We start from the raw sequence: 144179 nt of genomic DNA, 5'->3' as shown, positions 1-144179 counted from the left end.
CCAGTTGCTTTACTTCAGCTGCTCGTTAGCTCGATCTAAGATAAATGTGCCCGGGCGGCGCCGCGCGAAAATGTGCCCGGGCGGCGCCGCGCGAAAATGTGCCCGGGCGGCGCCGCGCGAAAATGTGCCCGGGCGGCGCCGCGCGAAAATGTGCCCGGGCGGCGCCGCGCGAAAATGTGCCCGGGCGGCGCCGCGCGAAAATGTGCCCGGGCGGCGCCGCGCGAAAATGTGCCCGGGCGGCGCCGCGCGAAAATGTGCCCGGGCGGCGCCGCGCGAAAATGTGCCCGGGCGGCGCCGCGCGAAAATGTGCCCGGGCGGCGCCGCGCGAAAATGTGCCCGGGCGGCGCCGCGCGAAAATGTGCCCGGGCAGCGCCGATCACAGACCTACCCTTCACAGATGAAAAAGGTAACTCTGATACGACCCTGCTCAGTCTCTTGGTAAATACTGCGCCTACGTGGTCAAGCCTCTTGTAGTGTGTAATCAAGCTCTTTTTAGTCCTCTGGAGAGTTACACAAGTGGCTTCATACGTCTAGAGATTCAAATATAACCCAAAAACACAAGTGGATCCCACCATCCCAAAAACAAGTGAGCCAGCAACCTCTGCTAAATATCCCTCTAGTAAGTGATTTCCAAGCACTTAAAATCTAGAAATCCATAGACTCCAACCTGCCCAAAGAACCCTGCAACTGACTGAAGGAAAAACAAAGCACTTACCCCAAAGAGCAGCCCAGGCACAATGAACTCCCTAATGGCATACCTGGGGCTCATATACCATTTGGCCCCGCCCAGCACCCAAACCCAATCACCTGGGAAAGGGGAGGGGCAAAGCACAAGAAAGTAGAAAGAGAGCAGGAGCAACAGCTGTGGTGGTTTGTTTCTTGTTTCTGTTTACTGTGTTGTTTTTTTTTTTTAAATCTGGTTTAGCTCAATAGCATGCAGACTGCAGACAAGAGAACTGGGGTGATTCTAGAAGCAACAATACCCATGCTTTTGCTGCAGCTTTGAATATTGAAAGGACAATACGACCAAGCAACTGAATTTTTTTCAGCTGGAATTAGCTCAAACCTTTCTTTACAAAGAAAGAAAAATCTGGGAGCATAACAGATCACACGCCAAAACAACAAAAAAAAATCAATTCCATGTAATAACATCACTTGCAGAAAAAATCACGTACTTGAGTAGGCTATCTGTAAACCAAAAGGCTATGCTGATGGGTCAAAACACACTACAGGACAATGGAGCCTGGCCCTAAGCTGTACCAACTTAAAACTCATCCCTACACTCACCAAGGTGCAACCCCAACCCAAACACAGACACACCATTTCAGCCTCAACGCAGTTTTGGGAACTCCTGGAAAGCAGGCTTCATCCTCAGCGAGGCGTGCTCAGGCTCCACGGGATGGGGCTTCAGGCACCGCTTCACCTACTGAAGACGACCACCATCATCAGGAGCTGCCACGCCAGACCACCTTTTTCCTCTGCAACACCTTTCTCAGGAACCAAACAGCATTCCAGTGACCTGCTTTGCTCCTATTCTAAAGACTATCACAGCCCACCTTGCCTGTGGCACCTGATAAGCAGAACAGAAAGCAACCACAGCAATAAAAGCCACTGCACCCTCAGGACAGTTACTCTCATCCCCTCCTTTACCTCAGCCGCTTACCTACCCCACGTGGCAGATGCTTCCACCCGTTCTCTGAAGCCACCTAGAGCACCTCTAAAAGAGAAACTGGAATTTTACTCTATTGGATGTAGTTAAAAAAACTGCAGCGACAACCAGCCAGCGACAACTGCAGCGACAAACAGCCTCACCTCAGACCCTCAGAGGGAAACACCTGAACATCTTCCCCTGTGGTGGTTTTAGAGGGGTAGGCGACCGAGCTCCACCAAAACCGCTCTCTCCCTCTCCCTCCTCAAAGAAGGACAGGGAGAAAATACAAGGAAAAAGGGCTCAAGGGTTGAGATAAGGATGAGGAGATTACACAGTAAATATCGTGATAAGCAAAACACACTCAGCATAGAAAGACAGAAAGATTTATTGCTTATTACTACGCAATGTAGAGAAGCGAGAAACAAACGAAAGCAACCAAAAGCACCTTCCCCCCCAGCCACCCTCTTCCACCTTCTCCCCCCCAGCGGTGCAGGTGATCGGTGTTTATGGTCAGTCTATAGCGCTTCTTTGCCGCCACTCCTCCTCGGACGCCCTCATCCCCTGTGCTGTGGGGTTCCTCCCACAGGATGCAGTCCTTGGTCAACTGATCTGGCATGGCCTTCCCACAGGCAGCAGCTCTTCCAGAACTGTTCCAGATGTAGGTCCATACCACGGGGTCCATCCCTCAGGAGCAAACTGCTCCAACCTGGGTCCCCCACGGGCAGCAGCTCCTGCCAGCTCACCTGCTCCTGCGTGGTCTCCTCTCCACGGTCTACAGGTCCGGCCCGGAATCTGCCCCGGCAAGGGTCTTCCACAGGCCGCAGCCTCCATCAGTGCAGGTCCACCTGCTCCACCGTGCTCTCCTCCACCAGCTGCAGCATGGAACCCTGCTCCACCGTGGTACTCCGTGGGCTGCAGGGGGACAGCCTGCTTCACCATGGTCCTCGCCACAGGCCGCGGGGGACTTCTGCTCCGGCACCTGGAGTACCTCTCCCCCTCCTTCTTCACTGACCTTGGCGCCTGCAAGGCTGTTCCTCACTCCTCTTGCTCTCCCACCTGCTGCATGGCACAGCGTCTTTGTGTTTTTTTTTTTTTTTTCTCTCCTGTCTTAAACATGCTCTCACAGACGCGCAAACAACATCACTTATGGGCTCCGCTCAGCAGCGGGGCCATTACCTAACATGGGGCAGCTTCTAGATTCTTTGCACAGAAGCCACCCCTAGAGCCCCCTGCTACCAAAATCTTGCCACATAAACCCACTACGTCCCTTCACTTTGGTTAAGGGACGACCAGGCTGACAACACGCTCACCTTCCCTCACTGCTCCGTGACACGGGGATTTCCCTGTCCAAGACTGCACCAAGCACCTGCAGGGACGAGAGAAAAGCACCCCCTGAGGCACCTCACAGCCACAGCGTACCTGCTGCAATACCTGTCTTCCCAGTTACTTTACTTCAGCTGCTCGTTAGCTCGATCTAAGATAAATGTGCCCGGGCGGCGCCGCGCGAAAATGTGCCCGGGCGGCGCCGCGCGAAAATGTGCCCGGGCGGCGCCGCGCGAAAATGTGCCCGGGCGGCGCCGCGCGAAAATGTGCCCGGGCGGCGCCGCGCGAAAATGTGCCCGGGCGGCGCCGCGCGAAAATGTGCCCGGGCGGCGCCGCGCGAAAATGTGCCCGGGCGGCGCCGCGCGAAAATGTGCCCGGGCGGCGCCGCGCGAAAATGTGCCCGGGCGGCGCCGCGCGAAAATGTGCCCGGGCGGCGCCGCGCGAAAATGTGCCCGGGCGGCGCCGCGCGAAAATGTGCCCGGGCGGCGCCGCGCGAAAATGTGCCCGGGCGGCGCCGCGCGAAAATGTGCCCGGGCGGCGCCGCGCGAAAATGTGCCCGGGCGGCGCCGCGCGAAAATGTGCCCGGGCGGCGCCGCGCGAAAATGTGCCCGGGCGGCGCCGCGCGAAAATGTGCCCGGGCGGCGCCGCGCGAAAATGTGCCCGGGCGGCGCCGCGCGAAAATGTGCCCGGGCGGCGCCGCGCGAAAATGTGCCCGGGCGGCGCCGCGCGAAAATGTGCCCGGGCGGCGCCGCGCGAAAATGTGCCCGGGCGGCGCCGCGCGAAAATGTGCCCGGGCGGCGCCGCGCGAAAATGTGCCCGGGCGGCGCCGCGCGAAAATGTGCCCGGGCGGCGCCGATCACAGACCTACCCTTCACAGATGAAAAAGGTAACTCTGATACGACCCTGCTCAGTCTCTTGGTAAATACTGCGCCTACGTGGTCAAGCCTCTTGTAGTGTGTAATCAAGCTCTTTTTAGTCCTCTGGAGAGTTACACAAGTGGCTTCATACGTCTAGAGATTCAAATATAACCCAAAAACACAAGTGGATCCCACCATCCCAAAAACAAGTGAGCCAGCAACCTCTGCTAAATATCCCTCTAGTAAGTGATTTCCAAGCACTTAAAATCTAGAAATCCATAGACTCCAACCTGCCCAAAGAACCCTGCAACTGACTGAAGGAAAAACAAAGCACTTACCCCAAAGAGCAGCCCAGGCACAATGAACTCCCTAATGGCATACCTGGGGCTCATATACCATTTGGCCCCGCCCAGCACCCAAACCCAATCACCTGGGAAAGGGGAGGGGCAAAGCACAAGAAAGTAGAAAGAGAGCAGGAGCAACAGCTGTGGTGGTTTGTTTCTTGTTTCTGTTTACTGTGTTGTTTTTTTTTTTTAAATCTGGTTTAGCTCAATAGCATGCAGACTGCAGACAAGAGAACTGGGGTGATTCTAGAAGCAACAATACCCATGCTTTTGCTGCAGCTTTGAATATTGAAAGGACAATACGACCAAGCAACTGAATTTTTTTCAGCTGGAATTAGCTCAAACCTTTCTTTACAAAGAAAGAAAAATCTGGGAGCATAACAGATCACACGCCAAAACAACAAAAAAAAATCAATTCCATGTAATAACATCACTTGCAGAAAAAATCACGTACTTGAGTAGGCTATCTGTAAACCAAAAGGCTATGCTGATGGGTCAAAACACACTACAGGACAATGGAGCCTGGCCCTAAGCTGTACCAACTTAAAACTCATCCCTACACTCACCAAGGTGCAACCCCAACCCAAACACAGACACACCATTTCAGCCTCAACGCAGTTTTGGGAACTCCTGGAAAGCAGGCTTCATCCTCAGCGAGGCGTGCTCAGGCTCCACGGGATGGGGCTTCAGGCACCGCTTCACCTACTGAAGACGACCACCATCATCAGGAGCTGCCACGCCAGACCACCTTTTTCCTCTGCAACACCTTTCTCAGGAACCAAACAGCATTCCAGTGACCTGCTTTGCTCCTATTCTAAAGACTATCACAGCCCACCTTGCCTGTGGCACCTGATAAGCAGAACAGAAAGCAACCACAGCAATAAAAGCCACTGCACCCTCAGGACAGTTACTCTCATCCCCTCCTTTACCTCAGCCGCTTACCTACCCCACGTGGCAGATGCTTCCACCCGTTCTCTGAAGCCACCTAGAGCACCTCTAAAAGAGAAACTGGAATTTTACTCTATTGGATGTAGTTAAAAAAACTGCAGCGACAACCAGCCAGCGACAACTGCAGCGACAAACAGCCTCACCTCAGACCCTCAGAGGGAACACCTGAACATCTTCCCCTGTGGTGGTTTTAGAGGGGTAGGCGACCGAGCTCCACCAAAACCGCTCTCTCCCTCTCCCTCCTCAAAGAAGGACAGGGAGAAAATACAAGGAAAAAGGGCTCAAGGGTTGAGATAAGGATGAGGAGATTACACAGTAAATATCGTGATAAGCAAAACACACTCAGCATAGAAAGACAGAAAGATTTATTGCTTATTACTACGCAATGTAGAGAAGCGAGAAACAAACGAAAGCAACCAAAAGCACCTTCCCCCCCAGCCACCCTCTTCCACCTTCTCCCCCCCAGCGGTGCAGGTGATCGGTGTTTATGGTCAGTCTATAGCGCTTCTTTGCCGCCACTCCTCCTCGGACGCCCTCATCCCCTGTGCTGTGGGGTTCCTCCCACAGGATGCAGTCCTTGGTCAACTGATCTGGCATGGCCTTCCCACAGGCAGCAGCTCTTCCAGAACTGTTCCAGATGTAGGTCCATACCACGGGGTCCATCCCTCAGGAGCAAACTGCTCCAACCTGGGTCCCCCACGGGCAGCAGCTCCTGCCAGCTCACCTGCTCCTGCGTGGTCTCCTCTCCACGGTCTACAGGTCCGGCCCGGAATCTGCCCCGGCAAGGGTCTTCCACAGGCCGCAGCCTCCATCAGTGCAGGTCCACCTGCTCCACCGTGCTCTCCTCCACCAGCTGCAGCATGGAACCCTGCTCCACCGTGGTACTCCGTGGGCTGCAGGGGGACAGCCTGCTTCACCATGGTCCTCGCCACAGGCCGCGGGGGACTTCTGCTCCGGCACCTGGAGTACCTCTCCCCCTCCTTCTTCACTGACCTTGGCGCCTGCAAGGCTGTTCCTCACTCCTCTTGCTCTCCCACCTGCTGCATGGCACAGCGTCTTTGTGTTTTTTTTTTTTTTTTCTCTCCTGTCTTAAACATGCTCTCACAGACGCGCAAACAACATCACTTATGGGCTCCGCTCAGCAGCGGGGCCATTACCTAACATGGTGCAGCTTCTAGATTCTTTGCACAGAAGCCACCCCTAGAGCCCCCTGCTACCAAAATCTTGCCACATAAACCCACTACGTCCCTTCACTTTGGTTAAGGGACGACCAGGCTGACAACACGCTCACCTTCCCTCACTGCTCCGTGACACGGGGATTTCCCTGTCCAAGACTGCACCAAGCACCTGCAGGGACGAGAGAAAAGCACCCCCTGAGGCACCTCACAGCCACAGCGTACCTGCTGCAATACCTGTCTTCCCAGTTGCTTTACTTCAGCTGCTCGTTAGCTCGATCTAAGATAAATGTGCCCGGGCGGCGCCGCGCGAAAATGTGCCCGGGCGGCGCCGCGCGAAAATGTGCCCGGGCGGCGCCGCGCGAAAATGTGCCCGGGCGGCGCCGCGCGAAAATGTGCCCGGGCGGCGCCGCGCGAAAATGTGCCCGGGCGGCGCCGCGCGAAAATGTGCCCGGGCGGCGCCGCGCGAAAATGTGCCCGGGCGGCGCCGCGCGAAAATGTGCCCGGGCGGCGCCGCGCGAAAATGTGCCCGGGCGGCGCCGCGCGAAAATGTGCCCGGGCGGCGCCGCGCGAAAATGTGCCCGGGCGGCGCCGCGCGAAAATGTGCCCGGGCGGCGCCGCGCGAAAATGTGCCCGGGCGGCGCCGCGCGAAAATGTGCCCGGGCGGCGCCGCGCGAAAATGTGCCCGGGCGGCGCCGCGCGAAAATGTGCCCGGGCGGCGCCGCGCGAAAATGTGCCCGGGCGGCGCCGATCACAGACCTACCCTTCACAGATGAAAAAGGTAACTCTGATACGACCCTGCTCAGTCTCTTGGTAAATACTGCGCCTACGTGGTCAAGCCTCTTGTAGTGTGTAATCAAGCTCTTTTTAGTCCTCTGGAGAGTTACACAAGTGGCTTCATACGTCTAGAGATTCAAATATAACCCAAAAACACAAGTGGATCCCACCATCCCAAAAACAAGTGAGCCAGCAACCTCTCCTAAATATCCCTCTAGTAAGTGATTTCCAAGCACTTAAAATCTAGAAATCCATAGACTCCAACCTGCCCAAAGAACCCTGCAACTGACTGAAGGAAAAACAAAGCACTTACCCCAAAGAGCAGCCCAGGCACAATGAACTCTCTAATGGCATACCTGGGGCTCATATACCATTTGGCCCTGCCCAGCACCCAAACCCAATCACCTGGGAAAGGGGAGGTGGCAAGCACAAGAAAGTAGAAAGAGCACAAGCAGCACAGCAGCTGTGGGGTTTTTTGATGTTTTTTTTTGGTTTTGTGTTTTGTTTGTTTGTTTTTTGTTTTTCTTTTGTTTTTTCTTTAATCTGGTTTAGCTCAACAGCATGCAGACTGCAGACAAGAGAACTGGGGTGATTCTAGAAGCAACAATACCCATGCTTTTGCTGCAGCTTTGAATATTGAAAGGACAATATGACCAAGCAAGTAACTGAAATTTTTCCAGCTAGAATTAGCTCAAACCTTTCTTTACAAAGAAAGAAAAATCTGGGAGCATAACAGATCACACGCCAAAACAAAAATCAATTCCATGTAATAACATCACTTGCAGGAAAAATCACGTACTTGAGTAGGCTATCTGAAAACCAAAAGGCTATGCTGATGGGTCAAAACACACTACAGGACAACGGAGCCTGGCCCTCTGCTGCACCAACTTAAAACTCATCCCTACACTCACCAAGGTGCAACCCCAACCCAAACACAGACACACCATTTCAGCCTCAACGCAGTTTTGGGAACTCCTGGAAAGCAGGCTTCATCCTCAGCGAGGCGTGCTCAGGCTCCACGGGATGGGGCTTCAGGCACCGCTTCACCTACTGAAGACGACCACCATCATCAGGAGCTGCCACGCCAGACCACCTTTTTCCTCTGCAACACCTTTCTCAGGAACCAAACAGCATTCCAGTGACCTGCTTTGCTCCTATTCTAAAGACTATCACAGCCCACCTTGCCTGTGGCACCTGATAAGCAGAACAGAAAGCAACCACAGCAATAAAAGCCACTGCACCCTCAGGACAGTTACTCTCATCCCCTCCTTTACCTCAGCCGCTTACCTACCCCACGTGGCAGATGCTTCCACCCGTTCTCTGAAGCCACCTAGAGCACCTCTAAAAGAGAAACTGGAATTTTACTCTATTGGATGTAGTTAAAAACACTGCAGCGACAACCAGCCAGCGACAACTGCAGCGACAAACAGCCTCACCTCAGACCCTCAGAGGGAAACACCTGAACATCTTCCCCTGTGGTGGTTTTAGAGGGGTAGGCGACCGAGCTCCACCAAAACCGCTCTCTCCCTCTCCCTCCTCAAAGAAGGACAGGGAGAAAATACAAGGAAAAAGGGCTCAAGGGTTGAGATAAGGATGAGGAGATTACACAGTAAATATCGTGATAAGCAAAACACACTCAGCATAGAAAGACAGAAAGATTTATTGCTTATTACTACGCAATGTAGAGAAGCGAGAAACAAACGAAAGCAACCAAAAGCACCTTCCCCCCCAGCCACCCTCTTCCACCTTCTCCCCCCCAGCGGTGCAGGTGATCGGTGTTTATGGTCAGTCTATAGCGCTTCTTTGCCGCCACTCCTCCTCGGACGCCCTCATCCCCTGTGCTGTGGGGTTCCTCCCACAGGATGCAGTCCTTGGTCAACTGATCTGGCATGGCCTTCCCACAGGCAGCAGCTCTTCCAGAACTGTTCCAGATGTAGGTCCATACCACGGGGTCCATCCCTCAGGAGCAAACTGCTCCAACCTGGGTCCCCCACGGGCAGCAGCTCCTGCCAGCTCACCTGCTCCTGCGTGGTCTCCTCTCCACGGTCTACAGGTCCGGCCCGGAATCTGCCCCGGCAAGGGTCTTCCACAGGCCGCAGCCTCCATCAGTGCAGGTCCACCTGCTCCACCGTGCTCTCCTCCACCAGCTGCAGCATGGAACCCTGCTCCACCGTGGTACTCCGTGGGCTGCAGGGGGACAGCCTGCTTCACCATGGTCCTCGCCACAGGCCGCGGGGGACTTCTGCTCCGGCACCTGGAGTACCTCTCCCCCTCCTTCTTCACTGACCTTGGCGCCTGCAAGGCTGTTCCTCACTCCTCTTGCTCTCCCACCTGCTGCATGGCACAGCGTCTTTGTGTTTTTTTTTTTTTTTTCTCCTGTCTTAAACATGCTCTCACAGACGCGCAAACAACATCACTTATGGGCTCCGCTCAGCAGCGGGGCCATTACCTAACATGGGGCAGCTTCTAGATTCTTTGCACAGAAGCCACCCCTAGAGCCCCCTGCTACCAAAATCTTGCCACATAAACCCACTACGTCCCTTCACTTTGGTTAAGGGACGACCAGGCTGACAACACGCTCACCTTCCCTCACTGCTCCGTGACACGGGGATTTCCCTGTCCAAGACTGCACCAAGCACCTGCAGGGACGAGAGAAAAGCACCCCCTGAGGCACCTCACAGCCACAGCGTACCTGCTGCAATACCTGTCTTCCCAGTTGCTTTACTTCAGCTGCTCGTTAGCTCGATCTAAGATAAATGTGCCCGGGCGGCGCCGCGCGAAAATGTGCCCGGGCGGCGCCGCGCGAAAATGTGCCCGGGCGGCGCCGCGCGAAAATGTGCCCGGGCGGCGCCGCGCGAAAATGTGCCCGGGCGGCGCCGCGCGAAAATGTGCCCGGGCGGCGCCGCGCGAAAATGTGCCCGGGCGGCGCCGCGCGAAAATGTGCCCGGGCGGCGCCGCGCGAAAATGTGCCCGGGCGGCGCCGCGCGAAAATGTGCCCGGGCGGCGCCGCGCGAAAATGTGCCCGGGCGGCGCCGCGCGAAAATGTGCCCGGGCGGCGCCGCGCGAAAATGTGCCCGGGCGGCGCCGCGCGAAAATGTGCCCGGGCGGCGCCGCGCGAAAATGTGCCCGGGCAGCGCCGATCACAGACCTACCCTTCACAGATGAAAAAGGTAACTCTGATACGACCCTGCTCAGTCTCTTGGTAAATACTGCGCCTACGTGGTCAAGCCTCTTGTAGTGTGTAATCAAGCTCTTTTTAGTCCTCTGGAGAGTTACACAAGTGGCTTCATACGTCTAGAGATTCAAATATAACCCAAAAACACAAGTGGATCCCACCATCCCAAAAACAAGTGAGCCAGCAACCTCTCCTAAATATCCCTCTAGTAAGTGATTTCCAAGCACTTAAAATCTAGAAATCCATAGACTCCAACCTGCCCAAAGAACCCTGCAACTGACTGAAGGAAAAACAAAGCACTTACCCCAAAGAGCAGCCCAGGCACAATGAACTCCCTAATGGCATACCTGGGGCTCATATACCATTTGGCCCCGCCCAGCACCCAAACCCAATCACCTGGGAAAGGGGAGGGGCAAAGCACAAGAAAGTAGAAAGAGAGCAGGAGCAACAGCTGTGGTGGTTTGTTTCTTGTTTCTGTTTACTGTGTTGTTTTTTTTTTTTAAATCTGGTTTAGCTCAATAGCATGCAGACTGCAGACAAGAGAACTGGGGTGATTCTAGAAGCAACAATACCCATGCTTTTGCTGCAGCTTTGAATATTGAAAGGACAATACGACCAAGCAACTGAATTTTTTTCAGCTGGAATTAGCTCAAACCTTTCTTTACAAAGAAAGAAAAATCTGGGAGCATAACAGATCACACGCCAAAACAACAAAAAAAAATCAATTCCATGTAATAACATCACTTGCAGAAAAAATCACGTACTTGAGTAGGCTATCTGTAAACCAAAAGGCTATGCTGATGGGTCAAAACACACTACAGGACAATGGAGCCTGGCCCTAAGCTGTACCAACTTAAAACTCATCCCTACACTCACCAAGGTGCAACCCCAACCCAAACACAGACACACCATTTCAGCCTCAACGCAGTTTTGGGAACTCCTGGAAAGCAGGCTTCATCCTCAGCGAGGCGTGCTCAGGCTCCACGGGATGGGGCTTCAGGCACCGCTTCACCTACTGAAGACGACCACCATCATCAGGAGCTGCCACGCCAGACCACCTTTTTCCTCTGCAACACCTTTCTCAGGAACCAAACAGCATTCCAGTGACCTGCTTTGCTCCTATTCTAAAGACTATCACAGCCCACCTTGCCTGTGGCACCTGATAAGCAGAACAGAAAGCAACCACAGCAATAAAAGCCACTGCACCCTCAGGACAGTTACTCTCATCCCCTCCTTTACCTCAGCCGCTTACCTACCCCACGTGGCAGATGCTTCCACCCGTTCTCTGAAGCCACCTAGAGCACCTCTAAAAGAGAAACTGGAATTTTACTCTATTGGATGTAGTTAAAAAAACTGCAGCGACAACCAGCCAGCGACAACTGCAGCGACAAACAGCCTCACCTCAGACCCTCAGAGGGAACACCTGAACATCTTCCCCTGTGGTGGTTTTAGAGGGGTAGGCGACCGAGCTCCACCAAAACCGCTCTCTCCCTCTCCCTCCTCAAAGAAGGACAGGGAGAAAATACAAGGAAAAAGGGCTCAAGGGTTGAGATAAGGATGAGGAGATTACACAGTAAATATCGTGATAAGCAAAACACACTCAGCATAGAAAGACAGAAAGATTTATTGCTTATTACTACGCAATGTAGAGAAGCGAGAAACAAACGAAAGCAACCAAAAGCACCTTCCCCCCCAGCCACCCTCTTCCACCTTCTCCCCCCCAGCGGTGCAGGTGATCGGTGTTTATGGTCAGTCTATAGCGCTTCTTTGCCGCCACTCCTCCTCGGACGCCCTCATCCCCTGTGCTGTGGGGTTCCTCCCACAGGATGCAGTCCTTGGTCAACTGATCTGGCATGGCCTTCCCACAGGCAGCAGCTCTTCCAGAACTGTTCCAGATGTAGGTCCATACCACGGGGTCCATCCCTCAGGAGCAAACTGCTCCAACCTGGGTCCCCCACGGGCAGCAGCTCCTGCCAGCTCACCTGCTCCTGCGTGGTCTCCTCTCCACGGTCTACAGGTCCGGCCCGGAATCTGCCCCGGCAAGGGTCTTCCACAGGCCGCAGCCTCCATCAGTGCAGGTCCACCTGCTCCACCGTGCTCTCCTCCACCAGCTGCAGCATGGAACCCTGCTCCACCGTGGTACTCCGTGGGCTGCAGGGGGACAGCCTGCTTCACCATGGTCCTCGCCACAGGCCGCGGGGGACTTCTGCTCCGGCACCTGGAGTACCTCTCCCCCTCCTTCTTCACTGACCTTGGCGCCTGCAAGGCTGTTCCTCACTCCTCTTGCTCTCCCACCTGCTGCATGGCACAGCGTCTTTGTGTTTTTTTTTTTTTTTTCTCTCCTGTCTTAAACATGCTCTCACAGACGCGCAAACAACATCACTTATGGGCTCCGCTCAGCAGCGGGGCCATTACCTAACATGGTGCAGCTTCTAGATTCTTTGCACAGAAGCCACCCCTAGAGCCCCCTGCTACCAAAATCTTGCCACATAAACCCACTACGTCCCTTCACTTTGGTTAAGGGACGACCAGGCTGACAACACGCTCACCTTCCCTCACTGCTCCGTGACACGGGGATTTCCCTGTCCAAGACTGCACCAAGCACCTGCAGGGACGAGAGAAAAGCACCCCCTGAGGCACCTCACAGCCACAGCGTACCTGCTGCAATACCTGTCTTCCCAGTTGCTTTACTTCAGCTGCTCGTTAGCTCGATCTAAGATAAATGTGCCCGGGCGGCGCCGCGCGAAAATGTGCCCGGGCGGCGCCGCGCGAAAATGTGCCCGGGCGGCGCCGCGCGAAAATGTGCCCGGGCGGCGCCGCGCGAAAATGTGCCCGGGCGGCGCCGCGCGAAAATGTGCCCGGGCGGCGCCGCGCGAAAATGTGCCCGGGCGGCGCCGCGCGAAAATGTGCCCGGGCGGCGCCGCGCGAAAATGTGCCCGGGCGGCGCCGCGCGAAAATGTGCCCGGGCGGCGCCGCGCGAAAATGTGCCCGGGCGGCGCCGCGCGAAAATGTGCCCGGGCGGCGCCGCGCGAAAATGTGCCCGGGCGGCGCCGCGCGAAAATGTGCCCGGGCGGCGCCGATCACAGACCTACCCTTCACAGATGAAAAAGGTAACTCTGATACGACCCTGCTCAGTCTCTTGGTAAATACTGCGCCTACGTGGTCAAGCCTCTTGTAGTGTGTAATCAAGCTCTTTTTAGTCCTCTGGAGAGTTACACAAGTGGCTTCATACGTCTAGAGATTCAAATATAACCCAAAAACACAAGTGGATCCCACCATCCCAAAAACAAGTGAGCCAGCAACCTCTCCTAAATATCCCTCTAGTAAGTGATTTCCAAGCACTTAAAATCTAGAAATCCATAGACTCCAACCTGCCCAAAGAACCCTGCAACTGACTGAAGGAAAAACAAAGCACTTACCCCAAAGAGCAGCCCAGGCACAATGAACTCTCTAATGGCATACCTGGGGCTCATATACCATTTGGCCCTGCCCAGCACCCAAACCCAATCACCTGGGAAAGGGGAGGTGGCAAGCACAAGAAAGTAGAAAGAGCACAAGCAGCACAGCAGCTGTGGGGTTTTTTGATGTTTTTTTTTGGTTTTGTGTTTTGTTTGTTTGTTTTTTGTTTTTCTTTTGTTTTTTCTTTAATCTGGTTTAGCTCAACAGCATGCAGACTGCAGACAAGAGAACTGGGGTGATTCTAGAAGCAACAATACCCATGCTTTTGCTGCAGCTTTGAATATTGAAAGGACAATATGACCAAGCAAGTAACTGAAATTTTTCCAGCTAGAATTAGCTCAAACCTTTCTTTACAAAGAAAGAAAAATCTGGGAGCATAACAGATCACACGCCAAAACAAAAATCAATTCCATGTAATAACATCACTTGCAGGAAAAATCACGTACTTGAGTAGGCTATCTGAAAACCAAAAGGCTATGCTGATGGGTCAAAACACACTACAGGACAACGGAGCCTGGCCCTCTGCTGCACCAACTTAAAACTCATCCCTACACTCACCAAGGTGCAACCCCAACCCAAACACAGACACACCATTTCAGCCTCAACGCAGTTTTGGGAACTCCTGGAAAGCAGGCTTCATCCTCAGCGAGGCGTGCTCAGGCTCCACGGGATGGGGCTTCAGGCACCGCTTCACCTACTGAAGACGACCACCATCATCAGGAGCTGCCACGCCAGACCACCTTTTTCCTCTGCAACACCTTTCTCAGGAACCAAACAGCATTCCAGTGACCTGCTTTGCTCCTATTCTAAAGACTATCACAGCCCACCTTGCCTGTGGCACCTGATAAGCAGAACAGAAAGCAACCACAGCAATAAAAGCCACTGCACCCTCAGGACAGTTACTCTCATCCCCTCCTTTACCTCAGCCGCTTACCTACCCCACGTGGCAGATGCTTCCACCCGTTCTCTGAAGCCACCTAGAGCACCTCTAAAAGAGAAACTGGAATTTTACTCTATTGGATGTAGTTAAAAACACTGCAGCGACAACCAGCCAGCGACAACTGCAGCGACAAACAGCCTCACCTCAGACCCTCAGAGGGAAACACCTGAACATCTTCCCCTGTGGTGGTTTTAGAGGGGTAGGCGACCGAGCTCCACCAAAACCGCTCTCTCCCTCTCCCTCCTCAAAGAAGGACAGGGAGAAAATACAAGGAAAAAGGGCTCAAGGGTTGAGATAAGGATGAGGAGATTACACAGTAAATATCGTGATAAGCAAAACACACTCAGCATAGAAAGACAGAAAGATTTATTGCTTATTACTACGCAATGTAGAGAAGCGAGAAACAAACGAAAGCAACCAAAAGCACCTTCCCCCCCAGCCACCCTCTTCCACCTTCTCCCCCCCAGCGGTGCAGGTGATCGGTGTTTATGGTCAGTCTATAGCGCTTCTTTGCCGCCACTCCTCCTCGGACGCCCTCATCCCCTGTGCTGTGGGGTTCCTCCCACAGGATGCAGTCCTTGGTCAACTGATCTGGCATGGCCTTCCCACAGGCAGCAGCTCTTCCAGAACTGTTCCAGATGTAGGTCCATACCACGGGGTCCATCCCTCAGGAGCAAACTGCTCCAACCTGGGTCCCCCACGGGCAGCAGCTCCTGCCAGCTCACCTGCTCCTGCGTGGTCTCCTCTCCACGGTCTACAGGTCCGGCCCGGAATCTGCCCCGGCAAGGGTCTTCCACAGGCCGCAGCCTCCATCAGTGCAGGTCCACCTGCTCCACCGTGCTCTCCTCCACCAGCTGCAGCATGGAACCCTGCTCCACCGTGGTACTCCGTGGGCTGCAGGGGGACAGCCTGCTTCACCATGGTCCTCGCCACAGGCCGCGGGGGACTTCTGCTCCGGCACCTGGAGTACCTCTCCCCCTCCTTCTTCACTGACCTTGGCGCCTGCAAGGCTGTTCCTCACTCCTCTTGCTCTCCCACCTGCTGCATGGCACAGCGTCTTTGTGTTTTTTTTTTTTTTTTCTCCTGTCTTAAACATGCTCTCACAGACGCGCAAACAACATCACTTATGGGCTCCGCTCAGCAGCGGGGCCATTACCTAACATGGGGCAGCTTCTAGATTCTTTGCACAGAAGCCACCCCTAGAGCCCCCTGCTACCAAAATCTTGCCACATAAACCCACTACGTCCCTTCACTTTGGTTAAGGGACGACCAGGCTGACAACACGCTCACCTTCCCTCACTGCTCCGTGACACGGGGATTTCCCTGTCCAAGACTGCACCAAGCACCTGCAGGGACGAGAGAAAAGCACCCCCTGAGGCACCTCACAGCCACAGCGTACCTGCTGCAATACCTGTCTTCCCAGTTGCTTTACTTCAGCTGCTCGTTAGCTCGATCTAAGATAAATGTGCCCGGGCGGCGCCGCGCGAAAATGTGCCCGGGCGGCGCCGCGCGAAAATGTGCCCGGGCGGCGCCGCGCGAAAATGTGCCCGGGCGGCGCCGCGCGAAAATGTGCCCGGGCGGCGCCGCGCGAAAATGTGCCCGGGCGGCGCCGCGCGAAAATGTGCCCGGGCGGCGCCGCGCGAAAATGTGCCCGGGCGGCGCCGCGCGAAAATGTGCCCGGGCGGCGCCGCGCGAAAATGTGCCCGGGCGGCGCCGCGCGAAAATGTGCCCGGGCGGCGCCGCGCGAAAATGTGCCCGGGCGGCGCCGCGCGAAAATGTGCCCGGGCGGCGCCGCGCGAAAATGTGCCCGGGCGGCGCCGCGCGAAAATGTGCCCGGGCGGCGCCGCGCGAAAATGTGCCCGGGCGGCGCCGCGCGAAAATGTGCCCGGGCGGCGCCGCGCGAAAATGTGCCCGGGCGGCGCCGCGCGAAAATGTGCCCGGGCGGCGCCGCGCGAAAATGTGCCCGGGCGGCGCCGCGCGAAAATGTGCCCGGGCGGCGCCGCGCGAAAATGTGCCCGGGCGGCGCCGCGCGAAAATGTGCCCGGGCGGCGCCGCGCGAAAATGTGCCCGGGCGGCGCCGCGCGAAAATGTGCCCGGGCGGCGCCGCGCGAAAATGTGCCCGGGCGGCGCCGCGCGAAAATGTGCCCGGGCGGCGCCGCGCGAAAATGTGCCCGGGCGGCGCCGCGCGAAAATGTGCCCGGGCGGCGCCGCGCGAAAATGTGCCCGGGCGGCGCCGCGCGAAAATGTGCCCGGGCGGCGCCGCGCGAAAATGTGCCCGGGCGGCGCCGCGCGAAAATGTGCCCGGGCGGCGCCGCGCGAAAATGTGCCCGGGCAGCGCCGATCACAGACCTACCCTTCACAGATGAAAAAGGTAACTCTGATACGACCCTGCTCAGTCTCTTGGTAAATACTGCGCCTACGTGGTCAAGCCTCTTGTAGTGTGTAATCAAGCTCTTTTTAGTCCTCTGGAGAGTTACACAAGTGGCTTCATACGTCTAGAGATTCAAATATAACCCAAAAACACAAGTGGATCCCACCATCCCAAAAACAAGTGAGCCAGCAACCTCTCCTAAATATCCCTCTAGTAAGTGATTTCCAAGCACTTAAAATCTAGAAATCCATAGACTCCAACCTGCCCAAAGAACCCTGCAACTGACTGAAGGAAAAACAAAGCACTTACCCCAAAGAGCAGCCCAGGCACAATGAACTCTCTAATGGCATACCTGGGGCTCATATACCATTTGGCCCTGCCCAGCACCCAAACCCAATCACCTGGGAAAGGGGAGGTGGCAAGCACAAGAAAGTAGAAAGAGCACAAGCAGCACAGCAGCTGTGGGGTTTTTTGATGTTTTTTTTTGGTTTTGTGTTTTGTTTGTTTGTTTTTTGTTTTTCTTTTGTTTTTTCTTTAATCTGGTTTAGCTCAACAGCATGCAGACTGCAGACAAGAGAACTGGGGTGATTCTAGAAGCAACAATACCCATGCTTTTGCTGCAGCTTTGAATATTGAAAGGACAATATGACCAAGCAAGTAACTGAAATTTTTCCAGCTAGAATTAGCTCAAACCTTTCTTTACAAAGAAAGAAAAATCTGGGAGCATAACAGATCACACGCCAAAACAAAAATCAATTCCATGTAATAACATCACTTGCAGGAAAAATCACGTACTTGAGTAGGCTATCTGAAAACCAAAAGGCTATGCTGATGGGTCAAAACACACTACAGGACAACGGAGCCTGGCCCTCTGCTGCACCAACTTAAAACTCATCCCTACACTCACCAAGGTGCAACCCCAACCCAAACACAGACACACCATTTCAGCCTCAACGCAGTTTTGGGAACTCCTGGAAAGCAGGCTTCATCCTCAGCGAGGCGTGCTCAGGCTCCACGGGATGGGGCTTCAGGCACCGCTTCACCTACTGAAGACGACCACCATCATCAGGAGCTGCCACGCCAGACCACCTTTTTCCTCTGCAACACCTTTCTCAGGAACCAAACAGCATTCCAGTGACCTGCTTTGCTCCTATTCTAAAGACTATCACAGCCCACCTTGCCTGTGGCACCTGATAAGCAGAACAGAAAGCAACCACAGCAATAAAAGCCACTGCACCCTCAGGACAGTTACTCTCATCCCCTCCTTTACCTCAGCCGCTTACCTACCCCACGTGGCAGATGCTTCCACCCGTTCTCTGAAGCCACCTAGAGCACCTCTAAAAGAGAAACTGGAATTTTACTCTATTGGATGTAGTTAAAAACACTGCAGCGACAACCAGCCAGCGACAACTGCAGCGACAAACAGCCTCACCTCAGACCCTCAGAGGGAAACACCTGAACATCTTCCCCTGTGGTGGTTTTAGAGGGGTAGGCGACCGAGCTCCACCAAAACCGCTCTCTCCCTCTCCCTCCTCAAAGAAGGACAGGGAGAAAATACAAGGAAAAAGGGCTCAAGGGTTGAGATAAGGATGAGGAGATTACACAGTAAATATCGTGATAAGCAAAACACACTCAGCATAGAAAGACAGAAAGATTTATTGCTTATTACTACGCAATGTAGAGAAGCGAGAAACAAACGAAAGCAACCAAAAGCACCTTCCCCCCCAGCCACCCTCTTCCACCTTCTCCCCCCCAGCGGTGCAGGTGATCGGTGTTTATGGTCAGTCTATAGCGCTTCTTTGCCGCCACTCCTCCTCGGACGCCCTCATCCCCTGTGCTGTGGGGTTCCTCCCACAGGATGCAGTCCTTGGTCAACTGATCTGGCATGGCCTTCCCACAGGCAGCAGCTCTTCCAGAACTGTTCCAGATGTAGGTCCATACCACGGGGTCCATCCCTCAGGAGCAAACTGCTCCAACCTGGGTCCCCCACGGGCAGCAGCTCCTGCCAGCTCACCTGCTCCTGCGTGGTCTCCTCTCCACGGTCTACAGGTCCGGCCCGGAATCTGCCCCGGCAAGGGTCTTCCACAGGCCGCAGCCTCCATCAGTGCAGGTCCACCTGCTCCACCGTGCTCTCCTCCACCAGCTGCAGCATGGAACCCTGCTCCACCGTGGTACTCCGTGGGCTGCAGGGGGACAGCCTGCTTCACCATGGTCCTCGCCACAGGCCGCGGGGGACTTCTGCTCCGGCACCTGGAGTACCTCTCCCCCTCCTTCTTCACTGACCTTGGCGCCTGCAAGGCTGTTCCTCACTCCTCTTGCTCTCCCACCTGCTGCATGGCACAGCGTCTTTGTGTTTTTTTTTTTTTTCCTGCCTTAAACATGCTCTCACAGACGCGCAAACAACATCACTTATGGGCTCCGCTCAGCAGCGGGGCCATTACCGAACATGGGGCAGCTTCTAGATTCTTTGCACAGAAGCCACCCCTAGAGCCCCCTGCTACCAAAACCTTGCCACATAAACCCACTACGTCCCTTCATTTTGGTTAAGGGACGACCAGGCTGACAACACGCTCACCTTCCCTCACTGCTCCGTGACACGGGGATTTCCCTGTCCAAGACTGCACCAAGCACCTGCAGGGACGAGAGAAAAGCACCCCCTGAGGCACCTCACAGCCACAGCGTACCTGCTGCAATACCTGTCTTCCCAGTTGCTTTACTTCAGCTGCTCGTTAGCTCGATCTAAGATAAATGTGCCCGGGCGGCGCCGCGCCAAAATGTGCCCGGGCGGCGCCGCGCCAAAATGTGCCCGGGCGGCGCCGCGCCAAAATGTGCCCGGGCGGCGCCGCGCCAAAATGTGCCCGGGCGGCGCCGCGCCAAAATGTGCCCGGGCGGCGCCGCGCCAAAATGTGCCCGGGCGGCGCCGCGCCAAAATGTGCCCGGGCGGCGCCGCGCCAAAATGTGCCCGGGCGGCGCCGCGCCAAAATGTGCCCGGGCGGCGCCGCGCCAAAATGTGCCCGGGCGGCGCCGCGCCAAAATGTGCCCGGGCGGCGCCGATCACAGACCTACCCTTCACAGATGAAAAAGGTAACTCTGATACGACCCTGCTCAGTCTCTTGGTAAATACTGCGCCTACGTGGTCAAGCCTCTTGTAGTGTGTAATCAAGCTCTTTTTAGTCCTCTGGAGAGTTACACAAGTGGCTTCATACGTCTAGAGATTCAAATATAACCCAAAAACACAAGTGGATCCCACCATCCCAAAAACAAGTGAGCCAGCAACCTCTCCTAAATATCCCTCTAGTAAGTGATTTCCAAGCACTTAAAATCTAGAAATCCATAGACTCCAACCTGCCCAAAGAACCCTGCAACTGACTGAAGGAAAAACAAAGCACTTACCCCAAAGAGCAGCCCAGGCACAATGAACTCCCTAATGGCATACCTGGGGCTCATATACCATTTGGCCCCGCCCAGCACCCAAACCCAATCACCTGGGAAAGGGGAGGGGCAAAGCACAAGAAAGTAGAAAGAGAGCAGGAGCAACAGCTGTGGTGGTTTGTTTCTTGTTTCTGTTTACTGTGTTGTTTTTTTTTTTTAAATCTGGTTTAGCTCAATAGCATGCAGACTGCAGACAAGAGAACTGGGGTGATTCTAGAAGCAACAATACCCATGCTTTTGCTGCAGCTTTGAATATTGAAAGGACAATACGACCAAGCAACTGAATTTTTTTCAGCTGGAATTAGCTCAAACCTTTCTTTACAAAGAAAGAAAAATCTGGGAGCATAACAGATCACACGCCAAAACAACAAAAAAAAATCAATTCCATGTAATAACATCACTTGCAGAAAAAATCACGTACTTGAGTAGGCTATCTGTAAACCAAAAGGCTATGCTGATGGGTCAAAACACACTACAGGACAATGGAGCCTGGCCCTAAGCTGTACCAACTTAAAACTCATCCCTACACTCACCAAGGTGCAACCCCAACCCAAACACAGACACACCATTTCAGCCTCAACGCAGTTTTGGGAACTCCTGGAAAGCAGGCTTCATCCTCAGCGAGGCGTGCTCAGGCTCCACGGGATGGGGCTTCAGGCACCGCTTCACCTACTGAAGACGACCACCATCATCAGGAGCTGCCACGCCAGACCACCTTTTTCCTCTGCAACACCTTTCTCAGGAACCAAACAGCATTCCAGTGACCTGCTTTGCTCCTATTCTAAAGACTATCACAGCCCACCTTGCCTGTGGCACCTGATAAGCAGAACAGAAAGCAACCACAGCAATAAAAGCCACTGCACCCTCAGGACAGTTACTCTCATCCCCTCCTTTACCTCAGCCGCTTACCTACCCCACGTGGCAGATGCTTCCACCCGTTCTCTGAAGCCACCTAGAGCACCTCTAAAAGAGAAACTGGAATTTTACTCTATTGGATGTAGTTAAAAAAACTGCAGCGACAACCAGCCAGCGACAACTGCAGCGACAAACAGCCTCACCTCAGACCCTCAGAGGGAAACACCTGAACATCTTCCCCTGTGGTGGTTTTAGAGGGGTAGGCGACCGAGCTCCACCAAAACCGCTCTCTCCCTCTCCCTCCTCAAAGAAGGACAGGGAGAAAATACAAGGAAAAAGGGCTCAAGGGTTGAGATAAGGATGAGGAGATTACACAGTAAATATCGTGATAAGCAAAACACACTCAGCATAGAAAGACAGAAAGATTTATTGCTTATTACTACGCAATGTAGAGAAGCGAGAAACAAACGAAAGCAACCAAAAGCACCTTCCCCCCCAGCCACCCTCTTCCACCTTCTCCCCCCCAGCGGTGCAGGTGATCGGTGTTTATGGTCAGTCTATAGCGCTTCTTTGCCGCCACTCCTCCTCGGACGCCCTCATCCCCTGTGCTGTGGGGTTCCTCCCACAGGATGCAGTCCTTGGTCAACTGATCTGGCATGGCCTTCCCACAGGCAGCAGCTCTTCCAGAACTGTTCCAGATGTAGGTCCATACCACGGGGTCCATCCCTCAGGAGCAAACTGCTCCAACCTGGGTCCCCCACGGGCAGCAGCTCCTGCCAGCTCACCTGCTCCTGCGTGGTCTCCTCTCCACGGTCTACAGGTCCGGCCCGGAATCTGCCCCGGCAAGGGTCTTCCACAGGCCGCAGCCTCCATCAGTGCAGGTCCACCTGCTCCACCGTGCTCTCCTCCACCAGCTGCAGCATGGAACCCTGCTCCACCGTGGTACTCCGTGGGCTGCAGGGGGACAGCCTGCTTCACCATGGTCCTCGCCACAGGCCGCGGGGGACTTCTGCTCCGGCACCTGGAGTACCTCTCCCCCTCCTTCTTCACTGACCTTGGCGCCTGCAAGGCTGTTCCTCACTCCTCTTGCTCTCCCACCTGCTGCATGGCACAGCGTCTTTGTGTTTTTTTTTTTTTTTTCTCTCCTGTCTTAAACATGCTCTCACAGACGCGCAAACAACATCACTTATGGGCTCCGCTCAGCAGCGGGGCCATTACCTAACATGGTGCAGCTTCTAGATTCTTTGCACAGAAGCCACCCCTAGAGCCCCCTGCTACCAAAATCTTGCCACATAAACCCACTACGTCCCTTCACTTTGGTTAAGGGACGACCAGGCTGACAACACGCTCACCTTCCCTCACTGCTCCGTGACACGGGGATTTCCCTGTCCAAGACTGCACCAAGCACCTGCAGGGACGAGAGAAAAGCACCCCCTGAGGCACCTCACAGCCACAGCGTACCTGCTGCAATACCTGTCTTCCCAGTTGCTTTACTTCAGCTGCTCGTTAGCTCGATCTAAGATAAATGTGCCCGGGCGGCGCCGCGCGAAAATGTGCCCGGGCGGCGCCGCGCGAAAATGTGCCCGGGCGGCGCCGCGCGAAAATGTGCCCGGGCGGCGCCGCGCGAAAATGTGCCCGGGCGGCGCCGCGCGAAAATGTGCCCGGGCGGCGCCGCGCGAAAATGTGCCCGGGCGGCGCCGCGCGAAAATGTGCCCGGGCGGCGCCGCGCGAAAATGTGCCCGGGCGGCGCCGCGCGAAAATGTGCCCGGGCGGCGCCGCGCGAAAATGTGCCCGGGCGGCGCCGCGCGAAAATGTGCCCGGGCGGCGCCGCGCGAAAATGTGCCCGGGCGGCGCCGCGCGAAAATGTGCCCGGGCGGCGCCGCGCGAAAATGTGCCCGGGCGGCGCCGCGCGAAAATGTGCCCGGGCGGCGCCGATCACAGACCTACCCTTCACAGATGAAAAAGGTAACTCTGATACGACCCTGCTCAGTCTCTTGGTAAATACTGCGCCTACGTGGTCAAGCCTCTTGTAGTGTGTAATCAAGCTCTTTTTAGTCCTCTGGAGAGTTACACAAGTGGCTTCATACGTCTAGAGATTCAAATATAACCCAAAAACACAAGTGGATCCCACCATCCCAAAAACAAGTGAGCCAGCAACCTCTCCTAAATATCCCTCTAGTAAGTGATTTCCAAGCACTTAAAATCTAGAAATCCATAGACTCCAACCTGCCCAAAGAACCCTGCAACTGACTGAAGGAAAAACAAAGCACTTACCCCAAAGAGCAGCCCAGGCACAATGAACTCTCTAATGGCATACCTGGGGCTCATATACCATTTGGCCCTGCCCAGCACCCAAACCCAATCACCTGGGAAAGGGGAGGTGGCAAGCACAAGAAAGTAGAAAGAGCACAAGCAGCACAGCAGCTGTGGGGTTTTTTGATGTTTTTTTTTGGTTTTGTGTTTTGTTTGTTTGTTTTTTGTTTTTCTTTTGTTTTTTCTTTAATCTGGTTTAGCTCAACAGCATGCAGACTGCAGACAAGAGAACTGGGGTGATTCTAGAAGCAACAATACCCATGCTTTTGCTGCAGCTTTGAATATTGAAAGGACAATATGACCAAGCAAGTAACTGAAATTTTTCCAGCTAGAATTAGCTCAAACCTTTCTTTACAAAGAAAGAAAAATCTGGGAGCATAACAGATCACACGCCAAAACAAAAATCAATTCCATGTAATAACATCACTTGCAGGAAAAATCACGTACTTGAGTAGGCTATCTGAAAACCAAAAGGCTATGCTGATGGGTCAAAACACACTACAGGACAACGGAGCCTGGCCCTCTGCTGCACCAACTTAAAACTCATCCCTACACTCACCAAGGTGCAACCCCAACCCAAACACAGACACACCATTTCAGCCTCAACGCAGTTTTGGGAACTGCTGGAAAGCAGGCTTCATCCTCAGCGAGGCGTGCTCAGGCTCCCCGGGATGGGGCTTCAGGCACCGCTTCACCTACTGAAGACGACCACCATCATCAGGAGCTGCCACGCCAGACCACCTTTTTCCTCTGCAACACCTTTCTCAGGAACCAAACAGCATTCCAGTGACCTGCTTTGCTCCTATTCTAAAGACTATCACAGCCCACCTTGCCTGTGGCACCTGATAAGCAGAACAGAAAGCAACCACAGCAATAAAAGCCACTGCACCCTCAGGACAGTTACTCTCATCCCCTCCTTTACCTCAGCCGCTTACCTACCCCACGTGGCAGATGCTTCCACCCGTTCTCTGAAGCCACCTAGAGCACCTCTAAAAGAGAAACTGGAATTTTACTCTATTGGATGTAGTTAAAAACACTGCAGCGACAACCAGCCAGTGACAACTGCAGCGACAAACAGCCTCACCTCAGACCCTCAGAGGGAAACACCTGAACATCTTCCCCTGTGGTGGTTTTAGAGGGGTAGGCGACCGAGCTCCACCAAAACCGCTCTCTCCCTCTCCCTCCTCAAAGAAGGACAGGGAGAAAATACAAGGAAAAAGGGCTCAAGGGTTGAGATAAGGATGAGGAGATTACACAGTAAATATCGTGATAAGCAAAACACACTCAGCATAGAAAGACAGAAAGATTTATTGCTTATTACTACGCAATGTAGAGAAGCGAGAAACAAACGAAAGCAACCAAAAGCACCTTCCCCCCCAGCCACCCTCTTCCACCTTCTCCCCCCCAGCGGTGCAGGTGATCGGTGTTTATGGTCAGTCTATAGCGCTTCTTTGCCGCCACTCCTCCTCGGACGCCCTCATCCCCTGTGCTGTGGGGTTCCTCCCACAGGATGCAGTCCTTGGTCAACTGATCTGGCATGGCCTTCCCACAGGCAGCAGCTCTTCCAGAACTGTTCCAGATGTAGGTCCATACCACGGGGTCCATCCCTCAGGAGCAAACTGCTCCAACCTGGGTCCCCCACGGGCAGCAGCTCCTGCCAGCTCACCTGCTCCTGCGTGGTCTCCTCTCCACGGTCTACAGGTCCGGCCCGGAATCTGCCCCGGCAAGGGTCTTCCACAGGCCGCAGCCTCCATCAGTGCAGGTCCACCTGCTCCACCGTGCTCTCCTCCACCAGCTGCAGCATGGAACCCTGCTCCACCGTGGTACTCCGTGGGCTGCAGGGGGACAGCCTGCTTCACCATGGTCCTCGCCACAGGCCGCGGGGGACTTCTGCTCCGGCACCTGGAGTACCTCTCCCCCTCCTTCTTCACTGACCTTGGCGCCTGCAAGGCTGTTCCTCACTCCTCTTGCTCTCCCACCTGCTGCATGGCACAGCGTCTTTGTGTTTTTTTTTTTTTTTTCTCCTGTCTTAAACATGCTCTCACAGACGCGCAAACAACATCACTTATGGGCTCCGCTCAGCAGCGGGGCCATTACCTAACATGGGGCAGCTTCTAGATTCTTTGCACAGAAGCCACCCCTAGAGCCCCCTGCTACCAAAATCTTGCCACATAAACCCACTACGTCCCTTCACTTTGGTTAAGGGACGACCAGGCTGACAACACGCTCACCTTCCCTCACTGCTCCGTGACACGGGGATTTCCCTGTCCAAGACTGCACCAAGCACCTGCAGGGACGAGAGAAAAGCACCCCCTGAGGCACCTCACAGCCACAGCGTACCTGCTGCAATACCTGTCTTCCCAGTTGCTTTACTTCAGCTGCTCGTTAGCTCGATCTAAGATAAATGTGCCCGGGCGGCGCCGCGCGAAAATGTGCCCGGGCGGCGCCGCGCGAAAATGTGCCCGGGCGGCGCCGCGCGAAAATGTGCCCGGGCGGCGCCGCGCGAAAATGTGCCCGGGCGGCGCCGCGCGAAAATGTGCCCGGGCGGCGCCGCGCGAAAATGTGCCCGGGCGGCGCCGCGCGAAAATGTGCCCGGGCGGCGCCGCGCGAAAATGTGCCCGGGCGGCGCCGCGCGAAAATGTGCCCGGGCGGCGCCGCGCGAAAATGTGCCCGGGCGGCGCCGCGCGAAAATGTGCCCGGGCGGCGCCGCGCGAAAATGTGCCCGGGCGGCGCCGCGCGAAAATGTGCCCGGGCGGCGCCGCGCGAAAATGTGCCCGGGCGGCGCCGCGCGAAAATGTGCCCGGGCGGCGCCGCGCGAAAATGTGCCCGGGCGGCGCCGCGCGAAAATGTGCCCGGGCGGCGCCGCGCGAAAATGTGCCCGGGCGGCGCCGCGCGAAAATGTGCCCGGGCGGCGCCGATCACAGACCTACCCTTCACAGATGAAAAAGGTAACTCTGATACGACCCTGCTCAGTCTCTTGGTAAATACTGCGCCTACGTGGTCAAGCCTCTTGTAGTGTGTAATCAAGCTCTTTTTAGTCCTCTGGAGAGTTACACAAGTGGCTTCATACGTCTAGAGATTCAAATATAACCCAAAAACACAAGTGGATCCCACCATCCCAAAAACAAGTGAGCCAGCAACCTCTCCTAAATATCCCTCTAGTAAGTGATTTCCAAGCACTTAAAATCTAGAAATCCATAGACTCCAACCTGCCCAAAGAACCCTGCAACTGACTGAAGGAAAAACAAAGCACTTACCCCAAAGAGCAGCCCAGGCACAATGAACTCTCTAATTGCATACCTGGGGCTCATATACCATTTGGCCCTGCCCAGCACCCAAACCCAATCACCTGGGAAAGGGGAGGTGGCAAGCACAAGAAAGTAGAAAGAGCACAAGCAGCACAGCAGCTGTGGGGTTTTTTGATGTTTTTTTTTGGTTTTGTGTTTTGTTTGTTTGTTTTTTGTTTTTCTTTTGTTTTTTCTTTAATCTGGTTTAGCTCAACAGCATGCAGACTGCAGACAAGAGAACTGGGGTGATTCTAGAAGCAACAATACCCATGCTTTTGCTGCAGCTTTGAATATTGAAAGGACAATATGACCAAGCAAGTAACTGAAATTTTTCCAGCTAGAATTAGCTCAAACCTTTCTTTACAAAGAAAGAAAAATCTGGGAGCATAACAGATCACACGCCAAAACAAAAATCAATTCCATGTAATAACATCACTTGCAGGAAAAATCACGTACTTGAGTAGGCTATCTGAAAACCAAAAGGCTATGCTGATGGGTCAAAACACACTACAGGACAACGGAGCCTGGCCCTCTGCTGCACCAACTTAAAACTCATCCCTACACTCACCAAGGTGCAACCCCAACCCAAACACAGACACACCATTTCAGCCTCAACGCAGTTTTGGGAACTCCTGGAAAGCAGGCTTCATCCTCAGCGAGGCGTGCTCAGGCTCCACGGGATGGGGCTTCAGGCACCGCTTCACCTACTGAAGACGACCACCATCATCAGGAGCTGCCACGCCAGACCACCTTTTTCCTCTGCAACACCTTTCTCAGGAACCAAACAGCATTCCAGTGACCTGCTTTGCTCCTATTCTAAAGACTATCACAGCCCACCTTGCCTGTGGCACCTGATAAGCAGAACAGAAAGCAACCACAGCAATAAAAGCCACTGCACCCTCAGGACAGTTACTCTCATCCCCTCCTTTACCTCAGCCGCTTACCTACCCCACGTGGCAGATGCTTCCACCCGTTCTCTGAAGCCACCTAGAGCACCTCTAAAAGAGAAACTGGAATTTTACTCTATTGGATGTAGTTAAAAACACTGCAGCGACAACCAGCCAGCGACAACTGCAGCGACAAACAGCCTCACCTCAGACCCTCAGAGGGAAACACCTGAACATCTTCCCCTGTGGTGGTTTTAGAGGGGTAGGCGACCGAGCTCCACCAAAACCGCTCTCTCCCTCTCCCTCCTCAAAGAAGGACAGGGAGAAAATACAAGGAAAAAGGGCTCAAGGGTTGAGATAAGGATGAGGAGATTACACAGTAAATATCGTGATAAGCAAAACACACTCAGCATAGAAAGACAGAAAGATTTATTGCTTATTACTACGCAATGTAGAGAAGCGAGAAACAAACGAAAGCAACCAAAAGCACCTTCCCCCCCAGCCACCCTCTTCCACCTTCTCCCCCCCAGCGGTGCAGGTGATCGGTGTTTATGGTCAGTCTATAGCGCTTCTTTGCCGCCACTCCTCCTCGGACGCCCTCATCCCCTGTGCTGTGGGGTTCCTCCCACAGGATGCAGTCCTTGGTCAACTGATCTGGCATGGCCTTCCCACAGGCAGCAGCTCTTCCAGAACTGTTCCAGATGTAGGTCCATACCACGGGGTCCATCCCTCAGGAGCAAACTGCTCCAACCTGGGTCCCCCACGGGCAGCAGCTCCTGCCAGCTCACCTGCTCCTGCGTGGTCTCCTCTCCACGGTCTACAGGTCCGGCCCGGAATCTGCCCCGGCAAGGGTCTTCCACAGGCCGCAGCCTCCATCAGTGCAGGTCCACCTGCTCCACCGTGCTCTCCTCCACCAGCTGCAGCATGGAACCCTGCTCCACCGTGGTACTCCGTGGGCTGCAGGGGGACAGCCTGCTTCACCATGGTCCTCGCCACAGGCCGCGGGGGACTTCTGCTCCGGCACCTGGAGTACCTCTCCCCCTCCTTCTTCACTGACCTTGGCGCCTGCAAGGCTGTTCCTCACTCCTCTTGCTCTCCCACCTGCTGCATGGCACAGCGTCTTTGTGTTTTTTTTTTTTTTCCTGCCTTAAACATGCTCTCACAGACGCGCAAACAACATCACTTATGGGCTCCGCTCAGCAGCGGGGCCATTACCGAACATGGGGCAGCTTCTAGATTCTTTGCACAGAAGCCACCCCTAGAGCCCCCTGCTACCAAAACCTTGCCACATAAACCCACTACGTCCCTTCATTTTGGTTAAGGGACGACCAGGCTGACAACACGCTCACCTTCCCTCACTGCTCCGTGACACGGGGATTTCCCTGTCCAAGACTGCACCAAGCACCTGCAGGGACGAGAGAAAAGCACCCCCTGAGGCACCTCACAGCCACAGCGTACCTGCTGCAATACCTGTCTTCCCAGTTGCTTTACTTCAGCTGCTCGTTAGCTCGATCTAAGATAAATGTGCCCGGGCGGCGCCGCGCCACAATGTGCCCGGGCGGCGCCGCGCCACAATGTGCCCGGGCGGCGCCGCGCCACAATGTGCCCGGGCGGCGCCGCGCCACAATGTGCCCGGGCGGCGCCGCGCCAAAATGTGCCCGGGCGGCGCCGCGCCAAAATGTGCCCGGGCGGCGCCGCGCCAAAATGTGCCCGGGCGGCGCCGCGCCAAAATGTGCCCGGGCGGCGCCGCGCCAAAATGTGCCCGGGCGGCGCCGCGCCAAAATGTGCCCGGGCGGCGCCGCGCCAAAATGTGCCCGGGCGGCGCCGCGCCAAAATGTGCCCGGGCGGCGCCGCGCCAAAATGTGCCCGGGCGGCGCCGATCACAGACCTACCCTTCACAGATGAAAAAGGTAACTCTGATACGACCCTGCTCAGTCTCTTGGTAAATACTGCGCCTACGTGGTCAAGCCTCTTGTAGCGTGTAATCAGGCTCTTTTTAGTCCTCTGGAGAGCTACACAAGTGGCTTCATACATCTAGAGATTCAAATATAACCCAAAAACACAAGTGGATCCCACCATCCCAAAAACAAGTGAGCCAGCAACCTCTCCTAAATATCCCTCTGGTAAGTGATTTCCAAGCACTTAAAATCTAGAAATCCATAGACTCCAACCTGCCCAAAGAACCCTGCAACTGACTGAAGGAAAGCAAAGCACTTACCCCAAAGAGCAGCCCAGGCACAATGAACTCTCTAATGGCATACCTGGGGCTCATATACCATTTGTCCCTGCCCAGCACCCAAACCCAATCACCTGGGAAAGGGGAGGTGGCAAGCACAAGAAAGTAGAAAGAGCACAAGCAGCACAGCAGCTGTGGGGTTTTTTGATGTTTTTTTTTGGTTTTGTGTTTTATTTGTTTGTTTTTTGTTTTTCTTTTGTTTTTTCTTTAATCTGGTTTAGCTCAACAGCATGCAGACTGCAGACAAGAGAACTGGGGTGATTCTAGAAGCAACAATACCCATGCTTTTGCTGCAGCTTTGAATATTGAAAGGACAATATGACCAAGCAAGTAACTGAAATTTTTCCAGCTAGAATTAGCTCAAACCTTTCTTTACAAAGAAAGAAAAATCTGGGAGCATAACAGATCACACACCAAAACAAAAATCAATTCCATGTAATAACATCACTTGCAGGAAAAATCACGTACTTGAGTAGGCTATCTGAAAACCAAAAGGCTATGCTGATGGGTCAAAACACACTACAGGACAACGGAGCCTGGCCCTCTGCTGCACCAACTTAAAACTCATCCCTACACTCACCAAGGTGCAACCCCAACCCAAACACAGACACACCATTTCAGCCTCAACGCAGTTTTGGGAACTGCTGGAAAGCAGGCTTCATCCTCAGCGAGGCGTGCTCAGGCTCCACGGGATGGGGCTTCAGGCACCGCTTCACCTACTGAAGACGACCACCATCATCAGGAGCTGCCACGCCAGACCACCTTTTTCCTCTGCAACACCTTTCTCAGGAACCAAACAGCATTCCAGTGACCTGCTTTGCTCCTATTCTAAAGACTATCACAGCCCACCTTGCCTGTGGCACCTGATAAGCAGAACAGAAAGCAACCACAGCAATAAAAGCCACTGCACCCTCAGGACAGTTACTCTCATCCCCTCCTTTACCTCAGCCGCTTACCTACCCCACGTGGCAGATGCTTCCACCCGTTCTCTGAAGCCACCTAGAGCACCTCTAAAAGAGAAACTGGAATTTTACTCTATTGGATGTAGTTAAAAAAACTGCAGCGACAACCAGCCAGCGACAACTGCAGCGACAAACAGCCTCACCTCAGACCCTCAGAGGGAAACACCTGAACATCTTCCCCTGTGGTGGTTTTAGAGGGGTAGGCGACCGAGCTCCACCAAAACCGCTCTCTCCCTCTCCCTCCTCAAAGAAGGACAGGGAGAAAATACAAGGAAAAAGGGCTCAAAGGTTGAGATAAGGATGAGGAGATTACACAGTAAATATCGTGATAAGCAAAACACACTCAGCATAGAAAGACAGAAAGATTTATTGCTTATTACTACGCAATGTAGAGAAGCGAGAAACAAACGAAAGCAACCAAAAGCACCTTCCCCCCCAGCCACCCTCTTCCACCTTCTCCCCCCCAGCGGTGCAGGTGATCGGTGTTTATGGTCAGTCTATAGCGCTTCTTTGCCGCCACTCCTCCTCGGACGCCCTCATCCCCTGTGCTGTGGGGTTCCTCCCACAGGATGCAGTCCTTGGTCAACTGATCTGGCATGGCCTTCCCACAGGCAGCAGCTCTTCCAGAACTGTTCCAGATGTAGGTCCATACCACGGGGTCCATCCCTCAGGAGCAAACTGCTCCAACCTGGGTCCCCCACGGGCAGCAGCTCCTGCCAGCTCACCTGCTCCTGCGTGGTCTCCTCTCCACGGTCTACAGGTCCGGCCCGGAATCTGCCCCGGCAAGGGTCTTCCACAGGCCGCAGCCTCCATCAGTGCAGGTCCACCTGCTCCACCGTGCTCTCCTCCACCAGCTGCAGCATGGAACCCTGCTCCATCGTGGTACTCCGTGGGCTGCAGGGGGACAGCCTGCTTCACCATGGTCCTCGCCACAGGCCGCGGGGGACTTCTGCTCCGGCACCTAGAGTACCTCTCCCCCTCCTTCTTCACTGACCTTGGCGCCTGCAAGGCTGTTCCTCACTCCTCTTGCTCTCCCAGCTGCTGCATGGCACAGCGTCTTTGTGTTTTTTTTTTTTTTTTTCCTGTCTTAAACATGCTCTCACAGACGCGCAAACAACATCACTTATGGGCTCCGCTCAGCAGCGGGGCCATTACCGAACATGGGGCAGCTTCTAGATTCTTCGCACAGAAGCCACCCCTAGAGCCCCCTGCTACCAAAACCTTGCCACATAAACCCACTACGTCCCTTCACTTTGGTTAAGGGACGACCAGGCTGACAACACGCTCACCTTCCCTCACTGCTCCGTGACACGGGGATTTCCCTGTCCAAGACTGCACCAAGCACCTGCAGGGACGAGAGAAAAGCACCCCCTGAGGCACCTCACAGCCACAGCGTACCTGCTGCAATACCTGTCTTCCCAGTTGCTTTACTTCAGCTGCTCGTTAGCTCGATCTAAGATAAATGTGCCCGGGCGGCGCCGCGCGAAAATGTGCCCGGGCGGCGCCGCGCGAAAATGTGCCCGGGCGGCGCCGCGCGAAAATGTGCCCGGGCGGCGCCGCGCGAAAATGTGCCCGGGCGGCGCCGCGCGAAAATGTGCCCGGGCGGCGCCGCGCGAAAATGTGCCCGGGCGGCGCCGCGCGAAAATGTGCCCGGGCGGCGCCGCGCGAAAATGTGCCCGGGCGGCGCCGCGCGAAAATGTGCCCGGGCGGCGCCGCGCGAAAATGTGCCCGGGCGGCGCCGCGCGAAAATGTGCCCGGGCGGCGCCGCGCGAAAATGTGCCCGGGCGGCGCCGCGCGAAAATGTGCCCGGGCGGCGCCGCGCGAAAATGTGCCCGGGCGGCGCCGCGCGAAAATGTGCCCGGGCGGCGCCGCGCGAAAATGTGCCCGGGCGGCGCCGCGCGAAAATGTGCCCGGGCGGCGCCGCGCGAAAATGTGCCCGGGCGGCGCCGCGCGAAAATGTGCCCGGGCGGCGCCGCGCGAAAATGTGCCCGGGCGGCGCCGCGCGAAAATGTGCCCGGGCGGCGCCGCGCGAAAATGTGCCCGGGCGGCGCCGCGCGAAAATGTGCCCGGGCGGCGCCGCGCGAAAATGTGCCCGGGCGGCGCCGCGCGAAAATGTGCCCGGGCGGCGCCGCGCGAAAATGTGCCCGGGCGGCGCCGCGCGAAAATGTGCCCGGGCGGCGCCGCGCGAAAATGTGCCCGGGCGGCGCCGCGCGAAAATGTGCCCGGGCGGCGCCGCGCGAAAATGTGCCCGGGCGGCGCCGCGCGAAAATGTGCCCGGGCGGCGCCGCGCGAAAATGTGCCCGGGCGGCGCCGCGCGAAAATGTGCCCGGGCGGCGCCGCGCGAAAATGTGCCCGGGCGGCGCCGCGCGAAAATGTGCCCGGGCGGCGCCGCGCGAAAATGTGCCCGGGCGGCGCCGCGCGAAAATGTGCCCGGGCGGCGCCGCGCGAAAATGTGCCCGGGCGGCGCCGCGCGAAAATGTGCCCGGGCGGCGCCGCGCGAAAATGTGCCCGGGCGGCGCCGCGCGAAAATGTGCCCGGGCGGCGCCGCGCCAAAATGTGCCCGGGCGGCGCCGCGCCAAAATGTGCCCGGGCGGCGCCGCGCCAAAATGTGCCCGGGCGGCGCCGCGCCAAAATGTGCCCGGGCGGCGCCGCGCCAAAATGTGCCCGGGCGGCGCCGCGCCAAAATGTGCCCGGGCGGCGCCGCGCCAAAATGTGCCCGGGCGGCGCCGCGCCAAAATGTGCCCGGGCGGCGCCGATCACAGACCTACCCTTCACAGATGAAAAAGGTAACTCTGATACGACCCTGCTCAGTCTCTTGGTAAATACTGCGCCTACGTGGTCAAGCCTCTTGTAGTGTGTAATCAAGCTCTTTTTAGTCCTCTGGAGAGTTACACAAGTGGCTTCATACGTCTAGAGATTCAAATATAACCCAAAAACACAAGTGGATCCCACCATCCCAAAAACAAGTGAGCCAGCAACCTCTCCTAAATATCCCTCTAGTAAGTGATTTCCAAGCACTTAAAATCTAGAAATCCATAGACTCCAACCTGCCCAAAGAACCCTGCAACTGACTGAAGGAAAAACAAAGCACTTACCCCAAAGAGCAGCCCAGGCACAATGAACTCCCTAATGGCATACCTGGGGCTCATATACCATTTGGCCCCGCCCAGCACCCAAACCCAATCACCTGGGAAAGGGGAGGGGCAAAGCACAAGAAAGTAGAAAGAGAGCAGGAGCAACAGCTGTGGTGGTTTGTTTCTTGTTTCTGTTTACTGTGTTGTTTTTTTTTTTTTAAATCTGGTTTAGCTCAATAGCATGCAGACTGCAGACAAGAGAACTGGGGTGATTCTAGAAGCAACAATACCCATGCTTTTGCTGCAGCTTTGAATATTGAAAGGACAATACGACCAAGCAACTGAATTTTTTTCAGCTGGAATTAGCTCAAACCTTTCTTTACAAAGAAAGAAAAATCTGGGAGCATAACAGATCACACGCCAAAACAACAAAAAAAAATCAATTCCATGTAATAACATCACTTGCAGAAAAAATCACGTACTTGAGTAGGCTATCTGTAAACCAAAAGGCTATGCTGATGGGTCAAAACACACTACAGGACAATGGAGCCTGGCCCTAAGCTGTACCAACTTAAAACTCATCCCTACACTCACCAAGGTGCAACCCCAACCCAAACACAGACACACCATTTCAGCCTCAACGCAGTTTTGGGAACTGCTGGAAAGCAGGCTTCATCCTCAGCGAGGCGTGCTCAGGCTCCACGGGATGGGGCTTCAGGCACCGCTTCACCTACTGAAGACGACCACCATCATCAGGAGCTGCCACACCAGACCACCTTTTTCCTCTGCAACACCTTTCTCAGGAACCAAACAGCATTCCAGTGACCTGCTTTGCTCCTATTCTAAAGACTATCACAGCCCACCTTGCCTGTGGCACCTGATAAGCAGAACAGAAAGCAACCACAGCAATAAAAGCCACTGCACCCTCAGGACAGTTACTCTCATCCCCTCCTTTACCTCAGCCGCTTACCTACCCCACGTGGCAGATGCTTCCACCCGTTCTCTGAAGCCACCTAGAGCACCTCTAAAAGAGAAACTGGAATTTTACTCTATTGGATGTAGTTAAAAAAACTGCAGCGACAACCAGCCAGCGACAACTGCAGCGACAAACAGCCTCACCTCAGACCCTCAGAGGGAAACACCTGAACATCTTCCCCTGTGGTGGTTTTAGAGGGGTAGGCGACCGAGCTCCACCAAAACCGCTCTCTCCCTCTCCCTCCTCAAAGAAGGACAGGGAGAAAATACAAGGAAAAAGGGCTCAAGGGTTGAGATAAGGATGAGGAGATTACACAGTAAATATCGTGATAAGCAAAACACACTCAGCATAGAAAGACAGAAAGATTTATTGCTTATTACTACGCAATGTAGAGAAGCGAGAAACAAACGAAAGCAACCAAAAGCACCTTCCCCCCCAGCCACCCTCTTCCACCTTCTCCCCCCCAGCGGTGCAGGTGATCGGTGTTTATGGTCAGTCTATAGCGCTTCTTTGCCGCCACTCCTCCTCGGACGCCCTCATCCCCTGTGCTGTGGGGTTCCTCCCACAGGATGCAGTCCTTGGTCAACTGATCTGGCATGGCCTTCCCACAGGCAGCAGCTCTTCCAGAACTGTTCCAGATGTAGGTCCATACCACGGGGTCCATCCCTCAGGAGCAAACTGCTCCAACCTGGGTCCCCCACGGGCAGCAGCTCCTGCCAGCTCACCTGCTCCTGCGTGGTCTCCTCTCCACGGTCTACAGGTCCGGCCCGGAATCTGCCCCGGCAAGGGTCTTCCACAGGCCGCAGCCTCCATCAGTGCAGGTCCACCTGCTCCACCGTGCTCTCCTCCACCAGCTGCAGCATGGAACCCTGCTCCACCGTGGTACTCCGTGGGCTGCAGGGGGACAGCCTGCTTCACCATGGTCCTCGCCACAGGCCGCGGGGGACTTCTGCTCCGGCACCTGGAGTACCTCTCCCCCTCCTTCTTCACTGACCTTGGCGCCTGCAAGGCTGTTCCTCACTCCTCTTGCTCTCCCACCTGCTGCATGGCACAGCGTCTTTGTGTTTTTTTTTTTTTTCTCCTGTCTTAAACATGCTCTCACAGACGCGCAAACAACATCACTTATGGGCTCCGCTCAGCAGCGGGGCCATTACCTAACATGGGGCAGCTTCTAGATTCTTTGCACAGAAGCCACCCCTAGAGCCCCCTGCTACCAAAATCTTGCCACATAAACCCACTACGTCCCTTCACTTTGGTTAAGGGACGACCAGGCTGACAACACGCTCACCTTCCCTCACTGCTCCGTGACACGGGGATTTCCCTGTCCAAGACTGCACCAAGCACCTGCAGGGACGAGAGAAAAGCACCCCCTGAGGCACCTCACAGCCACAGCGTACCTGCTGCAATACCTGTCTTCCCAGTTGCTTTACTTCAGCTGCTCGTTAGCTCGATCTAAGATAAATGTGCCCGGGCGGCGCCGCGCCAAAATGTGCCCGGGCGGCGCCGCGCCAAAATGTGCCCGGGCGGCGCCGCGCCAAAATGTGCCCGGGCGGCGCCGCGCCAAAATGTGCCCGGGCGGCGCCGCGCCAAAATGTGCCCGGGCGGCGCCGCGCCAAAATGTGCCCGGGCGGCGCCGCGCGAAAATGTGCCCGGGCGGCGCCGCGCGAAAATGTGCCCGGGCGGCGCCGCGCGAAAATGTGCCCGGGCGGCGCCGCGCGAAAATGTGCCCGGGCGGCGCCGCGCGAAAATGTGCCCGGGCGGCGCCGCGCGAAAATGTGCCCGGGCGGCGCCGCGCGAAAATGTGCCCGGGCGGCGCCGCGCGAAAATGTGCCCGGGCGGCGCCGCGCGAAAATGTGCCCGGGCGGCGCCGCGCGAAAATGTGCCCGGGCGGCGCCGCGCGAAAATGTGCCCGGGCGGCGCCGCGCGAAAATGTGCCCGGGCGGCGCCGCGCGAAAATGTGCCCGGGCGGCGCCGCGCGAAAATGTGCCCGGGCGGCGCCGCGCGAAAATGTGCCCGGGCGGCGCCGATCACAGACCTACCCTTCACAGATGAAAAAGGTAACTCTGATACGACCCTGCTCAGTCTCTTGGTAAATACTGCGCCTACGTGGTCAAGCCTCTTGTAGTGTGTAATCAAGCTCTTTTTAGTCCTCTGGAGAGTTACACAAGTGGCTTCATACGTCTAGAGATTCAAATATAACCCAAAAACACAAGTGGATCCCACCATCCCAAAAACAAGTGAGCCAGCAACCTCTCCTAAATATCCCTCTAGTAAGTGATTTCCAAGCACTTAAAATCTAGAAATCCATAGACTCCAACCTGCCCAAAGAACCCTGCAACTGACTGAAGGAAAAACAAAGCACTTACCCCAAAGAGCAGCCCAGGCACAATGAACTCTCTAATTGCATACCTGGGGCTCATATACCATTTGGCCCTGCCCAGCACCCAAACCCAATCACCTGGGAAAGGGGAGGTGGCAAGCACAAGAAAGTAGAAAGAGCACAAGCAGCACAGCAGCTGTGGGGTTTTTTGATGTTTTTTTTTGGTTTTGTGTTTTGTTTGTTTGTTTTTTGTTTTTCTTTTGTTTTTTCTTTAATCTGGTTTAGCTCAACAGCATGCAGACTGCAGACAAGAGAACTGGGGTGATTCTAGAAGCAACAATACCCATGCTTTTGCTGCAGCTTTGAATATTGAAAGGACAATATGACCAAGCAAGTAACTGAAATTTTTCCAGCTAGAATTAGCTCAAACCTTTCTTTACAAAGAAAGAAAAATCTGGGAGCATAACAGATCACACGCCAAAACAAAAATCAATTCCATGTAATAACATCACTTGCAGGAAAAATCACGTACTTGAGTAGGCTATCTGAAAACCAAAAGGCTATGCTGATGGGTCAAAACACACTACAGGACAACGGAGCCTGGCCCTCTGCTGCACCAACTTAAAACTCATCCCTACACTCACCAAGGTGCAACCCCAACCCAAACACAGACACACCATTTCAGCCTCAACGCAGTTTTGGGAACTCCTGGAAAGCAGGCTTCATCCTCAGCGAGGCGTGCTCAGGCTCCACGGGATGGGGCTTCAGGCACCGCTTCACCTACTGAAGACGACCACCATCATCAGGAGCTGCCACGCCAGACCACCTTTTTCCTCTGCAACACCTTTCTCAGGAACCAAACAGCATTCCAGTGACCTGCTTTGCTCCTATTCTAAAGACTATCACAGCCCACCTTGCCTGTGGCACCTGATAAGCAGAACAGAAAGCAACCACAGCAATAAAAGCCACTGCACCCTCAGGACAGTTACTCTCATCCCCTCCTTTACCTCAGCCGCTTACCTACCCCACGTGGCAGATGCTTCCACCCGTTCTCTGAAGCCACCTAGAGCACCTCTAAAAGAGAAACTGGAATTTTACTCTATTGGATGTAGTTAAAAACACTGCAGCGACAACCAGCCAGCGACAACTGCAGCGACAAACAGCCTCACCTCAGACCCTCAGAGGGAAACACCTGAACATCTTCCCCTGTGGTGGTTTTAGAGGGGTAGGCGACCGAGCTCCACCAAAACCGCTCTCTCCCTCTCCCTCCTCAAAGAAGGACAGGGAGAAAATACAAGGAAAAAGGGCTCAAGGGTTGAGATAAGGATGAGGAGATTACACAGTAAATATCGTGATAAGCAAAACACACTCAGCATAGAAAGACAGAAAGATTTATTGCTTATTACTACGCAATGTAGAGAAGCGAGAAACAAACGAAAGCAACCAAAAGCACCTTCCCCCCCAGCCACCCTCTTCCACCTTCTCCCCCCCAGCGGTGCAGGTGATCGGTGTTTATGGTCAGTCTATAGCGCTTCTTTGCCGCCACTCCTCCTCGGACGCCCTCATCCCCTGTGCTGTGGGGTTCCTCCCACAGGATGCAGTCCTTGGTCAACTGATCTGGCATGGCCTTCCCACAGGCAGCAGCTCTTCCAGAACTGTTCCAGATGTAGGTCCATACCACGGGGTCCATCCCTCAGGAGCAAACTGCTCCAACCTGGGTCCCCCACGGGCAGCAGCTCCTGCCAGCTCACCTGCTCCTGCGTGGTCTCCTCTCCACGGTCTACAGGTCCGGCCCGGAATCTGCCCCGGCAAGGGTCTTCCACAGGCCGCAGCCTCCATCAGTGCAGGTCCACCTGCTCCACCGTGCTCTCCTCCACCAGCTGCAGCATGGAACCCTGCTCCACCGTGGTACTCCGTGGGCTGCAGGGGGACAGCCTGCTTCACCATGGTCCTCGCCACAGGCCGCGGGGGACTTCTGCTCCGGCACCTGGAGTACCTCTCCCCCTCCTTCTTCACTGACCTTGGCGCCTGCAAGGCTGTTCCTCACTCCTCTTGCTCTCCCACCTGCTGCATGGCACAGCGTCTTTGTGTTTTTTTTTTTTTTCCTGCCTTAAACATGCTCTCACAGACGCGCAAACAACATCACTTATGGGCTCCGCTCAGCAGCGGGGCCATTACCGAACATGGGGCAGCTTCTAGATTCTTTGCACAGAAGCCACCCCTAGAGCCCCCTGCTACCAAAACCTTGCCACATAAACCCACTACGTCCCTTCATTTTGGTTAAGGGACGACCAGGCTGACAACACGCTCACCTTCCCTCACTGCTCCGTGACACGGGGATTTCCCTGTCCAAGACTGCACCAAGCACCTGCAGGGACGAGAGAAAAGCACCCCCTGAGGCACCTCACAGCCACAGCGTACCTGCTGCAATACCTGTCTTCCCAGTTGCTTTACTTCAGCTGCTCGTTAGCTCGATCTAAGATAAATGTGCCCGGGCGGCGCCGCGCCACAATGTGCCCGGGCGGCGCCGCGCCACAATGTGCCCGGGCGGCGCCGCGCCACAATGTGCCCGGGCGGCGCCGCGCCACAATGTGCCCGGGCGGCGCCGCGCCAAAATGTGCCCGGGCGGCGCCGCGCCAAAATGTGCCCGGGCGGCGCCGCGCCAAAATGTGCCCGGGCGGCGCCGCGCCAAAATGTGCCCGGGCGGCGCCGCGCCAAAATGTGCCCGGGCGGCGCCGCGCCAAAATGTGCCCGGGCGGCGCCGCGCCAAAATGTGCCCGGGCGGCGCCGCGCCAAAATGTGCCCGGGCGGCGCCGCGCCAAAATGTGCCCGGGCGGCGCCGCGCCAAAATGTGCCCGGGCGGCGCCGCGCCAAAATGTGCCCGGGCGGCGCCGATCACAGACCTACCCTTCACAGATGAAAAAGGTAACTCTGATACGACCCTGCTCAGTCTCTTGGTAAATACTGCGCCTACGTGGTCAAGCCTCTTGTAGCGTGTAATCAGGCTCTTTTTAGTCCTCTGGAGAGCTACACAAGTGGCTTCATACATCTAGAGATTCAAATATAACCCAAAAACACAAGTGGATCCCACCATCCCAAAAACAAGTGAGCCAGCAACCTCTCCTAAATATCCCTCTGGTAAGTGATTTCCAAGCACTTAAAATCTAGAAATCCATAGACTCCAACCTGCCCAAAGAACCCTGCAACTGACTGAAGGAAAGCAAAGCACTTACCCCAAAGAGCAGCCCAGGCACAATGAACTCTCTAATGGCATACCTGGGGCTCATATACCATTTGTCCCTGCCCAGCACCCAAACCCAATCACCTGGGAAAGGGGAGGTGGCAAGCACAAGAAAGTAGAAAGAGCACAAGCAGCACAGCAGCTGTGGGGTTTTTTGATGTTTTTTTTTGGTTTTGTGTTTTATTTGTTTGTTTTTTGTTTTTCTTTTGTTTTTTCTTTAATCTGGTTTAGCTCAACAGCATGCAGACTGCAGACAAGAGAACTGGGGTGATTCTAGAAGCAACAATACCCATGCTTTTGCTGCAGCTTTGAATATTGAAAGGACAATATGACCAAGCAAGTAACTGAAATTTTTCCAGCTAGAATTAGCTCAAACCTTTCTTTACAAAGAAAGAAAAATCTGGGAGCATAACAGATCACACACCAAAACAAAAATCAATTCCATGTAATAACATCACTTGCAGGAAAAATCACGTACTTGAGTAGGCTATCTGAAAACCAAAAGGCTATGCTGATGGGTCAAAACACACTACAGGACAACGGAGCCTGGCCCTCTGCTGCACCAACTTAAAACTCATCCCTACACTCACCAAGGTGCAACCCCAACCCAAACACAGACACACCATTTCAGCCTCAACGCAGTTTTGGGAACTGCTGGAAAGCAGGCTTCATCCTCAGCGAGGCGTGCTCAGGCTCCACGGGATGGGGCTTCAGGCACCGCTTCACCTACTGAAGACGACCACCATCATCAGGAGCTGCCACGCCAGACCACCTTTTTCCTCTGCAACACCTTTCTCAGGAACCAAACAGCATTCCAGTGACCTGCTTTGCTCCTATTCTAAAGACTATCACAGCCCACCTTGCCTGTGGCACCTGATAAGCAGAACAGAAAGCAACCACAGCAATAAAAGCCACTGCACCCTCAGGACAGTTACTCTCATCCCCTCCTTTACCTCAGCCGCTTACCTACCCCACGTGGCAGATGCTTCCACCCGTTCTCTGAAGCCACCTAGAGCACCTCTAAAAGAGAAACTGGAATTTTACTCTATTGGATGTAGTTAAAAAAACTGCAGCGACAACCAGCCAGCGACAACTGCAGCGACAAACAGCCTCACCTCAGACCCTCAGAGGGAAACACCTGAACATCTTCCCCTGTGGTGGTTTTAGAGGGGTAGGCGACCGAGCTCCACCAAAACCGCTCTCTCCCTCTCCCTCCTCAAAGAAGGACAGGGAGAAAATACAAGGAAAAAGGGCTCAAGGGTTGAGATAAGGATGAGGAGATTACACAGTAAATATCGTGATAAGCAAAACACACTCAGCATAGAAAGACAGAAAGATTTATTGCTTATTACTACGCAATGTAGAGAAGCGAGAAACAAACGAAAGCAACCAAAAGCACCTTCCCCCCCAGCCACCCTCTTCCACCTTCTCCCCCCCAGCGGTGCAGGTGATCGGTGTTTATGGTCAGTCTATAGCGCTTCTTTGCCGCCACTCCTCCTCGGACGCCCTCATCCCCTGTGCTGTGGGGTTCCTCCCACAGGATGCAGTCCTTGGTCAACTGATCTGGCATGGCCTTCCCACAGGCAGCAGCTCTTCCAGAACTGTTCCAGATGTAGGTCCATACCACGGGGTCCATCCCTCAGGAGCAAACTGCTCCAACCTGGGTCCCCCACGGGCAGCAGCTCCTGCCAGCTCACCTGCTCCTGCGTGGTCTCCTCTCCACGGTCTACAGGTCCGGCCCGGAATCTGCCCCGGCAAGGGTCTTCCACAGGCCGCAGCCTCCATCAGTGCAGGTCCACCTGCTCCACCGTGCTCTCCTCCACCAGCTGCAGCATGGAACCCTGCTCCATCGTGGTACTCCGTGGGCTGCAGGGGGACAGCCTGCTTCACCATGGTCCTCGCCACAGGCCGCGGGGGACTTCTGCTCCGGCACCTAGAGTACCTCTCCCCCTCCTTCTTCACTGACCTTGGCGCCTGCAAGGCTGTTCCTCACTCCTCTTGCTCTCCCAGCTGCTGCATGGCACAGCGTCTTTGTGTTTTTTTTTTTTTTTTTCCTGTCTTAAACATGCTCTCACAGACGCGCAAACAACATCACTTATGGGCTCCGCTCAGCAGCGGGGCCATTACCGAACATGGGGCAGCTTCTAGATTCTTCGCACAGAAGCCACCCCTAGAGCCCCCTGCTACCAAAACCTTGCCACATAAACCCACTACGTCCCTTCACTTTGGTTAAGGGACGACCAGGCTGACAACACGCTCACCTTCCCTCACTGCTCCGTGACACGGGGATTTCCCTGTCCAAGACTGCACCAAGCACCTGCAGGGACGAGAGAAAAGCACCCCCTGAGGCACCTCACAGCCACAGCGTACCTGCTGCAATACCTGTCTTCCCAGTTGCTTTACTTCAGCTGCTCGTTAGCTCGATCTAAGATAAATGTGCCCGGGCGGCGCCGCGCGAAAATGTGCCCGGGCGGCGCCGCGCGAAAATGTGCCCGGGCGGCGCCGCGCGAAAATGTGCCCGGGCGGCGCCGCGCGAAAATGTGCCCGGGCGGCGCCGCGCGAAAATGTGCCCGGGCGGCGCCGCGCGAAAATGTGCCCGGGCGGCGCCGCGCGAAAATGTGCCCGGGCGGCGCCGCGCGAAAATGTGCCCGGGCGGCGCCGCGCGAAAATGTGCCCGGGCGGCGCCGCGCGAAAATGTGCCCGGGCGGCGCCGCGCGAAAATGTGCCCGGGCGGCGCCGCGCGAAAATGTGCCCGGGCGGCGCCGCGCGAAAATGTGCCCGGGCGGCGCCGCGCGAAAATGTGCCCGGGCGGCGCCGCGCGAAAATGTGCCCGGGCGGCGCCGCGCGAAAATGTGCCCGGGCGGCGCCGCGCGAAAATGTGCCCGGGCGGCGCCGCGCGAAAATGTGCCCGGGCGGCGCCGCGCGAAAATGTGCCCGGGCGGCGCCGCGCGAAAATGTGCCCGGGCGGCGCCGCGCGAAAATGTGCCCGGGCGGCGCCGCGCGAAAATGTGCCCGGGCGGCGCCGCGCGAAAATGTGCCCGGGCGGCGCCGCGCGAAAATGTGCCCGGGCGGCGCCGCGCGAAAATGTGCCCGGGCGGCGCCGCGCGAAAATGTGCCCGGGCGGCGCCGCGCGAAAATGTGCCCGGGCGGCGCCGCGCGAAAATGTGCCCGGGCGGCGCCGCGCGAAAATGTGCCCGGGCGGCGCCGCGCGAAAATGTGCCCGGGCGGCGCCGCGCGAAAATGTGCCCGGGCGGCGCCGCGCGAAAATGTGCCCGGGCGGCGCCGCGCGAAAATGTGCCCGGGCGGCGCCGCGCCAAAATGTGCCCGGGCGGCGCCGCGCCAAAATGTGCCCGGGCGGCGCCGCGCCAAAATGTGCCCGGGCGGCGCCGCGCCAAAATGTGCCCGGGCGGCGCCGATCACAGACCTACCCTTCACAGATGAAAAAGGTAACTCTGATACGACCCTGCTCAGTCTCTTGGTAAATACTGCGCCTACGTGGTCAAGCCTCTTGTAGTGTGTAATCAAGCTCTTTTTAGTCCTCTGGAGAGTTACACAAGTGGCTTCATACGTCTAGAGATTCAAATATAACCCAAAAACACAAGTGGATCCCACCATCCCAAAAACAAGTGAGCCAGCAACCTCTCCTAAATATCCCTCTAGTAAGTGATTTCCAAGCACTTAAAATCTAGAAATCCATAGACTCCAACCTGCCCAAAGAACCCTGCAACTGACTGAAGGAAAAACAAAGCACTTACCCCAAAGAGCAGCCCAGGCACAATGAACTCCCTAATGGCATACCTGGGGCTCATATACCATTTGGCCCCGCCCAGCACCCAAACCCAATCACCTGGGAAAGGGGAGGGGCAAAGCACAAGAAAGTAGAAAGAGAGCAGGAGCAACAGCTGTGGTGGTTTGTTTCTTGTTTCTGTTTACTGTGTTGTTTTTTTTTTTTTAAATCTGGTTTAGCTCAATAGCATGCAGACTGCAGACAAGAGAACTGGGGTGATTCTAGAAGCAACAATACCCATGCTTTTGCTGCAGCTTTGAATATTGAAAGGACAATACGACCAAGCAACTGAATTTTTTTCAGCTGGAATTAGCTCAAACCTTTCTTTACAAAGAAAGAAAAATCTGGGAGCATAACAGATCACACGCCAAAACAACAAAAAAAAATCAATTCCATGTAATAACATCACTTGCAGAAAAAATCACGTACTTGAGTAGGCTATCTGTAAACCAAAAGGCTATGCTGATGGGTCAAAACACACTACAGGACAATGGAGCCTGGCCCTAAGCTGTACCAACTTAAAACTCATCCCTACACTCACCAAGGTGCAACCCCAACCCAAACACAGACACACCATTTCAGCCTCAACGCAGTTTTGGGAACTGCTGGAAAGCAGGCTTCATCCTCAGCGAGGCGTGCTCAGGCTCCACGGGATGGGGCTTCAGGCACCGCTTCACCTACTGAAGACGACCACCATCATCAGGAGCTGCCACACCAGACCACCTTTTTCCTCTGCAACACCTTTCTCAGGAACCAAACAGCATTCCAGTGACCTGCTTTGCTCCTATTCTAAAGACTATCACAGCCCACCTTGCCTGTGGCACCTGATAAGCAGAACAGAAAGCAACCACAGCAATAAAAGCCACTGCACCCTCAGGACAGTTACTCTCATCCCCTCCTTTACCTCAGCCGCTTACCTACCCCACGTGGCAGATGCTTCCACCCGTTCTCTGAAGCCACCTAGAGCACCTCTAAAAGAGAAACTGGAATTTTACTCTATTGGATGTAGTTAAAAAAACTGCAGCGACAACCAGCCAGCGACAACTGCAGCGACAAACAGCCTCACCTCAGACCCTCAGAGGGAAACACCTGAACATCTTCCCCTGTGGTGGTTTTAGAGGGGTAGGCGACCGAGCTCCACCAAAACCGCTCTCTCCCTCTCCCTCCTCAAAGAAGGACAGGGAGAAAATACAAGGAAAAAGGGCTCAAGGGTTGAGATAAGGATGAGGAGATTACACAGTAAATATCGTGATAAGCAAAACACACTCAGCATAGAAAGACAGAAAGATTTATTGCTTATTACTACGCAATGTAGAGAAGCGAGAAACAAACGAAAGCAACCAAAAGCACCTTCCCCCCCAGCCACCCTCTTCCACCTTCTCCCCCCCAGCGGTGCAGGTGATCGGTGTTTATGGTCAGTCTATAGCGCTTCTTTGCCGCCACTCCTCCTCGGACGCCCTCATCCCCTGTGCTGTGGGGTTCCTCCCACAGGATGCAGTCCTTGGTCAACTGATCTGGCATGGCCTTCCCACAGGCAGCAGCTCTTCCAGAACTGTTCCAGATGTAGGTCCATACCACGGGGTCCATCCCTCAGGAGCAAACTGCTCCAACCTGGGTCCCCCACGGGCAGCAGCTCCTGCCAGCTCACCTGCTCCTGCGTGGTCTCCTCTCCACGGTCTACAGGTCCGGCCCGGAATCTGCCCCGGCAAGGGTCTTCCACAGGCCGCAGCCTCCATCAGTGCAGGTCCACCTGCTCCACCGTGCTCTCCTCCACCAGCTGCAGCATGGAACCCTGCTCCACCGTGGTACTCCGTGGGCTGCAGGGGGACAGCCTGCTTCACCATGGTCCTCGCCACAGGCCGCGGGGGACTTCTGCTCCGGCACCTGGAGTACCTCTCCCCCTCCTTCTTCACTGACCTTGGCGCCTGCAAGGCTGTTCCTCACTCCTCTTGCTCTCCCACCTGCTGCATGGCACAGCGTCTTTGTGTTTTTTTTTTTTTTCTCCTGTCTTAAACATGCTCTCACAGACGCGCAAACAACATCACTTATGGGCTCCGCTCAGCAGCGGGGCCATTACCTAACATGGGGCAGCTTCTAGATTCTTTGCACAGAAGCCACCCCTAGAGCCCCCTGCTACCAAAATCTTGCCACATAAACCCACTACGTCCCTTCACTTTGGTTAAGGGACGACCAGGCTGACAACACGCTCACCTTCCCTCACTGCTCCGTGACACGGGGATTTCCCTGTCCAAGACTGCACCAAGCACCTGCAGGGACGAGAGAAAAGCACCCCCTGAGGCACCTCACAGCCACAGCGTACCTGCTGCAATACCTGTCTTCCCAGTTGCTTTACTTCAGCTGCTCGTTAGCTCGATCTAAGATAAATGTGCCCGGGCGGCGCCGCGCCAAAATGTGCCCGGGCGGCGCCGCGCCAAAATGTGCCCGGGCGGCGCCGCGCCAAAATGTGCCCGGGCGGCGCCGCGCCAAAATGTGCCCGGGCGGCGCCGCGCCAAAATGTGCCCGGGCGGCGCCGCGCCAAAATGTGCCCGGGCGGCGCCGCGCCAAAATGTGCCCGGGCGGCGCCGCGCCAAAATGTGCCCGGGCGGCGCCGCGCCAAAATGTGCCCGGGCGGCGCCGCGCCAAAATGTGCCCGGGCGGCGCCGCGCCAAAATGTGCCCGGGCGGCGCCGCGCCAAAATGTGCCCGGGCGGCGCCGCGCCAAAATGTGCCCGGGCGGCGCCGCGCCAAAATGTGCCCGGGCGGCGCCGCGCCAAAATGTGCCCGGGCGGCGCCGCGCCAAAATGTGCCCGGGCGGCGCCGCGCCAAAATGTGCCCGGGCGGCGCCGCGCCAAAATGTGCCCGGGCGGCGCCGCGCCAAAATGTGCCCGGGCGGCGCCGCGCCAAAATGTGCCCGGGCGGCGCCGCGCCAAAATGTGCCCGGGCGGCGCCGCGCCAAAATGTGCCCGGGCGGCGCCGCGCCAAAATGTGCCCGGGCGGCGCCGCGCCAAAATGTGCCCGGGCGGCGCCGCGCCAAAATGTGCCCGGGCGGCGCCGCGCCAAAATGTGCCCGGGCGGCGCCGCGCCAAAATGTGCCCGGGCGGCGCCGCGCCAAAATGTGCCCGGGCGGCGCCGATCACAGACCTACCCTTTACAGATGAAAAAGGTAACTCTGATACAACCCTGCTCAGTCTCTTGGTAAATACTGCGCCTACGTGGTCAAGCCTCTTGTAGTGTGTAATCAAGCTCTTTTTAGTCCTCTGGAGAGTTACACAAGTGGCTTCATACGTCTAGAGATTCAAATATAACCCAAAAACACAAGTGGATCCCACCATCCCAAAAACAAGTGAGCCAGCAACCTCTGCTAAATATCCCTCTAGTAAGTGATTTCCAAGCACTTAAAATCTAGAAATCCATAGACTCCAACCTGCCCAAAGAACCCTGCAACTGACTGAAGGAAAAACAAAGCACTTACCCCAAAGAGCAGCCCAGGCACAATGAACTCCCTAATGGCATACCTGGGGCTCATATACCATTTGGCCCCGCCCAGCACCCAAACCCAATCACCTGGGAAAGGGGAGGGGCAAAGCACAAGAAAGTAGAAAGAGAGCAGGAGCAACAGCTGTGGTGGTTTGTTTCTTGTTTCTGTTTACTGTGTTGTTTTTTTTTTTTTAAATCTGGTTTAGCTCAATAGCATGCAGACTGCAGACAAGAGAACTGGGGTGATTCTAGAAGCAACAATACCCATGCTTTTGCTGCAGCTTTGAATATTGAAAGGACAATACGACCAAGCAACTGAATTTTTTTCAGCTGGAATTAGCTCAAACCTTTCTTTACAAAGAAAGAAAAATCTGGGAGCATAACAGATCACACGCCAAAACAACAAAAAAAAATCAATTCCATGTAATAACATCACTTGCAGAAAAAATCACGTACTTGAGTAGGCTATCTGTAAACCAAAAGGCTATGCTGATGGGTCAAAACACACTACAGGACAATGGAGCCTGGCCCTAAGCTGTACCAACTTAAAACTCATCCCTACACTCACCAAGGTGCAACCCCAACCCAAACACAGACACACCATTTCAGCCTCAACGCAGTTTTGGGAACTCCTGGAAAGCAGGCTTCATCCTCAGCGAGGCGTGCTCAGGCTCCACGGGATGGGGCTTCAGGCACCGCTTCACCTACTGAAGACGACCACCATCATCAGGAGCTGCCACGCCAGACCACCTTTTTCCTCTGCAACACCTTTCTCAGGAACCAAACAGCATTCCAGTGACCTGCTTTGCTCCTATTCTAAAGACTATCACAGCCCACCTTGCCTGTGGCACCTGATAAGCAGAACAGAAAGCAACCACAGCAATAAAAGCCACTGCACCCTCAGGACAGTTACTCTCATCCCCTCCTTTACCTCAGCCGCTTACCTACCCCACGTGGCAGATGCTTCCACCCGTTCTCTGAAGCCACCTAGAGCACCTCTAAAAGAGAAACTGGAATTTTACTCTATTGGATGTAGTTAAAAAAACTGCAGCGACAACCAGCCAGCGACAACTGCAGCGACAAACAGCCTCACCTCAGACCCTCAGAGGGAAACACCTGAACATCTTCCCCTGTGGTGGTTTTAGAGGGGTAGGCGACCGAGCTCCACCAAAACCGCTCTCTCCCTCTCCCTCCTCAAAGAAGGACAGGGAGAAAATACAAGGAAAAAGGGCTCAAGGGTTGAGATAAGGATGAGGAGATTACACAGTAAATATCGTGATAAGCAAAACACACTCAGCATAGAAAGACAGAAAGATTTATTGCTTATTACTACGCAATGTAGAGAAGCGAGAAACAAACGAAAGCAACCAAAAGCACCTTCCCCCCCAGCCACCCTCTTCCACCTTCTCCCCCCCAGCGGTGCAGGTGATCGGTGTTTATGGTCAGTCTATAGCGCTTCTTTGCCGCCACTCCTCCTCGGACACCCTCATCCCCTGTGCTGTGGGGTTCCTCCCACAGGATGCAGTCCTTGGTCAACTGATCTGGCATGGCCTTCCCACAGGCAGCAGCTCTTCCAGAACTGTTCCAGATGTAGGTCCATACCACGGGGTCCATCCCTCAGGAGCAAACTGCTCCAACCTGGGTCCCCCACGGGCAGCAGCTCCTGCCAGCTCACCTGCTCCTGCGTGGTCTCCTCTCCACGGTCTACAGGTCCGGCCCGGAATCTGCCCCGGCAAGGGTCTTCCACAGGCCGCAGCCTCCATCAGTGCAGGTCCACCTGCTCCACCGTGCTCTCCTCCACCAGCTGCAGCATGGAACCCTGCTCCACCGTGGTACTCCGTGGGCTGCAGGGGGACAGCCTGCTTCACCATGGTCCTCGCCACAGGCCGCGGGGGACTTCTGCTCCGGCACCTGGAGTACCTCTCCCCCTCCTTCTTCACTGACCTTGGCGCCTGCAAGGCTGTTCCTCACTCCTCTTGCTCTCCCACCTGCTGCATGGCACAGCGTCTTTGTGTTTTTTTTTTTTTTTCTCCTGTCTTAAACATGCTCTCACAGACGCGCAAACAACATCACTTATGGGCTCCGCTCAGCAGCGGGGCCATTACCGAACATGGGGCAGCTTCTAGATTCTTTGCACAGAAGCCACCCCTAGAGCCCCCTGCTACCAAAATCTTGCCACATAAACCCACTAAGTCCCTTCACTTTGGTTAAGGGACGACCAGGCTGACAACACGCTCACCTTCCCTCACTGCTCCGTGACACGGGGATTTCCCTGTCCAAGACTGCACCAAGCACCTGCAGGGACGAGAGAAAAGCACCCCCTGAGGCACCTCACAGCCACAGCGTACCTGCTGCAATACCTGTCTTCCCAGTTGCTTTACTTCAGCTGCTCGTTAGCTCGATCTAAGATAAATGTGCCCGGGCGGCGCCGGGCGAAAATGTGCCCGGGCGGCGCCGGGCGAAAATGTGCCCGGGCGGCGCCGGGCGAAAATGTGCCCGGGCGGCGCCGGGCGAAAATGTGCCCGGGCGGCGCCGCGCCAAAATGTGCCCGGGCGGCGCCGCGCCAAAATGTGCCCGGGCGGCGCCGCGCCAAAATGTGCCCGGGCGGCGCCGCGCCAAAATGTGCCCGGGCGGCGCCGCGCGAAAATGTGCCCGGGCGGCGCCGCGCCAAAATGTGCCCGGGCGGCGCCGCGCCAAAATGTGCCCGGGCGGCGCCGCGCCAAAATGTGCCCGGGCGGCGCCGCGCCAAAATGTGCCCGGGCGGCGCCGCGCCAAAATGTGCCCGGGCGGCGCCGCGCCAAAATGTGCCCGGGCGGCGCCGCGCGAAAATGTGCCCGGGCGGCGCCGCGCGAAAATGTGCCCGGGCGGCGCCGCGCGAAAATGTGCCCGGGCGGCGCCGCGCGAAAATGTGCCCGGGCGGCGCCGCGCGAAAATGTGCCCGGGCGGCGCCGCGCGAAAATGTGCCCGGGCGGCGCCGCGCGAAAATGTGCCCGGGCGGCGCCGCGCGAAAATGTGCCCGGGCGGCGCCGCGCGAAAATGTGCCCGGGCGGCGCCGCGCGAAAATGTGCCCGGGCGGCGCCGCGCGAAAATGTGCCCGGGCGGCGCCGCGCGAAAATGTGCCCGGGCGGCGCCGCGCGAAAATGTGCCCGGGCGGCGCCGCGCGAAAATGTGCCCGGGCGGCGCCGCGCGAAAATGTGCCCGGGCGGCGCCGCGCGAAAATGTGCCCGGGCGGCGCCGCGCGAAAATGTGCCCGGGCGGCGCCGATCACAGACCTACCCTTTACAGATGAAAAAGGTAACTCTGATACGACCCTGCTCAGTCTCTTGGTAATACTGCGCCTACGTGGTCAAGCCTCTTGTAGCGTGTAATCAGGCTCTTTTTAGTCCTCTGGAGAGTTACCCAAGTGGCTTCATACGTCTAGAGATTCAAATATAACCCAAAAACACAAGTGGATTCCACCATCCCAAAAACAAGTGAGCCAGCAACCTCTGCTAAATATCCCTCTAGTAAGTGATTTCCAAGCACTTAAAATCTAGAAATCCATAGACTCCAACCTGCCCAAAGAACCCTGCAACTGACTGAAGGAAAGCAAAGCACTTACCCCAAAGAGCAGCCCAGGCACAATGAACTCTCTAATGGCATACCTGGGGCTCATATACCATTTGGCCCTGCCCAGCACCCAAACCCAATCACCTGGGAAAGGGGAGGTGGCAAGCACAAGAAAGTAGAAAGAGCACAAGCAGCACAGCAGCTGTGGGGTTTTTTGATGTTTTTTTTTGGTTTTGTGTTTTGTTTGTTTGTTTTTTGTTTTTCTTTTGTTTTTTCTTTAATCTGGTTTAGCTCAACAGCATGCAGACTGCAGACAAGAGAACTGGGGTGATTCTAGAAGCAACAATACCCATGCTTTTGCTGCAGCTTTGAATATTGAAAGGACAATATGACCAAGCAAGTAACTGAAATTTTTCCAGCTAGAATTAGCTCAAACCTTTCTTTACAAAGAAAGAAAAATCTGGGAGCATAACAGATCACACGCCAAAACAAAAATCAATTCCATGTAATAACATCACTTGCAGGAAAAATCACGTACTTGAGTAGGCTATCTGTAAACCAAAAGGCTATGCTGATGGGTCAAAACACACTACAGGACAACGGAGCCTGGCCCTCTGCTGCACCAACTTAAAACTCATCCCTACACTCACCAAGGTGCAACCCCAACCCAAACACAGACACACCATTTCAGCCTCAACGCAGTTTTGGGAACTCCTGGAAAGCAGGCTTCATCCTCAGCGAGGCGTGCTCAGGCTCCACGGGATGGGGCTTCAGGCACCGCTTCACCTACTGAAGACGACCACCATCATCAGGAGCTGCCACGCCAGACCACCTTTTTCCTCTGCAACACCTTTCTCAGGAACCAAACAGCATTCCAGTGACCTGCTTTGCTCCTATTCTAAAGACTATCACAGCCCACCTTGCCTGTGGCACCTGATAAGCAGAACAGAAAGCAACCACAGCAATAAAAGCCACTGCACCCTCAGGACAGTTACTCTCATCCCCTCCTTTACCTCAGCCGCTTACCTACCCCACGTGGCAGATGCTTCCACCCGTTCTCTGAAGCCACCTAGAGCACCTCTAAAAGAGAAACTGGAATTTTACTCTATTGGATGTAGTTAAAAAAACTGCAGCGACAACCAGCCAGCGACAACTGCAGCGACAAACAGCCTCACCTCAGACCCTCAGAGGGAAACACCTGAACATCTTCCCCTGTGGTGGTTTTAGAGGGGTAGGCGACCGAGCTCCACCAAAACCGCTCTCTCCCTCTCCCTCCTCAAAGAAGGACAGGGAGAAAATACAAGGAAAAAGGGCTCAAGGGTTGAGATAAGGATGAGGAGATTACACAGTAAATATCGTGATAAGCAAAACACACTCAGCATAGAAAGACAGAAAGATTTATTGCTTATTACTACGCAATGTAGAGAAGCGAGAAACAAACGAAAGCAACCAAAAGCACCTTCCCCCCCAGCCACCCTCTTCCACCTTCTCCCCCCCAGCGGTGCAGGTGATCGGTGTTTATGGTCAGTCTATAGCGCTTCTTTGCCGCCACTCCTCCTCGGACGCCCTCATCCCCTGTGCTGTGGGGTTCCTCCCACAGGATGCAGTCCTTGGTCAACTGATCTGGCATGGCCTTCCCACAGGCAGCAGCTCTTCCAGAACTGTTCCAGATGTAGGTCCATACCACGGGGTCCATCCCTCAGGAGCAAACTGCTCCAACCTGGGTCCCCCACGGGCAGCAGCTCCTGCCAGCTCACCTGCTCCTGCGTGGTCTCCTCTCCACGGTCTACAGGTCCGGCCCGGAATCTGCCCCGGCAAGGGTCTTCCACAGGCCGCAGCCTCCATCAGTGCAGGTCCACCTGCTCCACCGTGCTCTCCTCCACCAGCTGCAGCATGGAACCCTGCTCCACCGTGGTACTCCGTGGGCTGCAGGGGGACAGCCTGCTTCACCATGGTCCTCGCCACAGGCCGCGGGGGACTTCTGCTCCGGCACCTGGAGTACCTCTCCCCCTCCTTCTTCACTGACCTTGGCGCCTGCAAGGCTGTTCCTCACTCCTCTTGCTCTCCCAGCTGCTGCATGGCACAGCGTCTTTGTGTTTTTTTTTTTTTTTCCTGCCTTAAACATGCTCTCACAGACGCGCAAACAACATCACTTATGGGCTCCGCTCAGCAGCGGGGCCATTACCGAACATGGGGCAGCTTCTAGATTCTTTGCACAGAAGCCACCCCTAGAGCCCCCTGCTACCAAAACCTTGCCACATAAACCCACTACGTCCCTTCACTTTGGTTAAGGGACGACCAGGCTGACAACACGCTCACCTTCCCTCACTGCTCCGTGACACGGGGATTTCCCTGTCCAAGACTGCACCAAGCACCTGCAGGGACGAGAGAAAAGCACCCCCTGAGGCACCTCACAGCCACAGCGTACCTGCTGCAATACCTGTCTTCCCAGTTGCTTTACTTCAGCTGCTCGTTAGCTCGATCTAAGATAAATGTGCCCGGGCGGCGCCGGGCGAAAATGTGCCCGGGCGGCGCCGGGCGAAAATGTGCCCGGGCGGCGCCGGGCGAAAATGTGCCCGGGCGGCGCCGGGCGAAAATGTGCCCGGGCGGCGCCGGGCGAAAATGTGCCCGGGCGGCGCCGCGCGAAAATGTGCCCGGGCGGCGCCGGGCGAAAATGTGCCCGGGCGGCGCCGCGCGAAAATGTGCCCGGGCGGCGCCGCGCGAAAATGTGCCCGGGCGGCGCCGCGCGAAAATGTGCCCGGGCGGCGCCGCGCGAAAATGTGCCCGGGCGGCGCCGCGCGAAAATGTGCCCGGGCGGCGCCGCGCGAAAATGTGCCCGGGCGGCGCCGCGCGAAAATGTGCCCGGGCGGCGCCGCGCGAAAATGTGCCCGGGCGGCGCCGCGCGAAAATGTGCCCGGGCGGCGCCGCGCGAAAATGTGCCCGGGCGGCGCCGCGCGAAAATGTGCCCGGGCGGCGCCGCGCGAAAATGTGCCCGGGCGGCGCCGCGCGAAAATGTGCCCGGGCGGCGCCGCGCGAAAATGTGCCCGGGCGGCGCCGCGCGAAAATGTGCCCGGGCGGCGCCGCGCGAAAATGTGCCCGGGCGGCGCCGCGCGAAAATGTGCCCGGGCGGCGCCGCGCGAAAATGTGCCCGGGCGGCGCCGCGCGAAAATGTGCCCGGGCGGCGCCGCGCGAAAATGTGCCCGGGCGGCGCCGCGCGAAAATGTGCCCGGGCGGCGCCGCGCGAAAATGTGCCCGGGCGGCGCCGCGCGAAAATGTGCCCGGGCGGCGCCGCGCGAAAATGTGCCCGGGCGGCGCCGCGCGAAAATGTGCCCGGGCGGCGCCGCGCGAAAATGTGCCCGGGCGGCGCCGCGCGAAAATGTGCCCGGGCGGCGCCGCGCGAAAATGTGCCCGGGCGGCGCCGCGCGAAAATGTGCCCGGGCGGCGCCGCGCGAAAATGTGCCCGGGCGGCGCCGCGCGAAAATGTGCCCGGGCGGCGCCGCGCGAAAATGTGCCCGGGCGGCGCCGCGCGAAAATGTGCCCGGGCGGCGCCGCGCGAAAATGTGCCCGGGCGGCGCCGCGCGAAAATGTGCCCGGGCGGCGCCGCGCGAAAATGTGCCCGGGCGGCGCCGCGCGAAAATGTGCCCGGGCGGCGCCGCGCGAAAATGTGCCCGGGCGGCGCCGCGCGAAAATGTGCCCGGGCGGCGCCGCGCGAAAATGTGCCCGGGCGGCGCCGCGCGAAAATGTGCCCGGGCGGCGCCGCGCGAAAATGTGCCCGGGCGGCGCCGATCACAGACCTACCCTTTACAGATGAAAAAGGTAACTCTGATACGACCCTGCTCAGTCTCTTGGTAATACTGCGCCTACGTGGTCAAGCCTCTTGTAGCGTGTAATCAGGCTCTTTTTAGTCCTCTGGAGAGTTACCCAAGTGGCTTCATACGTCTAGAGATTCAAATATAACCCAAAAACACAAGTGGATTCCACCATCCCAAAAACAAGTGAGCCAGCAACCTCTGCTAAATATCCCTCTAGTAAGTGATTTCCAAGCACTTAAAATCTAGAAATCCATAGACTCCAACCTGCCCAAAGAACCCTGCAACTGACTGAAGGAAAGCAAAGCACTTACCCCAAAGAGCAGCCCAGGCACAATGAACTCTCTAATGGCATACCTGGGGCTCATATACCATTTGGCCCTGCCCAGCACCCAAACCCAATCACCTGGGAAAGGGGAGGTGGCAAGCACAAGAAAGTAGAAAGAGCACAAGCAGCACAGCAGCTGTGGGGTTTTTTGATGTTTTTTTTTGGTTTTGTGTTTTGTTTGTTTGTTTTTTGTTTTTCTTTTGTTTTTTCTTTAATCTGGTTTAGCTCAACAGCATGCAGACTGCAGACAAGAGAACTGGGGTGATTCTAGAAGCAACAATACCCATGCTTTTGCTGCAGCTTTGAATATTGAAAGGACAATATGACCAAGCAAGTAACTGAAATTTTTCCAGCTAGAATTAGCTCAAACCTTTCTTTACAAAGAAAGAAAAATCTGGGAGCATAACAGATCACACGCCAAAACAAAAATCAATTCCATGTAATAACATCACTTGCAGGAAAAATCACGTACTTGAGTAGGCTATCTGAAAACCAAAAGGCTATGCTGATGGGTCAAAACACACTACAGGACAACGGAGCCTGGCCCTCTGCTGCACCAACTTAAAACTCATCCCTACACTCACCAAGGTGCAACCCCAACCCAAACACAGACACACCATTTCAGCCTCAACGCAGTTTTGGGAACTCCTGGAAAGCAGGCTTCATCCTCAGCGAGGCGTGCTCAGGCTCCACGGGATGGGGCTTCAGGCACCGCTTCACCTACTGAAGACAACCACCATCATCAGGAGCTGCCACGCCAGACCACCTTTTTCCTCTGCAACACCTTTCTCAGGAACCAAACAGCATTCCAGTGACCTGCTTTGCTCCTATTCTAAAGACTATCACAGCCCACCTTGCCTGTGGCACCTGATAAGCAGAACAGAAAGCAACCACAGCAATAAAAGCCACTGCACCCTCAGGACAGTTACTCTCATCCCCTCCTTTACCTCAGCCGCTTACCTACCCCACGTGGCAGATGCTTCCACCCGTTCTCTGAAGCCACCTAGAGCACCTCTAAAAGAGAAACTGGAATTTTACTCTATTGGATGTAGTTAAAAACACTGCAGCGACAACCAGCCAGCGACAACTGCAGCGACAAACAGCCTCACCTCAGACCCTCAGAGGGAAACACCTGAACATCTTCCCCTGTGGTGGTTTTAGAGGGGTAGGCGACCGAGCTCCACCAAAACCGCTCTCTCCCTCTCCCTCCTCAAAGAAGGACAGGGAGAAAATACAAGGAAAAAGGGCTCAAGGGTTGAGATAAGGATGAGGAGATTACACAGTAAATATCGTGATAAGCAAAACACACTCAGCATAGAAAGACAGAAAGATTTATTGCTTATTACTACGCAATGTAGAGAAGCGAGAAACAAACGAAAGCAACCAAAAGCACCTTCCCCCCCAGCCACCCTCTTCCACCTTCTCCCCCCCAGCGGTGCAGGTGATCGGTGTTTATGGTCAGTCTATAGCGCTTCTTTGCCGCCACTCCTCCTCGGACGCCCTCATCCCCTGTGCTGTGGGGTTCCTCCCACAGGATGCAGTCCTTGGTCAACTGATCTGGCATGGCCTTCCCACAGGCAGCAGCTCTTCCAGAACTGTTCCAGATGTAGGTCCATACCACGGGGTCCATCCCTCAGGAGCAAACTGCTCCAACCTGGGTCCCCCACGGGCAGCAGCTCCTGCCAGCTCACCTGCTCCTGCGTGGTCTCCTCTCCACGGTCTACAGGTCCGGCCCGGAATCTGCCCCGGCAAGGGTCTTCCACAGGCCGCAGCCTCCATCAGTGCAGGTCCACCTGCTCCACCGTGCTCTCCTCCACCAGCTGCAGCATGGAACCCTGCTCCACCGTGGTACTCCGTGGGCTGCAGGGGGACAGCCTGCTTCACCATGGTCCTCGCCACAGGCCGCGGGGGACTTCTGCTCCGGCACCTGGAGTACCTCTCCCCCTCCTTCTTCACTGACCTTGGCGCCTGCAAGGCTGTTCCTCACTCCTCTTGCTCTCCCAGCTGCTGCATGGCACAGCGTCTTTGTGTTTTTTTTTTTTTTTCCTGCCTTAAACATGCTCTCACAGACGCGCAAACAACATCACTTATGGGCTCCGCTCAGCAGCGGGGCCATTACCGAACATGGGGCAGCTTCTAGATTCTTTGCACAGAAGCCACCCCTAGAGCCCCCTGCTACCAAAACCTTGCCACATAAACCCACTACGTCCCTTCATTTTGGTTAAGGGACGACCAGGCTGACAACACGCTCACCTTCCCTCACTGCTCCGTGACACGGGGATTTCCCTGTCCAAGACTGCACCAAGCACCTGCAGGGACGAGAGAAAAGCACCCCCTGAGGCACCTCACAGCCACAGCGTACCTGCTGCAATACCTGTCTTCCCAGTTGCTTTACTTCAGCTGCTCGTTAGCTCGATCTAAGATAAATGTGCCCGGGCGGCGCCGCGCCAAAATGTGCCCGGGCGGCGCCGCGCCAAAATGTGCCCGGGCGGCGCCGCGCCAAAATGTGCCCGGGCGGCGCCGCGCCAAAATGTGCCCGGGCGGCGCCGCGCCAAAATGTGCCCGGGCGGCGCCGCGCCAAAATGTGCCCGGGCGGCGCCGCGCCAAAATGTGCCCGGGCGGCGCCGCGCCAAAATGTGCCCGGGCGGCGCCGCGCCAAAATGTGCCCGGGCGGCGCCGCGCCAAAATGTGCCCGGGCGGCGCCGCGCCAAAATGTGCCCGGGCGGCGCCGCGCCAAAATGTGCCCGGGCGGCGCCGCGCCAAAATGTGCCCGGGCGGCGCCGCGCCAAAATGTGCCCGGGCGGCGCCGCGCCAAAATGTGCCCGGGCGGCGCCGCGCCAAAATGTGCCCGGGCGGCGCCGCGCCAAAATGTGCCCGGGCGGCGCCGCGCCAAAATGTGCCCGGGCGGCGCCGCGCCAAAATGTGCCCGGGCGGCGCCGCGCCAAAATGTGCCCGGGCGGCGCCGCGCCAAAATGTGCCCGGGCGGCGCCGCGCCAAAATGTGCCCGGGCGGCGCCGCGCCAAAATGTGCCCGGGCGGCGCCGCGCCAAAATGTGCCCGGGCGGCGCCGCGCCAAAATGTGCCCGGGCGGCGCCGCGCCAAAATGTGCCCGGGCGGCGCCGCGCCAAAATGTGCCCGGGCGGCGCCGCGCCAAAATGTGCCCGGGCGGCGCCGCGCCAAAATGTGCCCGGGCGGCGCCGCGCCAAAATGTGCCCGGGCGGCGCCGCGCCAAAATGTGCCCGGGCGGCGCCGCGCCAAAATGTGCCCGGGCGGCGCCGCGCCAAAATGTGCCCGGGCGGCGCCGCGCCAAAATGTGCCCGGGCGGCGCCGCGCCAAAATGTGCCCGGGCGGCGCCGCGCCAAAATGTGCCCGGGCGGCGCCGCGCCAAAATGTGCCCGGGCGGCGCCGCGCCAAAATGTGCCCGGGCGGCGCCGCGCCAAAATGTGCCCGGGCGGCGCCGCGCCAAAATGTGCCCGGGCGGCGCCGCGCCAAAATGTGCCCGGGCGGCGCCGCGCCAAAATGTGCCCGGGCGGCGCCGCGCCAAAATGTGCCCGGGCGGCGCCGCGCCAAAATGTGCCCGGGCGGCGCCGCGCCAAAATGTGCCCGGGCGGCGCCGCGCCAAAATGTGCCCGGGCGGCGCCGCGCCAAAATGTGCCCGGGCGGCGCCGCGCCAAAATGTGCCCGGGCGGCGCCGCGCCAAAATGTGCCCGGGCGGCGCCGCGCCAAAATGTGCCCGGGCGGCGCCGCGCCAAAATGTGCCCGGGCGGCGCCGCGCCAAAATGTGCCCGGGCGGCGCCGCGCCAAAATGTGCCCGGGCGGCGCCGCGCCAAAATGTGCCCGGGCGGCGCCGCGCCAAAATGTGCCCGGGCGGCGCCGCGCCAAAATGTGCCCGGGCGGCGCCGCGCCAAAATGTGCCCGGGCGGCGCCGCGCCAAAATGTGCCCGGGCGGCGCCGCGCCAAAATGTGCCCGGGCGGCGCCGCGCCAAAATGTGCCCGGGCGGCGCCGCGCCAAAATGTGCCCGGGCGGCGCCGCGCCAAAATGTGCCCGGGCGGCGCCGCGCCAAAATGTGCCCGGGCGGCGCCGCGCCAAAATGTGCCCGGGCGGCGCCGATCACAGACATACCCTTCACAGATGAAAAAGGTAACTCTGATACGACCCTGCTCAGTCTCTTGGTAAATACTGCGCCTACGTGGTCAAGCCTCTTGTAGTGTGTAATCAAGCTCTTTTTAGTCCTCTGGAGAGTTACACAAGTGGCTTCATACGTCTAGAGATTCAAATATAACCCAAAAACACAAGTGGATCCCACCATCCCAAAAACAAGTGAGCCAGCAACCTCTCCTAAATATCCCTCTAGTAAGTGATTTCCAAGCACTTAAAATCTAGAAATCCATAGACTCCAACCTGCCCAAAGAACCCTGCAACTGACTGAAGGAAAAACAAAGCACTTACCCCAAAGAGCAGCCCAGGCACAATGAACTCCCTAATGGCATACCTGGGGCTCATATACCATTTGGCCCCGCCCAGCACCCAAACCCAATCACCTGGGAAAGGGGAGGGGCAAAGCACAAGAAAGTAGAAAGAGAGCAGGAGCAACAGCTGTGGTGGTTTGTTTCTTGTTTCTGTTTACTGTGTTGTTTTTTTTTTTTTTTTAAATCTCGTTTAGCTCAATAGCATGCAGACTGCAGACAAGAGAACTGGGGTGATTCTAGAAGCAACAATACCCATGCTTTTGCTGCAGCTTTGAATATTGAAAGGACAATACGACCAAGCAACTGAATTTTTTTCAGCTGGAATTAGCTCAAACCTTTCTTTACAAAGAAAGAAAAATCTGGGAGCATAACAGATCACACGCCAAAACAACAAAAAAAAATCAATTCCATGTAATAACATCACTTGCAGAAAAAATCACGTACTTGAGTAGGCTATCTGTAAACCAAAAGGCTATGCTGATGGGTCAAAACACACTACAGGACAACGGAGCCTGGCCCTCTGCTGTACCAACTTAAAACTCATCCCTACACTCACCAAGGTGCAACCCCAACCCAAACACAGACACACCATTTCAGCCTCAACGCAGTTTTGGGAACTGCTGGAAAGCAGGCTTCATCCTCAGCGAGGCGTGCTCAGGCTCCACGGGATGGGGCTTCAGGCACCGCTTCACCTACTGAAGACGACCACCATCATCAGGAGCTGCCACGCCAGACCACCTTTTTCCTCTGCAACACCTTTCTCAGGAACCAAACAGCATTCCAGTGACCTGCTTTGCTCCTATTCTAAAGACTATCACAGCCCACCTTGCCTGTGGCACCTGATAAGCAGAACAGAAAGCAACCACAGCAATAAAAGCCACTGCACCCTCAGGACAGTTACTCTCATCCCCTCCTTTACCTCAGCCGCTTACCTACCCCACGTGGCAGATGCTTCCACCCGTTCTCTGAAGCCACCTAGAGCACCTCTAAAAGAGAAACTGGAATTTTACTCTATTGGATGTAGTTAAAAAAACTGCAGCGACAACCAGCCAGCGACAACTGCAGCGACAAACAGCCTCACCTCAGACCCTCAGAGGGAAACACCTGAACATCTTCCCCTGTGGTGGTTTTTAGAGGGGTAGGCAACCGAGCTCCACCAAAACCGCTCTCTCCCTCTCCCTCCTCAAAGAAGGACAGGGAGAAAATACAAGGAAAAAGGGCTCAAGGGTTGAGATAAGGATGAGGAGATTACACAGTAAATATCGTGATAAGCAAAACACACTCAGCATAGAAAGACAGAAAGATTTATTGCTTATTACTACGCAATGTAGAGAAGCGAGAAACAAACGAAAGCAACCAAAAGCACCTTCCCCCCCAGCCACCCTCTTCCACCTTCTCCCCCCCAGCGGTGCAGGTGATCGGTGTTTATGGTCAGTCTATAGCGCTTCTTTGCCACCACTCCTCCTCGGACGCCCTCATCCCCTGTGCTGTGGGGTTCCTCCCACAGGATGCAGTCCTTGGTCAACTGATCTGGCATGGCCTTCCCACAGGCAGCAGCTCTTCCAGAACTGTTCCAGATGTAGGTCCATACCACGGGGTCCATCCCTCAGGAGCAAACTGCTCCAACCTGGGTCCCCCACGGGCAGCAGCTCCTGCCAGCTCACCTGCTCCTGCGTGGTCTCCTCTCCACGGTCTACAGGTCCGGCCCGGAATCTGCTCCGGCAAGGGTCTTCCACAGGCCGCAGCCTCCATCAGTGCAGGTCCACCTGCTCCACCGTGCTCTCCTCCACCAGCTGCAGCATGGAACCCTGCTCCACCGTGGTACTCCGTGGGCTGCAGGGGGACAGCCTGCTTCACCATGGTCCTCGCCACAGGCCGTGGGGGACTTCTGCTCCGGCACCTGGAGTACCTCTCCCCCTCCTTCTTCACTGACCTTGGCGCCTGCAAGGCTGTTCCTCACTCCTCTTGCTCTCCCACCTGCTGCATGGCACAGCGTCTTTGTGTTTTTTTTTTTTTTTTTCCTGTCTTAAACATGCTCTCACAGACGCGCAAACAACATCACTTATTGGCTCCGCTCAGCAGCGGGGCCATTACCTAACATGGGGCAGCTTCTAGATTCTTCGCACAGAAGCCACCCCTAGAGCCCCCTGCTACCAAAATCTTGCCACATAAACCCACTACGTCCCTTCACTTTGGTTAAGGGACGACCAGGCTGACAACACGCTCACCTTCCCTCACTGCTCCGTGACACGGGGATTTCCCTGTCCAAGACTGCACCAAGCACCTGCAGGGACGAGAGAAAAGCACCCCCTGAGGCACCTCACAGCCACAGCGTACCTACTGCAATACCTGTCTTCCCAGTTGCTTTACTTCAGCTGCTCGTTAGCTCGATCTAAGATAAATGTGCCCGGGCGGCGCCGCGCCAAAATGTGCCCGGGCGGCGCCGCGCCAAAATGTGCCCGGGCGGCGCCGCGCCAAAATGTGCCCGGGCGGCGCCGCGCCAAAATGTGCCCGGGCGGCGCCGCGCCAAAATGTGCCCGGGCGGCGCCGCGCCAAAATGTGCCCGGGCGGCGCCGCGCCAAAATGTGCCCGGGCGGCGCCGCGCCAAAATGTGCCCGGGCGGCGCCGCGCCAAAATGTGCCCGGGCGGCGCCGCGCCAAAATGTGCCCGGGCGGCGCCGCGCCAAAATGTGCCCGGGCGGCGCCGCGCCAAAATGTGCCCGGGCGGCGCCGCGCCAAAATGTGCCCGGGCGGCGCCGCGCCAAAATGTGCCCGGGCGGCGCCGCGCCAAAATGTGCCCGGGCGGCGCCGCGCCAAAATGTGCCCGGGCGGCGCCGCGCCAAAATGTGCCCGGGCGGCGCCGCGCCAAAATGTGCCCGGGCGGCGCCGCGCCAAAATGTGCCCGGGCGGCGCCGCGCCAAAATGTGCCCGGGCGGCGCCGCGCCAAAATGTGCCCGGGCGGCGCCGCGCCAAAATGTGCCCGGGCGGCGCCGCGCCAAAATGTGCCCGGGCGGCGCCGCGCCAAAATGTGCCCGGGCGGCGCCGCGCCAAAATGTGCCCGGGCGGCGCCGCGCCAAAATGTGCCCGGGCGGCGCCGCGCCAAAATGTGCCCGGGCGGCGCCGCGCCAAAATGTGCCCGGGCGGCGCCGCGCCAAAATGTGCCCGGGCGGCGCCGCGCCAAAATGTGCCCGGGCGGCGCCGCGCCAAAATGTGCCCGGGCGGCGCCGCGCCAAAATGTGCCCGGGCGGCGCCGCGCCAAAATGTGCCCGGGCGGCGCCGCGCCAAAATGTGCCCGGGCGGCGCCGCGCCAAAATGTGCCCGGGCGGCGCCGCGCCAAAATGTGCCCGGGCGGCGCCGCGCCAAAATGTGCCCGGGCGGCGCCGCGCCAAAATGTGCCCGGGCGGCGCCGCGCCAAAATGTGCCCGGGCGGCGCCGCGCCAAAATGTGCCCGGGCGGCGCCGCGCCAAAATGTGCCCGGGCGGCGCCGCGCCAAAATGTGCCCGGGCGGCGCCGCGCCAAAATGTGCCCGGGCGGCGCCGCGCCAAAATGTGCCCGGGCGGCGCCGCGCCAAAATGTGCCCGGGCGGCGCCGCGCCAAAATGTGCCCGGGCGGCGCCGCGCCAAAATGTGCCCGGGCGGCGCCGCGCCAAAATGTGCCCGGGCGGCGCCGCGCCAAAATGTGCCCGGGCGGCGCCGCGCCAAAATGTGCCCGGGCGGCGCCGCGCCAAAATGTGCCCGGGCGGCGCCGCGCCAAAATGTGCCCGGGCGGCGCCGCGCCAAAATGTGCCCGGGCGGCGCCGCGCCAAAATGTGCCCGGGCGGCGCCGCGCCAAAATGTGCCCGGGCGGCGCCGCGCCAAAATGTGCCCGGGCGGCGCCGCGCCAAAATGTGCCCGGGCGGCGCCGCGCCAAAATGTGCCCGGGCGGCGCCGCGCCAAAATGTGCCCGGGCGGCGCCGCGCCAAAATGTGCCCGGGCGGCGCCGCGCCAAAATGTGCCCGGGCGGCGCCGCGCCAAAATGTGCCCGGGCGGCGCCGCGCCAAAATGTGCCCGGGCGGCGCCGCGCCAAAATGTGCCCGGGCGGCGCCGCGCCAAAATGTGCCCGGGCGGCGCCGCGCCAAAATGTGCCCGGGCGGCGCCGCGCCAAAATGTGCCCGGGCGGCGCCGATCACAGACCTACCCTTCACAGATGAAAAAGGTAACTCTGATACGACCCTGCTCAGTCTCTTGGTAAATACTGCGCCTACGTGGTCAAGCCTCTTGTAGTGTGTAATCAAGCTCTTTTTAGTCCTCTGGAGAGTTACACAAGTGGCTTCATACGTCTAGAGATTCAAATATAACCCAAAAACACAAGTGGATCCCACCATCCCAAAAACAAGTGAGCCAGCAACCTCTGCTAAATATCCCTCTAGTAAGTGATTTCCAAGCACTTAAAATCTAGAAATCCATAGACTCCAACCTGCCCAAAGAACCCTGCAACTGACTGAAGGAAAAACAAAGCACTTACCCCAAAGAGCAGCCCAGGCACAATGAACTCCCTAATGGCATACCTGGGGCTCATATACCATTTGGCCCCGCCCAGCACCCAAACCCAATCACCTGGGAAAGGGGAGGGGCAAAGCACAAGAAAGTAGAAAGAGCAGGAGCAGCACAGCAGCTGTGTTTTTTTGTTTGTTTGTTTTGGTTTTTTTTTAAATCTGGCTTAGCTCAACAGCATGCAGACTGCAGACAAGAGAACTGGGGTGATTCTAGAAGCAACAATACCCGTGCTTTTGCTGCAGCTTTGAATATTGAAAGGACAATACGACCAAGCAACTGAATTTTTTTCAGCTGGAATTAACTCAAACCTTTCTTTACAAAGAAAGAAAAATCTAGAAGCATAACAGATCACACGCCAAAAAAAAAAAAACAACACCAACTCCATGCAATAACATCACTCGCAGGACAAATCACGTGCTTGAGTAGGCTATCTGAAAACCAAAAGGCTATGCTGATGGGTCAAAACACACTACAGGACAATGGAGCCTGGCCCTCTGCTGCACCAACTTAAAACTCATCCCTACACTCACCAAGGTGCAACCCCAACCCAAACACAGACACACCATTTCAGCCTCAACGCAGTTTTGGGAACTCCTGGAAAGCAGGCTTCATCCTCAGCGAGGCGTGCTCAGGCTCCACGGGATGGGGCTTCAGGCACCGCTTCACCTACTGAAGACGACCACCATCATCAGGAGCTGCCACGCCAGACCACCTTTTTCCTCTGCAACACCTTTCTCAGGAACCAAACAGCATTCCAGTGACCTGCTTTGCTCCTATTCTAAAGACTATCACAGCCCACCTTGCCTGTGGCACCTGATAAGCAGAACAGAAAGCAACCACAGCAATAAAAGCCACTGCACCCTCAGGACAGTTACTCTCATCCCCTCCTTTACCTCAGCTGCTTACCTACCCCACGTGGCAGATGCTGCCACCCGTTCTCTGAAGCCACCTAGAGCACCTCCAAAAGAGAAACTGGAATTTTACTCTATTTGATGTAGTAAAATAACTGTAGTGATGGGCACGAAAATGTGCCCAGACGGCAGCAATCACAGACTTACCCTTTACAGATGAAAAAGGGGACCTTGCTCAGTCTCTTAGTAATACTACCATGCTCATGCAGTCGAGGAACCGTACCCCACCATTTCTTAAAAACGAGTTAGCCGGCAACACCTCCTAAGCACGCCTCTATTACGTGAATTCCAAGCGCTTAAAATCTAGAAGGCTGCAAGATCTAAAACTCTACAGCCACCCAAACCGCAAGCAAAAGCTCCAAAACTATAACAAACTGTCCCTAACCCTGAAAAAGACTACCCCTTACACGCCTACTGCTGCTCTTTTCAGATACATGCTTACACAGGGAGCTTCGATGACACTTATCTCCCAAACCCTGCTCCATCACTTTGCCACCAAGGCTGTAACTTCAATAATATTTGACATACAGGCAAAGACTCACAAGTAAGCCCTGCAATTCTGCAGAAATCATAAGGGACCCACAACCACAAAGCAAACACACAAATTAAGATCGCCATCCTATCCGTAAACATGCTATAACAATTACGCACCTGAAGAGGAGCTGCTTGCAATACATGCACCTAGTACTATATAGACTGTTTTACTCTAACAGATCCTACTAGTCCTTACCTCAAAAGGACATACCGGTCTCTACTTGGAAACGTATCAGTCCATAGACTCTGACCCACCTAAAGAACCCTGCATGCAACTGACTAAAGGGAAAACATAGCACTTACCCCCAAAGCGCGGCCCAGACAGAATGAGCTCTCTGATGGCATGCCTGGAGCTCATATACCGTTTGGCCCCGCCCAGCACCCAAACCCAATCTCCTGGGAAAGGGGAGGGGCAAAGCACAAGAAAGTAGAAAGCGAGCAGGAGGAGCAGCAGCTGTTTATTTTTATTTTTATTTTTTTTCCTAGCTTAGCTCAACAGCATGCAGAGTGCAGACAAGAACTGGTGTTTCTCTAGAAGCAACAATCCCCATGCTTTTGCTTCAGCTTTGAATATTGAAAGGACGATATGACCAAGCAAGTAGCTGAAACTTTTTCAGCTGGAACTACCTCAACCTTTGTTTTACACAGGAAGAAAAGTCTAGGAGCATAACATATTACACGCCAAAAAAAAGAACTCTATGTAACAAATCACTCGCAGGAAAGAAACGCGCATGCGCGGCGCCGCTCAGGCTGCGGTACGCACCTTCCACCAGCAGGTGGGGGCAGAGGACGCCCGGGCGCCACCGCGCATGTGCGGAGCCGCTCAGCCTGCAGTACCCACTTTTTGCCAGCAGGTGCCGTCCCGAGGACGGCAGGCACGGCTTCCCACACCGTTTTCCCGGAAAAAGCACAAACGAAAACGGCAGAAATTTGCACCCCACGCCGCGTCAGGGAGGAAATATCTGCCTTGAGCAACATGCCGCTCGCGGCTGGGAAGCTGAGCGGCGGCAGTCTGAAACACTACATTTTTTTTACCAGGACAAAAAAGGGAGGTAATAATAATGAACCCACCGTGGCCGAGAGGAAGCCCAGAGCCCAAAGTGTATGCTGTCTGACAGACTGCAGGACGCAATGCGCTCTGTCATTTAATCCTGTGTCAAACCTGGTGGGACCCCCTCTCAGCTTCCCTGCCACATCCCCATTACCTCCTGCCCTGCTTCCCTCACTCACAGGGGCCACCCCTGGAGTCTCCAATAGCACTGCTGGTGCCTGGCCTGGCACCCAGCCTCCCCCTCAACTTCTCCTCCCGAGACTAAAAAAATACCAGCATTCCTTGAAAACGAGTACCCTCAGAGTGAGGAAGGAGCACAGCCCTGGGCTCCCCAACGCAGGCCTGGAGCTCTGCCACGACTGTCCCCTGTTCGGGTCCACGGCAACTCCAGCCCCTCCTGCACTGCTCTGCCACTGCCTCACACCTGTGCCACAGCTCCGAAGTGCCCCCATCCAGTACCCCTCTCAGAGATGTCCCTTAGGTCTCCCTCCAACCCTTCACAAGGATGGAAGCAAACAGAGAGCTCCCTCACCACTGCTCAGACGTGTGAGCAGGGCAAGTGGTGCCACCCAACAATGCTTGTCCTCCTCAGCAGGGCCTGCCTGCTGCTGCCACGCTGCTCCCAGGGCCCGGCTCTTGTGTTGGGGGGCCGCCTCCTCTGGGAAAGATTGCACACAACAGCCATGGGGACAAATGAATTTTTACTTAGATGTGAGTTACAAAGGCAAATTTTACTAGCAAAGAAAGACAGACATGCCTTGTACGCGTAGCTACTTTCATCATAAATACAGTGGCATAAAGGAGTAAGCAAAGCTAAGCCACCAATAAATTATAAAATACATGTAACTCAGTGCTGAGACCGGATCTTTTAATAGTTTTTCCTTTCAGAGAAAACCTCTCGTTTCATACTGTTAGCTAAAATGAGTAGACTCCTTCCATTTTTTAAGATTAATTTCAACCAACCATTTTTTTTTTTTCCAACTTTTGCCAATTCTAGGCAAGAGGCAAGTATTGTAAATCACTTGTTACGGATGTTTTCCTTCATTAGGATAAGATAACTGCTAATACCTCATTACCTTGTTCCCAGATCTGACCACAGCTGTAGTTTAAAAAAATATATTTAAAGTATTCTGTTTAGAAAAAAAAAAATGGAGGAATCGATCTCTGTGATTCAAGAGCTTGCAGAATACAGCTGCATTTTCTTAGTAATATTTAATAATATTCCACCATTATTCTCACCATCCCCAGATCAAAGGAATGCAATTTTTAAGTCCTTCTATGTTACAGCAAATTCAGAAGCAGCTAAAGAAAAAATTAAAAACCAAGGCAAGACCTTTATCCCATTTCACATCTCTTTTTTCGATAGCAGTGGAAATCCAGTTCTGAAGTCTCCCTCTTTCAGATGCTCTACACTGTACAGATCTATCTTCGGTTTGGTATGTAAGAAAAGGATTTTTTTTGTTGTTGTTATTGGGTTGGACCCCACATGCACCAACATTAAAGTATGGTATTTAATACAGTCTAGATGTTAGCAGGTTGAAAGACATAATTGCTTATTAAAGGATTACAGAAAGGTTATCCTCAGGAATGTAACCATTTCAAATATTGTGAGTGGCTTTTATAAGCAAAGATCTAGGCCAATGAACTAGTGCTTACGTAGATCAGAGATAAGGCAGTTCAACCTAACTCAGTAATCTGAAAGAACAGTGAAAGTGACACATGAGTAACTTGAAATTTGCAATTAAGAGTTATGTCCCTTCTAAAAAAATGGAAATACTAAGAAGAAAACAGGGGTGGAAGAAGGGGCAGAACAAACAATTAGTTTAGGGTTGGATTTATTTATTTAAGAGTCTCTGTATTCTTATTGAATCTAGCAGAACAGCCAGCACCACCACTGTGCTGAAAAATCCACTAAATAGTAAAACAAATGGGGACATCGACAGAGCTAGAAAATTTTAACTTTTTAAAGACTGACCTATTTAAGATAGTTGTCTTCCCCCAAGGGAACTTTTGGCAAGTCTGCAGGTAGAGCTTTAACATTTATTGAATCAGATAAAGATATATGGAACATTGTTCTAAACCGGAAAAAAAATACATTTTAAATGCTTTGCAAGCAGCACTAAAAGCTAACATCTTAAGAATTTTTCAAAGTTTCCCCTCCCAAAAGGCTTCTTTTCATCCTTATGCAGTAATAAATGACTTCCACAGTCCTTCTATGTAATGGGCCATCTGTAAATTATAGTGTCATTAAGAGAAACAAATGAAGAAAAATAAGACACAAAAGCTGTTCTGTGTGTCTATAACACATAATCGTGAATAGTTCAGCAACCATTTATGACACTTCATGATTCTCCAGACCCTATGCGTTCTCAGCAATTGGCTTGCTGTCATCACCACCACAAGTTCACAAACAAATGGATTACCTGGACTTTGACCATTTTTTAATTGCAGTCATTGCTGTTAGAGAGTAACTGGAGTCCGAATACAATCTGCAACTCTTTTTTTCCTTCATGAGGCAAATCAATAAATCAATTGCTCTATAGTGCCATCTTTCTCTTTGTACACATAACCAGAATACAAGACTTATAAAGAACACGATTAGGCAAATAAAGCAGCCCTAAATTTATCCTATTAATAGTTTAATCCCCAGTGCCATATAAAAATACATTCTCAGGGGACCTTCCAAGTAGAACATAAAGGTCATAAAGGTACAAGAAGCAATACCCTACAGACTCAGTCAGCACTGTCAATTCACAAGAGGTTCTTAGTCCTTCGTCATAATACATTTGATATATTTTAGCAAGGTATGGGCATATACTGATGCATAACTAAGTCATTACAAGTCATATATGCAGGTTTCTATTTAACTCCCCTTTCACAGACTTGCCAGCAGAGGTCAGTTACTTCCCATAAAATTTCTTGTTCAGAAGAAAGATCAGAAGGTTGACATTTACTTTTGCTCTGTCAAACAACTTCATGACTGCAACGCCTTCATACTGCAGCTGCAAAAGATCCTGTCAAAGAGAATACGCTTATGAGTGAGTAATCCTCGACAGCTTATGACTATACAAGACCCTGTGAAACAGTAAGTTTTTGAGGAATACCTATCACAAAGCACATGGCACAAGCTAGAAAAACAAGCAAGCTAAAGACCAAATCATCAAGCAACATATTTTGCTATTTTGCATGCACTAAGACTTTGCAGATCTTTAATCTGTGCGTACAGAAAATAAAAATTACAAAAGGGCAGAATTAGAAAGCAATTCCAAGGAAGCTGTATTTCAGGTCTGGACATCATCGGACTTTCATTCGCATAACAGCCGTTAAGTTTAATTTTCAAAAAGGGTCCCACTTCCATATGCCTAATGTTATCACGTACCCATGAAACATTAAAGCATTCCACAGTACGGCTTTCTAAAAAGCTTATCTGCCTTAGACCTCAGTGAGGTGGTTTAAAACAGCAGTTGAAGTCAGAGAAATAAACGGCACCTCCATTAGTACTAAATACACAATGCTGATTCCAGTTCTCCATTATTTACGCAGTATTTCTAGTTGCACTTTCCTCTTGTCTGTGACGCACCTGACAAAGCAATAAGACTACCTGCACTGATTCATCTCGGCAATGAATTTTTCAGCAGCTCTCACTCTTGAACACCACATACTGGAGAAGGTGTTCAGGTTGCGCTACCACAAAGTAATGTTGCATGTTTTGCGAAATATGAACTTGCCTCCTGCAGCTGTGTAGCCTGGGTGATGCTGGAGTAAATATCAGAAAACTATTTCTGCTACTTTCTATAAAATCTTGGCAACGCAAGCGAAGCCATCGCTAACGCTGTATTTGGAAAAGCAATGGCAGTTTCCTCATTACTCCCCTCTCAGAACACGTGCTGTTTCTGAACAGCAGTTCTACAAAGACCCATCAGTACAGCAACACGTACTTGAGGACCGAGTAACATCAGGTAGCCACGTGAACAAAAGAGTTTGTGACCAGCTTCAAAGGATTAGAATTGGAATGAGCTACAGGTGTTCTCAGAGCACACATATGGGATGTGCAAGACAGCTGTCCCTCCCAGCAGCTGATTAGGGAGTGTGACACAGATTTATCTACACTGTGTAGGGTGCTCCTACACACAATCTGTTTCAAGATCCCTGAGACATCCATGATTAACATACCTAACGATTCCTGGGGACCAAGTTTTGGCAGACACACAGATGTAGACAGAGATGCCAGACATAACAGTACCAGTGTGGGAAGAAGAATGGGAACCACGCAGCACAAGTTCAGTCTGTATTCCTGTTCGGTAGCTTGGTGTAAAGAAAGGTTGAGGACTCTACAGCTAAAGAAACCAGTAGTTGCAAGGTGGCAGAAAGAATACCCGTAAGTTACAAGTAGCTGATGTCAACACACCCAAGCCTAGCTGACTGCTGACACAGGCTCCTGATCTTTCTGCTACAGCAGGAGGTTGTTGAAAGTGCTCATGCATGTACATGTATGTGCACATATATAAGCGTAAATAGGAATACAGACAGAGATCAAGCTTTCATTAGTAAAGAAACAAATTAGTCTGAATTCTCCATTTGCATTGCATCTTTTTCACTTGATCGTCTGTTTTTGAGACAGCTTTTCACACCGTTCAGGCAGAATGTATGTCATTAAAATTTTGATAAAGAGTCTGGCAAGCAAAAGAGCTATTTGCTGGTCACGTACATCCCATGGAACTCACATACCAGACACTGTCATTATTAAACAGGATAGTTCTTACCTGATAATGTAACATAAAGGTTTCCATCTGTACCCCCATGAATTTTGCTTTTACCTCAAAATCTCCTACTTCTTCCGTCGGACTGATTTCAAATATCACATTTTTAAACCTGTATATTTGAGAAATTAAAAATCACAGTTCATTACTGAACACGCAGTTCCTAATGACATAATTATCTGAATATAATTTTTTTAAGAATTCTGTTCGGAACTTCTAACTCTATCTCCATTTGGAATGATGCCATAAAAGCCAACAAGACCCAGCACAACAACAAATGGAAGCCTAACAGTTTTATGTCTGGGAGATCACATCTTCGTGCAAGCACAACCTACTTCAGCGCACGCACATCCACACCCCATTTAGTGCAGAGTACAAAATCATTCAATTCAGGGTCAAAAAAAAATTTAGTAACAGGCCACTTCTCTATATCCTGCAAAAAAAAAAAAATAGACCACTTTCTCAAGGCTAGCTAAATGCATCTGAACAAACCCAGGCTAGCATTAAGCTGATTTTTCAGCAGTGAGAGTTATTAACCATAGTAGCAATTCACCTAAGGAGGTACCCTTCCATGACTGGGAGTGTGGGGCTGCAGGGGGGAAGATGGTGTCATCTTTAAACCCTGATAAACTTCTCTACCAGCGATCTGCTCCTGTTTAACCAGAAATAAGAGAACTGCTAAGCGACCAATCAATATGAGGTTTCTTGGCCCTGTGCCAGCCTACACGGTCAAAACAATGTCTTCACGTTTAATAGCTAAGTCTGCCAACAATGCTAACCACTGGACAGCCTGTCACCAACTCAGACATATCTCAGGATGAACAGAATGCAAAGACTCCCTGTAGACCCAAGAAGAATTCCATTTGTCAACTGTGACCACCGAGACAAGTTATAAGAAAGAGAATGCAACGATCCCAGAAAAAGAGGGACATGGGTACGCTATTTAGCTCTAATGAGTCATAAAACAACACTCACTGGTTAACTTGCAGGTCCTCAATCTCTAAAAGCACTCCCTTCTCATGAAGTCGAGCTGCTGTATATTTTAGAGAAATCTTTTTACTATTTTTGCCTTTCATCTCCCGAGGCTTCTTCGAGACCCTGGAAAATAATTGACGTTCAGTCAAACAAATAAAGAGAAGTCAGACAGCGAAGATGTAATCCGATTTGGGTGAGTAGCTAAAACCAGTATAGCTGATCAACTGTGACTAACGTGGCTGATAGATGATGTATTCCTACTAGTAAGTTTATCTACAAAGCATTTGTAGCTCTGATCAGATCTTTGACTTCCGACTATTTACCAATAACTTACATTACAGGAGCAGAAAACACGATACTTCATAGAAAGCAGTATTATTTATCATTAGGCAAAAGAGAATGTTCTTATGGTTAACCGGTACTCTGAAAATGGACCGCTAAGAGTTACTTTGACACACACAGAAACAAAAAAAATAAGTGCAATTAATGATAGGATCCAAGATTACACATGCTACGTATATTTATGCATGACCTGTGGCCCTGATAGATTTAGAATGTTTTTCATCTCACCTCCTCTTCAATCTCAGTGTACTGACCACATGTTCAATGGACGAGCCATTACAGTTGCCCATCTTCACCCATCAGACTACTCGTTACCCTGCTGCCTGTCCTTTGTCACTGCACTGGAGTTAAAATTTTCTGTGTGTCTGAGAAAACAGAAAGACCTGGCCTACCTTTCATTTCAGATTCTATTTTAAACAAGGGTGTCTGATGCCAGCAATTTCAGGCTTAAGGGCTAACATATTTCCCTTTTTCACAAATCTGTGCATCACACCCTTTCCAACAGCAAACCACAACGGTCCAAACCCATATCTGAAGTTTCCTCGAAACAGGAAGTTAATTCTGCAGCATGTTCAGATGAAAAATGGGAGAGGGCAAACAAACCCAGCTATTTTAAAAATTTTTCTTAGCCTAGTAACGACAATGCTGTGCCTGCCAATGTAAAGAGGAGAGAAACTGGGAAGGCAGACTTTTTTTTTCAGGAAAATTGTCTTGCACCACTCCCTCTGGGAAAAAAAGAGGACAATTCATGATCAGTGCTGTCATTTTAAGTACCTATGCTGTTTTCATTCTCTGCTCCAAGAAAGGACGATAGGACAGACCGACTAAGCAGCACATGCATTATCTGGGCAAACCACCCCGTTCTCTCTGGCCTCTCTACACTTCCCTCACTCAAAGGGACAAATTTCTTTCAAATGTGTCTTTTTGACCCCATTTGGGGCGCCATCACTCTCCCTGTACTTTCCCACCACCGCTGAGACCCTTCCCTAGAACCCACCTTTGCAGTAACGAGCCTAGCCAATGAGCTTTGTGCAGATGGCATTACAATTCTTTTTAGCAACGACCTACATGTTCTTTCCGTAAGGAGCATTTCTAGGGTCACAAGCATAGTTCTGAGATACTTACTTGCCCTTGCTGGCCAGGTTATCCAAGCAGGTTTTAATGTAGCTTTTGTAATAATCCACTTGTTCCCCATAAAAGGTAGCTTTGGAATTCAAGGCACTGTACGTCTGCTGCAGCTTTACCAACTCTGCCTTTCTTCTCTGACGGTATCTACGCTGATTTCGGATATCCTACAGCATAGAACAAGACATGTAGAGACCTACTGGTTATTGAAGCTCTCTGGCTGCTCGAGCCCAGAGCACTGAGACATACTGAGATGCACTGATCTTATTTAGCCTTCCTTCAGGCTACAAGTTGTAGTAAGATTCCTCAGACACACTTGTCTCAGTTTAAGTGTCATCGCTTCTCCGTGTTGAACTAATCAACTCTACACAGCGGTTCATTTGAACCTTTTGTTGCTTTCTCAAATTTCAACGCTGTCATAGCGTATGTCAACAGTGTCGTAGTATGCGATCTAAGGAAGGCAGCAATTTTTGCCTCCACTGGGTAGGAAGGGTACCTTGCAAAGCAAGAACTATAACCATAACAGTGTACCGACTTCCTCATCTTTCTTTGTCAGTCAGTTATTTTTAAGCATGTTACATGAGCAGCTGAATAAAAAACATCACATGTTCAAGTCAACTTCTGTTTTCATTTCTGATACTTAATCTGATCTCTACGGGTGACAATTCATTCACTTTACATACATAATCTTTCCTACAAAATATTTTGTCAAACGTATAATATGATGAAATGTGTTGTCAACATAGCAACATACAACAGCGTTATATCTCTTCCACAAGTTGTTTTGTTAGCTTCCCACTTTAGCATTTTAGGTATTCTTGAATGGATATACTAAAAACAAAACAAAACAAACAAAAAACAATATTTAGGATTTCTTTAAGTTATGAGCAAAAACTTCCATGCATGATAAAGTTTGTAGAGGCATTGTAACACTTTCTTAAGGTATCTTAGATTCCGGTAACACAAGCATTTGAGAAAACAGGAAATTCCCATAAAAATAAAGGACTTATGAAATGTGAAGAGGTGGAAACACTGCAGCAAATGGTATGCTTTGTATGTCTACCTACTGCAAAACTTACGCCTCCTGAAAACTCACACCAGTTTCCCAGCACTGCAAACTGTGGAAAAAAATCAACTACGACTAGGAAACCACCAACTGGCATACCTTTGCAATGTCATTGATTAGTTCCTGGTATTTATTTTTTGCATTCACTATCCCCAGTTCTGTCAGCTTCTTCAGGCCCGTCTTGATTTTCTCTTTTTTTCCCTGAAGATTTAAGTTGCCATCCTCCCTTACAGACACAGATTTTTTCATCTTATCGGGGGTTTTGGCATCACGAATGGCCCGTTTCTGCATAGCTCTTTGATGCTCTGCTTCCTTGAAGAACAGGAATTTACAAGTTCATTAGCAGATTCATTTTTTAAGGTGACAAAGAACTAGAATCAGGTCATCTGACAACTCCGACATAACAGGGTAAGAATTTTGCTCAGTCATTCTGGTACTGACTCTGATGAATCCATGTTTGATGAACACATTCCACGTACAGGAACCAGTAGAAATCTACCTACTGTTTAAAAGTCTTCTAGATACCTATTTTCTGGCAACTCTCAGAGGACTAAGATTGACACGTATAATTTATTTCCATTATATTCCTTCCTCGTTATTGTTACGCGCTGCTCCAACATCAGCGGAGACAACTTCACGACAATACATAATGCAGATTGCCAAGCATACCCACATTGATCTAGATAAAAACAATTTCTCAGTCTAACACGAACGTGGCGAAACAAATTCTTCATACTTGCTCTGATGTAGCTGGAGTTCCCAAGATTTCAGTCAGTGTCTCCCCTGGCTGGAAGCGGATTACATCAACAATTAAACGTTTTGTGCTGCAGAGAAACCGAGGAGAACAGGAGATTAAAAGTTTAAGCCCGAAGACCTTCAACATTGCTCTGCAATAACAACAGTTGTACTTATTTACATTGAAGTCATATCATCACTGGATGCACTTAGCCAGATGTAAGTTAGACCAGACCAGAACTCTGATAATTGATTTACTTTTTTTGACACTGTTTTATCAGTGAAAAGTTTGGAAACTGATTCCAAAAGTGCACCTCAGTGCTTTGTAACAAGTAGCAAAAAAACTCCATGTGACATTTTTTTTTTCCATGTATGTTAAGTGAACCAAAGCGGGTACCCGTCTCTAATTTAACAACAAACAGGGTCATTCCTTGATCTCAGGATCAAAGATCAAGATCTGTGACTTAATCACAGCCAATGCCTAGTCTGAGGCAATTCTGTCCCTGAGGCAGATGACAGTACCAAATAGTGCCTTCAGTACTTTGCAATCAGGCTGGAATTATTTCTGGGATAATGCAAAGTGCATCAACACCTTCCTTACCATCCACATCTTAGATGATTTCAAGCACGTATGTGTGATAAATCTTTACTTCTGAAATCAATGTCACCTTCTGGTGGATAGGGAAATACTGACATATCTTTCAAGAAACCCAGTTAATTTAATGTTATTTGTTGGAGATACAATTTTTTTCTGAGAGATCATTGCTCCATCTAGGCCAAGTGTAAGCTGATCTGAAGAATTCTCAGTTAAGCTATCTAGAATCTGAGCAGGAATGCATCAGAGGTGGTGAATGCCTAACTGCATGCCAGGTAGTTGCTCTATAAATCCCAGCAACAGGGATTTGCTTAAAACTGGTGAAGAGTCAATATTAAGTCCTCCCAATTTAAAAATAAAAAAATAAAAAAATCTGGCATTAATGAAATCGCTGTCTGTTCATTGCTCTACTTTGATCAGTCTACAAACACCTCTATTTCCCAAAAAGCTATTAGTCTTCCTCTATCAGAGTCAAGTCTGGGGCACAGAGAATGCAGAGGGTACAAAAGAGCATCATAAACCAAAAAAGGTGAGCGGCATCACTCTTATCATATCATAATCATAGAACGGCTCGGGTTGAAAGGGACATTAAAAATCATCTAGTTCCAACCCTCCTGTCATAGGCAGGGACATCACCCACTAGATGAGTTTGCTCAGCTACGTAGACACTATGACCGTCTTCCACTTCACTAACAGGATAAAGACGTAGTCTGCTCAAAGGCTATATAAATCAGCAAATTCCGTAAGAACTAGCAATTTCAGCAGTACAGCATCACATATGCTAAGCATTCAGTTACACGTAGTATTTCACACATGTATTCTATTCACATGTATTCTATTGAAAACATACACAAAGGACATTACATAGGCAATCTTAATTTTACATCAATAGACCTCGGAGTTAAAAGTAAATTGTGATGGATGCTATGGGTTATTTACAATAAATAAATCCAACTGCTGCCATCACACTTGCTCACAACTGGAGTATTTTCTGTTTTGGTACGTTTTCCCCTCTGAAATCATCCAAGATACACTTTTAAAGAGCGACAAATTCTACAGTGACAAAGGACTAGCAAGAACAAGTTTAAAAGCCACAGCATTTAAAGGACATGGCTACAAGTTCAGTTTATTTTGAGTAACAGTACCACATTTGCTTGATTTAAACTTCAGTTCTCTCACTTTCACATGCACATTAGCTGTGAAAATTCAGGTTCTACTCTTCCTCTTCTCTTGAGAAACATACTGGGTAGATTATCCTTCACTTACTTCAGCAGAATTGTCCTTGCATCCATCTCTGCATTTTCATCACCAGGAACATCAAATTTATTGGTGAGCGTGAGAGAAACCTCTGTCTTTGCTAGCATCTCCCTGTTGGGGTCATTAACATTGCCAGATCCTTCCCCTGTTAAGTGAAAAAGGATTCTATATATTACATCATTCTCTATGTTCATGACTGCTACAGCTTTGCATTTTTTCCCCTACATAACAGACCTTAGAAAAACTACATTGTTTCCTTTACCGTCAAAGATGTTGCAATAATAGCATTTGAAAACACCTTCAATATATCACAGACATTTTCTTCACGAATTTAGAGACTACACACACCGGAAAGGCACCACATAATCTCTAGTGTATATGCCTTAAGGGTGATGCACGTGTATTATACACTGTATCTCAGCATGTCACTCTACCAAGAAGAGCAGCTGGCCAAAATACTTTATAAATTAAAGTATCAATGTGTCTTTCTGACCACGTCCTCACTAGAATGAATTTTCCAAGCGAATAGCAAAACCTTTGTTGGCGACCAAGCTTGTACTCTCCTAATAAACAGAAGTAAGCTGTCCTGTCACAAGGAATTTTACCTGTTCCAACAGTAGCTGAATTTTCATCAGAACAGTTGTTAGGATGCTTTTTTGCTCCCCCTATGCCCCCTTTTTAAAGGGCTGTAGAAATATTAAACTGGGACATTAACCACAGCAATCATATACACACAGGAGAAATGAAATGGTGAAGGAGGGTAAATTCTAGTTAAACTCAAGGTTTAGGTTCTCTCTGATAACACTTCTTACGTTCTGTTTTGTGAGTGCTCAGAAGAAAACAGGCTAGCAATTACTCCTTTAGAATGTTCCAACCTTCCGTAACAAGCAACTTTTTAACTACTTTTGAATCCTCTCAGAAAAACCGTGTCCATCCATCCCCAAAACCCAGCAGACGAGATTTCACGCTCCCATTAGCTGCAACATAAAAACCAAGAGCTGCAACATAAAAACCACGAAAGGAGAGGCTTGTGCAACTTCTCAGTTTGTTATACCATGAAGAATTGAACTGTGCGGCTCAGGTAGTGTTTTTAGAAAATTTCCACAGATTTTAACAGTGAAGTTAGTTTCTTCTTCCCTCCAGCCCAAAAAAAAGAGAAAAAACAACAAAATTCTCTATCAAACATTCAACAGTGTATAGAAAACACTCAATAGGATGGAAAAAAAAGTTATGCCAAAGATTGCTATAGGGACACATGTTGTTTACTCTATTTATTACTCAACTCTGAGGAGGAACATAAAGATCTCCAGAACAGATAAATCTTTGCAAACAAGCTAGGACACACAAAGAAATGGCTCCAGCGTAAGGGAACAAAAAACGTTTCTAAGTTTCTGTCCATCTTCTAGAAACAGGAATGGTGCAAGGTGAGGGGAGTGGGGACAAAAAGAAAGAAGTGAAAGAAGTGAGGTGTTTTTTTTCAGGGTCACAAGTTCTGCACTCATAGGAATAAACTGGAACAAATTTGCTGCTCCTTCTGCTTCTTTTTTAGACCACATACTTCCAGATAACCAATGATACCAATGGTGGCTCTTTTTTTTTAAAACAAAACAAAACAAAACAAAACAAAAACACTGCACTTCTTCACATCATCCAAGGTAATATCACACATTTCTTAGGTAAAATAAAATAGGTCACCTATTAAGGACTCAATTGTAGGAACTTCTCCGAGATCATCCAGCAACTCGTGAATTGGATCATTGTGCTCAGGAGCAATTGCATCTTGATGGTCTAAAAGCAGCTAGATGAACATAAAAAACGTTTATGTTCTTCATAAAACCTTTTCTAGACAGAAGTTACGTGACCTTGCACTGGTATATTTTAGAAAAAGATCTTACTTTGCTAAACTCCAAAGCTGCAATATCACCATTCAAAATTGTGCCATTATCATATACTCACCTACTTTTGAAATAATTTTTAAAAAATCACCATCAAATTACTGAATTCTCTAAACTTATAAGCTCTTGTACACTATAATCAAATGACAGCTTTCGTTTTTGTATTTGTTTACCTCAAGTTTCAACCAGAAGCAGTATTTCTTTTTGTGAGGACTAATTACAAGGAGCATCTGCAGCTACTGTATACTTACAGTGTGTGTATTGATGATTTCACCAATAGAAATATAAATAACTGGTTTAGTGAGAGTCACCAAGTCAGAATATTCGTCAATATTAAATTTATCCTGCAATTCAGGGACCTCGCAGGCTGCCTGAAAAAAACGTCTTAAAAAAAAAAAAAAAAGGAAGAGAAGAAAAGAAGAACAAGTCACAGACCTATCAAGAGCATCAACTCCCCCGATAAGCCCAAGTCATTCTTCTTTAAACTATGGTACATTATAGCACACTACGGTCGGTCGGCTTTACTTTATTACATGAAGAGTAACCTAGTAAAATTCAACTATTGTTATTGGCCATGTGGGCACTGGCTCTTTTTCAGCATCAGCAGGACAGGTCTATGGTTCATGTGACCTTGTTCACACATCCCGTCTTTGCTGCAGTTACACCCCTGACTCCCAGCAATCTAGTTTTCTTTCTTCCAAAAGATGAAAGGTGTAAGATGACAATTCTTGAATGAAAAGCTTCTTTTACTACACAAACAGCTAAATGCCAGCCTGCTTTATTCCTAAGCACCGTTTAGTTTTCACAGGAAGGCAGGATTCACACAGGAAAGAATGCACGTCCGCTCTAGTTGCTCGCGGCCATAGTGTCACAATAAACACACAGAAAAGAACCTTTATTCTAGAAACTTGTAAGTCAAAACACACCTGAGGTAGCAATCTCATTAATATACTATGTATTGTTCGTAAATTCCAGGTACACATTTTACCTGGCATTATCATTGATGCTTATGGAAGTCTGAAGTGTAATCTCTTATTTTCAACAAACTGCATATTTGACAGGGATGGAATTTATCATATTTAATATTTATTTTCATCCCTTTTTATTTGCAACGTTATCCCCACCACACTTCTCAACTTAAATTGGCTAAAGTCTTCTACCTGAACTTCTGGTACGACTGCGATAGGTACTCATTAATGATGCTTAGATGTGCATTGTCTCCCATGAACATTTTATTGGATGCAGCATGCTGCAACATCTTTGCAATTGAACCAAGGTTTCTGCGTTGGTCCGTGGTCAGCTGACCTCCAGCTGAAAGATCAATGATGTCAAACGCATCTGGTGCAACAATGGCTGGATTCATGTAGCGATAATAGAGTAAGTTGCCAACAATCTAGGAAAAATTGAGCAGAGAAGAAAGAGATCAAGAAATTGGTATAGGCCCCCAGTGAATTTTACTGAAACTTCTCCAAATGAGTTTTGGCAAATTATTTTATTGTAAGCGGTAGGTCCCTTCCAAGATAAATGGTCTACTGTGCTGCCATATACAAGCAGATGCTACCCCAAAGACTCTAGCATTTATATATAAAGATGCAGTAGGACAGTCAACACAAAAAGGGAACGCTGTGCACTACTAGTTCCAGGACAATACAGCTGCAGATGTTCCTATGCATAAAGATTTTATATTTTAACCTATAAAAACATATATAGACAGACAATATTACAGATTACAATGAACTACTTGTGAGCATATGACCGTCTGTCATGAGAATTAAACAATTTAGTTTAACAGAGGGCAGAACGACCATAGTATAGAGGAACCTGGTACTGCTGTCCCATAAGGAACAACAGCTAATTCTTAGAGATGCATGCAGAATTGACCGTCTCCAACAAATCAAAAATAGTGAAGAAGCATTGTAAACCAGGGAGTTAAACTGAGAAAATAGCAGCTACTTTCCACCCCTTCTACAAATTCCTTTTCTCTTTCAGAATAACTCGTATAAGCCAGCAACATTTTCAGCTACAGACTCCCACTTAAAATTGAGAGTAACTGAGTAATCATTTAATCCAGAGGTAAGAAACTCAGAAGTATAGAAGATGAGTGGCCTTGGACATTTCAAAATCCAATTTACCTCATTAAATGTGGGCAGCAATAAAAATAAACTTCAAGGAACCAAAAATAAAGATGTCCCATTATTCATACTCTCACACATATACTTGTAACCTGTATTTGGTATTTTGCCTAAAGTACTTCCAGCAATGAAAAGGGATTAGTCCAGCATGCTGATGTAAAGCAAAAGTTCTCACACCGCATGCTCTAGTATTTTCTGGTGGTTCACAGAAATTTGTAGAGGGCCAGGTCACAGAATCTTGGCTTCTCCTGCTTGACATGTGACTTGAATGCACAGTAGAGATCAGAGGACTGAAGAAAAAGCTGAAAACAGAGAAAAAGCCTAGCCATTGCTAAGCAGCCCAGGAAATTATTAACTGCTTTCAGAGTCATGTTTCTGACAACTGTTTCATGCAAGCTCCTGCTGTACTCTCCCAGATGACATCACAGGATTACAACAGTCAAAGCTGTTTACTACTGGTCATAAGAAAATATGTCTGTGAGAGAAACCACATTAATAATATTTAAACTTACAGGGGGAGAAGAATGGTATTACATAGCTAGCTTTGGGTCCTAACAAATCTACAAGCAGTCATTGCACACAGCTGCAGTTTTGACTTTCATGTGGACCATCACATTGTTTCCACAAAGATTAATGAAAACCGCAGTTTTCCACCTAAATTTACAGATGGAAAAAATTAATTCACCTGCACAGAAAGAATCGATGCCTCAGAATGGGAAAGCACAGAACTAGAAGAGAGAAGAAAACAGCATTCAGATTGGTAATTATTCTGTAATGAAGCAGAGGCAGAGAAACTTAAAGAGACATTGTCAAGTATTTTAAGATCCAAACTGTTTTATCAACAAGCAAAGCATTCACAGGCATAAAGACCTTCAAAATTACAAAAAGCCATAAAAACAAAGAAATTGCAATGAAAGGCACAAAGCTATACTCATCTGGGAGTGCCTACTGTTAGAATTCTTTTCGTTCTCCACATCTACTGAAATGCAAAATGCAAAATTGACCAGACATCACGGAAAACAACACTGTATGTTGCTGCTAAAATATACTAGAGTATCTTAGATAAGGTAACTAGGAATAACAAATTTGCATACAGACCTTTTACCTTGACATTGTCTCTTTAAGGAAAGAGCAGCTGGCTCTGATCATACCAGCAAAACCAAGATTTATTTTCCAGGAGCAAGAGTACCCCAAGAAACCTAAAGGACACAATGCCCAAGATACTAAAAGCAAAGCAGAAGCAATGGGATGCCTCCTTCGGACGCTATATTACATCTCATACGACGTACACATGAAGCTAAAAATCAGAAACATAATGTAAAACATTTTATATCCATAATAACAAATAACCTGTATATAGGTTTGCATATGCTCCTCTCCACACATACACCCAACAAAGGATAACAGCAAGATGCATTTACCACAGCCAATTTGGCTTACAATTATTGACAAAATGTTCAGCTCCTCACCTTCAGAAGTTCATCCTCACCAGCATCAGGAAACTTCTCATATAGGGAATCTTTCAGTACCTTGGCAATGAAACGCATTCCATAACTTCAAAGGAAAGAAAAGGCAATTAAGACTGCTAGAAGCATGAAGCCACCACCAATAACTTCTACAGGATAAACTATGGTACACCAGACTTACGGGATTTTGTCGACTGAACTAACAATGGCAGACAGGAACTTGTCTGTCACCGTCCTCATATTTCTGATTGAGGCATCCAGGCGGGTCCTTACCTCTTCATGATTTAGAGCTTGTTCAGGTGTAACATCATATGGCAGTTTGCTATTTGAAAAAAATCAAACGTGAAGGTGAGTACTCCTCAGGTTAGCCTATTTCTGTTAGTGCTAGGCAGAATTTCTCACTTGACACAGAAACGAGCCTACATTCACTGTCTGTCAAGAGCTGTGCATTACCTTCAATTAACATTCCAGGCACTGGAAGAGCTAATGATTTCTTGTTTTCATTTCCTCTGCTCTCCTTATAATGGCCATTGTGAGAAAAGACCCAGCTAACTCAAAACTGTACCTTGTTGTACAGCATACCAACACGCACACTAGACCAAAAAAAAAAGTGCCATCTGTGACAAAGTAGTATCTCAGGTTGCAAATAAATTGGTGAAAGAGCAAGCTGCACATTTCAACCTTAAGATGATAAAAAATTCATGCAGCGTGCTGTGTTGGGAGCGCTGGCTTTTACTTCGCGTGCTTTTTTCCCCCCTTCCTTTAAAGTACGTTAAAAAAAAGAATGAACAAAGACTGACATGGAACTGATTCTCAATTACTTTTTCTTCCTATGACTTCTTCTAGCTTAAAAGGCATCTCATAGCTAATTATCAATTCAAAACAGGCAAACAAAGAGAATTTCTCCTTCCATCTTCATGATATTCCCTTCCAATACTCTCAGCACCACCAGTACGTGATCTTTACAACTTTCAGAAGAAAGCCGTCTTGAGGAGATTGAAAAGACAGCATCAGCTGGACAGATGCACACAGTGAAGCCATGGATGATTAACAGAAATGATTAACAGAGCAATGCAAAACAGCTGGACAACGTTTATAAAAACACAGTAGTAACAGTTCCCATACCTGGCTTCACCAGTCTGAGATTCCATCTGGTTAACCCAAGACTTGTAAATATCCACCGGATCAGTTTTGATATTGAGTGATTTGTCATCGATGATTTCCTTCACAACTGGTGCCAGGATCTGCCTCAGGGCATTCTGACCACGGGCACCACGGTTGAAACTTACCACCATTTTAATAACAGTAGGATTCCCAGTCACAATTTCATGTATTTGGTCTACTTTTGATCTGAAGAAGAAAGAATCAATATCAAGTACAAGGTATGTGTAATTCTACTGGCTTTAGGTATGCTTCTTAGCACCACCATCAGGAAACAGATGATGTTTCTGTACTAAAATCTCAATAGATCAATAAACTGCAACACTATGTAAGAATAATACTGCAGCAATTCTCAAGACAGATGAACCTTATGACCACCATCTGCGAATTCCAACATGACTTGCCAGTAGGCACGTCAATTACAATTCCTGTAAATCCAATTGTATGCTCTACTAGAGAACACAATGCAAAAATATAAAGGAAATACAGGATGTTTTACATAAGCAGAAGAAAAAGACCTGCAGGTTTCTTTCAGTATTTAAAAATAAGCACGTAACAAAAGCCATTCCTAGTATATAACTACGGTAAATACAGCAAAAGAGATTAGAGCATCTGCGTTTCCCTAAACAACTACTCTCAACACGACCTAACTAATAGAAAAGATTTTTTTGTTTTTTTGCACTGTTTCAAGGCACATACCATCTTCATATTTAAAAAAAACATTTTAAAATGCTTTAAAAGTAATCTTCTCCAGTACTTCATGTGCATTCTTCTTCACAGCAAGCTGTGCAACTCTGCATCGTAAAGAACTTAAGTCACATAATACCAAGCTCCTGAGGCTCAACTGACCAACCAAAATATACCTGAGGGCAGCCAGAGTCCCTAAGCCTGACAGTCAATAAAAATGCCAACAATAAAGTTTCTCATTTTCAGCCTTCTCATCGGTGTTTTGAAAATCCAGAGAGCTTAGCATTAGCTCTGTCCCTGGCTTGTAAAGCCTGAGTTTGCAGTTGGGAGTTTTTGTAAGTAGACATTAAAATTCATTCTAATCTGAATTCTTTAGGAAGATTTTGCATTGGATCAAAAATAGCTGCCCGTCGAGCAGTGAAATCTTGACTAAAAGATTTCACTTTTAGTGAAAAGGCTTCATTCCTAATGGACAAGCTTCTTTCTAGACTACAAAAAGGACTAATGTGAAATGGGAAGAGCAGAATGCAGGGATAGCTCAGCATTATCTGCGCAGTAGCATGAGACATCATGTGAAAACTGCCTCAGTTCTAGAAGCTGCAAAAACTGTTTCGACAGCAAGGCCATGCCATATGCTACCACATACTTGATCTCTTCCTGCAATGCTGTTTGAAAAAGCCGCAGTAACAGATATTCTTCTCTCTGATTGGATGCGTAGTTATACAATGTGAAGATGACAGAATCCATGAACTTTGTGGATTTGTTTTGAGGCATCTGGAAAATCAGTTTGGCCAAGTAGGTTGGGTTAGTCTGTAACAAAAAGAAAAAATGCTTAGTGCGTGAGTCCACGAAGGCCAGTATCATAAAGAACTACGATGGTTCAAAACAATAGTGTATAAGCAAAGACTCTGCCAAAACACGTAAGCCTCTATGACAAGAGGAATGCTCTACCAGCACTAGATTCTCCATACCTGAAGTAAGTAGAACAGATGCTGATAGGCTTCCAGCTTTTCTCTCTTCTCTTTGCTCAAAGCTTTCAAACCTCCCCTTTGTTTGTTCAGCATCATCATGTCAGAGAGCTGTTCCTTGTTCTTCTTGGTAAGCTTTTTGCTATGAGAAACAACGTCCTGGAAGGAACAGACAGGGACAGATTCCACTCTAAATATTTAATAGCATGCAATATTGGAAAAAAAAAAAAAACGCATCTGAGAGCCCACTTGCTTGTATGTGGAAATGCAGTGAGAAGGGCTACTGAAGTAGAGCATTATTTGTTATAGCAGTGCTTTCTCTGTTTTGTTCCTGACTTTCTGAATTTGTTGAGAACCATAGAAGGGCTAGTCGCCCTTGGCAGCAATTACTATCAGAGCTGGTAGCATCCTAAAAATGTCTGAGAAAATCTTTCTTTTTAAACTGGAATTTTAAAAAAATTGGAAATTAAAATTTCTTTTTAAAATTCTTTTTAACTCAAAATCCTGTTTTATATTTAGCTACGTCTACATACTCAGAGAGCAATGACGCTTTTTGCTGCAGGCATTGGCCCAAGAGCTGGAGCCTCCTTCAGACATGAGTTTTACTACAATGATTCAGACTTCACACTGGGACAAGGCTAGTGTCATGCCATTCAGGACCAAATGAAAAGCCGACCGGAACTTCATCTTGAATAAAAGGCACTGCTGTATCAGGGAGACCTTTTTTTTTTTTATTATTAAATTAATTGTCAGCGAAGTGACAGAGGGGACATCCTTTAATCAAAAGCTCCAAGTGGCATGAGCGTATTTCCAGCCTCTGAAATCACCTCCCTCTCTGCTATAGCATCCAAAGTAAGAGAAACTAAAATATGTAAGCTTGTGTGCAACCGATTTAACCAAAAATGAGCAACAAGGCAGTTCTCAAAACCTTCAAACATACAATCTGTTGCTTTCATTGGGTCAATATAGTCTGGTGTGGGTTTTCTTTTCTTTGTGTATTTTTCTGCCTTTTTTTTTTTTTTTTTTTTGTAATGCTTCAGGTCTTGTTTCTTCTTCTACAGATGTCCTTCTAGGGATGCATACTATGTAAGTGGAATGGAGTAAGAACTTACTGGGAGTAAAATCTGTAAGTCTGGGGCAATATTTTCCGCTGGGTCAGAGCAACTGAGACCCAAGGCCAGGAGCTCTCCACGCTAACTGCCGCTGGGCTCAGTTCATTCTGTAGTTGGTCTCTCATCAGCACATTTCCTACCTGCAGTGTAATTTTGTTTTTCACTAGCAGCCCAATTTTGATGTCCATGAGATTGAGGTCATTTTCGAGTTGCTGATTGGATCGGATCAAGGTTACAACTTCTTCACGCAGTTTCATTAGCTCAAGCTCCTCCTGAAAATCTTGGTCACTCTGATCAAGCAAGTGGACAAATTTTCGAACCACAGCCATAGGTGGGTTTTCAGCGTTAACTAAAAAAAAAAAAAAGAAAACATCAGGTCTTATCAATGTTTAAATAGCATGTCAAGAAGCAACCAAGCCAGGAAAAAATAACACCACTTGTCACCTTCTGACAACATCTGTAATTTATTGTTTTGAGTAAATCATGACATAATTGAACAGTAAAGAATCAAATAACTATCAGGCTACGGTAGTCCACATTGCTGAATTTACCTCACTAACTGTGGTTCCATTTCTCAGCAGCAGAAGCAATATCTGGAATCAAGTTTTCCTTCAGTCTCAAGAACTACCTACTCTCTGAACTATCCTACCAACTTCATCCCAATTGATCTTCTTAACTGTCTTGAAGTTATACATCACACTAGCAACATCCCTTGCAAACAGAGATTCGAGGCACATTACACTCTACTCTGCTCTCATGAGACCCCACCTGAAGTTCTGTGTCCAGCTCTGAGGCCCCCATCACAAGGACACGGACCTATTGGAACAACTCCAGAGGAGAGCCATGAGGCTGATAACAGGGCTGGAACACCTCTCCTACAAAGACAGGCTGAGGGAAATGGGGTTGTTCAGCCTGGAGAAGAGAAAGCTCTAGGGAGACTTTATACCAGCCTTCCAGTACCTAGAGCGGGCCTACAAGAAAGCTGGAGAGAGACTCTTTGCCAGGAGCGTAGTGATAGGACAAGGACTAATGGTTTTAAACTACGAGAGTAGATTTAGATTAGATATAAGGAAGAAGTTCTTTAGTCAGAGGGCGGTGAGGCACTGGAACAGGTTGCCTGGAGAAGTTGTGGATGCCCCTTCCCTGGAAGTGTTTAAGGCCAGGTTGGATGGGGCTTTGAGCAGTCTGGTCTAGTGGGAGGTGCCCCTGCCCATGGCAGGAGGATTGGAATTTAAGGTCCCTTCCACTGCAAACCATGCTATGATTATTTTTATTCTCTTAGCAATACTTACTGAGGGTTTTGTAGTCTTCTCGTGCTTTGTTTGCTCGGATAAAGGCTTGAATTTTTATAACATCATTTATCTAGGATGTAAAAAGAAATAACACTTGAACTTGTTCAGGGAAGAGTAAAAACGTTAAATACTGAATTCATTTAACAGGACAGCCTCTTACGTGGTCTCTGAAATACTGCAGACGATCTCTGTAACGCCTTCTGGCTTGATACATCCTGGTCATTGACTGAATCTATAGAAAAGTAACCAAAATAAGTCAGATAAAAGACTTTTCCACAGAGATTACTACCCAAAAGGTTTCTAAATAAGTAAGTGAATCAGCAGAGAGCCTTCACTACCTTCACTACTTGGTCCTTGTGTGCTCGGAGGTAATCCAAACGGATTTGATACGCTTTCCTCTGTTTATAGCCACGCCATTGAGACTGAATACAGAAAAAACACATGCTTACTTTACTTTTCAAATTAAAGAGAAGTAATTATAATCCTGAGGTTCTTTCTGCTGCTCAGCTTCCAACTTCCCTTTTGGCTAAGTAAAATGTAATGGAGACATGCTTATCTTACGAGAGAGAGATACAGTAGAAAATATATAGTGAAGCGCTATCTATTTATTCCACCAACTGTAACCACGAGAGACTTACCCTATGAAGAGCCTGGGCCTTCAGAAACACAGTTAGAGAAGTATATAGTATACTAGCTGGTATATAACTATGCAATCAAATTCACATAAACTGTTCTACATCAGGGCCAAGTGGCAGATGCTGCTGCTAGAAAGTAGAGCGATGTAAAATTATAAGCCTTTAGAGCGGACTCATTACCACTGATTCTTAGAACAGAAGTTAGGCAAGGGACTTGACTACACTTAAAGTGAGAGAGTGTTATTTTAATGAGTTGGATTTTATTATTTAAATACTTATAAAGAGCGTGTGCGCTATTTAGGCGGGAACAAACACACACACACACAACTCAAATAAAGTGTTAATAGGGTGCAAAGCATGTATTTCATTTGCACACATTTCAGTTACAGCACCGGAGAAAGATTTTTTTCATTGTTCTGTAAATGTGCCCAACTTCATGCTGAACAATCACACCATCTCTTTAATGCCCTCAATTCTCCAAATCCCTAGATAAATGAGAGGAGACTCTACCCAGGCATACTGAAAGCTATGTTGCTTCTCTTGAATTCATTAGGAATCACAGTAATCACTCATCCCATGGTATTATCAACACAAAGACATATGGCATACTTCATATTGTCCTATTCCCAAAACACAGAATCAGATAATAAAGCAGTAAGTAAAGCTTCCTCAAGTATTTTTCTTCTCTCTGCAGTTCTGCCTGAGGAGACTTTATTGCTCATATATAAAATAGAAAAGTAAACTATACGAAGACTCTTCGGGAGGAAATGCCTTTAGATAATTTGCAAAATGAGGTCGAGATAATTTTGAGTTGCAAGTGTTTAAGCGAACAGAAACAGTCAATAAGCATGTGTACAGAGAGCAACTGATGAGTACTAGTTTGAAACAGATTTAAAGGAAATCATTACCTGGATACAAGTGATTGCTGGGACTTGTTTCTTCAAAAAATTCATTCTGGAATTGAATTCCTGGCGAACAAGATAGCCTCGACAGCAAGCCTGAAGTTTTGTAATCAGGTTCTCGTTGGCCAGCCACAACTGCTCTCGGTTGTATGCCGCAGTGACACCAGATATGGTGCTCTGGTTTAGTGTTATGGTAGGAAGAGCCAGAAAGAAAGAATGGTGATACAAGAAATAGGATGTTACAGTAGCTTTCTGTACTTCGCTCAAGAGAAACTTCCAAGTTGCCTTTCAATAAACAGCAACACCACAGTCCTGTACCCCTTTACCAACAGGACAAATTTTCTGAAAAAGGACAAGGAGTTTTTACACGCAAAGGCTGGTGATGCACAGTGAACTAAATGAGTTACAAAGCTCGTTAACATTACTATTGCATTGAAACTACCTCTTAAGAGTTGCATTAAGGACTGGAACAGTGGGAACTTCAACTTTTCAGAAAAATAGCGCATGTTTTCTACCCTACCTGTATCTCCTCCCGTGACAGTTGTGTGTCATTTTGCACAAATCCATCTGGTTCATCCCATCCTCCCTCTTTGGTCCGCAGGTTATGATAATAATGATAGCCTCCTCTCACCCAGAGTTTCACCCATTCACTGCCATTGCCCCCTAAAAGCAGAAACTAGTGTAAGTGTCAAAACCAGACATGTCTTACCTTTCCCATACACAAATATTACAATAAGGAAATAAACGTATACAGTTGTTTCTTCCTCCAAGCAAGAGAAGGAATGTCTGAGACCCTAAGGAACTAATACAAGAACTACCTAAGCACAACACATTCTACAAGTAGAGGATATTTCCCTGTTTACTTTTTCTCTTTTTTTTTTTTTTTTAATTTAGTTTATGAAGTAGACTCAATTTCCTATAACACAAGACTCCAGCAACAAGACACCCATAACACAAGACTTCTCCCTACAGGCTTTTTTTCCATCTTGTTTCCATTCTGCATGCAATAATTTTGGATTTATTGTGCTAACAGTTAGCTATTTGTGATTCACCTGTTGCCATTTTTCTTCTCTTTACTTCTGCCAGCTCTCGCTGGTACGTTTCAGCACATTCTGGAGTGACTCCGTATAGCCCAACATCTGGTGAACGCAAGGCACTCAGGGTATGGCCAACATCTCCATGGTCTACTGCTTCATTAATGGCCAGAATTCCTAAGGAAACTTTGACAACACAAGGAAGCAGGTTACCTTGGCATTCAAGGGCTTAGTGACTCACAGCAAACACAAAACAACAGAATAGAGCAAGGCAACAGACGCACACAGAAACAGTTAGCGTGTGTGTACACAAATACTCAGCTGTACATATGTATATAAATACAAATTATAGATTAAAAATCTACAAGACAACTTGCAGAATAGAGGTCTTTTTAGTATGGAGTATCCAGCTATATATACATGGTACGGTGCCTGACAGCCCAGGATTTTTGGACTCTGAGTCCTAGTATGGTGCTGATTTATCAACAGTATTTCTCTTCAACACAGTGTTCCATCCTTCCACTGAGCTCTACCCTGACAACAGTTTCAGTTAAGACAGCATCCTCTGACAGAGCTCAATCACAATGCCTAACTGACTCAAAAGGGGCCTTTGCTATGACTAGTACCGTCTCTAGTGGGATGTAATGATAGGTGGACCAGTCCACCCGCCAGCTGCACTAAAGAGCAAAAAGCAGACATCACCGATGTGTATTTTTGTCTGTATTTGGGAAAAAAATCGAGGTAGTTGAGAGATACTTCATAGAACTGAGACAAGACAACAGTATAACACACAAACGCTAACGTGCACCAGAAAAATACCATTTAAACGTTGCACATGAACATCCTCACACCTAACTACTCAACCACAGACAAACACAATTAGCTGAGAATGTCAAATAATGCGATAGAGATTCGACAGGTATTTCCCCCATTGAAGTAACATGGTCACATGCAAAACCAGAGAAGTGGTATATCCCCCAAAAAAGACAGAATAAATGTACCATTTAAAGAACATGACATACATTCTTCAAAGAAAAATTACTACACCTGAAGAACACAAATGCATTTTAATTTCCTTTGCCACATTCCCATGACATTCTAGCTCTCAGCCTTTCCTTAGGTGACCATTATTTGGTTGATAATGGGATTAGTTGCAGTGTTTGCCACAATACTTACATCTCTGGGACTCCTCTGTGTCCTTGTTGGCCCTATGAATCCCATCCTGAATTTCATCTAGCCAAAGTACAGCTGTTTCATCCTGAGTGTCCTGAAGAGAATATGATGAGGAAAGAGTTCACAGCATGAAGAGAAAAGTATCACTAGTTTTGCAAAGTGAAATATTCTGTACTGAGCAATAGCCAATACAGTAGTTTTCAGTCTCATAGGGAATAAGAAGCACTTCAGTATCTTTCTAACCAATTTTAGCACAGACATCATGTGCATTTGTGACTAGCAGAGACAACTAGACTACAGCATTACCAGACTCAATACCTCCTCCCATTCAAAAACTATTACCAGGAAACAGAAGCACCCTGGAATTTTGTCAATGGCAATGACCTCTGATAAGCAGAGGTCAGGTAAGGGAACTCAAGACAGAGGAATCTGTACTTGTTAATCCTAAAGACTTATTTGCTGAGAGGATGTGCCTTTCCAAGGAACACAAAAATGACAGAATGGTTTAGACTGGAAGGAACTTCTGCAGGTCATCTGTTCCAGCCCCCATGCTCAAGCAGGTTGCCCAGGACCACGTCCAGACAACTTCTGAAGATCTTTACGGAAGAAGGTTCTACCACCTCTCTGGACAACCTCTGTCACAAGCTCAGTCACCTGTGCACACTAAGGAAGTAATTCCTGATGTTTAGATGGAACCTCTTGTGCTTTAGTTTGTGCCCACTGTCTCTTGTCCTGGCAACAGGTGCCAGTGAAAAGAGCCTGGCTCCATCTCCCTTTGGGTATTTATATACACTGATGAGATTCCCCCTCTGAGCCTTCTCATCTCTAGTCTACAAAGTTCCAGCACTCTCTTGAGAAGCGCTCGATACCCTTATGCATCTCGTTGGCCTTATGTTATTCTCCCTCCGGTATGTCCATGTCTCTCCTGTACTGGGAGGCCCAGAATTGGAAACAGTACTTCAGGGGCAGCCTCACCAATGCTGAGTAGGGAAGAAGGATCACCTCTGTTGACCTGCTGGCAATACTTTGCCTCACGCAGCCAAGAATACTCTTAGCCTTCTTAGAAGCAAGGGTATACTGCTGACTCATGTTCAACTTGATGTCCACCAGGACTCCTAGGTCCTTTTCTGCAAAGCTGTCTTCTAGCTGGGTGGACCTCAGCATAGACTAACACAAGTTAGTCCTTCTACAGATGAAATCTGCGAAGTATTCTTTGAGGGGAAAAAAAATGAAGGTGCCAATGCACACACATGCATAGTAGCTAAAAAGTCTCAGGTAACTAATGCTGCATCAGGCTATTCTTGTCCCTGTCCACAAAAGTTTGCACGCCTGCACGAGTAAGCCAAAAAGCATTGTACATATTGCAGCTAGGTGTGAACGCACAGTAGTAAAAGCATGTTTTAAGTCTTTGTTTTAACAGCTTGCTCATTATGGAGTATTGATCATACAATATCCTTTATTTTGGCTGTGATTTGAAGAAATCCAATCAACTATTACATGCAGAAACTTTAGAAGAAAAAGACAAGTGCCTACCAAGTACCAAAATATACATAATGAACAATGATCCAGTAACTTCCAAGCGTAGTTTCTCCCCACCTGCTGGTGCTTCATGTAGGTAGTCATGAAAGAAATCTTAAGAAGAAACTGCTATCACTCTAACAACTATGTATAAATGGAACACAGCAAACATTTACTTCTGATATGGAATAATCATCAACGTTGCACAAAAGAGCCACTACTTAGAGCGTTCAAGAGTTTTAGGCCCAGACTGAAAATGAACATTTCCTTACACGTACCCTCCACATTTTTTCCTCACCGTTGTGGTTTGAAACCAACATACATAATGACACTCCCTTCTACAGACTAACATCTCTTTCTCAGGCTAATTTTATCTGAAAGCTCAGACAGTCCCATGACAGCCTCAGCAACAGAGAAATTCCTACCCAGGGAGTGGGGGACAATCAAAGAAACAATTTCCTTAACTGTAATCTCTACTTGCAGAGTCATCAACCCAAAGACCATCAGAACCACCCAGCGCTTTTCTATGCATTTCCTACCACAGGCTTTCAGAGGGCATGCACAGCATAACTTAATACAGGACTGATGCTGTCTCTCTCTACTCATCACATGATAAATATGCATCATAATATGTGCCCCTAACACACAAGCAACTGAAGAATGTCTCGTGGTGAGCTATAATCCCTCTCAGCCTCAAGGTTCAGAAATCACCAGTTAGTAAGAGTTAACCTAGGATAGTGATTAATTCTCCCCACAATGTTACGTTGTAGTATGATCTCAATTTCTGAAATTACTGCCATGCTGCTGGGAGGAGCTCTAAAATGAACATATGCCTAAATAAGGTAATTTCACGCCAACTGAAGTTACCAGCCCAGACTGGCAGAAGCTTAAGTGCACAATAAAAAGAGTTTGTTATTTCATTCTGACTCAGCAGAAGGAAATGCTTCAGCACAAAATGTGTTCCTGAAGAACATTAACCCTTTCAGGGCCCTTGAGGAAGCTGCTAATGATTTTCATCACCAATGTGTAGTTTTCAGCTATTGTCATCATGTATGTTTACACTAAGTCACAAAAAAAAACAAAAACCTAAACACCCAAATCACCATGTTCACCACAATATGATCTTAGTCCCTACTGTGCTAAATTCCGCACAGAAATTAGAGCAATGAGCTGCACAGCAGAAAAAATTAAACACTCTCAGGCCACTGGAAGCAAGCAAGTCTGCTACTTCTTTGTAAATATGGGGGGGGGGGGGAGGGGGGGGGGATCAGGATCCCATCCATACTACTCAAAAATCAGTAGCATGTATGCACACACAGTGTCATGCTCTTTCCTAAACTAATAAGATGAGATCAATCTTCCTCTCTCCGTTTTTACTTGGACATTAGTCAGTTACTCGAAGTGGCAACTCCATACAAGTAGGCAGAAGTCCTTCACAAGTAAGATAAACTAGCGCTCAAAAAATCCTTAGCATTGAGGATGCTTAGCAACTGAAGTGTCACCAAGTGAATGACAGGCATCAAAATACATTTTGCTAGTAGCATGTATTTTGCTTCCCCCCCGTCCCCAATCCATCACCTACCTTTTTTTTTTTTTCAGAAACTTTTTGGCTTATGTAAGTATGCCTACATGCACGTTTAACGAGGAATACTAAAAATATATAAGCTTGCAGGAGACTTACATTCAAAAGTTCAGACCTACTAGAATAAACGTGGTCTCCTCGCAAAACGAAACAAAGGAAAAGATGAGGTACTGTATCTCCAAAAATGAGATACATATCTCATTCTGGACCTGGGATTAGCTGAGCAGTTAATATCTTTATGCCCACCTCTGTAGGTTGTGAAAATTCATGTCTTATGGCTGTATATCTCTTTCTCTAATATAGAAAGATCCAAGCTGACTGGGTAAGATCAGCTGACAGCATGCAGAGTGCCCAGCTCTCCATTTCCATTTTTGTTTCCTGGCTTTCAGGACCAGGAATACCCACCATACGCACGCTACGTAGATGCAAAAGCTTTTTTGAGAGATGTATTTAATTGCACTTACCTGTGCTTTCTCTCTCTTGGCCCGAAGTAGGGTGTCCTGATAATGCTGAGCTACCTTTGGGGCTACACCTTCCAATTTTGCTGCAGGAATCTGTAAGGCTTGTAGCGTCTTTTTGGTGTCCCCTTCATCCAGAGCCTCATTGATAAGACCAATTGCCAAAATCCCTATTGAGAAAGGGGTAGGGGGAGAAATAAAAAGATCCTTTTCTTTACAATAATCATAAGCTGTGCTTCAGAAGAAAAGGGCTATTATAGTGCTAAACCAGATACCAGCTGAGAATCGCAACATCTTTAACAGAAGATATTTCTACTGGTAAAGAAAGCAAGACTACTTTGCTTCTTTAGAAAGAAATCTTAACATGAAGCTAAAGATTTGCATGGAAGACCATTTAAAAATACAGTAACTTCATATTTTAGAAATCATTTTTATTAAACATTTATTAGCCGTATTATCAGAGATGTGGGTGCTCTCAAGCAAAGTTTACAGTTCAGCTAAATAAAAATAGACATACACAAATATCTTATAGTTAGCTAAATGAGAACAAAGCCTGCATCATACATGCCATTTCTACAACAACCATCTCCTGTAAATCACAAAATAACTTAGGTTGGAATGGACACCTACAGATCACCTGATTTAATTCCCTGCTCAAAGAAGTGTCAATTCAAATCAATCAAAAAATGATTGATGGAGACCAAAGATCTTTTAGAAGAAAGTGAAGAGCTCAGAGTGGGGATTTCCAAATTTGGTTAATGTATCCAAAGATCAAACCTTTTCCTTCTGCAATGCAGAAAGAGAATCGTGAAACAAAAACTTATGTGAAAAAGAGACCATTTCAGGATAAGAGCTGCTATTTGGATGGAGCAAAAATTAAGGAAAAATACACACTGAGGACACTACAAGAACCAGGATCACTAAAATGATGGTATAGTTTCTGTCAAAAAGCACCATTTCAACTTGGATCTCCTTTAAGCCACAGAGATGTACTTTACAAAAACGTTTCAAGAATGACACAAAGACACATATCCCAGAACTTCAAAATACGTGGTCTTTATCATCAGATATAACCATGTTTCAGATGACTTTTTACCTAGAATGTAGCTCCTATGGCAATAGGCACAAAAACAGATGATAAATACGGAGTCAAAAGCATTACTGGATACCCACTGAGACCTTCAAGGGTCAAAACCAAGAGTCTGCCTAGTCTGACTAGCTTTCAGATTTGCTGTCTCTTTGGACATATCTAGGGAATAATTTGATTGCAATCTTCAGTAAAATTGTGATGGATTCTGCATTATGCAGAATTCTCAGTAAGCTGTCTCAAACAGTTAATAAATTATTATAATTACATTATAATTATCTATCAGACCTGTTCGGACTTGTTCCTTGCTTTACCTTTTCTAGTTTCAGTTTCCACACTGGCATAGATTTAGTTGGGGGAAGAGATCTTTTAGAAATGCAGAACACAAACTGTCTGCACTTACTACTTTTAGGATGTCCAGCAATAATGATCAGGTTATCAAACATTTTAGTTAATGCCAAAATGAAAGATACTTTGTTATCATCACAATATGACTATCATCTGCTTTTCCCCAAACAGAACTACTTAGTATTTACTAAGTCTTCTTTTCCTGTATTACTGACAGAGCTCTAGCTTGTAGAGGAACAAAACTACCATTAGGATTCTTTCTGTTCTTAAATTGACATCCTTCTTGTTGACCCAGGCAGACCAGTACAGACTTTTTACGACCTTCTACAACGCGTACATATACTTTAGGTACATATACATCTTTAAAGATAATTCTCTCCCTACAAGTGCTTGGAAGGATGTGGGGGAACCCTTTATTTAAAAACAGCACACACACCCAAGAATATTGAGACTACTTGATCTCAAGAGGACAGAAGAAAAGCAGATATGGTAACTCTTTGACCTAGGAAAGGGCACGGAAGATAAGCAGTAATCATCTTCGATTAGTTAGCTAATATGGGCATGACAAGACTACTCCATGGAACAACAATATGTTTTAACTCCTCACTATGAAACATTTTTGAATTTGAAACCATTTATCAGGATAGTAGAAGGGAAAAATACAAGGTCGTATGGCTTGAGGACTTTCTCAGACTAACTTCTTCACAGATAAGAGATAAAAGTATCCTTGCATAAGGGCACGTATGAAACACAAACAGATGAAAGAACTGAGAAACTCCCCAGGAGAACATCTTATCTCATTACTGTATTTTTTGCACTTTTTGTTGTTTTTGTTGTTGTTGTTGTTTTACAGGGTATAGGAGTGTTATAAGTACGGTGTTGGACTACATGACCTAAGACACTGTGAAATTAACATTTTGGTGTGTGCATGCACTCATGTGGGTCCCTGTTATTTTGGTTTCCACATAATTACTCGTTTGACCTGAACAGGAAACACAGTGTCTATTTGGAGATCCAGGAAGTAAGTTAATCAAGATAGCAAGCTCCGAAATTAAATTTTAACCCTCTCTAGATTATAGTCTTTTGAGGTGAGACAGCTCATCAGCTACGCAACAAACAGTGGCAGAGGGTAACTGTTTGTCTCAGTGTACACTGATGAACTTAATTTTCACCTCAATGCTTGTGACAAACCTCTCCCCTCAACACATAAAGAAGGCTTTAAACTAAATATTACAAAGATGGCTTGAACATAAATGTTTTACTACTTGCAAGGTTTTCAGTACTAGTCATACCAAAAAATCACAGTCCCTTAATGAAACTGAAAGCAATTAATAGAAAATTAAGCTATTTGGTAGTGAACCGCACAAGGAGTTACCTAAGAATAAGTCTGCTTAATTGTGCTATTTTCAAAAACTTCAGTATCTTTGCTCCAGATTTTAAGTCAACTAATACTTTCTTGGAGAAAGGAGAATTACCCCAATTCTCTGTTTACCTGAAATTTTTATTACACTCAGTCCCAGTCTTTCATCACTGCTAAAAGACACTTATTACCATAAAGACCATTTAAAAATAGAAACGAGGAAAATGCGGAAGTAGAAGTTATACAAGAAATACAAGTTAGGTTAACACCCATTTACATTTCTCAATTTGTAACAGGAATTTACTTTATGAGTATTTAAGAAATCTGGTACTCGTTCTTGATACATATATTTAGAATTTCTATGGATTATGTACAATTAGTTCATATTAACAGGAAAGGTTTTTTTTTTTTTTTTTTTTTAAAGTCAGAAAGTCATTTATCAGTCATTTCAGGTTTTACAGTCCCTGGCTGTAACAACTATTGGTCATACACAGCCTTAAAACAGAAAATGAAAGCTTCTAATTTCCTTACAGAACTAGATGTAAACAAAACAATTAAGCTCTTAAAAGATCAGCACACTCCATTTCAATTCTAACTTGAGATTTGGGTTGCAACATCTGGAACTTAGGTACTTTCAATGGCAAAATTGGCTTTTTAAGCCAAAACATTTGAATACAGATTCTGGACTAATCCTAGATACTGAGGGCAGATCGCATATTTTCCTAACTAAAGGGTAAAAATTTGGATTGGAAAGATTAACATGGTGTTTGGAGACAACAGTTTTCAATACCAGAAAAGCTCCTGGATGCCCAATCTCTCCATCAACAGTTCTGCTGTCAAGACCCCTTTATCACAGACCACAAAATCTGGCTCATATCTTCCTAGATGTCTAATGTATTGCTCAACCATAAGCCAATCAACAACTTTCTGTGTTGGCATGCCCCCACTTTTGGCACACCTTATGATCTAGGATCAGCCTAGTATGAATCAAGGAAAACTTACGTTCATGTTCTTCATGCACAGCTAAATTCACACGATCCACACACGACTGGATATCATTCCACGTGATAAATTCATTTCCCTCTGTACGTGTTTGAGATTTCAGCTTTATCAAATCATCAATGTATCTATCAAAGAACAAAAACCAAAACCGTTAAGTGTTATGTTATGAAAAGCTAGCCAGGGAACACACAAGACAGCATGACAGAACTGAACACAAAATGGACAGAGAACACAAGGGTTGAAACTGGAGCAAACATGAAAAGGGGGAAGAAGATAAAGAGGAAAGCCTGTGTGAAAGATGTCCAGCCCAAGTGTGAAATAATTAAAAAAAGCACTAAAACACTAAATGAGGGTCCAGGGCAAAAAAAAACACTGTGGGTGAGCTAGCCTAGTGTCAGTGACAACCCAGTAGTATCAGAACGTGCCTTTAACTTGAAATCATGAGAAAGCTTCAAGAGAGCACAGAAATGCGACTAGTAAGAAACGATTATTTCAAAGAGAAGATACAAGTGCCAACAGAGAAGAAATGAATACTGTAGTAAGTAATGAAAGAGTCTAAAGTGTAAGAAGAAAAAAAAAAATCACAAAATATAAGTAACATCAAGGACAGACACGATTCTTGGAAATATCCACCTTTGAGAGTTCTCATCCTCAATGTTTGTGAGCCCCGTGACAGGACTGCTCAGTTGTTTCCACACAGTATTCACATCCCCTGAATCCAAAGCCCTATTAATCAGGGCCACAGAAGACAGCATCTCTACAGCAACAGATAATTCTGGATGTGTGAGGTTACCCTGCATACAGAGAGGACAAATTAATTCTACTTTCTCTTCACGAACTATTGCTTGAAGAATCTTGAAGTGCTAAATAGCTCAAGATTTAGGGATTAAACATCATATCAGAACAGACAAAGTATCAATACAGTTCCATGAATGCTGAAGACAGGCACATGTAATGAAACAGACAAGGTAGATCTAGCGATGCATATCAATTTCCAGAAGAGAGAACGTTACTTACCTCATGACTCTGTTGCTGCAAGGTGGACAGCTCCCTTTGGTAAAGAGCTGCAGCAAATACATAAACCTCTGGTAACTGGGCCTCTGGATTCATCATTTCTGCCACAGTCTTCTCAGCATCACCCATTCGAATTGCAGAATTAATTTTGGCCACTGCTGCCAGCCCTAGAAATTCCAAGAGATAGCAAAAAGAATGAGGAAAGCAGACAGGTGAGTCTCCAGTAATGGCAGCGCTTTTATTCTACTTAATTATCAGATCCCTTTCACAAAAAAGAGTAAACCCCTTAGTGGCAGGAAATGAGTGAAGCTTTGTGATCCGCCCTTTCCCCAGTTAATCTTCCATTATTGCAAACAACTAGACTACATAATGCCTTCTTTCAAATAAGACACATTTTTAAAACAAGACTTATTTTTAAAACCAGTCCACCTTTTTGCCTGATTCTCAGAGGACTGTTTCACCAAATCAGTCTTTTGATGACAAGAAGCCTCATAATTGCCAAGTTTTTGCATGGGTGATTAATAAGGACTTTTCCTTCCTGTGTCTATACAGGTCAAGGAAGTAACAAGCACTCGATAGCAGATGCACTTTGGCTAACTTTAAAATAGCACAAGTAGATAAGCAAATGCCAAGCTCTATGCTGAACCAGTAAGATACTTTGAAGGTAGCTTCCTAGTTATTAGACATTCACTATTTCCTTGTAATCTAAACTCTCCGTACCCATGCCTCTAGCAGCCTTCTTTCTACATATTACAAATTGAATTATTTGCTCTTGCACAGCCAAAACTGAACGTTCTTCCCCAGAAGAGAGCTCTACCTGATGTCAGAAGCACTGATCAAAAAACAGTCAGCCATTGTGATCTGTATTTCATTTGCTACCTGGTATTTAGAAACAACTAGGCATACAAAAACAGCTGAAGTTCTGTAGCTCAAACCAAGTAAGACTTACATCAACGGTCAATAGGTAACCTAGCTTTCACACCTCACGCAGTAATCCAGATTTCCTTCATAGATCCATAAAACAACATTAATACTAACTGCCTGGAAAAGACGTTCTTTAAGGTGGATGTAAAAGTTCCATGTTCCTTAGTGTTTCAACTAATGTGCTGTTTTCTCCAGCAGTATTTTAATAGCTGGATAATAGGCACTAGAGACAGTTGTCATGATTATTTTTAAAGTACTTAAAGAACATTCATAATGGTCTGAAAGAAACCTGATGTATCTCCACATAAACACAAATATTGTGCTCTCATCCCTCTGATGACATTCCACAGCTACTTTGCTGCAGTAATTTCTGTTGCTCCTTACTTTGCTGATATTGTTGTGCTGCCCTGTTAGCAGCATCCACTCCCAACTGCAACTCTTCCTTTTGCAGAAGACCTGTAAGGCCAGCCTGAGAAAAAACAAATTGGGAGAGTGAAACAATGTCAGCTCATTCACTTCAAAAAGCTCGGCAAAAAGAAAAAAAAAAGGCAGCTTTTCCTTGTACAAAGACTGCCACAAGCGTTCAGGAGACAAAACACTCAACAGATTCTCAGTTCCATGCTGAAAGAGTACATTTGTACAACCTGATCCCTTTTAGAAGTGCAGTCCCATGAAAACAACAATTATTAAATGCAAGACCCCACTTCCAAATATTTTGAAACAAGTAAGACAAAGGAGACAACTTTGCGGGGAAAAGATTTTCTGTATGAGCTGTGTGCTGCAGGCAAGTTAGTATTTGTGTAGCTTGCCACGAACGTACATGTTAACTCATGTTCCATTTTACCTCCAAACAGTGAAAGAGCTATATGAATGTCAAAACCAGACAATATCCATTTTTGGCTTATATGTGATGCTTCTTGGACTATACAGTATCACATGAATAAAAACAGAAAATGAAACTGTGGAGCAGGATGGACAGAGTAACTTGGGTACTACCTATACAGGCCATAACCCTTCATTACAGTTCACACAGTAAAGATTTCTGTCCAGAAGCACCAAAGACCACATTTATATAATAAGAGCTTTCAACTACTTTCTGGAAGAGCATGCGATCTGACTTTGAAGTTTAGAAAACAGCTGAATCTTGGTTTTGCAATGACTAAAACATTTGGTAAAAACCTTCCCGGTCCTATTTCATCCCTAGAGATACGTTTGGAAAACTATGGAGAGTTTCTGCCACACCAGTGCTTGGTAGGACTTCAAAAAAGCCCAACTTTTTTCCTATCTGAATTGTAGCTCCCAATAAACATCACTTGCGAAGTTCTTTTTTTCTTCAGAGATAAGCGACAAATCTTCTGAATAGCAGCAGCTGCTGAACTAAGTCCTATTACACCCACAGAAGGGTGTAACAGCAACACACATAACATCCTTCAGTTTCATCTTTCGTGCAGAATCCCAAATAAGAAACACTAGCAAAGCATAGCAGTAGACTAACTGCTTGAAAGAGCATCCCAAAGCAGGACATTCACTTTAAGAAATTATTCTGAGGAACATCATTTAGCTGTTCACCAAACAAAACTGGCATTTATAAAAATAAATAACTCAAGAGTAGCTATGAATTGCTGTTGTATCCCCTTTAGATTGAGGGATCCTTCTAAACACTAAAAAGCTGCTCTCCAAAAAAACAAACAAAAAAAAACTTTAACATTCTATAGAAGAGAAGTATTACATACACAGGCTAATCTACTGATCACAGACTGACATTGAGGAGGTTCAGGGAATGGAACGCATTAGATTAGCAGAAAAGTACATCCTAATAAGCTCTATGCAGACCCCATCCAAAGTGGGAGTATAAATCAGCTCCCATACACCTTGCACTGCAAGTGCATTCAGTCCTGCTCCTGAAAAAAAAATATAAATAATATATAACTGTTATATGTATTATAAAAAATGAAACAATGTATAAAAATATTTGATGTATCAGAGCATATAAATATTTGAAGAGAAGATGTAAAGACAAACAACATCACAACATGTAAAGATGAACCGTTTTATTTGCTACATCGCCTTCCCAGAGACTGATGTGAGGCTGACAAGACCTGCAATTCCTTAGATCCTCCTTCTTGCCCTTCTCGATTATAAGAGGGACTTTCACTCTCTGTTCCTCAGGAACCACCCCCAGTCTCCATGAACTTTCAGAGACTGCTGAGACTAGCCTCACAATCACACTGGTTAGCTCCCCTCAGCACTCATGAACGCAGCCCACCAGCTCACTTGTCCAAGCTGTTTAAGCATTCACTACTGCAACCTCTGTGTCCCGTCAGCTGCTCCCCTGCCCCATTCAGCAGGGGTCCCAAGTTTTTCCTAGTCTTCCTTTTGCTGTTGATAAATACACAGTACTTCTACAATGTACAAGTACTTCTTGTTGCCCTTCAACATCTCCTGGTCAGACTCAGCTCCACTGGGCTTTGCCTTTAACCCTGCCCCTTCATGCTCAGACAGCATCTCTGTACTTTTTCTGAGTCACGTGACCATGTTTCCATCCTCATCCTCTTGGGTGCTTCCTTTTCCTTGTTTGAATTTTCTCAAAAGTGCCTTGTTCATCCAGACTAGAGCCTCTTGTCACTTTCGCTCAGCTTCCTGCTCAGCAGGACAGGCATTATCAAGTTTGGAGGATATGAGCCTTGAAAAATCAGTAAGCTCTCCTAGATCTCTCTTTCAGGACCATATTCGTGCTTTTCTTCCAAGCAGTTCCAAGAAAGGTCTTCAGGCTCTCCTGAAGTCCAGGGCTGTGATCCCACCTTTTACCTAGTTCCGTCCTCTCAGGATCCTGAACTCTGTCTTCTCTGTCTCATAGTCACTGCATCCAAGGAGGATGCTGACCTCACCTCCAACCGCTTCTTTCTTGTAAGTATTAGGACCAGCAAAGCACCCCCACCCTCATCAACTCCTCAGTTACCTATGCCAAGAAGTTATCACTGGCACGCACCAGAAACGTCCTGGATGGCTTGTTACCTGCTGTGTTGGCCTTCCAGCAGATATGGGGCAGTTAAAGCCCCCCATGAGGACTCAGACCTACAAACACAAGGCATCTTCCAGTTGTCTGTACAGGGCCTCACCTAATCCTGCCTCATGAGACAGTCTGCAGCATACACCCATGTCATACATGTTGGTCTGCCTGCTACCCTGACAAGTAAATTCTTGACTGGCACATCATCCCTCCGTAGGAACAGCTCCTTGCACTTCAAGACAATCTCTCACTTAAAGTGTTACTCCCCCTCATAGAATCATAGAATGGTTTTGGTTGGAAAGGGCCACAGGTGGGGTCTCGCAAGAGCAGAGCAGAGGGTGAAAATCACTTTCCTCAACCTGCTAGCTACACTTCTTTTGATGCAGCCCAGGATACCGTTGGCTTTCTGGGCTGCAAGTGCGCACTGCCAGCTTGTGTTTAGTCTCTCATCAACCAATGCCCCAAGTCCTTCTCCTCAGGGCTGCTCTCAATCTGTTTTCCACCCAGCCTATATTTGTGCTTGGGATTGCCCCGACTCAGGTGTAGGACCTTGCACTTGGCCTTGTTGAATTGCATCAGGTTCACATGAGCCCACTTCTCCAGCCTGTCCAGGTCCCTTTGGATGGCATCCTTTCCTTCTGTCATATCGACTACAGCACTCAGCTTGGTGTCATCTGCAAACTTGCTGAGGGTGCACTCGATCTCACTGTCCATGTTGCTGACAAAAATGTTAAACAGCACCTGTCCTGGTACCGACCCCTGAGGAACACCATTCATCACTGATCTCCACTTGGACACTGAGCTGTTGACCACAACAATTTGAGTGCAACCACCCAGCCAATTTCTTACCCACCAAGTGGTCCATCCATCAGATCGATGTCTTTCCGATTTAGAGATAAGGATGCCATGCGGGACTGTGTCAAATGCTTTGCACAAGTCCAGGCAGATGATGTTAGTTGCTCTTCCCCTACCCACCAATGCTGTAAACCCCACCGTAGAAGGCCACCACATTTGTCAGGCATGATCTGCTCTTCGGTGGTCATCATCATCCTGACCGGTTCTTCCCAACAGGCCTGTATCCAAATCCGTGGCAGCACTTCAGTTCTAGTACCTATCCCACCACACCTGTGACCCCAGTAATATTGCAGCTCCTCTGCAACTGCACAGACCCCTAAAATGCCTCCTCTTTGTTCCTCATCCTGCATGCTTTGGTATACAGGCACTTCAGAGAGGCATCCAGTCATGATGCCTTCCCAGGAAAAGGGTAAGAGATTCCCCGATGGCATTATTCTTCTGGCACTTCTGTTCTTACACTAGAGATAAGGCCCCTTCAGCCCCAATTTGTTGACTGTAGGGTCTCTCACATCCATATCACGCTACACCCTTTGCTTGTCAACCCTGTCAAACACGACCTCATTTGGAGAATTTCCTCCTAATGTCTAATCTAAATCTATCCTCTTTTAGTTTAAGACCATTCCCCCTTATCCTATTGTTAGGTACTTGAGTAAAGAGTCCTCCTCTATCTTTTTTGTAAGACCCCTTTAAGCACTGAAAGGCCACAGGGAAGTCTCGCCTGAGCCTTCTCTTCTGCAGGCTGAACAGCCCCAGCTCTCTCAGCCCTTCTTCATAGGAGAGGTGCTCCAGCTCTCTGATCATCTTTGTGGCCCTCCTCTGGACTCGCTCTAACAGGTCCCCATCTTTCTTGTGCTGGGGTCCCCAAACCTGGGTGCAGTATTCCAGGTGGGGCCTCACGAGGGCAGAGCAGAGGACAGCCACCTCCTCGACCTGCTGGTCACACCTTTCTTGATGCAGCCCAGGACACAGTTGGCCTTCTGGGCTGCAAGCACACGCTGCTGGCTCATGTCAAGCCTTCCGTCCTCCAGAACCCCCAAGTCAACCCCTCAGAGCTGCTCTCAATGAGTTCTCCGAGTCCATACTCCTGTCTGGGATTGCCCCGACCTAGGTGCAGCACCTTGCGCTTGACTTGTTGAACCTCACCCGGTTCACGTGGTGGGCCCACTTCTCCAGCCTGTCCAGATCCCTTTGGATGGCATCTCTTCTTTCTGTCGTACCAACTGCACCACTCAGCTTGGTGTCACCTGCAAACTTGTTGAGGGTGCGCTTGATCCCATCGTCATGTCCTTGATGAAGACCTTGAAAAGCACCGGTCCCAAGACAGACCCCTGAGGGGTACTGCTCATCACCAGCCTCCACCTGGCCGTAGAACCATTGACCACTACTCCCTGGGTATGACCATCAAGCCAATTCCTTATCCGCCGGATGGTCCACCCTTCAAAACCATATCTTTCCAATTTACAGATTAGGATGTCACGTGGGACTGTGTCAAAAGCCTTACAGAAGTCCAGGTAGATGACATTGATCGGTCTTCCCTTGTCAACTGATGCAGTCACTCCATCGTAGAGGGCCACCAGATTGGTCAGGCATGATTTGCCCTTGGTGACACTGTGCTGGCTGTCTCAGATCACCTCCTTGTCTTGCATGTGCCTTAACGCTGCCTCCAGGAAGATCCGTTCCGTGATCTTGGCTTGCAGCAGTTAATTACATATGATTACTTGATATCTGACACACACTGTTTACTATTTGCCCTGACAATATAAGACTTGTACTAACAATAATATCAGCTCCAGTACCTGATTATTTATCACCAGTAAAATATAAAGGACTTAAAATATATAGTTACTCTCTAGAACTCAACATAACTGATTTGTCGTCTGTTCAAACCTGACATTTATCCAGGACCCCAATGTAAACTGCCAGGCCCTACTACAGATTCAGATCTCTAATTGCTCTCTAACAGCTCTCTAACTACTTCTACTTCAAACTGTGGTTCAAAGCTCCTATGGACAAATACGTTTCTCCAGCCTTTTACTTTATCTATGTAGTCTGAACTTTTGGAAACTTTTCTATACTCCCTACAGTGCAAAAGCTGTCTCTCTCTCTGATGTGTTTTCCAGCAGCCACTGTTGAGTTACATCATAGCATTTTCTACTTATGACATACAAGTACATACGTATCCACCACAGTGCCCAAGATCTAGTTTGCTGTAACTGTTCAACTGACTTGTCTGCATTTTTCCTGGATCCAAATGCATGCAATACCTTGCCTACTTGGCTGTAGCTTTTCAAAAGTAATTCACTAAAGAAATGCAGTAGTAATAACCATCTGTATAGCAGCATATTTTCCCCTATTAACATGCATGACACTGTAATAACAACTGACACAACACTGTTTTTTTAAATCTATTTTGCGAATTTTATAAGCAGCATATATAAGCCAACCTGCACCTAAAATCCACTGGAGTTGGCTTTAAGTGAAAATCTAGTATCATTCTTGGTTATGGATAGGATTTTACACAGTGAAAGTAGAATAATGCTTATCTTATAGGTATTTATAAAAAAAAATCCACACTGTGTGAGCACTGACAACAGTAAAACGAGAGGAAAGATGTATCTGTATTACACAGTTCTGTGCATACACATACAAGTGAGTATTTTCAAGTTTTGTGAAAGCATTTTAATTGTATGTACCTATATATATATATATATATATGTAAGTGTTACGCTGGCCTTACATATGCAGAATTAAAATTAAACAATAATTATGTTTACTGTATGGTTTTGCCTATTAGTGTTAAGTTGTTCAAAGCAACACTACACTGTAATACAGGTACGCTGCAATCAATTAGTATACGATGGACAATGGTATGTCAAAAAAAAAAAAGGTAAAAAACCAGCAGTGATCTAGGCTTTTCCATACCTCCTGCTTCTGCTGTCTATCACTCAAAAATTGCTTGAAATACCAGTCACAGTTTTCTCGTAGCAGTCCTCGGAGTCCCAGGGCTGGCGTTGCCAAAGCTTCATAAAGTGCTAACGCATCTCCTTGTTCCAAAGCTAGGCCAATCTTTGAGATGGCTGCATGTGCTAGTGACAGTAAAGCACAATTTTGAAAGAAACATTAAATGAGGAAGTCCCATAGGTTGTATAAACTACTGCTCAGAAAGAAATACTCTTAGACCTGATGTGTGGCGAGTTAGGTATGTAATCTGAATGGTAGACTTCCAAACCAATTGCAAAACAGTACTTTTAACAAGGAGCTAAAGGATGGAAATAACACTTAAGTTACTCAAGATGAATTGTGGGGCGGCAGGGTGGTATGTGAGGCTCCAGAAGCAACACAGGTAATCCATCCCCTTAAGGAAAGGCAGCAGAAGTCAAAATAAATTCAGCTTACAACTATGTACCAATAGCACGTTAAAAAAAAATAAAAGAAGCAAAAAAAAAAAAACAGCAAGGGAGCTGCCTTCCACTTCTGCTAGCACTACAGCAGCTTTCTGCTTGTTATAGAAAGCAAGGAGGAGGAGCACAGGTATCATTTTAAAGTATTCTTTTAACCAGGACTATTACTTTAGCATGATACCTACTGTTCACTTTATTGATGTTTCCCTGAATCTCAGCTTGAGTCAGAAGTTCTTCATACACATCTCTCTCTCTCTCTGAATTTTCTGAGGCAATCTGAAGATGAAATAAAAACTAGTCAGTGTTTCTATGATCTCCTTTGTCTTCAGAGATCTTTCATAATCCTTTCATGTAAATAGTCAGTGAGCGCAACTGTTCATATAGAACTATGAGATGGGTCATCTATCCATGACCTACGCGTGCAAAAAGCCCTAGAGTAAATACATATAAAGCATACACTCTGATACAAATGGCATAGGAACACCTTATTTCAATTTATGGACTCTATATGAACACACAGCAGAGCTCCAGGACATGGAAAGCAGAAGACAGCTAGGCATTTGATATATAGTGCAATAAACTACCTTGAACCCTACTGGGAGGGTCAATTGGTTATGCTCACCATTTCATTGATATAAAAACGTATTAATATAGTTTGAAGATAGATGGATAGCATTCCCAACTTATAAAGGATGATATGAATGCTGCGTCTACATATACAATGCGTAATTCAGATAGCTGAACAGTGTAATGCAAGTACTGCTGTCTTCTACCATAGGAAGATGGGTTACTGGGAGCCATATTAGACTATCATCAGGAATAAATACTAATAACTGAATACTATATATACAGCACTGTAACACATTCTGTGAATTCCCTCACAGTTTAAGCTACAATATATAATGGTAATGCGAACAAATCGATGAATTAAAATAATTGATTTACCCTGTTTTTAGCATTCTCCATCTTGTCTTGTTTTGCTCTGTAGAGAGTGTCTTGGTAAGTGGATTCCAGCTGATCATCAAGATTTATTAGCATGGCATTAGGGTTCTTCATTGCCATAAGTGTGTCAGCTGGAACCTGGTGGTCGATTGCTTCATTAATGGCAATGACCGCAGCATGTACTGAAAAACAAGCCACAGCCTGAGAGCCACAAACACAACAGCCCTGCTAAAAATTGAGAACTTGACTGAAAAGAAAAGAATTATCTGGAAGTTAACTGGAAAGCAAAACCAGCATGCTTTTGTGTTCCTGACAAAAAAGGGTGTCTTACTTCTTAGTAGTATGTTCTAGCAGAAAGAGTGCACATGCAAACCCTCTTCCCACTCTTTCAAAAGACCTGTACTGTCTTAAAACAAGGTGCATTAAAACTGACACTTATTATTTAATATGCTGATTCGAATAACCACATAAGATGACTCACATGCTGCTTCATCCACAGAGAGTTCATTTGCCAGAATTCCTCCAATTTTGCTGAAGGCAGGCATCTGAATACCATACTTCTCCAGTTCAAGCCTCATATTACTGATTTCTTCCTCTAAAACGTACATTAAAAGTGTTATATAGGCTACAATGCACTAGGAAACAGCTATGTATATCAATATACATGCTAATCAGTCAGGAAAATGCACAAACAATACTTCAGCATTCCTTTTTCCTGCAGAGAGACTGCATTGAGAAAAGGGGACGGAGAATATGGAGACGTGCTATTGCAAAACACCAAGTAACTCAAAAACAGTGCTGTTAGTTTAGCCTTTTATAGGTACAATCAATAACTGGTTTGCAGGAAAATAAAGCTTTTAAATCTAGTGTGTCCCCTCAGGCAGTAATTTTGGTAATGCAAAACACACAATTTGACACTCCTGCACAAATCAAGTAACTGAAACCTTGATGAGGCATGGGGACATAAGCAGCTCTACTTTAAACTCTTAAGGGAACTCAGAACTGCTTACCATATTCCAGATTAAAACTTCTCCCAAGGGGATGAAGGCAAGCTTATAGCATCCTACACCAACAGCGGTGAAAAATTAAGCAACTGTTATTTGTGAAAGTAATGATAAGTGAATTAATGACTATTTAACTACCTGCCTGAGAAGCACTCAAAACAAACCTTTTGCTTTAACTGCTGGAACTTCTCACAGCCATTAATCTTGATTTTAATTTGCATTTAGGACTCCCACAGTAACAATCCTTTCACTGACCTATACAATGCCTACAACACAACATCGGCACAGTTTTTCTTTTTACCTGTGAAGTCTACCTTCCCATATAGATCCTGAATCTGCGGCGCAAGACCCAGTTTGAACAGGTACAGGCTACAAAAGAAAATGATCAATCAGAACTAGTAATTTTTCCTCATGGTTCTAACAATTTTAGGAAATAAAGATTTAAGGAACCATTCAGGTAAACCAGCATAACACATCACCAAGAGAATGAGAGCTGACTCTCTTCTGCCTCCCTTTTCACCTGCACGTGACTTCACTAAGCTGATCCAACATACTAAAATGGTATTAACATATTTACTCGGTCATTTTTCTGTAATTTCAGTGAATTGATCCAACTCACAAAGAGCCTGACAAGAAATGGAACTGCTACAAAGGAGGGATAAATCCACACAGCTAAGGATAGCTAGGACTGGGGAAAAAGAAACAAGTTCATCCTTCTTGCCTGTCAGGCTGGCTCAGCACATTTCATGATACTGTACCCTCTAGTAAAGTATCTGATCATAGAGGAACATTAAAAATAAATTATTTAAAAAAAACATATAACCATTCCTCAGGTTGAACTCAGTTTTGACTTGCATGGCAAAGAAAGGACAGACAATTTCACCTTTTCACATGACCTCAACTCATAAAAAATCTAAATCTCCAATCTTTACAGATCTAGGCAATATTTTATTATTTTTATTAAACACAAGCACTAGGCAGGAACACCTATGATTTATGGAATGTCAACAACACTGTGTTCTTGGTCTTCTTTTTTTAACCAGAATATAGTGGTGCACTACGCCTGAAAAAAGAATAAGTTTTTTTTAAATATCCTTTTCCAAGTTTACATGTACATGGCATAATTACTTCTCTTTTGATGGTAAGTAAAATTATTTAAAATCACAGAATCCTGAGAAGTCTGCCTTTGCAGAGAAACCAGCTATAGAACATTTCAGATGAAAGAGGTTTTTTTTTTTTTTCCAATTAAGTAGTAAAAAGGTATTATTAGATGAAAGATTATAAATTCTTCAGCTTTAACTTAAATACTATTCAATTTGCTCCCTGAATTAATTTTCTTTTCCTAATTATGATCTAGAAAGAGTTCAGCAGCAAGCCTAATTTTCTATTTAAACTTGGTTATTGTCCACCATTCTGACTACTGTACAGGAGGAAAAAAATAGAAAATGGCCAGGCTCTAACAAGAAACATGTAACAAGAACTTGTGCCAGCCAACTCTAGGAATAAAGTAGCTACACAGCTGCTAGCAAGGGAGAAACTTTACCAGAACTTACACAAAAAGGAACATAGCTCTTGATAGCAGCAGCGTACCCCATCACAGGTCTACACAAACTCTTGAGTGACTTATTCTGCAGTGATAACTCATTTTAGATATAAGCTTGGATCAAGTTCATCATTTCTATAAATAACAACTTGATCTAAAACTTTATTCAAATAGCGTTCAGACAAATGCAAGCCATCTGTATGGATTGGCAACATTGGCAACAGATCAAACAGCAGAACAAGCTATTCTGGAGAACTGAAATTGAGCAAACAGATGAAGATCCAAATGTATGCAATCCAGCATTAAATCGCCCAGTATATTCCACAAAATGAATCCTTCTTCTGTAAAAATCACATCTTCCAAAAGCCATCCAAACCAGGCTGCCAGGTGCTGGGGGGGGGGGGGGGGAGGAGGTGGAATCAGGAAGCCTAAAGTGTCATCCCATCAAATTGAGAAGTATCAACAAATGGGCCCCACCAGTTTCCTCAGGGACTAAATTATCATACACTGTCTAGGTGAGATTTTAAATTTTAAGAAACCTTTCAGCAACAGTTACTGCTTGATCACTTACTGTGACACACATCAAGGTACACATAACTACAATACATAGCTGTGATCATACTAGCTTTTATTCAGTGTGCTGACTGATCTCTGAATAAACCAGTATGTTCTTTTACACAGACAGCTTTTAGGTCTTCAAACTTTCCTTTATGCCCCTATTTTTTATTTTATTGTTGATCTCTGGCTCAGAGAGTAGAGAGGGAGGGGAGAACTGCGTTGGGAAGGTAGTAGTCACAACATACTTGACTGGTTATTTTTCTCCTCAGCATCTGAATTGGCCACTGTCTGAGACAAAATACGGGCTATGTCGATCTTTGCTCCAATCAGGTACAACAGTTCTGCTAGAGAATTTGTCCCCATCTACCCTTCAGCTCAGCTCTCTACCCCTTAGTTTTCAGCTTTCTAGACAGATTTCAGAAGCAAATAGACTTCTGACTAGTACGCCTTACCTGAGTGCGTGAATACAATAGATACAGCGTGGCATGTTCTTGCGATCATAGATATCTGTAGTTTCCGGGTAGAATATCTGAAGATAAAACAAAGTTAGTCTGAACAATACTCACTCTGTATACCTCAATGTCATAACTGTGATAAGCCAAAGTCTTCTGCAGTACGTTAATGAAGCAGCCCACCAAACAAAATTCTTTGAGCTTCTCTGCCCCTAGCTCAACATCTCTCCTACTTGAAGTGTCGATCTTTCCTTTTGTTTCTTTCACCCAAACCAAGGCTTCCTTCTCCCTGCTCGAGTTCTACACACATGAAACCATACAATCCTTCCTTTTTGTGCCTACCAAGATACCGGGCCATAAGAAGTTAACGGGGACTTTGGTGAAAGCTAAGACGACGAAAAAATACGCGCAGCAGAAGAGAGAACGAGGATTTTGTTTGGACAAAATGGGGTCAAAGAGCAATAGAGGAGACAGTGACAAAAGGAGACTGAGATACTCTGCACACAAGTCAGCTAGACTGAAAAAACTTTCAGACAGTCTCAAATGCAAAGCTCCTAAATTTAATATAAAAGTGCTGAAGGAAGTACATTATTTTCTAGTTATTTACAGGTTTCTTGCCGTTGCCAACAAGCACAAAGTAGCATTACTTTTTCTGTAAAGGCAAGAGCAACTGAAGGAAGTACCCTTGCCATCCTGCAATATCAGCTCCCTGGCTCTTCTACATAGGAAAATAAGGCACCAAATGTCACTTTGCGAACGTACCAGACCCTAGCCCAGTTTCTTCAATGCCTCCTCACATGTTTGTTTTCCCCAAGGCCCCATTTCCATCTGAAAATCTTGGCTTATACCTGGCACTTAAACCTTCTATATGTCTAGCTCTCCCCCTGTTTATTTTAATGACCTTCACAGCGTATCATAGAATCATTAAGGTTGGAAAAGACCTCCAAGATCATCTGGTCCAACCATCCCCCTACCACCAATATCACCCACTAAATGAAGTCCCTAAGCATCACGTCCAACCTTTCCTTAAATGCCCCCCAGGGACAGTGACTCCACCAACCTCCCTGGGCAACCCATTCCAATGCCTGACCACTCCTTCTGAGAAGAAATTTCTGCTGATTTCAAACCTGAGCCTCCCCTGGCGCAACTTGAGGCCGTTCCCTCTTGTCCTATCGCTAGTTATCTGCGAGAAGAGGCCAACCCCCAGCCCCCGACAGCTTCCTTTCAGGTAGTTGTAGAAAGCAGTAAGGTCTCCCCTGAGCCTCCTCTTCTCCAGACTTTCTCCAGTTCCCTCAGCCACTCCTCATAGGACTTGTGTTCCAGGCCTTTCACCAGCTTCGTAGCCATTCTCTGGACACGCTCCAGGTCCTCAATGCCTTTCTTGTAGTGAGGGGCCCAAAACTGAACACAATACTCAAGGTGCGGCCTCACCAGAGCCGAGGACAGCGGGACAATCGCCTCCCTGGCCCTGCTGACTGCACTATTCCTGATACAAGCCGGCATGCCATTGGCCTTCTTGGCCACCTGGGCATACTGCTGGCTCATGTTCAGGTGAGCGTTGACCAACGTCCCCACATCCTTTTCCTCTGCACAGCTTTCCAGCCACTCTGCCCCAAGCCTGTAGCGCTGCATTGGGTTGTTGTGACCAAAGTGCAGGACCCGGCACTTTGCCGTGTTGAACCTCATTCCATTGGCCTCTGCCCATCGATCCAACCTGTCCAGGTCCCTCCGTAGGGCCTTCCTATCCTCCAGCACATCGACACTTCTCCCCAACTTGGTGTCATCTGCAAACTTACTGAGGGGTATTTCGATATATCCTAATCCCAAATTTATTCCTTTAAGATCATCAAAAATCCCAACAAGGCTCAACTAGTAAACCTCAACAAGTTATTTGAAAAACTTTGCCTAATATAAAGTAACCAATTTGCAAGCATGTATCCAAATAAAACACAGCAGATTAAGTTATGCAACGCTTGCTTTGGTGGTACTGAGCATGTTTTACAGAAAACAAACAAAAAATATACTTAGAATGCATGTATGCAACTTGATTATCAGCACAGAACTACCACAGTTCCGTATATGTTCACACAATAGCGCTTATTGAACTCCTCTGAGATAGCAGGCCATTCATTCCTTTAGTATAGCCAATAATTCATATTTAAGTCACACCAGGAACATATTTCGAATTCATTTAAAAATTTCATAGGCAAATCTGAAGAAATGGAGAATCTATTGTTTTCTGTTGCACTGCTTCTTTCAGTGTAGGTTTCTAAAAAACTGCCACAATCTAACCGTAGCTCAAATACTGCTCAACAGAATGCAGACGGTATGCCAGACTTGTGATATGAAGAATACTGTACAGAAGAACATATTATTTTTCTCCTAATCATTCTCTCTCACAGCAGAATGAAATATGGCAGCATATTTTCGGATAGACTTTCTACAGAAATGCAAATCTAGAAAACGAAGAACTAACTATATAGAAGTCTGACGATTTTAGTTAAACAGCAAATGTTTCCACAGAATGTAAGCCTTTTTGGGATTATATACTTATCAACACATACAACATAGAAATTACCTTTGGGAGACCGATCTCAGCCATGGCATTCAGCCACTGAATTACATTATCAGTGTGCCGGAAGTGAAGACCAGTTGCCTGAAATAAAAATAGGCAGAAACAAGAGGGAGGGCAGGCAAAATATCACAACTGACGAGACAGATGGTGAAAACTGTACTCTTACGGAAAAGGCGTTAGAAGTCTTCCATGTATTATATTGCTTATTTATAACAAGGCAAGTTCTATCATGAATGCAAGCTCAGACATAAAGCTAAGAGTCCACTCCCCTCACTTACCCAATGTTCTAAAGTGAAGGAGGAGTTTTTCAAGGTAACGCTAAAATAATGTAACTTTCTGCTTATTCAGTCTGCACCGCCACGTGCACACTTTCCTATTGTAAATCTATACCTAATCCAATACCCACAGAGAGCAGCTCTCACCTTATATCTAGTCTGTTCCCTATCATAGATTTTCTTCACAGAAACGACTTTAGGAGAGAAAAAGTTTCCAAGTTTGGCCAGGTAGACTCCATTTCTCAATCCTTCTTCGAGTTCTGTTGTGGGAGGCAGCTCCTCATTCAGACAGGCCTCCATCCATCTGTAAGTGCAAGAAGAACAAATTGGGTCACTTGAATATAATTCCAATTTGTGAACACAACTCTATGTTAAGTAAGTTCCTTGCTGCTACTGCTATGTTACTCTCCAGCATAATATTTACTTAGCACAGAGGCTGAAAGTCGGTATAGCACTATCAGAAAATCTGTGTCATTAAGACACTAATCAGTAATGCTTCAGACAAAATATTAAGCAGAATTACAGAGTTCAGAAGTTATTAAGATACCATCTCAACAATATATTCTTCCTTCTTCAGCTTGTGATTTAACTGGTGCCGGTCTACATAGTAGTCGACCTGTCCTTTTAACTCACTCACATCTTCCTCTCGAGTACGGGATCATTTTACAAGCATCTCTTTTATTCTACTTTCATAAAATATCTGCTAGTTATTTCTCTAGTTGATTTCCTACAATGCTTTCATCAAGTCTACGTTCCTGGCATATATATTTTCTTCCACTTCTCCTATACATTTCAAAAACAGAAAAAATGGGAACAGGCACTACTATGGTCCGACTTTCAGTAACAGAACTTTGACTTTTCTCTCCTCATAACAACTGATTTTCTCTCGTTTCCTTCTGTCTCATTTAATTTAATGGTGCTATTGCAGGTCCTCGTGACAAAAGAAAAAAGAAAAACAGCAAAAACTTGAAAAGTTGCTGTGCTCACGACACAGGTGCACCTTGACATTTTTTCTTTTCAAAGCTACCACAGAATGTGTATCGCAAGCTCAGCTATGCAGTTTCTTCCAAAGACGACACGCTCCCTGGCTGTTCTGTTCTCCGAAGAAGGGAGCTCCACTGCCAGGGAACCTTTCTAAAGTGTTTTCCTTAGAACATGCCTCACTTCCACCCAAACTCTAAAGCTCCTAAAGGACAGATCAGCCTTGGATCAATTGATTTCACAGAAAAGCATCTTTCAAAACAACAGTGGCCCAGAATAGCACAACCAATATTATAAAACAGATCTGACAGTGTAATATAAGAAAGGTTAATAAATTGGGTCACAGGAACGATGAGTTCACTTTACTGGGAATGAGTGTAAAGAAAGGCAGAGGATCCTACTGCGGTGGTTTTATCCTGCTGAACAGCTGAACTCCACCACAACTGCTTTCTCACTCACCCTTCTCAAAAGAAAGGGGGGAGGAGTACATACGATGTTAAGAAAGACAGCTCATTGGTTGAGAAAAGGATAATTTAATTAATGGAAAAAGAAAGAGGAAACAAAACCAAGCAAAGGCTGCACGGAAGCGCAGAGAGAAGAAAAAATTGTTCTCTAATTCCCATCAACAAGTGATGTTTGGCCACATCCTGGGAAGCAGGGCCTCAGTATGCATAGCAGTTGTTTGGGAAGACAGATGTCTTCAATAATGAGAGCACCCCCTCCTCCTTCCCCTTTCCCACCTTTTATTGCTGAGTGTGACATTACATGGTATGGAATACCCCTTTGGTCGGTTTAGCTCAAATGCGCTAGCGATGTCCCTTCCCTACTTGCCCACCTCCAGCCTACTGGCTTGGGGGGTGGGGGCGGGGAGAGAACCTTGATGCTGTGCCAGCACTGCTCAGCAATAGCCAAAATGTTGGTGTGATAGCAATAGTGTTCTAGCTACAAGTGCAGAGCACAACACTATATTGGCCATTGCAGGAAAAGTTACTTTCATCCCAGTCACAACCAATACACCTGCTGACCCAATGTTTCTATTTTTTTTTCTTTTAAATGAGATTGAGATATATTGGGTCCCAGAGAAATTTCTCCAGAAACAGAATTTTAATTCTCTGAATACTGTTTTACATGCATACGTAACTGTAAACTATTTAGCTCCATGTTAATCCAGGCAAAATAACAGAAACACGCCATACTGAATGGAAGTGATACTAGATTAAATGAATAACATATTCTACAAGGACAGGCTGAGGATGCTTGGGCCATCTGGTCTGGAGAAGAGGAGGTCAAGAGGGGACCTCATTTGCTCCCTGCAGCTTCCTGAGGAGGGGAATCACAGAATCACAGACTTGTAGGGGTTGGAGGGGACCTCAAGGGATCATCGGGTCCAACCCTCCTGCCAAAGCAGGTTCCCTACAGCAGGTTGCCCAGGCAGGCATCCAGACGCGCCTTGAATACCTCCAGAGGCAACTCCACAACCTCCCTGGGCAACCCGTTCCAGTGCTCTGTCACCCTTACTGTGAGGAAGTTCTTTCGCATGTTGGTGCAGAACTACCTGTGATCCCTTTTGTGGCCACTGCCCCTTGTCCTGTCCTGTCCCCACAAACCACTGAAAAGAGGTTGGCCAAATCCCTCCGTCTCCCACACTTAAGATATTTGTAAACATTAATAAGATCCCCTCTCAGTCTTCTTTTCTTGAGGCTGAACAGACCCAGGTCTCTCAGTCTTTCCTCATAGGAAAGATGCTCCAGGCCCCGTGTCATCTTTGTGGCCCTCCGCTGGACTCTTTCCAGGAGATCCCTGTCTTTTTTGTACTGGGCAGCCCAGAATTGGACACAGTACTCCAGGTGAGGCCTCACCAGGGCAGAGTAGAGGGGGAGAATCACCTCCCTTGACCTGCTGGCCACGCTCCTTTTTATGCACGCCAGGATCCCACTGGCCTTCTTGGCCACCAGGGCACACTGATGGCTCATGGTCAACCTGTCGTCCACCAGGACCCCCAGGTCCTTCTCCGCAGAGCTCCACTCCAGCAGGTCACCCCCCAGCCTGTACTGATGCACGTGGCTGTTCCTTCGCAGGTGCAGGACTCTACACTTGGTCGTGTTAAACCTCATTTGGTGTCTTCCTGCCCAGCTCTCCAGCCTGTCCAGGTCTTGCTGAATGGCAGCACAGCCTTCTGGCATGTCAGCCACTCCTCCCAGCTTTGTATCATCGACGTACTTGGTTAGGGCGGACACTATTCCCTCATCAAGGTCACTGATGAAGATGTTGAACAAGATCAGATCCAGCACTGACCCCTGGGGAACACCGCTAGTCACAGGTCTCCAGCCGGACTCTGCGCTACCAATCACCACCCTCTGAGCTTGGCCAGTCAGCCAGTTCTCAACCCATCTTACTGTTCACTCGCCTATCCCATGCTTTCTCAGCTTTGCTAGCACGATGTTGTGGGAAACAGAAGTGCAGAGCTGTGGCTGTGTTAGGCATTTTTGCCTAACTTTTTCGTCAAGTCTGGACAAAGAATTGAATAGAACACAAGCATCCCAGAAAGCATCCACTCTGAAGCCAATGTCTAAGAGTGTCCACAAGTGATTTATCTGGGGCTCATTCAAGCATGCATGTGACTTATAATGGCATTCACCTCTCCCTGTAGCTCAGCATTTGATCCTAAAGATTTTTGATTCAGAGGGACAGGGTGATTTTGAGATATATTTGTATCTTTCTCACTAGTTCCACCTCATCCAAATCTGCATGGAGAAAAAATTATTATCTGCTAGTACCTAAGCAACCTCTGTAAATGTGCAGCGGTGACAATTGCTATGAAGCATCTGAAAGACTACAGTATAAACGGAGTCCTCCTAGCCCCTTCAAAAATATTTTACAGCAGCACGAACTATTAAAATCCTGGAATGAAGTTCTGCAAGTGAGTCCTCCTTTATACTCTGCCAGCACTGATCTTGTACAAGATCTGTTTCCTTTCCCATAAACGTGAGCCATAGTGTGCCCTGGCAGCCAAAAGGGCAAACTACATTTTGCGGTGCATTGAACAGCATAGTCAGCCAGTCAAGAGAGATGACTTTTCTGCTGTATTTAGCACTGGTGTGGCCTCACATTGAATACTGTGTGCAGTTCTGGACTCCAAAATATAAAAGGGACGTTAAGATCCTTGAAAGCATCCAGAGTAGGGCAAGAAGGCTGGTAAAAGGGCTGGAAGGCATGTCCTACAAGGAGAGGCTGAGCATGCTTGGGCCATCTGGTCTGGAGAAGAGGAGGTCAAGAGAGGACCTCATTGCTCCCTGCAGCTTCCTGAGGAGGGGAAGCGCAGAGGGAGATGCTGGTCTCTGCTCCCTGATAACCCGTGACAGGACACGTAGGAACAGCAGAGAGTCGTGCCACAGGAGGTCCGGACTGGGCATTAGGAACAAATTTCTTTACCACGAGGGTGGTCAAACACTGGAACAGGCTCCCTAAAGAGGTGACTGATGTCCCTCCATGTCCGTCAGTGTTCAAGAGACATTCAGACAATGCCCTCAACAATACGCTTTAACTTTTTGTTAGTCCTGAAGAGGTCAGACAGTTGGACTTGGCGATCTTCCTAGGTCTCTTCCAACTGAACTACTCTATTTTATGTAAATCTGCTTCTGAACCTCCAATTTTCAGTCCAGCATTCAAGGAAGGCTCATGAGAAAGAGCTAAGAATTATATAACCTGTAACAGCTGAAAACATGACAGAAAAAAATGATCTCTTTTGAGCTTGAACAAGAAAATACGTGATGATTTCTTTGGATTAACTAAAATAAATAAGTAAACAAACATTTATTTTCAATTTTGGCGATATTTTTGCACAGTTTACTCTTGATTTCAATTACAAAACACTGTAGAAGTAGCCTAAGGAGATGAGATGCTTCCAAATTCACCACAGGCATTTTTTTATTCTCTCCTGAGAAGGCCAGGTGAGGCAGTAAACTGCATTTCTAATTACCTACGGCAGGTAGGTACTTGTGAAAATGAAAAATCTCACAGGCTGCAACATTTTAATGATCAAATGAAATATAACTTTGACTAGTGCAGATACAGAGCCTTAGGTAATCTTCTTAATTGTCTTGCCTGCATCTATTTTCAGCTATTCCTAAGGCTTTCCTTCTTTTGTAAGCTACCACAGAGCCAACCTGTTCTTCTGTGACAACTCCTCCATTTTTAAGTCTGCTAACATAAACAGAATATTTGGGAAAACAAATTTCAGATAACTGTACATCTTTGCTACTAAAACTCAAGAGGAATGCCGGTCAAGTTCTCACATCTGAATCTATTCTTTCTCCGCCTCTACTTGAAATGTTAGTATACAATGTGGTCTGTCAGTACATAGAGTGGCCATCTGCCTTTTAAGATAAACAAGCCATTGTTCTTTAAAAGAAAAAGCGTAACACTAGTGCTTTGTTCTTTGCTCGGATTCTGTGTTTGATTAAAGGTACAAGTCAAATAGAAAAAAAAATCTGAGGATAAGTAAACATCATCTGTGAATTCTGTTGCCTACACCCAAGAGTATCTAGAAAATAACCATAGAATAAATTCAGCATTAAGTCCCCACATTTTTAATTCACACCTCTTGCACTTCTGTTTGAGTTTGGGTTTTTTCTTCCTTCAAGATCTAGTCCCAGATGTTTTTTTCCAATTTCTGGATTCTTCAGCAGAGAGCTATTCTGACGGACTCATTGTAGAAAGGATTCTCAGGATTCAATAGAGGTTTTATGAACAGCTTGATTTTACTGTTGTTGCTTTGGTTATTCACATTATTTTCAGTATCAGCATTTCTCTCTAGACGGCACACGCTGTGAAAAGCTAATTCAAAAGGAAACTTACGAACGTTTCACAGCTGCTCATCATTAAGTACCTAGAATAAGCCACTATTACACTCCCCAAATCTTAGTTCTACTGATTCTTCCATCTGAATGAAAACAACTACATAATTTTAAGGTTCTTCCTCTTTGCCCAGGAAAGCCTTTTCTTCACACTTGACACATCTACAGCTCCAAACAACAGAGGTGACACCTTTGAAAAGCTAACACAAGCAAGAAAAAGGAGCCAAGAAGCTTTTCAATTAACTTGCCGCACTAACTGATCATAAAATCAGGACAGCAATGAGATGTCTCCAAAAGCGGCGATTTCAGCAGAGCCTGGAAGGAGGGGGAAGAGAAGGGAAACCACATTTCTCAGGAACTAGCACTCACAAAACAACAGCAAGAAAACAGTTTTATGTTCCTGCTGGCAGCCCTCCCACAACAGCAATAGTTCAAGGGAGTGGTTCTCAGCAAGAAATGGACAACACACCAGAATCTTCCAGCTTCTGCCAGCTTCTCATTCTCCAGCCTCCTCACCCACTTCTAGTCTTTCTCATGTCCCCAAACTTAAGTTTCTTAATAAACCGTTAAAAAAAAAAAAACACTTTTTAGAAAATGTACACCATGGCAATTGTAGTCTTTGCTCTGAACATTCAGATTATAAAGACTCTGCATGGAGAAACTTTCAATCAGGAAACAAGTAGCTGGTTGGAGTAGTTGTGACAAATTACACAAAAATGACTAGACTCTAGCACTGCTTTAGAAGTTACTTGAAACAGGACACTGCAACACCACATCCAGAAAGGGAAACACCTTTTTCCTCCATTTCAAAAGAGTAGATACTCTAGAAACACAGAAGTTGCCTTCCATGTTCTGGAGAAGCACGTAGAAGTTTTTGGAAAGATACATAAACCCAACAGCATTTCCAAGCCTCTAGTCTCTTACACTTCTTGTCAGTTTCACTTGCTTTCCTAAAAAAATTACTTGAAGTCAGAGGACTTATATGACTAACTGGAAAACACATACAACCCAAAGGTCATGTTATGGGAGTAAGAAACTGAGTAAAAGTACAGAAGTACAAACTGCAGAAAGAAAAACAGTTCAGGTTTTGACATTGGTTCGGTATTCAATATGAACAGCTTACAAATTTTATGTAGTAAAGGGATATGAGTGCAGAAGGCACCAACTCGGGACACATACAAGTCACAGACAGAGGCTACACGTGAGAAAAGACAAAAACCAAAACACCCTGTATTAGAGAAACTTTCACAACGCAAAGGATGCTCAGTCTCTCTAGTCCAAATTTAACAGAATTATTAATCTCAAAGTCTCAACTACCTTCTACTTAGCATGTCAGGTATGGTGCACCTAGATGGTAACAATTTTGAAGTGGAAAAAGTATATATATAGCAAGTTGCTAATTTGAGTCTAGCTTAGCGTGGAAAGCAGCAACTTTCCTGTAAGCTTCCGAACAGGCTCCGATAGTGAAAGACCATACTTTCCTTTCTGACGTGAAATAAATGCAGTACTTTGAGACTTAGACTGTTGTATTTCCTCAAGTAATTTTTATAAATAGGAATTCAAACACTACCAAAAAGATTAAAAGCATACTAGTCGCCGCATCTTCTTGAACAGAATGTTCTCAAGGCTGCTTCTGCTGCAAATCAAGAATTGGGAATCATAAACAGTAAAACTGAGAGAGCACCTCAAATCCCAAATGAGACACTATTACACTGTGGAGGGCAGTCTGAGTCTGAGAAAAGGTGGGGCTTCCAACCACAACCAGTATATGAAGCCTGGAAAAAGCATCAAGGAGTAGTATTACAAGGAAGAAAAGGTTTCTGGGAATACCTGGCCAGCTTCCGTACATGAGCTAAAAAAGGAAACTCATTCTTTTGCAACTACTAAATTCCTGCTTTTTGCTGCTTTCTTCTCAGAAACTTTATTCTCCTTCAACTTTAAGTTCTAGGAAATGTGGATAGCGACTGAATGAGTAATAGAAAAGACATGACGTAAGTTTAAAAATTCTGGTCTGTTATCCAAAAGATACTGTAAAGCAAGCTCATTACTATCTTTTAAATTACGCTCTTCCCCTATCCTACAACACACAGCTGCATTTCCTGTGCTACTGCAACTCAACTTTCAGAGTCTCTGAAGTTGGAAGGGTCCTCTCTTGCGACTATCTAGTCCAACCTCCCTACAACCAGCTGAAGCAACCATCTTTCCCCTTCCTTGTGAGTGGGACAAGAGTTTTCTTTACTGTGAGTGTGACAGCACTAGAACAGGTTGCCCAGAGAGGTAGCGCAGTCTCCTTCTCTGGAGATATTCAAAACCCGCCTGGATGCCATCCTGCACAATGTGCTCTAGGTGATCCTGCTCGGCAGCTGCGTCGGACTACATGATCTTCAGAGGTCCCTTCCAACCTCAGCCATTCTGTGATTCTGCAATGTCACTTAAACACCTTAGATCATCAGAGCCAAAGACTCTCGAGAGGACACTGAGTTACTTGAACCCTGGAAGAGTCCAAATGCTAATAATAAAGCTCACAATTCTCTTCTGAATAACCTCGGGAGTAGGGGGGAACACTCACCTTGCTCAAACCTAGAAAGACCTAAAAGGAAAGAGGGAGCATACAACCACGTAACTTAACACCTTACTAAAGAACACAGAGGCAGCAAGTTCTGCTTAAGCACCTCCATAAAGACAAATAACCCATAATGAGAACATAAACTGTCTCAATGTACTCATACCTGTTTCAACAAGTTCCTAAGTGGGTGTTAATGTAACTACAAAACCAGGGCAATTTACATATAATAATGCTCCCCCTTCTTGCAGGATAGTTTAACCCTATGCTAGACCTGAGGACAGAATGTTTTTGAAAAGCATTATGCAGAATCGTTTATATTTAAAACCTTGTATGCTCATGTTAAAACTAATACCTATTATCCTTAAAAAAGGCAAAAATAAGTGAAAGGCAAGCATTTTTCAAGTCTCATTGAAAAAATAAACTTGGTTGATAGGCAGCAATGCTTATTCCCTTTAGACATTAGAACACTATGCCATCAATAAGGTTTTCACAGAAACCTTGAATTTTTTTTTTGCTAGTTTGACTGTAGTTTAACAGCATTTATTCAGTTGCCATATTAGGCTTATGTGGCAAAGTTTAGGTAGCAGGGGAGCTGCACGGGTGGTCCCTGTGAGGAGAGTCTAGAAGCTGCCCCATGTTAGATAAGAGCCAGTTCCAGTCAGCTCCAAAAGGGGCCTGCCATGAGAAAATGCAGAGAAAAACAATTCCACAGACACCAAGGACACTGAAGGAGGGGAGAAGGTGCACCAGGCACCAAGGCAGAATCACAGAACGGTTGAGGTTGGAAGGGATCTCTAGAGATCATCCAGTTCGACCCACCTGCCAAGCAGGATCACCTAGAGCACGTTGCACAGGATCACATCCAGACGGGTTTTTAATATCTCCAGAGAAGGAGACTGCACAGCCCCTCTGGGCAACCTGTTCCAGTGCTCTGTCACCCTCACAGTAAGTAAGTGCTTTCTCACATTCAGTTGGAACTTCCTGTTTCAGTTTATGCCTGTTGCCTCTTGTCCTGTTGTTGGGCACCACTGAAAAGAGAAAAGTTCCCCTGCAGCCTGCGGAGAGGTCCATGATGAAGCAGGCTGTCCCCCTTGTGGAGAACAGTCAGACTTGTTCAGATAAGCACCAGCCTTGAGTGAAGGGGAATTGAGCAGTTATTCTCTCTTATACAAACTTTGCGGATGGAAGTCCGCAAGCTTCATATGAGAGGCTGCTGAGGAAGGAGTCTAATATTGGTGAGACAGCTCTGTTTTGGCAGCAGAACAGAATCTTGAGGGCCCTGGTACCCGAGTAAAACCTTTTGATTCATTACGTGTAAAATGAATATTAAAGTTCACACTCCTGAATATGATAATGAGCTTAAAGAAGTTTATGCTAAACATACATGACTACAGTACTCAACTCTTCACCCAAATCATGCTAAACATCACCGCAGGGAGGGAACAGATAAGGTCAGGATATAAAAGAATGTTAGGAGTTAGTGTAAACAGATGAAAGAAAAAAAGAGAAGATGAAGTTAGAGAGAAGAAAAAGGAAAAGCTGGGGAGGAGGGGAAGGAATTGGAAACCTAGAAGAGGCTGTGACTTTCTCTTCCACCAAGACAGGGACAACTTCTTGGTAAGCTCTGCGCCTCCACCCTTTGGTGAGGAATACCTGGGATAGCATTTTGCTAGCACTATTATCATATATTAGCACTACAGCAGTAAGTGTATTTATCAACAGCAATTGCAAATCTGTTATATCTGTTGCCTTATTAAATACGTTCAACTTTGTGAAGCTGTTTCAATGAAAGCTCTTAGCAGGGCTCTGAACCAGGCAAACGTTGGACTCTGATAGGCATCCTTTAACTCAACTCCCCTGCAGCCCATAGCGTACCACAGCAGAGCAGATCTCCACGCTGGAGCCTGCGGAGGTGCCGGTGTAGGAGCAGGCAATCTGGCAGGAGCTGCCACCCGGGGGGGGGCATATTGGAGCAGTTTGCTCCTGAAGGAAGGACCCCATGGTACAGACCCATATTGGAGCACTTCCTGAAGAACTGCAGCAAGTGGGAAGCCCATGCAGGATCAGTTTGGGAATAATAACTGCATCCCATGGGAGGGACCCCACACTGAACCCACACTAAAGCAAAGAGATGAGAAGGAGACCATGCTAGAACAACAGAGGAAGTGTTAGAGACTGACCGCAGCCCTAATTCCCCTGCACTGCTTGGGGGGGGGGGGGGGGGGGGGGGGGAGAATAGGGGGGGGAAGGGAAGGTGTTTTGCATTTGCTTTTAGTTTCTCACTGCTCTAGTCTGTTAATAATAGGCATTAAATATTAGTCTCCCCCTGCTCCTTTGAAGAGGGACAATGAGACAGAGGTGCTGCCCATCAGGGTGAAAACACTACAGAGGCATTACAGTCTATGGAGTTCCCACTCTGCTTCCTCCATATCCCTAGCACAGAAACAATCATCTTTAAGCCAGAGTTAACTCTCCAATCTCATCACACAACTGCACGGGTAATGTAGGCCTTCCAAATCTACTGACGCTTGTCCAAATTAAATAAATTCACCTTTCTAGTCAGTCAGCATAACTAGTATTAAATGCATACTCCCCTCCAAGACGAGATCTTTGAGTATCTACAGGCAGCTAGTACTATTACCTGCAATTTAGAACCAGGCATTCCTTGAGAAGGCACAACAGTAAATACCTAAACAACAGGTATTGTCAGGCAGCCAGTCTCTCAAATAGTGTTACCTTCAAATTTTGAAATAAAGCATTGTTCCACTAGCAATGACTGGAAAAAAAAATTGCATCAGTCTCTCACCTACTGACTTATTCTCTCCCCAGCACAGTATTATCAAGGATTGTGACATTATACTAAGGTGCCATTTTTCTACAGAATCATAGGCCAATTTTAACCAGAATTGGAGCTTAGACATGGCAAAAATGTAATAACGATCATATTGGCAGACATTTTGCTCTTTCACTTGTGAAAATACCAGAAGTCTGGCTAACCCTTAGACAGTGCAACAAATTTGGAAAACAGCAAGTCTGATAATCAGACTTATTATAAATAAGCCTGAGAAAGAACTATCAAGTCATCTCTCCAGAAACTGCTGTAAGAGTATCCAATTTAATACACACAAACAGCAGAACAGATGGTAAGACCAGATCAAACCTGCAAGGAACACTGCATATTTTATGACAGGACTACCATGCAGTACATTCCAGCACAAAAAGAAAGCAGAACATGGCACAGAAAATACAAAAGGCAAAAATCAAGTGATGTTAACAGTTGAAAAAAGAAAAGTGATCTTTATCAACCACACGCTGAGGATAGCTCAACTGCTGGTCATCACTAACCACTAGCAATGTCAGGGTAAAACTAATGAGCTGCAGAGGCCAGAAATAACAATTCCTAACATTTAGCTGACCTAGAATTTCAAGACAATGGCCTTTCCTTTTGTACGCAGAACTAGGAAGTGACTTTTTTCAACTCTGAGACAGGATTGTTGCGTGGCATTCTCTCGGTCTCCACCTGGAAGTCACTTGGAGTACGTTGGCCTCAAAGACAACATTTCTGTACCTCTAGCTGTTACGAATTCTAAGATAGAGTACGTAACACTCACAAATCATGCTGAAGGATAACCAGCATCACTCAGAGTCTGGTACCAATGCTAAGTGTTAGCTGATGTTCAGTTGTCCACAATATCACATCTTATTCTGTTTATTTCATGCCTCAATTTCATTAGTAGGAAACAGAACCTGCATGCAAACTTCTGAGCCTCTCATTTGAGAGCACTGGCCACAGAATTGTTATCATGGGACAGCATCCTTTGAGTTTTCTCTTTTGAAGCATGCTAGTACCACAGCGCTCCTTGTTTGCTTCTAGTGGTTCCATACCACCTATATTTCAGAAGAGCGCTGGCTGCTTCAGGAAGGCTGCGGGTGGTTAATTTCCTCCTAAAGGACGTCTGAAGATAGAACACAAGGGCAAAGATCTTGATTCTCTTTCCAGGTGAATACAATACTAGCCTCCACTTTTTGTAATGCTGTCTCTACACTACAACAACATATTTTAATCAGCGAAATAAGCCTAAATCTGTGATTGACTAAACTAGCACAAGTATTCATGTGCTAACGCACATCTCCAACCATCAACCACCACACAGAAGCTGTGCAAAAGCCACAAAAAGTGCTTAGCAAAACTGTTGACAACTCTTCAAAGTCTTTCATAAAAGTAATTATTTGCATTCTCGAAAGGTATTCACAGCACTATAAATATTGGCACTCTTGTGGAAGGTTCTTAGGAATCCATTACTGAATGCAACAAACACTTGTATGTCAACACAAACCGTACACATGCACTCTGCTATGAAAACAAAGAAGGGAGAGATCACACTGGAATCCTTCAGCCTACTGAAGAAAAAGCATCCGTGGTGTCCAAGACTATAAGCTTATTTATAAAACCTGAATACCTGTAGTTCAAGAAAAAGTATTAACAGTATTTCATTCTGAAAAAAAAAAAAAGCTTAAAAAATATAGATTATAGATGTTGAGAGCCTTACAGCTCATCCCAATGTTGAAATGATATCCAGTTGACCTCACAGACGGAGGGTCCTACTCCGAGTGCGGCCAGCACTCAGTCAGCTAAGGATTGACAACAACAGGTAAGAAGACCATCAAAGAATTCAAACCTCCCAAATTGCTGGATGATTATCCGTGTTTCTCTTGGGCTTAAATCTCTATGCTTGCTTCTGTTCTCTCTGCCCACTCTTTCAGAAGACTATCCAGTCCAGAAATCTGGTGAGCACAGTTGCTGACAATACCTTCCAACTACCTCAACCATACTAAATCCAGGAATCTACCGTCAAGGAAGACATAGACGACAACAGCAGCCACTATGCCTGTTCACAATCTCAGACCAAAAGTTCCCTCCCCACATAGTCCAACACCCTGTCTCCAACAAAGGCCAGGAAGAGATGCAAATAAACACAGCCTTTTATTAAACTAAGTAATTGCTTTCTCAATTAAATATGCTCTATTTATTCATATTTACCTGAATTCTTAGATGCAGCATATGTTTAATTGATGAAACTTACTCTATAGAAGTCTAAGAACATCATTTTTTTTTAACCTAATTTACCACAATGTATTTGTGAGTCGCATACCTATTTAAAAAGCATAAAAATGGGCTTTAGATTTGCTTTAATTATTTGAGTGTCACATACAGAAACTATATAGGGCTTACCAAATACATTTTGCATTAACACTTGGACAAAAGTAGAATTAACTAAAATAAACAGATCAATTTCAGTGACCCTAAATCAGACTTTTAACTGTATTCACCTAACTAGAAATGTCTGCCGTTGTCTTATAAAACCATCAGAAGTACTTACATACGCCAATTTCCAATTCCTGCAGCAATCAGTGAAGATCTGCTGTTAACTCCAACACAATCTCTTAAATAGCATAAGACCTGTTTGCGCATCTTTGAAGCTGTTGCTTTATGTCAGCTTTCTTGGACATGAAGACTCATTCTTCTTCTGGACATAAATAAAATAAGCTCACTCCCCCAACTCCCCCCCACCCAACCTCTCCACCATTTACATAATTCTGAACAAAACATTCCAAACCAAGACACTATTCTATTTACTGCAGTAAAGTACGAAACAGACAGCTTATCGCCGACAAGATTTAACTTCCTAGTGGTATGTTTAGGGAGGGAAAGAAAAGCCAAAGTAATATTAAACGTCTACATAATAGCTCCATGCATGAAGTGGTCCTCCTGAGCAGCCAGACAATGAAATTATTATTTACTGTAGTTTACAGAAACTTGTTATGTATAGGCCATTCACCGTGCCGAAGCACATTATTGTCCAAGTCATCCCTTGCCCCAGACAGCCTGCAACACGTCACAAAACATGCAATGCACCAGAAAACAAAGATGAGCACTATACAAAGAAAGCAAACATCAAAAAGCAAAAAAATCCTACCTTGGAATTCTCAATCCAGTGAAGGATGGTAGACACTGCTGCAGAAGGCATCAAATAGCAGAAAAGGCAGAAGCTAGAAAAACGAGACTAAAAGGAAAGCAAAGAGAGACAGACATATCACAAGAGTAATAAGCGAGCAGGCAGAGAGGAAGCAAAAATAGACGTAACTGTCTAGGCACATGATAAAATTAACACTTCACAGAAAAAAGTGGCTTACAAAGGATAAATATTTCTCTGACTGCAGCCAACGTATCTGAAAGTTGCTTCCCTTGCATTCTGGAGGCCGTTGTCTTTCATCAAGAGATTCAGTCCAGTCACCTGACAGAATATGACCCCTCCCTTCATCTCAGGAACACTTAATTTTTTTCCAGGTCAGCAAACTGGCCGTTAGAGAATATTTAACCACTCTTAACTAGCACCAATATAAACACGCTATTTGTGAGAGCAGGAGTTTTAACGAGACAAAGACAATTAAAAAAATAATAAAGAAACTATAAACTGAAGCAGGAAACATTCTTACTGGAAAACCCCCCCACAAAAAATCCACTGGAATGAGCTATCTAGACATTTGGCTGACCCCTCACTACATTGAGCCTCAAAATTGACACTGGATACCTTTATTATCTAACTCTGTCAAATGTATTAATGCCAACACAAATGTCACATAGTAAAGTTGTTTGGTCTGGGTTCTAAAAGAAAAGCGATGATACAATCATTGTGGTGTTTCCTCTAGGCTTAAAGTCTATGGAAAACATATATCCAGATTCTCTTCATAACTGTTGAAATAAGTATCACTCCTCTGATAGTTACTTGCCTCTGTAAAAGCTGTCTCATGTATTGCTGATGTACGGGTTTTACTTCTTTAAAAGCATTGGGGAAAAGACTGAAAAACAGACTATACCATCAAAGACTCAAATGCTCATATGCTTCAGCTTTTGGCAGTTACTTAACTAGTTTCACAATTCATGGAGATCTACATTTTAAACTGCAAAGAACTATAAGATAACCTATCAATCCCTGTGTTAAAAAGAGCTTGTATTTTGGGGGAGTAGTTAGTTTCAAAAGATTTCTAACATGCAGTAAGTGATATCATCTTCCTCAAGCAATGCAGATTGCAATGGTATCTTATTCATCTAACTGCTGTAACAAAGTTTGGTAAGAATCTGGAAGATGCTAGACAAACTGCCAGAAAAGAGCAGAAGCCTCTGTCAAACTGATTTTCAGTGTTAACAGTTTAAATGCCAATCAAAAGATGAAAAATGAGCCAAACAAAGCTAACCAGACATTCAATTCATACTTCAAAAATCATAAACTAACATCACACAGCACCTTTCAAAATACCATTCTGCTCAGAACAAAACAAAAATTCAGGAAAGAAAAACTGTCTCCCTTTCCCTAATCGCAAAACAATCAGAACTGTAATTTGGAATATTTCTATTGAGATTGTTTAGCAAGATCTGCTTCCTAAAGCATATTTTGACTGTCCATCGGTTTATAATTCTCTTCTCCAATTCTCAATCAAAAGCAGCATTCTGAATTACACTTTCCACCCTAATAGTTCTGAGAAATCTAACAAGTCAAAACAGGAATTTAAATCTTTGTCACCTGCCTCATAAGAGACAAAGCTCTTGTATTCAACTTTCATCTAAACGCAGTGTTTATTTAACCAGTAAACTGGCAGATGAGTTGGAAATGCTGTTATAACCCTGTGTCAACAACATAGCAAAATATGCCAGACCTTACAGGAGAGAAAGCCCCACTTATTTGGCTTGAACGCTGAAATTAAATAGGTTTTACTCTGTGTCATACTCACACCAAAAAGCATATTATCTAAGAAGCCTATCCAGCAGTCAGACACCAGGAAGGTACATTCATGTCGTCCACCCAACTGTGGACTGCAACACCTGTACAACAAGCATCGGAAGGTCCAGGATCTGTTGAGCTGACGTGGAGGGCAAGGGATGACAGTTGTCAAGTTCCCACCTGCGTGAGTCATCAGGATTTGTTCACTGTGCTCTGCCTCCAGAGATGATCTTGTGAAAGTGAACACAAGCATACTGGGGTCTTGATGAGTAACTGCTAATTCAGGCATTAACACCACCACACTGGCCATCCCAAGAGTCCCTCTCCTTTGTTGCATGCAGTTCCTCCACGCCTAGACACTTCCAGTCACATCCACTTAGCCTTTCTATTGGAGTTCTCTACAAGTGTGCCAAGGAAAACAGCATAACCTCAACAGAATTGCAGCACTGGAGAAAGTAGGTGACTTTTTTTTTTTTTTTCCAGCCTTTATCTGCATAAGCCATCTGAAAGAATTTATAAAACTGTGGATGAAAGGCTCTTAAACTGACCAGCATTGTCAACAACATAGGTGTAGCATTTTGGGGACAAATCATGCTATTCATTCTAATGAAAGGAAAGGGATCACACACACTCCAGATCATTTCATGGACATATGTATCACAAACATTTTTAGTTTGTTTACAATTGCAGATGTGGCAGGCATTCTCACCCAGAGAATGAAGAAAAGTTTCTCAGATGAGAAACTTGCAGACAACCTCACTTCTTTACCCCATTCAGCAAAGGTGTTAGACAGCAACACAAAAATCCTGAACAAAAACTTTCAGAATAACTCATTCTACCAATTTCTGACAAACCAAGGTGTAATCTGAGAAGATGAAAGAAGATAAAGTAAAATAAACTTATAACTTATAAAATCAGGAGTGTTCTTTTCTAGAGAAGTACGTGAAAATTTAAATGCATTTTGTTGTGAAGGAAAAGACATCTTCTCAAATGAGGAGCTAAAAAACAAGTGCTGTCCGCAGCTAAAAGGTCCCAGAGCATTCTTATTATCCAAAGACACCTTCAGTTCAGAGATACTAAAAAGCAAGAGATTAGTAATACCAGTTTCTCCCAATGATTACCCCATCCCGGCAACCCGCAGCTCAACCAAAGACCACGTTTGTATTCTTACACCGAATCACTTTTTGTTTGCCAAATGTTTGCCAAACAGTTACTGCCGAGTAGCCTTCAAACCAGTACTACACTCTCATTCCTGAGGAACTTAATTATCATCTATGCAAAAATCCTTTCCAAGGCATATTCAGCCATTCTGTTGTCAAAACTAATTGCCTTGACCATTTCTAAATAGACTTAAATGGTTGCAAGTTAAAGCATTGCTGAAGTTTTATCTCAAAACTAAGTTGCTTTCTTGCAAATAAGGGTTTTAAGAAGCACCCTACAGTATCCAATAGTCAATAACTGTTACATCACAGCTACTTGCTGTTAGGTGCTGCTCTCCTGCCTTACATAAAATAGTCCTTCAAAATCACTAACTCAACAGCCAAGCCCCAGTCTCCAAATTCAATTCCACGCAAAGAGCTGTTTCTTTCCTCCTGGACTGCCTGTCATTACTATATCCAAGAGTCATTATTAAAGAAAGCATTCAGAGTGAGGAAAAGATGGGGGTACTCAATCACTGCATGTTCAATACCCCCACATACACACTTCCCTCCACCCTTCTCTCAGAAAACATAGCAATGAATGCACGTTCCAAGGCACTTCCAGTGTAGACAGCCACTCCCTGCCAACTACATGAGGTCATCAACAGAACAGTATAGGAACTGTAGAGAAATGTCTTCTCAGTCCAAACAGGGGGGTGATAAGAAGCCTCAGATGAACTGGTGAGAGCTAAGCATCAGCTATTTCAACTTACAATTGATGGCAATAAAATGTTATCTATGAACATTCATGGCTTAAAAAAAAAAGAACTTCTACTGTCCAAGGCAAAAACATTGTAACATCACTGAAAAAGCCAGTGAAAGTAGTAATACCCCAACAAGTAATCCACAAATTTATTTATTTTTTCCTATCAGAGTCCAGATGAAGAATATTACTGTGTATCAGTTTCACTTCTAGATAAGGACCAAAGAAAAAAAGCTACAGTTACTTCTATTCCAGATAAGAATATCCTTAGACTGCTGTGAGCTCAAGCTGTCACATCATAAAAGAACAGGGTACTTTCCGCAGTTTTATCTGCACTGTCACAGCTTTTCTGAATAAGCTACTATGATTTGGAAACTGGAAAGAAAAACTAAGTGTGAAACAACACTTACTGAAAAAGTCATTTTCATTCAAGAAAGAGATATCTGTTCCAAGCATAGTATAAGAATTCTTTCTTCGCAATCTTCATTTTAGCACCAATTTTCATTTCAATTTTTTTCTTTCGCAATCTTGGTCAACTTAGTTAGACACTCTGCCTCCCTTTCTCTAAGTAGCAAGAATAACGCCAGGTTTCAAACGATTTTTACTTCAACTACTGTGCACAAAGTGCTAAATTACAATATCAGAATAGCAACTACTGAAGAAAGAAACAAAAGCCTGGAACACCACTAAAAAAGTACAAGCTATTTACATTCATTTAGTATCTCTGACGTATGTTCCTTACAAAAACACTACGACATATACTCAAAGTTGATGCACACAAGTTGTTAGAGCTGATGGTTCAGAAATCCAGTCTTTTATGAAATTAGGCGCTAGCAAATTTTCATCTTGTGCTCCTCTCTTAACATTTATGAAAAAAATCACTCCAACTTCTAGATGCATTACCTATTGATACTGAACTGATGGAGTGACTGCATCAGATGACAAGGGAAGACCGACCAATGTCATCTACCTGGACTACTGCAAGGCCTTGGATGCAGTCCCACACAACATCCCGATCTCCAAACTGGAGAGATACAGCTTTGAAGGGTGGACCATCCGGCGGATAAGGAATTGGCTTGATGGTCATACCCAGGGAGTAGTGGTCAATGGTTCTACGGCCAGGTGGAGGCTGGTGATGAGCAGTACCCCTCAGGGGTCTGTCTTGGGACCGGTGCTTTTCAAGGTCTTCATCAAGGACATGACGATGGGATCAAGCGCACCCTCAACAAGTTTGCAGGTGACACCAAGCTGAGTGGTGCAGTTGGTACGACAGAAAGAAGAGATGCCATCCAAAGGGATCTGGACAGGCTGGAGAAGTGGGCCCACCACGTGAACCCATCAACATGATATTCATATCATTTTAGTTGCCCTTTAGGTGCCTTTATGTTCTAGAAAAACTGAATATAAACTACACGGTCTGAATGGGATATTATATTGTAATATGATGGGGAGATGGGGTGGGAATAAGATTTGTTCTTCAATCATCTCCCACTGTCTGAACAGCCGTTGACATTAGAAAATTCACCTCTTCTGCTTCCGAGAGCGTGATATGCACTAGATACCTTGCTCCACTATTAAGTCCTCCTCTTCTCCTCACAGATATAGCTTCATATGAAAATCTCTCACTATGAAAAAAGATGAGAAACTCTCCGATCCATACCTAAAGCTGAGACGCTGTCATCAGCAGCACAAGCGAAATGCTGCAGTACCTAATTCACACATTACATCTCAGTTACACTACTGGCAAATAAGTCAATACAGAAGATCTCAGGACAATTATATCAATTTAAAATATAATAAACTGTTTGAATTCAAGGTGTTGGTTTTTTGTTTGTTTGTTTGTTTGTTAAGTTAAAACTCTTTTCCAGCAATGCAGCCCAAAGCCCTCTTTTTGGCTATACTAGCAGTAATTCATAAAAAGAAAAACAAAAAACTTAAAGGACATTTTATAAAGACTGCTCGGTAATGAAAAACATTCTTGGAAATAGAGCATGAACTCAAGCCTTTCTGTTGTCACCTGTGTATTTTAATCACTAAACAAAGGACTCCTGATTCCCTCCTGGTCATGCAATCTTTAACTCTTATGCAAAGTGGTATGGCTTCAGCTATATGAGACAGGAATTCCCTCTCATGTGTATAGACAGCCTGTAGGCCATTAAGCAAAGTGCGTGCTCTGACTGCCAAAGTGGGAGACTGTATTACCACTACTTGTGTTTTGAATGACATCTGTCGCTCCCTTTTTCAAAAAACATAATGTCAACAACTAGGCTTGTACCCAGGACAAAACAGGAAAAACAATTTCTGACAAGGTGCAGCAAAAACAAATGCTTAACTACTCAGCCTTGTCAATGCCGAGGCAATAGTTGGAAGCAGACGCAAGACAGCCAAGAAACTTTAGTTAAAGATTATTTATCCAAAGGCTAAGTAAGTCTCCAGGAATAAGCAACTGCTTAATGAGAATATTAAAGCTGTGGCTGTGTTAGGCATTTTTGCCTAACTTTTTCGTCAAGTCTGGACAAAGAATTGAATAGAACACAAGCATCCCAGAAAGCATCCACTCTGAAGCCAATGTCTAAGAGTGTCCACAAGTGATTTATCTGGGGCTCATTCAAGCATGCATGTGACTTATAATGGCATTCACCTCTCCCTGTAGCTCAGCATTTGATCCTAAAGATTTTTGATTCAGAGGGACAGGGTGATTTTGAGATATATTTGTATCTTTCTCACTAGTTCCACCTCATCCAAATCTGCATGGAGAAAAAATTATTATCTGCTAGTACCTAAGCAACCTCTGTAAATGTGCAGCGGTGACAATTGTTATGAAGCATCTGAAAGACTACAGTATAAACGGAGTCCTCCTAGCCCCTTCAAAAATATTTTACAGCAGCACGAACTATTAAAATCCTGGAATGAAGTTCTGCAAGTGAGTCCTCCTTTATACTCTGCCAGCACTGATCTTGTACAAGATCTGTTTCCTTTCCCATAAACGTGAGCCATAGTGTGCCCTGGCAGCCAAAAGGGCAAACTACATTTTGCGGTGCATTGAACAGCATAGTCAGCCAGTCAAGAGAGATGACTTTTCTGCTGTATTTAGCACTGGTGTGGCCTCACATTGAATACTGTGTGCAGTTCTGGACTCCAAAATATAAAAGGGACGTTAAGATCCTTGAAAGCATCCAGAGTAGGGCAAGAAGGCTGGTAAAAGGGCTGGAAGGCATGTCCTACAAGGAGAGGCTGAGCATGCTTGGGCCATCTGGTCTGGAGAAGAGGAGGTCAAGAGAGGACCTCATTGCTCCCTGCAGCTTCCTGAGGAGGGGAAGCGCAGAGGGAGATGCTGGTCTCTGCTCCCTGATAACCCGTGACAGGACACGTAGGAACAGCAGAAAGTCGTGCCACAGGAGGTCCGGACTGGGCATTAGGAACAAATTTCTTTACCACGAGGGTGGTCAAACACTGGAACAGGCTCCCTAAAGAGGTGACTGATGTCCCTCCATGTCCGTCAGTGTTCAAGAGGCATTCAGACAATGCCCTCAACAATACGCTTTAACTTTTTGTTAGTCCTGAAGAGGTCAGACAGTTGGACTTGGCGATCTTCCTAGGTTTCTTCCAACTGAACTACTCCATTCTATAAAACGCTGCAGTGGAACACGTCTGTCTTGCTGGGGCAGACTTATATAGATGCTCCAAAATATATCACCAGTCAGAGGAAGAGAAAGTTTTCCAGCTCTTAACCTGTACCGTCTTTCAAATGACAGACAGAAGTATCGAGCAAGTTCTATTTAGAACACATTTTTACACGTTCCTTACTTTTCTGCTGCAACAGAAGTTACTTTCTGTATCATGCTGGCTAGATTGCCTAGGTCCTTGTGAGAACAATAAAACTCTATGTTCACAATTCGTTTCTTGACTAATTACAAAATGCAAACTGAAACACTAGCATTATTTTCAAAAGTCTTGTAGGAGTCACTAACAGAAACAGTACATCACCTCTTTTCCTTCAATCTTGTTCTTTAAAACTTGTCTTTAGTCGCAATCTCAGTTTCAACAGTCATTAAAAATTTCAAGTAAAAAAATTCAATTTATACAAAGGCATGAAAGGCATCTGTCAGGAAGGGAAAGGAATAGGCAAACTGGTCTGTCTCATTCCTATTCTGCACATACAGCATATAGGATTGAACGTTTGCAAGAAAGATTTCAAGAATATTAACAATAAGACTTCACAGATTTGTTTTTAATATTAGTTTTTTTTTTTCCTTTAATAGAAAATACATAGCATCTACTATCTTCTGACCATACTTTCATTTTGTATGAAGTAATACAGCATACTTTCATGCTTACTAAACATGAGGATGACATAAAACCTACATACGTGCTGGAGGCCAGGAATAAGTTCAACATTTTTTTCAACATATTAAGCAAAGGTCAGAAAAAATTAAATTCAGTAGTAATTAACACACTTAGGAAAACAAATGATTCCAGAAACACAGAACAGAGAACCAACTTCAGCAGCATGTCTTCAAGTAAAAGGGTAGCAACTCAGCAAAACACTACCATTTGATACCATTATGAAAATATTATACTGTAAATGCATGATACTAGCATATCTATCAGGATACACAAAACAATTCTTGTGCTAAGCATGCATATCAATGCCCCAGTTGGAAATTTTTCTGTTTTGGCACCACACTTCCAGAAAGACACGGAGTGAGCAGAGAGAAGAGAGAACAACCCAGGCAAAAGGACTACATACTTATCGAATAGGACCCACAGAGAAATATGAAAGAGTTGGGTTTTCAGTCTAAGAAGTGCAAAAGGGAGACAACTTTACGTGTTTAAAGTGCTGCAGCTAAGAGGAAGAAAATAACCCATTCTCCACATCCATTGTCAAGTAGAAAGGTAATATTACAGCAAGACATACAAGTTACGTAACAGGGAACCCTTCCAGTGCTAAAAAACACTGAAGCACTAGAGCTATGGAGTCTCTGTCACAAGAGGATCTTTAAGAATACGTTAGAAAAGGTTCCATATAAGGAACATGCTAGGCAGAGATGTTTTTTGTCTCCTTCAGGCAGAAAAACAGACTAGACAGTCGGGAGGACCACTTATTAGGGTAGGGGGGTTGGGTGTTTTGTTTGGTTACTGAGGTTTTTTTTTGTTTGTTTCTTTGTAGGTGTTGTGGTGTGGTTTTTTTTAATTGAATCTATATAGCCACTCAGAAACACAGACAGGAGGTAAGCTGCAGCCAAATTATTCCCCTTACCAAATATATATATTTATTATTTTTTTTAAATCACCAGAAATTTCAGTCCTTATTCTTACCTCTTTGCTTCCTCCAGATGACAAAGGTATTCATAGGCTACATTCTGGCGTCGTCTTTCATCCATTTCCTCTGCTGTTAATCTCTCGTTATCCAAGACAGCTGCAAAAAGTCAAAAACACATTCCCAGGTGGTTGAAGACTGAATGCAGCTAGACAGGCACACAAAAAATCATATCCAACCCTTCCCCCAGGAACTCACCACAGGTTTTGATTCAGAAAAATGAGGGACCAAACGCACCTGATCTTTGCAAGCAACAGAAGAGATCTTGTTTCCTTGCCCTTCCTCCCTCATCACATAAGTTTGACATCTTCCCTCTGTCTGATTTCCCCATTTGATTATGATCACGCTTTTTCCCCACCTTCCACTGAGCAAAGTCCTCTATTTTCTTATTTTCTTCTAGCTTTGCCTTCCTCTTTCTCAAAAGCACGTCAGTGACCACGTATGTCTCCACCTATCTTCTGTTTTAGTACTCAAAGATTAAGAAGGCTAACAGCGTATTTTCATGTCAAATAATCTCTTCTATATTGTCATACTTCATCTCTAAAAAGATGGAAATGCTCATGATCCTCATTTGGAGGGGAATCTTTCAGATCCACAACCTGCATATCATCTTTTTATTAAGCTGAGGACCTACCTACGGGCATATGCCTAAATCTTTCAGATTCTATACATTCAAAGCCTTGGTGATATAGCTTGTCCTTTCCACTCTTACAGCTAAGTACCTCGTCCATGCTCTCATGAGGAGAAAAAAAAGCACATTTTTAGGTTTTACAGATCAACTTGACAAATAGAAAGTGTCTCATACCATTCTATTAATCGAAGACTAGCTTACACCTAAAATACCTTAATTAAAAAAAAATAAAAAAAAACCTGATGTGGTATCAACCATAGCACTTGGGATCAAGCAAGACCTTGGTTGAAATTGCAAAGCATCTCTCAGAAACCTGTCTGAAGTACCTCAGAAGCATCTTTCTGCTTCCATCAACCCCTCCCAAAGTTATAAAAAGCTGTCCCAAGCCACAGGGTAACATCTACTAGCAAGGGAAAGTTCCCCCTCCCCCCGATTCCCCCAGCTCCATCCTTCCTTTTAACAATAAACCGAGTGCGGAGCACACCGCCCCTTTCGCAGGACTCTACCTGCTGCTGCCCTCCCTGCCCACCCCAGGCCTCGCCGCGGCACGGTAGGCACCGCGCGGTCTGACCGGCTGTCGCTTACGCCATCTCCCATCCGCCTCACAGCCTTTTCCTCATCTTTACTCATTCTTGACGTGACAGCTTGCACAAGCAAGCATACATTTCAGAACCTTTGAGCTAAAGCCTCCCTCTCCACAGTAAGCGTGTTTTCTAGGAAGTGAAGGCGTTCAATCTAAACGCTTCCGATCGCGCGTTTCGGATGGTATGTCAGGCACCTTTACCGAAACGAACAGGAAGGGAGACGGAAGGGTCCGCCACCGCGGCGGCTCGCCGCGCCCCTTCCCTGCCGAGACTCCACCACCGCCGCCGCCGCGCCCCGTCCCGTCCCGTCCCACCAGAGGCGCCCCCGCCCTGCCGTGCTCCCCTCCCCGCGGCGGACATCTTGGGCGAGGCGCGGAGCTCGCCCGCGGGAGGCGCGGGCACCCCCTGCACCGCGACGGCAGGAGAACGCCCCTGCGCTGCCCGCCCAGCACCTTCTCCCAGCGCTCTTTAGCGCCCGGGGAAGAGACGGCTGCCCCGGGAGAACTCGCGGGACCCTCGGCGCCCGCCCCGTGGGAGGCACGGCGGGCCGCGCCCAGGAGCCCTCGCACCCCGCCGGTGGGGCCCGCCGAGCCCGCAGGCCAGCCCCAGAACCGAGACCCCACGCTCTCCCCGTGCCTGCGGCGCCGCAGCCTCCGCTCTCAGCACCGGTCCCCGGGAAGGGACGGGCTGCGCAAGCCGGGCTGGGCGTCGCCGGGTAGGATGTTACTTGGCGGCCCCGCCGACTCCCGGACGCGAGCCCAGGAGCCCCAGTACTCACAGCCATAATGCGGCCGGGATATGGCCAGCCCGTCCACCTCCTCTGCCGCCATGGCGCTGCGCTGGACCAGGGTCGGCCGGGAGCAGGGCGCGGCTGTTCCTCTTCCTGCCGCACCGGGTGTGGCGGGGGAGGAGCTGCTGCACCGCGCTCGCTCCCTCTCTCCCCGCCCCGGCCGCCTCCGCCAGCTTCATCCGCTGCCGTGGTCGGGGTGAGAGCCTGCCCCGACTCGGCCGCCAGCTTGCCCCTCCTGCCAACCTTGTGGTTTCAGCCGGACTCAGCGACCGGCTCAGCCCAGCCCATATCCTTCAGCCCTGCTGGAACTTCGGCCTGACCACTCGCAGAGCACGGTGTCCCCACGGGCCCCACCCTGCCTGCCTCGGGGTCCCCCTCACAGGGGACCTGACTTTGTCCCACTTGTAGCACCCTGAGATTTCCTGTCAGTCCCACTGGTAATATTCAGCTAATCTCTGGCCTGCCAGCCCAGTTACATGGGATGCAGCCTAGGTCAAGCCAGCCAGCACTCCACAACCACCAGGCCCAAAACTTCCAACCCTTACACACGCAGCACTGCCCTGCAAGCCCCAGTGGATACAATGCAGCCAGGTAAAATCAGCCTTGACAGTTACCCCACCCCCACCTTACATACACTCTGCCAGGCCAGGCTTACATAGGACCTCTTCTCCCACCCAGTGTCCCAGCCCCATCAGCCCTCCTTAAGAAAACTTGGCCCTGCTGGGCAAAGCTGTGCCCTTCTCCCTGAACCACCAATCTAACTGCTGGCTTCACCACAGTAGCTCACTTGAAATGTCAGCCACAGTTTGATGCCAAGTGCCCCAAAATCCTAGCATACAACAGCGGCGATATTCAGCAGCACTACCACAGAAAGTGATCACACCCTCACAGTCCCCTTCACCTCACTACGTGTTAGGCTCTCCTGTCACTCAGGAGTCAAAGTACTGAAGATGTCACTACATGTCCATTTCAATTAGTCCCATGAATTTTGCTGCCAGGGCATAAGCTTACTAGCAAAGCACAAATTAAGTAATTAGGTCGATCAATAGCATCCTTATCTCTATTAGGAAGAGCACCACCAACAGGGGATCCTTTCCCTTTATTCCGGGCTGGTAAAACCACATCTGGAGTGCTGGGCCCAGTTTCTGCTTCCTCAGCACAAGTAGGGCACTGAGCAACTGATACAGGGCTTGGAGGACAAAAAGCAACTGGCACAATGAAATTCAAGAAAGACCATTTAAACATAAGAAGCATTTTTACTCTGAGGGTGGTCAAACACTGGAACTAGTAGCAGAATCCTTGAAGACACCCCAAACCTAACTAGGCAGAGTCCTGGACAACTTGCTCTAGTTGACTCTGTGCTGAGCAACTCAGGTTGGACTAGAGACTTCCAGAGGACCCCTCCAACCTCAACGAATCGAAGAATTCATGAAAAATGTTATTTACGTAAATTTAGGAATCTGTGAAAGAGAGACTAAACAAAAGCTGGTTCTGTTGATTAAGAGTTATATGCCACAGTTTAACAGTTACAGGAATAACTACACAGGTCAATACCAGACAAGATTTACAGAACTTTCAACTCTTCTCTAAAAGCAGCATCAGGCATTGTACTGGAGCAAGCGATATGCCCTCGGAATTTTAGATAAGTCTGACTTTAACTTTCAGGCTCATCTTTTTAACTGAACATGTCTACTGTTGCCAAAGCAGCTATATATAAATGCTTTTACATCAGTAAGTGCTATATTTCTAGGACATTATGCTTATGGACTACTCCAAGAAAGAAGCACTTCTGCTGTTGAAAAAAATTTGTTTCTCCTGTAGACATGAGTTAAGTAGATGAAGAGGAAATATATAGGGAAAAAATAGCAAATTCTAAAGCATGTTTTAAATGATAGAATCAAAAAGGGGTTTAAGAAAGCCACATACAAACACAGTAACTATTGCATGTATTTAGAAGTAATAAGAGTACCTGTAATTAGTTTTCTTGTGTATTTTGCCAAGATCATGTGTGAAATGTAAAAATGTAACAACGTACAGAGATTTTCAATTACCCAATGGACATTTAAATTACTACCTTATCTACTGAGGATGCTCACTAGATCTCCCAGTTATATATATACACACATTGCACAAGTTTTATTAGCAGCTATACTGAATAAATGTAGTACCTCAAGGCTGCATGGTGTCAGGTGTATACATACTCCTGACAATTCACATTCAACTGCTCGTGTAAAATGTAAGCACATGTGTTGTGGTTTAAGCCGGCTGGCAGCTAAACACCACACAGCCGTTCGCTCACCCTCCCCCCTCCTTCTCTGGGATGGGGAAGAGAAACGGGAAAGTGAAGCCGGTGAGTTGAGATAAAGACAGTTTATTAAGACAGAAAAATAATAATAACAATAATAGTGATAATGATAATAGTATTAATAATAATAATGTGTAAGAAACAAGTGATGCACAATGCAATTGCTCACCACCCGCTGACCGATGCCCAGCC

General features: G+C 48.1%; 1 protein-coding gene across 2 annotated transcripts; it reads right to left on the bottom strand.

Moving 5' to 3' along the window:
- Positions 1-67735: 67735 nt before the first annotated feature.
- On the bottom strand, positions 67736-141865 carry IQGAP1 (IQ motif containing GTPase activating protein 1). 2 transcript variants are annotated; one of them, XM_080551647.1, is made up of 38 exons: positions 141671-141865; positions 139677-139776; positions 116419-116575; positions 116000-116077; positions 113422-113498; positions 111170-111237; positions 110346-110459; positions 109868-110046; positions 109108-109198; positions 108444-108607; positions 102041-102125; positions 100736-100899; positions 100352-100512; positions 99719-99843; positions 95928-96091; positions 92367-92457; positions 91209-91376; positions 90677-90819; positions 90163-90333; positions 88958-89041; positions 88780-88851; positions 88620-88689; positions 87468-87676; positions 86219-86374; positions 85894-86057; positions 84525-84749; positions 83581-83721; positions 83403-83487; positions 80962-81194; positions 80053-80185; positions 79602-79704; positions 77916-78051; positions 76056-76143; positions 75419-75631; positions 74254-74420; positions 72787-72909; positions 71815-71923; positions 67736-70065 (listed from the first exon to the last, which is right to left on the bottom strand). In XM_080551647.1, exons 1-38 carry the CDS (start codon positions 141720-141722, stop codon positions 69952-69954), a joined length of 4977 nt encoding a protein of 1658 aa, XP_080407773.1. In that variant the 5' UTR covers positions 141723-141865; the 3' UTR covers positions 67736-69951. The 2 variants fall into 2 exon arrangements, with proteins under 2 accessions (XP_080407773.1, XP_080407774.1); XM_080551648.1 differs by lacking the exon at positions 141671-141865 and adding an exon at positions 130653-130739 and having other exon boundaries at positions 139677-139754.
- Positions 141866-144179: the final 2314 nt, after the last annotated feature.

The sequence above is a fragment of the Anser brachyrhynchus genome (assembly GCF_964034855.1).
Source record: "Anser brachyrhynchus genome assembly, chromosome: 11".
Classification (NCBI taxonomy): Eukaryota; Metazoa; Chordata; class Aves; order Anseriformes; family Anatidae; genus Anser; species Anser brachyrhynchus.
The sequence above is the reverse complement of the archived record's forward strand: the minus strand, read 5'-3'. Positions and strand labels throughout refer to the sequence as shown.

Excerpts from the sequence above, each read along its gene's own strand:
- IQGAP1 (XM_080551647.1), bottom strand. The coding sequence starts at position 141,722 with ATGGCGGCAGAGGAGGTGGACGGGCTGGCCATATCCCGGCCGCATTAT. Across the intron at positions 87,677-88,619 it reads AGAAGACTACAAAACCCTCA|TTAACGCTGAAAACCCACCT; the intron begins GTAAGTATTGCT and ends TTTTTTTTTTAG. Across the intron at positions 72,910-74,253 it reads AACCTGGCCAGCAAGGGCAA|GGTCTCGAAGAAGCCTCGGG; the intron begins GTAAGTATCTCA and ends ATTATTTTCCAG.